The following is a 111,145-nucleotide window of genomic DNA, read 5'->3' on the forward strand; positions in this document are numbered from 1 at the left end:
CCAGCCAGTTGGTGAGGCATCATCTCCTGCAAGTCGGGGCACATGCCTGGTTTGTGGGTTGGGGTGTGTGCAGAAGGCAGCCCATCGATGTTTCTCCCAAACACCATTTACCAGTATTTGGTACAGAGCCTGGCACAGGTAGGCACCCAGTAAATATTTGTTAATGAATGAGTAAATGCAGACAAGTGCATGTAGTTAGTCTTTGCATTAGTCTTTGTCATGCATGATTCATTATGGAGGAAGAGTGTGAAATACTCGTGAAATACCTAGGGACTATTCCAAAGTCAAAATCAAAATGAAAATATTCTCCTCAACCTTTTGGAGATGCCAGCAAGAATGGGTTGTAAGGGATGTGGAGATTCTTGTGGCTGAGAGTCGACTCAGCAGCCTCCACCCAGAGGTTGAGTCCAAGATCACACAGGTGCAGGGCATTGAAGAAGGGAGGGAGACAAGGAATGTCGTTCAAGTCACAAGACCCATGTGTCCTTTCCCTCTGTAGTGTACCAAGACCTGCAGGTTTTATCCTGAGCTGGGCCCCTGAAAACCTATACAGATAGGAGCTAGTATGTTGTTCTGGCATTTTTAGAGTTAAAGTACTATCTAGGGACAAATTGTGTAAAGGAAAAAAGAAATCTGAGTCAGTTTCCAGGTCTGTGAGTGTCTTAAAGATTACATCAGTAGATTTCCATAGAATGAAACCACAAGCTTCCTGCCAATGGATTCACAAAGATCTGTGTCACTTTCAGCTAATGAGGAAGTGTTCCTTTATCTACAGGTGTGCATGGACTTTTAAGGAGCATTTAAAAGCCAGATATCCAGTCTGTTTTTCTTATATTTATATAAACATATATGAATATGTTGGCTGGTCTATAGAAAAGGAAGCTGAATTGCTGTTTATTATGGTGTTCCCAAAATTGATGTGGCAATTTTGAGAGTACTAATACACACTGCATTACTTCTCCCAGACCTAGGCAAACTGAATATGAAACAAGCTTTTGCATTTGCAAGTATAATAGCTTATACTTGCAAATAATAGCTAATCATTTATTAGCTGCTCTGTGCCAAGCAGTATCAAGTGCATTACATACAATTCCTTTGATTCTGGTAACAACTGTCTACATTTTCAGTTCCATTTTAACAGATGAGGCAGAGAATTAAGAAACTTATTCAGGGTCTTAAAACTAGAATCAAGCAGATCTTCCTGAATACAAAGGTCATGTACTTAGCCATTAAATTGCATCCCGAACTCTGTAGTTAAGAGTAATGAAAAAATACAGTAATTGCTTGTGCTAAAATGTGGTGGAGGCTGTATATAAAGCAACTAACTACCTTGCCAACAGCTGAGAATTTGAGTGTACAACTTGGTGCTGCAGAAAATCCTGCTGTCCTGCAATGAAAAAGCTAATGCACCAGAAACTGGGCCAGGAAACCTTGTGTCTGGGAGCTATCCGCTGCTCACACTTTGTAAATTGTTGCTTTTGTCCCAAAACGACACTATAGTTTTCAGCGGGGCAACGACCTTGAACATTGATTGCTGCGATTGGGAGAGCGAGTTTAGGTGCAGTCAGCGATCATCACATCTACCCCGGACCCTTCCAGGGGAGGGCAATCTCTATAAGGTTGCCTGCTTTAATTTATGAAGAGTGTGGGTGGCAATCTGACCTGGGAGGAAACCAGGCGATTCCTGCTAAAAATAATAATAATAATAATAATAGTAGTAGTAGTAGTAATTTCCAAGATGTTTAAAATACGCCACAGCCCAGTTTTGTTTTGTCTCGTTTTTTTATGTCTAGGCACAGATTTCGGACAATTTTTCTTAAGTATCTTGAGTCTAGCATCACTTCCCTTAACAATGGCACACACGTCAATCCCTAAAACAAGGAAGCCTCCGCTAAGGTTACCCAATGCGGGAGCGGTGACGTCGCGGGGCACACGCAAGTCACTGAATCAGCCGAGCGCCGCGCTGAAGCAAGGGGCCGGGGCCCGCGGCGAAGAGCCCGAGCGCTCCCTTCCTGGGCATGAGGCAATCCTCCTCCCACGGTCTCGGGAAGCCCCGACGCCGCACGCTCCCTCGCCGTGGAGGAGCCGCCCGGGCGTAGTTACTCCACCGCTTCCTCCACCAGCGGCAACCGCCCGAACCGTCCTGCTGAACTAGGACTCCACCTCCCTAGGTTTGAAGCGCGCGCCTCCGCGGAGGAGTTGATAGGAAGCGCCGGGTGGCCCGCGGCGGCGCGCACGCGCGCGCAGTGGGCGGCCCCGCCCCTGCCCAAGCACCGCCCCCTCGTCACCGCTGGCGCGGCCAGTCCACCCAGCTCCCGGCAGCAAAGCCGTGTCGCCCGGGCCGGGAGTGGAGCTTCCTCCTCCCTGTGCGGTGCTGCGCCGCCGGTTTGTCCTTCCGCCCCTGCCTCCGCTGCGCCGGAGCAAGCGAGGGGACGAGCGGAAGGTGCGCTGGAGCCCACGCCCGGGATGCGGCCGGCGGGAGCCGCGGCAGTCGCGGGGTCGCCTGCACGGGACATGCCGCAGTGCGGGGAGCCGCAACAGGCCCTGTCGCCCCCGGCCTCCCAGCTGCCTCTGGTCGCACCTTCGGGGACGCTGCTCCCCGCTCCGGGCAGCGCGACGATCAGCCGTCTTCCCGAGCCGCTGCTGCGGAGGCTCAGTGGGAGCTTGGACCGAGCGCCCGAGGGTCGGGGCTGGAGGAGGCTGGCGGAGGTTGCGGGGAGTCGGGGGCGCCTCCGGCTAAGGTGAGGTGCCTGGGGTTCGGGGCGGGGGGCGCGCGAGCACCGTGCGGTGGGCACTGGGGTGGGAGGCCCGAGGCTGGTTCTGCAGCGCGCCGTGGCCTCACTGGACGTACAGGGGCCGCAGCGGTGTAGAAGGAACGCCAAGGAAAGGACTCGGGGAGCACTTCGGTAACCTTGCAGAGAGAGCTTTAACCAGGAAAGTGCTGGGCGTGCGAGAGGTTTGAGATTGGGCCCCGGTGTTGACACCCTTTCCCTCCGCTTCTCCCCTGGGGCTGAGAAAGAGAAGTGGAGGTTGACCGAGAAGGCTATTGAGAACAGGAAGGCTTTCTGGGGACCAAAGGGATACGGACACAGGCATGGGAAACCTTAGGAAGGTTAGGAAGACGTGCTCGTAAAGAGACAATGAGAGGGAAGGGTTTGGGGTGCAGGAGTTCATGATGAAGCTTCTTATGTGAGGAGAGAAGGATTTGGGGAAAGACTAAAGCTACACTCCCCATCTTCCTCCATCACACCAGCTCACCAGGTTGGCTTCTTGGCCACACTCTGAACATTAAACTATAAGTGAAACTATTTTCCTCTCACCAGGCTTGGAACCGCTGTACTGGTGGTTCTTGAACTTTTGGTCTCAGGATTCCCTCCAGGGGTGTCCAACCGTGTGGCTTCCCTGGGCCACACTGGAAGAAGAAGAGTTATCTTGGGCCACACATCAAATATATTACCATGCATAATCACACACCAAAAAATCTCATAATGTTTTAAGTAAATTTACGATTCTGTGTGTTGGGCCGCATTCACAGCCATCCTGGGCTGCAGGTTGGACGCCCCTGAGAAACTCCTTAAGAATTTTTGAGGACCCAGAGAGTTTTTTGCATGGGTTCTATATATTACATACATACAACACATATTGATTTTTGCCATGTTAGAAATTAAAACTAAGAAAACCTTTAAGTATTAACTTACTTTTAAAAAATAACCCATTGCACAAAAATAACCCCAAAAGAAATAACATGTTTTTGTGGCAAAACAAACTTTTCCAGAGCAAAGACGAGTAAAAAAGTGGCATTGTTTGCCATTTTGCAGACCTCCCTGTCTTGGCTCCATTGCAGAGAGCTGGCTCCGTTTATGCGCTTCTGCATTTGGTCTGTTTCGCCTTCACAGCCCGTGTAACGCCAGATACTCCAATGAATGCTCCTGGGGAGAGTGAATGAAAAATATAAATAACATAGTGTTATTTGGAAAAATCGGGGTGACCCTGTGGATCCTGTGAAAGGACCTCCACACCTGCACAGGGGGTTCCCAGAACACACAGAGAAGATCTCCTGCTCTTCACCGTTGTTAAGATTTGGGTCTCTCTTTGCAGTGCTTTTTAACTTCTCATACCACTGAACTTTGTGTTATACTATATATTGTTTACATATTTCTTTATAAACTCCTCGAGAACAGGAATTATTGCTTAAGATTCTATGTATCATGCATAGAACCTATCTCAGACTCTCTGAATACTTTTGAACTAAGAGGAGAGAGATTCATTCAAAATTACATTTACTGAGTGCCTGTTATTTGCTAGAAGTTCCAGAAGATAAAAGGATGATGAGTATTTAGTTCCTATTCATAAGGGCTTAGTAATGGACTCATTCTGCAGCATTCACAAGTAACATGTAGAATGCTATGTTGGTTATCAAAAATACTGACAAATTTTTATGATTTTATTAACCACTTAGTAGATACCAATGTACTAAGCGTTTACATGCATTATCTTCTTTACCCCTCACAATAATGTTGAGTTTCAGAGACATTGGGTTAAACCAGAATCATGGTGATTGGGGATGATTTGGCCATACGGAGGAGTCACAGTACAAGGGTGGAACCAAGACGTGAGTGGTAAGCTCACGAAGTTGAGCAGACAGCTTTTTTTTTTTTTTGCCTCTGCTATGCAAAGAAAATCCAAAATACTATTATTTTAGGTCCATAGATTTCTGAACTTCTAGACTTACAATGATGTAAACAGTTGTCTTCCTTGGGGGTCGAATCACCAGGTCTGGGATTAATTTGTAATATTGTCTAGTCCTCTCGTTAGGCCTCAGGCTTTCCTGAAGAGGGTTCCTATTTGGTGATGAAGCAGAGAGAAGACATTAAGGCTCTGCCACTGCAGAAGCATGGCTGCTGGGCTTTAAAACAGTGGATACCTGACATCACGTGTTCAGTTTTCCTTCCTAAACCTTTGGTCAAATTTTGTTAAAGGCTACAGAATGATGTTAGCTTTCTCTCCTGTCTAGTGAAGACACTGTAGAGAAAAGGGCAGTTGCCAAGAAGAGGTGACAGGCAAAAAAAGGGCATGCCTAAGTGAAATCTGGGGACCTCAGGGTGGGAGTCTGACAAGAGATAAAGTTTCACTAGTCTTCCAAGATGCTGAAGGTTAGTGCATAGCAGGCTAGTTGCAGTGAGGGGTGTCAGGGCATCCTGAAGGCTGGGAAACTGAAGAACATTAAGCTCATCTACCTATTGAAATCAGACTTAAACTGATGGATTAAGAGATTAGTGCTGGGAACTTGAGGGCTAGAGAATGACAACTGAGGTAAGGTCATTCAACCAGCAAGTTAAGCTAGTGATGCTTATTCTATTTAACACACACAAAAAAAGAGTTCTTTTAGAGTCATTTCATACTAATAGCAGGAGAGCACCTATAACAGTGCAGGGCTCTAGAGGTATCTTTCTCCAGAGTCAAACCTGGGAATTGCATGAGAGTCCCAGTAGGTAGCAGTTCCCAGAAAAACGGAAGTGCTTTCTTCCGAGTCTCTGGATTCACAGCCCCAAAACCTCAAAAGGTTGCCTATTCTGGTTCTTTCCACTTGTTTCCGACTCTCTCTCCTTCCTCAAACTAGATGAGAATAAAGAAACCACAAGCCTCTGTTCTGAACTGCCCATCAGGAATTAGAAATAATAATTGTAAATGTTTCCAGGTGGTTCCTCATGACTCAGAATAAATCCTTGCCTATATAGTTTAGTTGCCCACAACCATGTCCACACAGAGATGCCCTAAATACAAACTCGGACCTAACTGCAGGCCAGGCTGAGCTGATACGGACACTCTGCTGTCGGTGTACATGGGCCTGCGTTCTGAGGGTCGTGCCCAAGCCACCTAAACTCTGTGGTGGCCTACACCACAGGAGCCACGGAGGCCACAGAGCTTCCGGAGGCACCAGTTTGCCGCCTGAAATCCTTGAAGGAGGAAGCTTAGAACCTGGACGGAGGAAAGCAGTTGGTCGTGCACACCTGCTGTGTGTCAGGTGCTCCTGTAGCTGCAGAAACCTGCCCTCAGGGAGTTCGTGATAGGAAGGAGAACGGGTGTGAATGGCTGGAAGGGGAGCGCTCCCCCATCGCCATCCCTTCTGTCTCTGGGGGCCCTGAACTCAAGTGCCTTAGGGCTCAGGCTTTGCCTCTCTTCATCCACACTTCACCTAGTCCCCTTCTCAGTGTTTCCTTTCGTCTCCTGGCCACATCTGTCTAGGCCAGCTGCTCTCAATTCATGTCTTAAATGCACATCTTTGTTGTGAAGTCCCCGTTCATGTGTGTAGAAGACTATTTGCCATTCCTTCTGTATTGATTAATAGACATGTTAAACACAGCACATCCAAAATTTAACAGAAGACTCTTTCTTTTGTAGTTTTCTGCATCTCAGTCAGTGGCAACTGCATCCCTCCAGTTGCTGGGGCCCAAAACCTTGGAGTCTTTCCTGGCTTCGCTTTTATACACCACTTCCATTTTCTCAAATACCTTGTCTGCTGTCTCTTCTGTGAATCCAACCTTGGTGGCTACAGCACCAGGGCGAGCCACCGTTCTTGCTCACCTGGATTATGCCAGCAGCTGCCTAGCTTCACCTCCCGCTTTGTCCCAGTCTGTTCTCAGTACGTCAGTAAGAATGATTGTTTTAAGACAGCACATCAGTCTTAGCCTTCCTCTGCTCACAACGCAGGGTAGACACACCATTTAGCTAACATTGACTCTTGGGCCTGGTATCCCATATTGCCTCCCTCCCCTTCCCCGCTCTTGTTCCAGCCTGCTCTCTGGCTTCTCCGTGAAGACTGTATATCTTTGTGCTGCTGTTTCCTCAGCCTGAGTTGGTCTATAGAGATGGACCTTGTGACTTGCTCATTCACCCCTTCAAATGTTTGCTTAAAAGTCACCCTCTCAGCCCTGGCCAGGTAGCTTATTTGGTTAGAGTACTGTCCCCATCCACCAGGGTTGCAAGTTCAATCCCCAGTCAGGGCACATACAAGAAACAACCAGTGGATGCATAAATAAGTAGAACAACAAATTGATATTTCTCTTTCTCCCTCCTTCTCTATTTTCTAATGTCAGTTAAAAAGTCACGCCTCTCAATAAATTCTCGTCTGATTGCATTATTTAAAATTGCCCCCTACGTCCACGCTCTGCTCCAACTTTGCCTATCTCTCTGCTTTGCTTGCTTTTCTCCACAGCATCAGTGACGATCAGGCGGATGGATATACAGAGAGATCTGTGTGTGTGTGTCCTCCTCCTACAAGTAAATTCAGCGGGAGAGGGAATTTTGTTTTTTGCTGGTATTCTACATATCCTCAAAACCTAGGGAAAAAGACTGGCCTATTTTACATGATTAGTAAATAGTTGTTGACTTAAGGAATAAATATTCCAAAGAGTAAGTATATCAAAAAGAGAAGCAAAAGAGCCTACAAACAGTGCCATAGTTTGTACCCTAAAGGGTGAATAATATGTTTTCTTTGATTATATACCTTTAAACATAAAGATAAGTATAGGCACATTTTTTTTAATGTATCAGTAAGAGTCTTTTTGTTCAGTAAGAGTCTTTTAATTCATATCAGAAATTCCAAATTAGGACTTGGTAAAACCACTTCAAAGCACAGTCTTACAGGAATGTAACTAAAAAAGAAATAAAAGTTGGGTACACATAAGCATTATCTCAGCTGAAAGCCTGTGCTCGTGTGGAAAATTCGTAAAAGGAAAGCAAACAGAGAAATTTGTTTTTCTCCTGGGCCTCTTGTTTTGGAAGCAACATCATTGTCTACTTCAGTTTGATACTTATTTATTTTAGGGAGAAAAAAAGAGACTTTCATTTTCTCTGTGTCAGTATAAACGTTAATTAGAACATGACTTGGCAGCATTTGAGAAGATGGCTTCTCAATTTCATGGATCAGGCCCAGGTAACCTTTCTGAATCATAAAGACTACCTTCAGCACATAGCATCTTTGTTTTATCAATCTCACACTCCCATTACTTGAAAAGTTGGTAACCCTTACATTGTCTCTAATCCTGGTTCCTTGACGTGGCCATTACGAGGACTAGTAATACAAATTTTTACAAAATAAAGGACCACCAGGCCTCTTCGGCTTTTGATTTTGCTACTGTTGGATTCACCATTATTTCATAAAAGAAAAGGCAGCCTACAGGAAAGACGGTCTTTGAGTAAAAGGCGATCGTGTCCTTAGTTTCGTCATATCCCACCACGGACGTCGGATTGTGCTGCCGCCGGTCTGCACGGGGGAGTGTGGGGACAGGTCATGCGCACGTCACGCGGATCCACGTTTCACGAGAGTTTGAGTATGTAAATGTAACAAGGACACTGAGGAAGGAAGACCTGTTCACAGTGATAGGAGACATGGAGGGCAATGCCAGGCTACCAGAATAGTAGCGACTCAGAACATTGTTAAGGTAAAACTAAAACAGTTTCAGAAATAAACATGATTAAAAAATTAACCTTCATATTCTTTTGATATTCCCATGCTTTTATTGCATAATAAGAGCTTTTGTTAAGTGCTTGTTATTTACTAAGCACTGGGCTAAATTCTTTTTACGTGGATTATCTAATTTAATTTGAACAGTCCTGTGAGAGATATGATACTACCATTGAAATTTTGGGGGTTGGGAATGTTTTTTACGAGATAGAGCTAAGTTTATCACAGAATTACAAGTCTGGCGTGACTTCTATATAAATGCTCTGGCAGCCTTTCAATTAAACTGGTCAAAGCAAATGTGGATTGAGAATATTTCAAATCACGTGAAAGCTGGCAGACCTTAACTCTGCCGTGGCAGCGGCACAATGATGTTTGGTCCTTCCCCTTCTCAGGCTTCCAGGCTTTTCAGCTATGGTTCAGATTCATTCAGTAGCCATTCAATTTTGAATAATTAATATGGGCAAGACAGATTTTTATATTGAGGGATTAAATATATATATATTTTAAACATCTCATTTATATATTATTTATATTTTGTATGTTATTTATTTATTTTTAAATATATTTTATTAATTATGCCATTACAGTTCTATTTCCCCCTTCATTCCCCTCCACCCTGCACACCCTCTCCCCCACCATTCCCCCCTTTAGTTTATGACCATGTGTCCCAAGTTCTTTAGATTCTATATTTCCCCTACTATACTTGCCTTCCCCCTATCTGTTTTCTACCTACCATCTATGTTACTTATTTTCTATACCTTCTCCCCCTTTCCTTCTCCCACTCCCCTGTTGCTAACCCTCCATGTGATCTTCATTTCTATGGTTCTGCTCCTGATTTAGCTGTCCTCTTAGTTTGCTTTTGTTTTAGGTGTGGTTCTTAGTAACTGTGAGTTTGCTGTCCTTTCACTGTTCATCTTTTTTATCTTCTTTTTCTTAGATAAGTCCCTTTAACATTTCATATAATAAGGGCTTGGTGGTGATGAACTTCTTGAATTTGATCTTATCTGAGAAGCACTTTATCTGTCCTTCCATTCTAAATGAAAGCTTTGCTGGATAGATCAATCTTGGATGTAGGTCTTCGGATTTCATGACTTGGAATACTTCTTTCTAGCCCCTTCTTGCCTGTAAGGTCTCTTTTGAGAAATCTGCTGACAGTCTGATGGGAACTCCTTTGTAGGTGACTGTCCCCTTATCTCTTGCTGCTTCTAGGATTCTCTCCTTCATTTTAATCTTGGCTAATGTAATGATGATGTGCCTTGGTGTGTTTCTTCTTGGGTCCAACTTCTTTGAGACTCTCTGAGCTTCCTGGATTTCCTGGAAGTCTATTTCCTTTACCAGAATGGGGAAGTTCTCCTTTATTATTTGTTCAAATAAGTTTTCCACTGGTGGCCGTTCCTTTTCCCCTTCTGGTACCCCTATAATTCGGATGTTGGAACGTTTAAAAATGTCTTGAAGGTTCCTAAGCCTCTCCTCGTTTTTTTGAATTCTTGTTTCTTCATCCTTTTCTGTTTGGTCATTTTTTTCTTCCTTCTGGTCCACTCCTTTGATTTGGTCCCAGTTTCCTTTCCATTACTATTGGTTTCCTGTGTATTTCCATTCATTTCAATTAATTTAGCCTTCATATGTTCCTCTAATTTGTGACTAAAATCAACCAGTTCTGTGAGCATCCTGATCACCAGTGTTTTGAGCTGTGCATCTGAAAGTTTGGCTATTTCTTCATGGCTTAGATTTATCGGCTCTGGGGCTCTGAGTTGTTCTTGAGCCATGTTTTGTTCTGTTCGTGCCTGTTAGGTATTAGGAGCGGAGTCTTAGGTGTTCACCAGGGCAGGGCCACCCAGGTCGCAGGTTTGTGATGCTGTATGTGGGGGTGGGGTCAGAGAGGGACAATGGCGGTTCCCTCTGCTGCTTCCTGCTGCTGGGGCCTGCTTAGTCTGTCTCACTGCTAGCTCCTTCACCAGTTTATCTGCACATGAATGTGTGACCGTGATCAGCCCTCAGTGGGTCTGCCCACTTCTCCACACCTGGGATCCGCCCACGGCTGCTGGCGCACCTGGGTCTCGTGCCCGGGTCGGTCAGATGGATCTTTCCTGCCCGACCCCGCTCTGCTGCTGGCTCTGCCTCTTACCGGTTTGGCTGAAGGATTCGTTGTTGTCAGACTTCCGTGTAGTTCAATTTTCTGTGGTTTGACTGCGTTTTTGTTGCTAAAACTTTGTTGTTTTTAAACTTGGTTGTGCAAGAAGGCACAGTGCTTCCACCTATGCCTCCATCTTGGTGGAAGTCCTCTAAAGATTTCATTTATATATTTTTTAGAGAGCGGGGAAGGGAGGGAGAAAGAGAGGGAGAGAAACATAAGTGTGTGGTTGGTTGTCTCTTGAGCACCCCCTACTGGGGACCTGGCCTGAAACCTAGGCATGTGCCTTGACTGGGAATCAAACTGGCAACCCTTTGGTTCACAGGCCGGTGCTCAATCCACTGAGCCACAGCAGCCAGGGCTAAATATATATATATATATATATATATATATATATATATATATATATATATATATATGATGGGGTTTCTGTCAAAGAGTACTTTAATCTAGTTAAGATATGCTTATGAAAGAAAAGCTCGTGGTTTTAAGGCAAAATAATATCAAATTAAACATACAGATCAGGGATCTGCAAACAGTGGCTGGCCCATGGGACAAGTTCAGGCCACTGCCTGGCTTTGTACAGCTAATGAGCTAACAATGGTTTTTATATTTTAAAAAAACTGTTAAAACGAACAAGAAAGAAGATTGTGTGATAGAGACTCTATGGCCCATAAACCTAAAATATTTACCCTCTGGCACTTTAAGGAAACGTTTGCCAACCTGTGGTGTGTAAGATAAGCACCATTAGGAAACTGTGTCTAGAGTGGGACTGATGGATTGGTGTGGTCTGGGAGGAGCGAGAGTTTGTATTGGTCTGTGGTTCAAATCGGCAGAAAGGAGGGGGTGCCTGCAAAGGTCTGTGAGGTGCTCGTTCGGCCATACAGCATGGGGATTACCTAAAGGTTTTGTCACCTTTATTCTTGGTTATGTCTCCTTGAAAAGGTTTGTTTTTTTGTTTTTGTTTTGATTGTTTGATTTTTTTCTTCTCTTGACTGTTTGATACTTGTATTTGCCCTTCCTGTGAAATGACTGATATCTATAGTCCTTGTCACATAATTCATGGCCCCCTGCAGGCTGACCTTAACCTGCCCTTCTGACTTTGTATACCACCTCTGAACACAGTGACATTGAAAAGGACATTGTATGTGTATGTTAAATACCGATATGGAAAAAGGGTAGTTTTAATGAAAGGACAATGAGAAAGAACATAAAGATTCCATAGAGCATAGAGCAGGGGATAGCAGACTTTTCTGTAAAGAACCACGTAGTAGGTATTTTCAGCTTTGCAGACCAACTACTCACATCTCTTGTTGCCATAGGAAAGCATCTGTAAACATGGAGGTTAGTGAGTGTAGCTGTGTTCCGGTCAATCTATCTACACAATAGGGCGACCGGGCAGGTTGAGCCCACAGACCACAGTGCACCTGCCCCTCTGTTAGGGTTCTTCTGAGCACTTATGAGTCCTTTGAATGTCAATAGCATTGTCTTTTTTTTTAATTGTTGAGAAAACGAGTGCACATAGTAAAAACTCAAGAGTGCAAAAAGCTTCGTAGTGAAGAGTGACCCATCCGGCCATGAGCTGCCCACGTCCCCTCTCCAGGGCAGCTGCCGCTACTGGTTTCAGAGTTACCGATACAGACTGCAGCCTGCGGGGTCTGTGTGTTGTGGCTGCGACGAACACATTCACGGGGACTGCAGAAGTCCTGTGGAGAAACATGGACGGCACGGCCACTCTCTGAGGGCACCGCAACCCCTGCCTGGACAGGCTTTTGTTGGTTTCTTGTAGCATTACATCAAAGAAAGTTCTCATTCATCATACTTAGGTTAATTTTAAGTGATTACTTCTTACAGATAACAAAGAAAAAAATGTTGCAAATGCACAGGAACAATAAAAGTGATTGATCTGGTTACATTCTGTCCTTGGGATGGCTTAGCACAGACTTTAGGGAGTTGCCTCAGAGATATACATTAAACATCTGCAGTCTTAACTCAGGGTGAGGGAGTTTTAGCAAAAGCAAGCCCTAAAGCAGCGTAGGTACAACGCCAGCCTGGTTCCTCATGGAAAAGCCGATCTGCAGGCCTGGGTCCTATGTGCCGCCTCGCACCTGCTGCTTTTCCGATTCAGTGCTGGGCTGTATTTGCCACTGCCATGCCGACTGGATCCCCTGCGGTGGCAGGAGGAGGAAGGAAGAGCAGTGGCGTTCATAATGTAAATAGTTTTTCAGTACTCAACACCTGGCCATTTACTTCCTACAATACCTCTGGTGCCAGGCATAGAGTGGGCATGTTACAGTGAAGACAATGGTTGACTTGAATTAAATCTGTTGCTTTCAGCGGCCTGGACTTGGAGCAGTGTTCCCTTAAGGTCTTGGAGCCCGAGGGAAGCCCCAGCCTGTGTCTCCTGAAGCTCCTGGGGGAGAAGGGCTGCACCGTCGCGGAGCTGAGTGACTTCCTGCAGGCCCTGGAGCACACCGACGTCCTCCAGCTCCTCAGCCCCCCAGGTAGGCGGCTCCCGGGTGTGTTCTGCGTGGGTCGTGGAGGCAGACTGGACGAAACTAGACCAGGTGAACTTCGTTAAATGTTTTTGGAAAAGGTAAATGTACAGAGCCTCAATTTTCCCCAAGGTTGATGCATATAAAGAACATATAAAAACCAAATACAATGCATAAACATCGATTGGCTTGCTGTTTAAGAAGCCAGCTATTCAAGACATTTTGGGTCAAGTAGAACAATTTAAATATAACCTGCTTATTAAATATTAGGGAATTGTGTGATAATGGTATTGTACTTCTATAGAAAACTGTCCTTACTCCAAGAAGATACATGCTAAAGTATTTAGGGGTAAGATTTCTGTTGAAATATTATAGCCAAAAAATAAATACACACATATTTCTTTATACGTATGTACATGAATGAGGCGAAGCGGGTATGACAAATATCTATGGTTTAAAGTTTTTGGCCAACACGATGCTTTGAGATGTGGCTTGTCTCGATCGTATGATTTTTCATTTCTTGAATCTCTCAGTGTTGAGCGAGGTCTCTCGCTTCCAAAGTGCGATGAGAGGGACAGGAAACAGAGCTGGTCAATGGCCACAGGGTCGGGCAGGAGGGGCCCGGTCATCTCAGTCACTGGCGGCAGCCGCACCGCAGACCGTGTCCCCAGACGTCCAGTTCGCTGTTACAGTTCCACTGGGAGCCGGGGGGCCGAGGACCGGGCGTGCGGTGCTGTCTGCTTCACATGCCTTTGATACAGGCAGTTTTTACTACACAGCAAGCTTGTTTGTGCTGCTGTTTTCAAGTTCACACGAGAAGCCTGACATTATCATTCAGATCTTACTTTGACTTTGTCAGCCCTGGGGTTGGGGGTGCGGGGCCCGTGGTGGTGGTGTGCCGTCCGTTACAGGGACCAGAAAGCCCTGCTCCGACTGGCGTGACAGGGGTGCGTTGGTTCTTCTGACTGAAAAGCCTCGAAGCAGGTCGGGCCTCAAGAAAGGAGGCAGGGAACAGCTGTGTTTCCAAGGCGTTGGTTTATTTTCATCTTTGCTCTACCTTCTTGCCACTGGCTTCCCCCTAAGACTGACGTTATACATAGGCACAAAGTATCTGTGCTTGTTCTTGCATTCATCCTTGTCCCAGCAAAAATAAGATTCACTGTAATTAACTAATTTTGTCCCTTCATGCCTGTTCTTACACCCGTCACTGTGGCCAGGGGACGGGATGTGCTGACTTGCCTGGCCTAGAGCCAGGAGTAGAGTCGGTTTCAGTCACCTTTCCAGAAACCACACCGAACAGAATCTGCATGTGGACCACCAAGCTCAAGTGGGCCTGTTGGGAGGAGAAGGGGTCACAGATCCTGGGGCGGTGACTGAAGTGTCTACTCCAAATGGAAAGGATCCTGGATTATGAGTCAGGAACATTGGACTTTCAGATTATCTTCTACTTTACAAGGCCTAATGTAGATGATAAAATAGGCCTCCTATAAATGCTTCCTTTGCGTTACGCACTTTAATAGGTGCTTGACGTATATGTTTTCTCATTCCTTCTTCCAGACGTAGGAGGCAGGAACCACTAGCTGCTCATGCAGAGTCCCGTCTATATAAAACCAGTAAACTTTTCTTTAAGGTGGTCTTTATTCATGTTTATATTCCCCAGTGCCTGGACTAGTACCCAGCAGTTGTGATGATTAAAACCTTCCAGTCTGGGGTACTCTGCTAGCCACTAAGTTCTCATACACTATGGAATACCAGGGTCTCTGACAATTTAGGAACCTCTCTGGGAAGTAAATACAATTTTATGCTTTGCCTCGCAGGATCGAAGGACTTAAGTGACACAGTGCCTTGCTAGGCCGCGTCCAGACCACACAGGAGGCCTCACGTCTCAGGGCCGGTAGTGTGAGCGCTGGCCTGAGTTTCCAGTTTTCCAAAGTCCCCCTTGTACAAAACTGGGCCTGATTGAAATTGGGTCACTTGTTTATTTATGTGTAGCCTGAAATTTTTAACAGTGTATTTTGATTTTTGACAAGCCAGCCATGAATACAGACAGTACCATACTACATAGTACAATACAGTACCATACTATAATAAACATCAGTAATCTTTTTTTAATTTTATTTTTGATTTTTGTGTTTTTCTCCAAATGGTGGGACTAGCACTTGACTGGCACTGTTCTCCTGTGCGGATCGTTCTGGTATTTGGAAGGGGCCTGCTCCCCAGGGCTCTGGCCAGTTCAAGGCGAGAACAGGACCAGGAGCACGGTCCCTGCATCACCACGTGCAGCCGTCCCTCTGCGGCTGGGGGTTGTGTCAGCCGTAGGCCATTCGGGGTCGCTGTTCCTTGTATGTTAGTGATTTAAGAGGAAATATTTGGGACCTGGCAAAACTCCATAATTGATGGGAGAAATAATCTCTGCTTAGGTTTCCATCTGCATCTTATGTGGATCGTCCAACGCACTGGATTTACAGATATTAAACCAAAGAAATGTAAGAATTGTAGAGAGCTTTAATACTTTAATAAGGATATTGGTAAGAAAAACCTATTATCATTCTACTAAAAACGGAAGCCCTGAACCTTGGCTGGTGTAGCTCAGCGGCTTGAGCACTGGCCTGAAAACCAAAAGGGCTCAGTTTGATTCGCAGTCAGGGCACGTGCCTGGGTTGTGGGCCAGGTCCCAGTGCAGGCCATGTGAGAGGCAACCACACGCTGAGGTTTCTCTCCCTCTCGTTCTCTCTCCCTTCCCCTCTGTCTAAAAACAAATAAATAAATAATGTTGGGGGGGGTGGTTAAAGGCCTTGGCTGGTGTGGCTCAATTATTGAGTTCAGCCTGTGAATCAAAGTGTCACCAGTTCAATTCCCAGTCAAGGCACGCGCCTGGTTGGTGGAGCAGCCCCCAGTAGTGGGAGTGCGAGAGGCAACCACACATTGATGTTTCTCTCCCTCTCTCCTTCCCTTCCCCTCTAAAGATAAATAAATAAATAAAAAGTGTTTTAAAAAGTTCCTTTAAAACACTGGAAGCTCTGATAGAATCAACTGAATCTGGGATTTTGCTCATTCATTTGATAAACACTTACTGTGTCCCCGCAGCTGAGCTGTGCCAGGCACCGGGCACTTTGAATGCAGAGATAACAAAGAATAGTCCCTTCCTGCTGCAAGTTCAGTCCAGTAAGGCAGACAAGCCTGTATGATCACATCCAGTACAGTCATAAAAAAAAGTGTAGAGAAACTTTTATCTGACCTCCAGTTTTTCCTTTTCAGTGTATTCCTGAATCTAGATGAAAATACAAACTAGAAATACTGTTTTCTCTCTCTTTTGAAGTAATGCAGTTTCATAGGAGAACATTAGTTCTTATTTCGCAGAAAGGCCAATGGTCTCTCTCTGGTTGTCTTCAGAGAGGTCTGTTTTGGGTAGATTGACAGTCGCAGATGCTGTGAACCTGTGAACAGGCCTTTCAGACCTCAGTGCGGGGAGAAGAGGAAGCGTTCGATTTCTTTCCGCCCTGTTCTGCCATGCTCCATCCATTCCAGCGGTTTGTGGGATGAAGCCAGAGGTCTCTGGGGCAATGGCTGCAGTGTGGAGTTTCTCTGTGTTTGAGAAACTAACCGAGTTTCTTTTATGTTTTTGTCTGGGGAGTCCAGGAGTAGCTGGGACTGCGTTCCCCCGTCTCTGACTGGAGCACTTGCCTGGACTTGGAGCTGGCCTCAGTGGTCCCTCACTCAGCGTGAGCTCTGAGCCGAGGTGACTCGCCCCCTGGTCTTGCTTTCTGTGGGCTCTGACACCCACTGTATTTTCTGAAGGCGCACCCACCACAGGACTGAGGTTTTACCCTCTTCTGCTTTCTCTCGAATTGGGCTTTTCCACAGCACGAAGGTAGGCCAGCTTGCCCCTCAGTCTGGTCTTGCCTGTACTTGGTCAGAGAAAGGGCTCGTAGTTTTCATTCTTGGAAGGTAGCCGTCCCCATTTTCCAGCGCTAATTGTTTCTCACTTGCTTCTTTGGTCCACTCAGTGACTGGGTCCTCTTGGTGGGACTTGGAAGGGGGTGGGAGCCTTGGGTGAGTGTGCTGAAATTGTTTGAACCAGGAGTTGATAGTGGTTTCTTAGCCCTTTTTTTTGTTGTTTTTTTTTGTTTTTTTGTTTTTTGTTTTTTTTTCATTAAAGGCTCAAAAACCCTGTTCCCCAATATTGGCATCTGTGTCCTTGGTAAATACAGATAAACTTAGATGTGCAGTTCAAAATGTTTTTATTTGTTTCTTTTGTTTTAAGTGAAAACCTTTTGAGTACGTATTTGTAGACTCTATCAATTAGAGTTGCCAAGGAAGCAATGCGAGGCCTGGAGCTGGCTCCGCAGAGGCCGGACGTGGGATGTTTAGAGAGAATTAACATCTGCGTGTGGGTTTCATTAGGTGCATCCGCAGGTTCTCTCCTCCTCCATCGTTGTGACGCTGCCCTTGTCTCACACCCCGCGGTGTCAGGGAGGAGCTGCGAGGCCGCTTCCGGGGCATCTTTTCCATCCACCCTGCCCCTCATTTATTTCATAGCATTTCGCTTTTTTTTAATCTGTTTTAGCACATTCATGATATGTCTTTGCTATTAATTTCACTTTTTACTACTTTTTTCGGTCCCTAAAACAAGAGCAGAGGTGGTAGAATATTATGCTTTAGTAGCCAAAATACGTTTATTTCTCATCGTATCTTCAAAAGAGTACTGTTGTGAACATTTAAGTTTTAAATGTGAGCAAACATTTATGTGGAACATGAAATTTCCAGAGGTTGTCATTTGGCTAGAGTCACAGTTACTGACAAAAGGAGGTGAGAACCCAGGCCTCTTGGCCATGACCTGAACTTGACATCATTTCCATAATGCTGAGAAACTTCTGAGTTGTTTGGGAAATTTAGATATGGGTTATGACCTCAGTTACCTATTTTTACCCATGGATTTCAATTTTTGTTTTCTTCTTGCCAAATTAAAAAGTACTCAAATACTAGATCTTACTTAGAAGAGACTTTTCTTGTTTCATAAGCAATAGAGATTTTCAAGGGGGAAAATTTCAAGATACGAAGACAGGCAAAGGTGGAGTGGGCGGGAACAGGGACAAAGAAGAGGTAGAGATGGGGAGGGAGCAGTAAGTGACGTCTGAGGGACGTGTCTCTGCACCGGGTGTTTGGGGTCACGGGGCCACATGGGAGAATCGGTGTGAGAGGCGCCCAGGTTTAGCCGCAGTAGGTGCCGATGTGAACTGACTTGTGAGGGGGCAGGCGTGGACATAGTTCGGTTGTGTGACGGGGAGACTGTTGGAGGAAGAGGAATGGTGTTTATTCTGGGGCGCTGCAGGGCACTCTGCAATGACGGCTTAGAATAACTTGGAATGTTCAGAATAACTTGGAGGAAGAGTTTTAGATGGAAACCGGTGGAAAATTTGTTTTGGTTCATGGCCTCCGAGAATAGATTCATTGTAGTGGATACAACGGCTCTGTTCCTGGAAAAGCTGTTTCTAAGTCAGGTCAACATTTAAGTGCACTGAGAGGGAGCATGACTTAAAGGCAGCCCATGTGTGAGGGGTCCTTCTGTCGCCTCGGGAACCACCCCAGGCTGCGGCGCCGTGTGTGGGGAGCACAGTCCCCCTGCACCACCCTAGGGCACCAGGCTCTGCCCGGCTCACAGGAAACCGAGTGACCTCTCTGACTGCTTCGCAGATGTTATCTGGAAACAGGCCTGTTTGTCAGGAAGCTCTGCGTCCCCCTCCGCAGCAGAACTTTCATTTGCGTGCTCCCTCCGTGGCGCTGCGAGGCTTCTTTCCTTGCCTTTGTTCAGCACCTCCGACTGGTGGGTGCCCAAGCGCGGTCGAAGGTTGGCCGTGGCTCCCTGTCGCACGGTGCTGTGTGGGAGGAAGGAAGCGTGTGCGGTTACAACACGGGAGGCGTTGTGACTTCTCTGCTCTGCTGCTCTCCAGGGGCGGTTTCCAAATCACATTTTTCCTTTCGGTTCTCAGTTGTTGGAGCAGTAAGTAACCTGTGCACATGCTTGCTTGCTTCTTGAAGACTAAACTATCAAGATTGTTGGTATAGAACGGATGTATACACTTTGAGTTTGCATGTACATTAAGAATCATCTAACCCTGGCTTATGGGGCTCATGTGGGTTGAGTGCCAGCCCGTGAACCAAAGGGTTCAGTTCCCAGTCAGGGCACGTGCCTGGGTTGCAGGCCAGGTCCCTGGTTGGGGCCGTGCGAGCGGCAACCGATAGGTGTTTCTTTCACACATCAGTGTTTCTCTCCCTCCCTTTCTCTCTCTCCCTTCCCCTCTCTCTGAAAATGACTCAATGAAATCTTTAGAAGAAGTCATTTAGTCTTGTCTCCCACACGAGGGAAGGATACCTTTTAGAACATTCTGGCCATATGTATGGGCCCTTGCCACTAAAGTCACGCATTCCTTTGGAAGACACTCAAGGGAGAAAGCCTTTGAACTTCTCCCTGTGTCTTTTCTCGGAATACTAGCAGAGAGTATTTGCCATGGTGAATTTATCAGCACCTTCAGGAGGCCAGAGACTGCGCACTGGACGACACGCTTCTGTCAGTGAGATCGGCTGGCGGCTGAAGACAGGACGGGCTCGGGAGGCGGGACAGTCACTGGGAAGTGGCGGGTGTGTCCGTTACCTCGATCGTGGTCATCATTTCATTTGCGGGCCTATTGTAAATCCTGTGCTGCACCCTGAATATATGCAGTGTGCATTTGTCCATTGTGCCTCAATAAAGTTGGAGGAAAGAAGACATCACTGGAACAACAAAAGTATGAGGGTTTCTTTATTTAATTTTTTAAATCCTCACCCAAGGACATGTTCATTGATTTGGGTGGGGAGAGGTTGGCTGAGAAAGAAACGTCAGTTGGTTGTCTCCTGTGCGCACCCTGACCAGGAATCAAACCCCCAACCCTTCGGTGTTTAGGACGATGCCCCACCAACTGCGCCACCCAGCCAGGGCAAAAGTTTGAGGATTTTAAAGTCCAAGAAAACCTATATTTGTATCCTGGTTCTGCCATTTTCACACTGACAAGAAATTAGTCTCAGAGAGGTTAAATAATTTACCCAAGTTAATTTGGATGACCTACAAATTACTTTGTTTTCTTGTCTTTTTTATTAAGATTTTATTTATTTATTTTAAAGGGAGGGAAAGGTAGGAGAAAAGAGAGGGAGAGAAACATTGGTGTGTCAGAAAAACATCCATCAGTTGCCTCTCACACAAGCCCCAGACAGGGACCAGGCCCACAGCCCAGGAATGTGCCCTGAGCAGGAATCAAACTGGCAGCCTTTGGCTTTGTGGGACAATGTCTTCACCCAACTGAGCCACGCAGTCAGAGCTTAACTTCATTTTCTTCATCGTAATGTAGGTCTAATTAATGTTCAAGTCATACAGTTATGTTGAAGGTGAGAGATCGGAGTGCCTGGCACATATCGAGCAGTCGGGAAACTGCTGCTACAGTAATTATCATCATTATTACTGCACATTCATTGAGCAGATATGTGTCGAACACCCAGCTGCATCTCCATATGCCAGGCACTGTCCCGATAAACCGGTGACTAAGAGAAACAAGTTCATTGCTCTCATGAAGCTTCTGCTTTGGCAGATGAGACAGGCAGTGAGGAACAGGGCTTTCAGTGCGTAGTGCAGCAGCGGGCACGAAGCAGGGTGGAGGCGACAGAGCGGGGCGGGGGGAGGGGGGCAGGTAGCTCATTTAGACACGGTTCCGGAGAAGCTGGAGGATCTGCCATCCGGCGGTGGGGGGCTGGAAGGAAAATCCAGCCGAGGACTGGTACGTGGACGGGCAGAGGACGTCTCATCTCCTGAAGGAAAGAGGACCCAAGTGCCTGGAGCGTGGTGAGCAAGGAGGAGAGGGGCAGGGGACGAGGTCCACGCAGGCCCCGGTAAGGAGCTCGGATGTTCCTGTGTGTGTACACCGGAGGTCCGTAGAGCGTTTTATCAGAGCAGCAAGATGGATGGATTGATGTTTTAAAAAGACACCGGGCTGCTGGCGGGAGGTGAGGAGACAAGTGGGCAGGCTGTGCGGATCGTTGAGTCAGGAGCCGATGGAGGCTTGCAGGTCACATGGCCTTGAAGGTGGCAAGACTTGAAGACAGATTCCGTGTGGAGAGAGGGAGTGAGGAGGAGGGCCCTGGGGACGACTGCTAAGCCTCCGTCCTGAGTAACTGGACAGGTTGGGGGGGGGGCAGAAACCCGTTTCTGTTCTCGGAGACGGGCGAGACTGCAGGGTTGAGGGGGTGCTGCTTGGGCGTCGGGGTATCGTTAGGTCTGAGATAGCAGTAAGACACGCACATTTTAAAGCCATTTTAGCCGCCATTCCTGTATTTCCCATATTCATACTTGTTCCCTTCTGTTGTTGCAAACTTTATTTCCTCTCATCGCACCTAAACTTTGAAAATCAGAATCTTTGCATCTAAAGTTGTGCTGTGAGTCTTCCCGGCATTAAAATGCGCTGTTGTGAGTTTGCTTGTGTGAGCACGAACACTCATCCCGTGTTCTGACCTCACCAGGGACTTGTTTCACAGAATCCAGAGAAACTGTTACTTCATCCGTCCTGTGCTAATTTGGCATCAACGTAAAGAATTAACGAACACAAAAGCTCTCCCTTTGCAAGGGTTTTAAATTCCTTTTTTGAGAGGTTCTGCTCTATTTACTAAAGATTTTTAGGGTTTCCCTGGACCCTTCAGTATTTACTCATCTTGGGTTTTTGTTGTTGTTTTTAGAAAGGGGTGGGGAAGGAGAAAAAGAGGGAACGAAACATAGATGAGAGAGAGAGACATCAATCGGTCTGGTCTGTGCCCCAGCTGGGGGATCAAACCTGCAACCTAGGCAGGTGCCCTGACTGGGACTCAGACCCACGACCTTTGGCTTTGCAGGCGGCGCCCAAGCAACTGATCCACACTGGTCAGGGCTTGTATTTGGGGCCTATTTGGTGTCTTTCTGGCATGGACGTCGCATACCTGTTTCACCCCGTCTGCTGTTTTCCCCCTGGAAGTCGGGCACCTTTGGTGTGTTAAGATCGCCCTCATGCAGACCCGCCTCTCAGCTGCAGTCTGTTTTCTTCCTTTGGGTTGGTGGTTGACAGGAAAAAGACACTCTTAAGAGATCGCATTCAGAACAGAGAAGGAAAGAAAATAAAAGCAGGTACAGGAAATGAGGTTTTAGTGATCTTTGCTCCTTCTGTCCTGAAAGCCCACAGACCCAGTGCCACGTGCTCCAGCCTGGGCACGTGCGGAATTCCCTGGCGTGGGTTTCTTTCATGTCAGTCATCTGTTGTTGCGTAATCATCACCCCAAAACCAGCAGCTTAAAACGCCAGCTGTTCATTACCTCATACGGTTTCCGAGGATAGGAATCCAGCAGTGGCTTCCTGGGGTGATGTGGGCTCACGCTTTGGCCTTGAACGTAAGGGCCATCGAGCTGTCAGCCAGGGCTGCAGCCGCCTGAAGATCCAACAGGGTTTGGAACTCCTGTGTCGGATGGTTGGTTCACATGCTGGTGGCAGGAGGCCCGTGTTTCTTTCCTCACCACAGAGGCCTCCCTCCGGGGCTGCCCGAGGGTCCCGTGCCTTCTCCAGAGGCAGCGGTTGGGGGAGGGGCAGGGGCGTCTGTTTCACTACTGACTCCAGGGTTTCGTTCGCTGTTTCTGTCAGAGGTTCCCAAGATGCCTTGCTGATAGTCATTTCTCAGATGAGAAATGTGCCGCGTGTATCAAAGTTACATCCTGCTGTTCTGGTTCTGTGCCTTTCTGCTTACAGAATAATTTCCATTTTAATACCGAACCACAGCATTGAGATTCAGGTGTCTTTTGTACACATTTTTACTGGCATTTCAACTCAACACTCGCGTGACTGGCAGTGCAGTAACTCAGTGGAGTGCCGGCCGTGTGAGCACCTACGGAGCCCGAGAAAGCTGGCCCTACACAGGGCCGCAGCTGCTGCCGGGCGGGCGTCTGCCATCGGGGCCTCCTGACTCAGGCCGGTTAGAACATGGAAAAAATATTTCTAGGAACTGGAGAAGTGTGACGGTTTTCTCCCCCAGTCGTGGGAAGTACAATAGATCGAAGTCTGCTGGCGAGTTTCTTTCCTCCTGGTTTTAAAAGCCTGGAACTTGACAAAGTCATAATCTGCTGGGGAAGGAGATCCGAGTGGGTGACTTATAACGAGGATGAATATGCAGGTTATTTCCAAAAGATGACTTTTCTGTTTCAGAAATATAAACAAGGAAAACTCTTCTGTGACTTTATTTACTCAACTTTTTCTTCTTTCTTTTTTGTTTAAGGAATAAAGATCACTGTAAACCCAGAATCAAAGGCAGTCTTGGCTGGACAGTTTGTGAAACTCTGTTGCCGGGCAACCGGACATCCTTTTGTACAATATCAGTGGTTCAAAATGAATAAGGAGGTAATTTTTTAAATGCCTTTCAGTTCCCCTGTCATAAGAAGCTAGAATGATGAAAGAAGTATACTTGGTTGAGGAGTCCATCCTCTTACAGAATTTCGCACGTGAGAAAATCGGACTTGAGGGGAAATGGCTTGTTCATGCACTAACAACTGATCAGGTCAGAACAGAAATTAGTAGCTACACCTGCTTCCTGGGCACTGTCCACTCCACCGTGGTGCTTGTCACATCACATGGCCGCTCAGCTCAGAAATGCTGGCATTGTGGATTCTTCAGATACCAGCGACTGAACAGTTTTAGAGACAGGACAGATGCTTTTGTTGTTTGTGAGCTTTGGTAAGGTACACAGGAGAGAATTTATTAACTCTCTGGTTAATGGATTTGTAGAAGACTGCAAGACTTCAGCCCTACATTACTCAAAATGTTATTTGTGTTTTAAGTAACAAATATTTTAGACTTGGAAACAAGATGCCCTTTTCACAACTCCAAGCAATCATGCATTTTGCATGGCACATTTCGTGTAAGGCATGCTTTGATGAGTTATTTACTGATACTCTCTTACTATTTCCCAGATTCCAAATGGAAATGCATCCGAACTTATTTTTAACACAGTGCATGTGAAGGATGCAGGCTTTTATGTCTGTCGAGTCAATAATAACTGCACCTTTGAATTCAGCCAGTGGTCGCAGCTGGATGTTTGCGATATCACAGAATTAAGAGAAAGCTTCCAGGGTAAGTAAGTTGAATATTAGGAAGGGAATTACCTTATTTCAGTTGTTTACTTTTAAATAAATTCAAGTATCAAAATATTACCGAAAGCTCATGTCTACTAGACCCAGTATAAGGTCACCAGTTGTTAAGATTTTATCCTGTGTGCTTTGAATCCCTGCTGTATGGAGAAATGTGTGTGTGTGTGTGTGTGTGTGTGTGTGTGTACACACACACACACACACACACGCCTTTGTATGACACAGCACCCATCTCAGTCTGGCCCTGCTGCTGACTTTTTCCACCCTTCCTGCTTTCATGGAGTTGAATGATGTCTGTGGTTTTGGAGGAGGAAAAAAAAAATCTAATACAGTCCTGCTCACTTTTTAGTTTCCTTCCACACTGTACATTTTCCTCTGAAACTACTATATTACTCCTAAAAAATTGCGTTGTGGAGTAAAATTTTAGAAGAGATACTGACCTGAAAGGGTATAAAGTGTATCATTTGCTACAAAAAAGCATTTCATCAAACTGTTCTTTCGCTCTTTGTCATTCACCTTTTTTAGTCCAATAACTAGTACTGATCAAGAAAAAACCAGTCTCCTCTAAAGGTGGACAGCAGACCCCCTCTTTTATTCACACACACCGTGAAGACCGAATCCTTTGTCGTTTCTGCCAGACAAAAAGAACAGGAGAGAAATGGGCTTTGTGTTTCTAGTCTGTCTTATATTCTTCCCTCCACACCTTAATAAACAAACCATCTATAAAAATAGTAATGGTTAGTTGAGTTATTTATATATTTGTTGGATATTTCTGTGCATGTAATGAAATTTGGTATGTTTATACCTGGAACTTTACTCATTCAACAAATATTATTAAGATTTTATTTATTTATTTATTTATTTATTTATTTATTTATTTTCAGAGACGGGAAGGGAGGGAGAAAGAGAAGGAGAGAAGCATCAGTGTGTGGTTGCCTCTCATGTGCCCCCTATTGGGGACCTGGCCTGCAACGCAGGCATGTGCCGTGACTGGGAATCGAACTGGTGACCCTTTGGTTCTCAAGCTCATGCTCAATCCACTGAGCTACCCCAGCCGGGATTCAACAAATACTATTGATCACCTGCAATTTGTGAGACAGAGTCTCCTGTGGGAGACCTGGTAATGCATAACATTCCTTTGTTCTCCAGGAACTTGAGTAACAGTGAGTATTCAGTAAGGAATGCTGTACGATACCTGCCTTGGAAAGAAGTGCTAGTGACAATCTGTGCAGATTTATTCAGTGCTGATAACAAAACTCCTTATTTTAATAAATCAAGTTAAAGCAGAACGTAGAGCTTTCTGTGTTGAACAGGAGTTTCAAGATATTCGCCCTCAACAGAAAGACTCTGCAGCCAGGCACGTGTGGAAACCACTTGAACTGTGTTCCCCTCTTGCATGTTCCGTGCGTACTCCCACCTTGAAAGCACTAAGTCCTGCGGTGACGGATCTGCTTAACTTTGGTTCACCCAGACTTGTCTAAACTTCCTGGTCCACAGCATTCTTTTATCCACAGACCATTTCTTAGTATTTCTAGAAATGCCATTGTTTTATGAAACAGTTTGAGAGATGCTATTAAAGATTGTAGAAAACGGCCCTGGTTGGTATGGCTCAATGGATTGAGTGCTGGCCTGTGAACCAAAGAGTCACCAGTTCCATTCCCAGTTGGGGCACGTGCCTGGGTTGCAGGGCCAGGTTCCCAGTAGGGAGTGTAAAAGAGGCAACCACACATTGGTGTTTCTCTCCTTCTCTTTCTCCCTCCCTTCCCCTCTCTAAAAAATAAATAAAGTCTTTTTTAAAAAAAGATTATAAAAAATGAAGGATGAACATGAAAACACTTTTTTTTTAATTACAAAAAAGCTGGCTGGTGTAGTTCAGTGGATTGAGTGCGGGCCTGCAAACCAAACAACCGAGGTTCGATTCCCAGTCAGGGCACATGCCTGGGTTGCAGGCCAGTTCCCAGCAGGGGGCGCATGAGAGGCAACCACACGCTGATGTTTCTCTCCCTCTCTCCTTTCCTTCCCCTCTAAAAATAAATAAATATTTAAATAAATTTAAAAATAAAAGGAAATCTTTTAAAAAATTACAGGGGGAAATTTTATTTTTTTTAACTTAGAGATTTTATTTATGTTTAATAATATTTTTCTTTTAATTTAAGGAAGTTTGGATGCCATCTCTGAATCTAGGTTGCAAATATGCGTTGAACCGAGGTCCCAAAAGCTGCTGCCGGGCAGCACACTGGTCCTACAGTGCGTTGCTGTCGGAAGCCCTATCCCTCAGTACCAGTGGTTCCGAAACGAGTCCCTTTTAGCACACGAGACAAAGAAGATGTACATGGTAGGAAGCTTGTTTCCAGGTGGTTTTTTTGTGCTAATGTGTGAGATAGTGTCATTGAAAATTAAGGTTAACATTAATAAACCCATTTGTCGGTGGTGTTCTCATGTTTTCAGTATTTTTGTTTCGGGTGCCTGTGTTTTAACATTAATTGATTTATTTGCAGAAGTGCTAGGAAACAACCCCAGCCTACACCTAAGGGTTTATACTGAAATGTCAAATTGTAGTATTGCACCAAACTCACCATTATTGGGTTCTTTGTGTCATTTGCTTAAACTAGTACTTAACCCAGGGAATGGAAATAATAAGACTGTCTGTAAAGCCTTCTGCAATTTTGTTTTGTAGGGTTTTTTTTAAATACAAAATAAGTTTTTATCCAAGCCAATTTAAACTGAAATTGAAGAGGAAATATGTGTATATTTTAATATTGATACAGGTACCTTATGTGGATTTGGAACATCAAGGAACCTACTGGTGTCGTGTATATAATGACCGAGACAGTCAAGATAGCAAGAAGGCAGAAATCATCGTAGGTAAGCAGTGTTACTCAGTGTTCTGACAAATGGAGTGTAACAGAAGCTATAAAAAGTTACACATTTAAGCAACAGAAATGCTTCTCCTTGTTACCCCATTCTATTTAATAGTGCGTTAAGTGTCAGGAGTTACATTGTCTATATAGAAATCAGAGAGAATACGTACTAAAATTCATAATCTAGGTTTATATACCATAACAAAAAAGTTTATTTACATCTTTTTATTATGTTTGAATTTTATAGTTTATTTATTTCAGATTTTATTTATTTTTAAGAGAAGGGAACAGGAAGAAGAGGAGAGAAATATCAATGTGTGAGAGAAACATTGATCTCAGCTCTTGCACATGCCCCCAACCAGGGACCTGCCCGCAGCCTAGTCGAACCAGCAACCTTTCACAGGTCAGGAATCAAACCTGCGACCTTTCACTTGGCAGGATATCACTCAGCCAGCAGAGTCATGCCGGTCAGGGCTTAGAGTTTATTTTAAACACTTTTGGCAAAAATTTATTAAAACTTTAATTATAAAGAACTTGAGCCCTGGCTGGTGTAGCTCAGTGGACTGAGCATGGGCCTGTGAAGCAACGGGTCGCTGGTTCGATTCCCAGTCAGGGCACATGCCTGGGTTGTGGGCCAGGCCCCCAGTAGGGGACACATGAGAGGCAACCACACATTGATGTTTCTCTCCCAGAGAAGGGAGAGATGTTTCACTCTTTCTCCTTCTCTTCCCCTCTCTCTAAAAATAAATAAATAAAATGTTTAAAGAAAAACAAAACTTGATTTTGTGGAGAAGATTTTTAATAAAACATTTTTTAAAAAACACATATGATGGAAAGAATAATGACTAATCAACCGTCCCCCTTATGAAGTACATAACTTGGGAATATATTCTATTTAAGATGAATGCATTTATAGTTAGATTTTTAATAGCAGGAGATGTTGATGCCTGTGTTGGTTTGCCACCATATTTCTGTGATGTTTATCTCTGTTTGCTTGACGGCTGCCCTTCCTAAGATCGTGAATTACAGTGTGTTCACATTTGTTTTCTCTGGAACAAGGAAGAGCGGATGAGGCAGTGGAGTGCACTGAAGGTAGTGTGGTCCTTCGGTCTGAATCCACGAACCCTGCATGCTGGCTCTCTCGGGACTGCCGCGGCACTCCGGCCCGCCGAGTGCAGGGATGGGGAAAATACTAGCTACCAGAAATCGTTTCAACCGAGGACGTTGTGTCTGAGTCCTGGACGGTTTATGAATCACCACAGACATTTTTAAACTGACCTACTGTTCAAATAACTGATTTTCAATTGATTTTTCTACTGTATATAAGAATAAAATTCCAGGATAACAGATTATGAAGAGTGAACATTTATAATCACTTCTTCATGCTAACTTTTATCATTACAAAATTTGTGGAAAAAAAGGTGGCTAAACTCTCATAGAAACTTTTTCAGATTATTTTGTTCTTCGGCCCTGACAATATGCCCCTCAATGCAAACATAGTTTCTGTGAAAGTATTGGGACAGATTTTTGTTTAACAGATGTTTTATCCAATGTTAAGTATTATACTTTAATATAAAACCGATAAGATCCATTTTTAAAGCTCGAAGTCTATAGATTAATCTACCCTGTCACCTTTACCGTAACATACAAAGAGAATTGAAAATCTATTTCAACATAAGTTTCTAATTTGTTTTAACTAACCAAAGCATTGTACATAAGTTGCAATGAGTAAATTTTAAAACTTAAATTTCCTTAGTATAATATCACATTGTTTTACAAAATTAGGTCTGTGGGTAGCAAAGTATTTTTTCAATTTCTGCCTCTTTTAACTATAATATAACCTTAAGTTCTACTTGGGTAGAGAAAGAAAATAATGTTAAATCTTGCATCTCCTGGTTTTCTTGTCCTGTGGTCAGTCCTGGTCTCAGTCCTGTGGTCTTGGGCCCTGCATGGGGGAATGCTATGTGAAGCAGTCCTAACCAACTCCTCTTTCTTTTCTTACTCCCTTTTTGCCTAATTGCATGACTTTTAAAACTTCCTAAGATTGGAGACCTCCGAGAATGCATGAGGAAAACGAGGAGTAAAGCGAGCACTGCTCTTTGGTCTGGCTTCAGAGCGATGCCTGTGAATTACCACCTCGCTGTGATGCTTCCCTGTCTGCAAGGGTCTGCCTGTCGTTTTTGCAATAATAAACACACAATCAAATCATGATTTTCAAAGAAATCTGTTCAGAACACTTAGAGATGAAAGTCCAACAATGAAACAACTCCAGAAATTCCAGATGAAAAAATTAGGTCCAGCTTTTCTTTCTAAAAATTCTGCGAAGTTGAGACTCTCATCTTCGGCGGGCTGGTATCATGAGCAGTGTCCTAATGTCATGTCTTTCTTATCCACGGGGCGTAATGGCACCTGTTTAGTTTTCAGTATTTTGCTGGAGGTGTTTGATCAGGACGGGTGGGGAGGCACAGGTGCAGTTCAGGGGATTTGTTAGGGTAGTAACACTATTCTGTGCGACCACTGTAATGGTGCGTACAGGTACACAAGATTTTTAAAAATCGTTCAGTAGCAGGTCAGAGGAGGGTAGCTCCCAGGTTGGAATGCAAAACAGGACAGGAGAATCCCAACTGACTGCAAGTGTGTAAAGCAGCCCCACCAAAGAGAGGAAGGAAGAACTAGGCACTGGCCTGAGTAATGGGAAATGAGAGGGGTCTGCACGATAAAAGGCAAAAGAAAACTGTACATAGCCCTGCGCTCCAGCCAGTGCTACTCCTGAGTTGATTTTACAGCACATGTAAGAATAAGTTCTACCTAAGATCTGATGACTAGAACAGCATTTATAACTTACTAACATTTATCTCCATACAATTTGTGCAGAAGAAAGGCGGCTGCCATGTCAGACGTGCTTAGATGATGCCCTTTAGCCAGGAGGTTCAGCTTAACAACTCTGAGTCCACCGTGCCTCCAGAAACACGCCGCACAAGTCCAGCCCTGAGCAGGACATCACAGGCTCCACCTGAGAGACGGCCCACACAGTCCCTCATCAGTAATTCCCAAAGCTGTCAAGGTCACCCAGAGCAAGGGACATGTGAAGAACTGTCATGACAAAGAGGCGTCTGAGGTGCCATAAGCAAATGTAGTGTGTCCTGAAAGGGACCTTGAAACAACAAGAGCATTAATGGTGTGACAGACAAACCTTCCTAACATACGATGGTAAACATAACAGGGAAACTGGCTGAGGGTGTTTCCATGGACTCTGCACCGTCTTCACAGCGGTTCTGTACATCTCAGCCTGTTCTAAAATTTAAAAGATGATAAAGAAGGGAAAGATCACTTGTTAAAAGATCAGATTGTTAATTAGTTTCAAAAAGTTTTTGATTGAGGACACAGACAGACCTATATCTTCACTGTTTATGTTCCATAATCGTCCAGAATCTCCCTAAAACTTTGAACAAGTTATGAACGAGTCTGTTTAGCTTTTTGCCACTCAATGAAAGTAATAATAGCTTAGGTTAGAAGTCCTACCTACCCGATATCCACAACAGTACTCTTTCCTCTTCTGTTTTGCATGGCTTCTCATGTCATATATTTGAAAATTTTAAACTGATTAAACATTCTAACGTGGTGTAATAGCTCAAAACCTTCTCTGATTAGTCTTACTATTTGTGCTAAATAGGCAGTTAAATTATTCAAAGCTAATGTGTTTTATTTCATTTCAGATGAATTACATCATCTTGGGCATCCTGGTGAGTAATATAGCAAAACATTAGATTTTTAAGTTATCGACTATAATAATTTAAAGATACTGTACATATCTTTTGTTATAGCAGTACTGGTTACAGTAGTGGTAACTTTTTCTTTATTTAAACAATATTGTAATTTAGGGTTGAAATAAGCACTTACATGAAGTGCAAAATACTCAAAATATTCTAGATCATAAGACTGTATGAGGATAGAAAAGTATACGGAGGCTACACAAAACATGAATGTAGTTTTTATCTTTGTGAGTGACTCTGGACCATAAAAAGGCAGTTAATGGGGGAAGTGCATGATTTTTTTTATTTGAAAGACAAGAAGCAGTCTTCAAAAGAGTGACAGGGTAACAATTGGAGACTTGCCAGACCCTGGGGACCTTGCTCAGAGTTGTTCATTCATAGAATATACCTGAAGTGGTTGGACAGGGTGTCTTCATCTGAAGTAAAAGGTGTGTTAATGCAAATACCTTGCATTATATATATAAGTAGCTGGTCAGTAACCATTAAGAAACTTTCTGTTGGCGAGAGTATTCATCATTCTGTAGCCACTTTTAATCAGAACACATTTCTGAACAAGTTCAGCTTATGAGAAAGCCTTAGCTGGGGTGGAAGGCCGAGTGACAGCGAGGACCCTGTAAGGACAGAGGACATCCCCGGGTTGTGGGCGTTCCGAGAGACGGTGATGGAGCAGGACTGGGCTAAGAAGGCAGTCCTGTCACTTCATGTTTTAGAGATTTCATTCATTCCCTGGTATGTTACAGTTCAGCATTTTAGCACCATAACTAGTTTTCTTAGTTTCATGCCCATCTTTTTCTTTATTTTTTAAATCACTTATTATTTTTCAATCACAGTTGACATCCAATGTTATGTTAGTTTCTGGTGTACAGCCCAGTGGCTAGACACTATATAACTTACAGTCATCCCAATAAATTTCATACACACCTGACACGATACGTAGTTATTTGAATATCACTGACTTTATTCTCAATGTCGTACTTTATACCCCGTGATTATTCTGTAACAACAAATTTGTTCCTTCACCGTGTTCACCCAACCCACCAAACCCCCCCGCCAGTCTACCACTGCCAACACGTTTCCTCTGTCTCTGGGTCTGCTTCTGTTCTGTGTATTTATTAATTTTGTTTTTTAGATTTAGTTGTTGATAGGTACGTATTTATTACCATTTTATTATTCATATTTTTTATCTTTTCTTTCTTCTTCTTAAAGGCCCTTTAACATTTCATGTAGTACTACTTTGATGGTGATGAACTCCCTTAGCTTTGTCTTGTCTGGGGAGCTCTTTATCTGTCCTTTGACTCTAAATGATAGCCCTGCTGGATAGAGTAACCTTGGATGTAGGTCCTTGCTTTTTATCAACAGTTCTTGGCAGTCGCTTCTGGCCTGCAAAGTTTCTGTTGAGAAATCAGCTGACAGTCTCATGGGGGCTCCCATATAGGTAACTAATTGCTATTCTTGTGCTGCTTTTAAGATTCTCTCTTTGTCTTTAACCTTTGGCATTTTAATTATGATGTTTCTCAGTATGGGCCTCTTTGGCTTCGTCTCTTTTGGGGACTCTCTGTGCTTCTGGACTTGCATGTCTATTTCCTTCACCAGGTTAGGGATGTTGTCGGTCATCAGTTTTTCAAATAGGTTTCAATTTCTTGCTCACTCTCTTCTCTCTGGCACCCCCGTGATGCAGGTGTTGGTGTGCTAGAAGTTGTCTCAGAGGCTCCTTACACTGTCTTCATGGTTTTAGATTCTTTTTTTCTTTTTCCTTTTCTCTTTGGATGTTTTTTGCTTCCTAGTATTCCAAATCACCAATTTGATTCTCGGCTTCATCTGCTGTACTGTTGATTCCCTGTAAGTTATTCTTCATTTCTGTTAGTGTATCCTTCATTTCTTACTGGTCTTTTTTATGGTTTCTTTGTACTTTTTCATGCTGTTGAAGTTCTCACGAAGTTCCTTGAGCATCCTTATAACCATTATTTTGAACTCTGTATCTAGTAGTTTGATTGCCTCTGTTTTATTTAGTTCTTTTTCTGGAGATTTTTCCTGCTCTTTTACTTAGGATCTGTTTCTTTATTTCATGCTCAGATTTTTTAAATAAACACCTATTGTGAGTGATGATCGGGCTGTGCTATTTACATATAAGCAAATTCTACAAACCAGAAGGCCACTGGTTTGGGGTAAACTGAATTCATGGTCTTTATAAGCCCCCTTTCTATAATTTGGTTTATAGATATCCAGAATAAACCCTTTGTTCTCCCTATTACTCACGTATTTATAAAAGCTGTGTGTCATTTTAGCCCCACCATCCCAGAGCTCAGGGGACACCACAGGGAGACATTCAAACATCTAAACCCACCGGGTATCAGAGAACCACCCCCTCTTGGTCTGGTTTGAATCCTTTCCCCTTAAATCAGCCTGTTATTTCTTGCTCTTCAGTGAACACTGTAAAAAGTTATTTCAGGAAAACTTTTGCAAACAACCACCACTGAATTTCTGAAATTTTCTTGGCCTCCTCTTTCATTATATCCTTACTCTTCAGTATTTGGTGACACCAAAAAATTTGAGTTTAAAAAAAAGGACATTTAAAAAACTTTTCATAGACTACAGTAGCATATGAATGGTTACAAATGCCAAAGAAAAGTTACCCTGTCTATAGTAGTAGACAGATGACTGACTGAACTCCATCTTCCCCTGTATCTCTTTCCATGTGGTCCTCAGCGTGAGAGATACTTCATTTTATGGAGAGTCGATGGCAGAGAGCGTGGGCCATGGAATGAGGTTTCCTGGCTCGATAACTCTGAACAAGTGACTTAATCTCTCTCCACCTTAGATCCCTTATCTGTATAATGGAGGTAGTAATTGTGTATGCCTGGTAAAGTTATGTTTATTTTAGTCGGTTATACTGAAAGCATCCATAACTGCACCAGGCAAGCATTCAGTGAATGTTAAGCCCTCTGCTGCTGATTCCCAGCACCCACTGTTTTCAGACTGTATTCCTGCCCAGCCCATTGAAGATTACGACCCCCACTATGGCCGTCCATTACCAAAGGCATACCCCGGCTCCACTGCCAAGGCCGTCCACCCCGGTGTGTGTTGTTGTCAAGGGTCTGGAAATCTTTCCCTGGCCGGGTGGCTCAGTTAGTTGGATCACTGTCCCATACACCAAAAGGTTGCGGGTTCAATGCCTGGTCAGGGCACATGTGGAAAGCAACCAGTTAGTGTTTTACATCAGTGTTTCTCTCTCTCTCTTTCTCCTCCCTTTTTCTCTAAAATCAATAACCATGTCTTCAAGTGAGAACTAAAGAAAAAAGAATCCGTAAATCTTAAAATTGTAAGTTAGCTATTAGAAATCGTATTCTGTCTTTGAGTGTCACCGATGGTATTTATTGTAACCCTGAAGATACTCATGTCATGGATAATAACACCTTATATCTTTGCATTTTTATTTTCTTATAGATAATAAAGAGCAAACAGCTGAACAACCTTTGGGTAAGTAGAGCTTTAAAATGCCTGATCAAAATATAAATACTATATATATATATGTTTTATGGTGAGCATAAAGGGATAGCAGGCATTTTAACTTGACCACATTTATAAGTACCTGAATGACTTTGAGACCACATGGTTAATTTGGATATTTGTAAAGGAAATGATAGAACAGGATGGAATCAGTGTGTGGGGCCAAGTCAGCTTCTGGGGAGTGATTGGTTTGCTTTGATGGCCTGCGAACCGAGGGACGTGTGCGTCCCGGGCAGGTGAGTAACACCGTCTCGCCGTGGGGTTAAACTGGAAGAGCTCAGAGGGGCAGCAATGGCAACTCCACGTCTGGCAGTGAGCATAGGAGAGAGGGGCCTTCCAGGCAGAGGCAGCCCGCACCCCCGCTGCACTGTGACCGGGCTTGAGTCTGGGGCACTGTAAGCAGCGCGCTGTGCTCTGGAGCATAGAGAGAAGGAGGCCAGAGAAAGAGGGTGAGGCCAGAGCTTCAGAGCCCTGTTTCTCCCTGAGCCCCTGGAGGAAACGTCTCTGTGAAAGGCCCGTTTTGTGCCAGTGTGCACCCAGATGGGGTGCATGGTTGGAAGAATTGACAGACTGTTGCAGTGGTCTAGAGAAGAAACGAGAATCTAAACCAGGGTTACTCCTGAGAAGACAGTGGAGAAGAACAAATTCAGAAGACCTCTAGACTCTCGCCTGGACCACTGCGGGGGGTGGTAGCGCCCACTAAGCCAGAGAACACAGAATAAGCAGCAGGCTTCAGAGGACAGAGGACTGTCGGTTTGGGACCCAACCAGTTCGCAGTGTTCGTGTCACATCTGTGTGAAGATGTACAGCAGGCGGCTGTGTCCATGGAGCCAGAACTTTCTGGAGAGGCCTGGATTAGAGATACACGATGAGTGCCATTAGTGTAGGTACAGAAGTTACAGCCAGAGGGCAGCAAACACGAGATCGCTATAGGCCGTAGAGAAGAGGACACGAAACTGGCCCACCTTTTTGGGGGGTGGGGGACCATACAGTGTTTTTAACTACTATCATCAGCTGTCACTGATCAGATACCATATAAAAATTTAGATTTCTGGGTGCCTATGAAAAGAGTAGCTGTCCATTGTGGCTAAATAGTGGCTGCCTCTCTAAATTGGTGCATGTGCCCTGTTTTCCTGTTGTGAGCCTTTTGTCTGCTTCAGTCTGTCCCCTCTTCCTCCTCCCCTTCTTCTCCTCCCCTCCTTCCCCACGTGGTCTCACCACGTAGCTAAATATTCCAAACTGGAAGCTGTGGGGCTTGTTCAGGTTCAGACTCAGAACTGGCGGGGTGTCACGCTACATTATGGTGTTCCCAGACAGCCACAGGGCAGCCCGGATTCAGGGCCGGGGGTGGGGGGCACGCGGCCACTCTGCGTGAGAGAGGGGGACCCTGGCTCACTGGGGGCCGCCTTTTACTGCAGCTGGAGAGCAGGCAAGGACAGAGCGTGAATGGCTGTTTGCCAGACTGAGGATTTTGGACTTGATTTTGTAGGACACGGAGATGAAAAGATTTTATGCTGTGGCCAGTGTGGCTCAGCTGATTGGAGTGTCATTCTGTGAACCGAAAAGTCGCAGGTTACATTTCTGGTCGGGCACATACAGAAAGCAGCCAGTCCATGTTTCTCGCATGAAAATTTTTCTCCGTCTCCCCCTGCCCTCTCCTCTCTCTCAAATCAATTACCACGCCCGTGGGTGAGGATTTAAAAAAAGGCCTTATGTGTGAGACCAGCAAGCACCACATATTCAGCCAGTTAGAGCTGATGCTAATACTCGGTTTTTGATAGTCAAAGAATTTACTTACCAAATGCTTACATAGCACTGAATTTGTTCCAGACCCTAGTCCAAGTGCTCGTGAGGATTAGTTCACTTTAGATGAGATGAGTAACACACCGTTAGATGACTAGACATGGAATGAATGATGTAACATGTACCAAGTGTTAAAGAATACATTCCATCGAGCTTTGGAAAATGTCTGGGATCATGTAGTTAAATATCTTTCTGAAGTGGTTTTATTCCGTTGCTTAGTCAACTTGCCTCGTGCTTCCTTTTTCCGGTAGAGGGCTGTGTGCACGGAGCCGTGGGTGGCTCTGACAGTAAGTCTCTTTCTACAGAAGCTTTCTTCCCTTTGCATTATCACCTGAAAAGTGTCACAGGTGTTTACAGAGTTGCTATTTTAAAGTTTTCTTTCGTTCCTAACTCTTCTGAACTTCAGATTTTACTGTTTCGCCCTCTGCCACATCTCTAAAGTCTGGCCTTGCCTCTCCCTGTCTACCACTAATCTCCTGGGACGAGTCTTTGTCCTCTGCTACGCGCCCCTGCAGCCTGCGTCTCCGTGCTCAGTCTCCCCGCTCACCTGTCACTCAGCAACAGTTTTACAAGTAGATTGGACCAGGTAAGATTTATTTACTCACCATGTTTATTACCACTTATTTTAAGGAAATGCTCTACCCCCTTTTAAAAACTAGCTATTAAAATTATCATTAGGGAAAATATTGTGAGGTTATGGTCACTATAAATGCATACATGTAAATGCACACAGTTCTCCGATTATCGAACTCGTGCATTCTGTAAGCTGTTCTAAGTGTTCTTTCCAATCAGGAAACAAAACCAATGAATAAAGAATTGGCATTAGCAGGAACAGCCTAGCATGCATAGTTTGACAACTGATTTTTTCCCCAAAGACGCCAGTATTGTTTTTCCTATTACATACCTTTTCACTGTTTTCTGCCAATAAAACTTAAGTTTAGTATATGTTTTGGAGTTAAATTATCGTAATCCTCCACTAAAACACCCCAGTGATTTACGAACCCTTTATTACCTGAGTAACTTCAGGGCCCCCATGATTTGGGCCACGCTGACGTCAGCCAGAGACAACGCATTCCCCATCCCCACCCCGGGAAGCAGGGTGAGCTGAGTGCCTCACTGTGTTGAGGTCAGGTCTGAGTTCTCACAGGATCTGCGTGGTCTGCATTCTCGCGGGGTCGGCGGGGTCACAGAGGAAGGCACCGAAAGTTTCCTTTCTGGGGACTAGCCAGCTGGCAGTCTTACTGTGCAGTGAGTACTTTGGTCTAGGTTATTTAAGAAGAAACTTTTTTTAAAAAAGGAAATACAATGATGTTAAGTTTTATACTGCTTCCTGTTGAAATCCATCCTGAGTAGTTTCACCTTTTCAGTTGAACTAAAGGTAGTTTAGTAGAAAGAAGCTTTATGTCTGAATCCTTATGTGTCACATAAGTAGTCTCGATGATTGGCCCTTTCTTTTGGATAAAAGAAGAGATTGTCATGTGTATAGGACTTGAAGTGACTTAGGAGAAATGTGGCTTAAGTGTCACTTTATTGTTTTCTAAAATGTGCATACTCGTAAGAGTGGGTAGTTTGCAAGAAATCTCTGAAAGCTGTAAATGTAGAATAAAGACACCACAACATGACAGTAATAAAGCTTTTCACGAAGTGGGGTTTTTTGCCACATGAGAGTCACGTTCTTTGGTACCAGCTTTTCTCCAGACCTTGTTTAACACTGGACCCAGGTGTTCTGTGGAAAGAGAAGAAATTTCACCCGATTTTTTTATGACGTTTAATCAGCTTAATGATTTGAAGCCTCCAGAATTCTATGAAATATTGCAGACATCAAGTCAGCAATGTGAGTGTCTGTGCCTATTACGGTTTAAGAGTGGTGTTCATACCAATTTCTAAACACACCACTCAGCGCTGAGTGGCCGAGGTTGATGGCCTAGTCCAGGCCCGTGTTCAAAGAGGGTGGCATACAGGCCTGCACAGTGCCCCACGCTCTCATCACGCCATCTCCTCTGCTCCCTGGTGCCGTGCCATCCTCAGGAAACACATCTTAACAGGTTCCTGTATTCACGGCGTGGTCTCAGGTCTTGAACTTTTAACCACACCCAGACCAGGGAAGGTACGATTTTGAAGACCTCTTAAGCACTAAGCTATGTCCGGCCTTCCCCAGCTGTTCTCGGGCAAGCCATGTGCCCGATTAAGCTAGCTGGTACTTTTGAAGGCATGGGTGGGGATGTTTTTGTCTATTAAAAACAAAAAGTCTTTGTAGGAGAATACAACTTTGAACAAAGTCTCAGGGCACTAAGGTCAGAAAATAAGCCATTAAGGTGTTCATACAGAAGTCTTCAAACATCCCTAAAGTAGCTGCATCTCACCCGAATGGGAAATTTTTCTTTAAGCCGAGAACAGACAGTACATCCACTGAAAAAGCACAGACACAGTACTTGGTAAGCGGCCGCCTTGCTGTCCTTTTTGGTATTTCCCCTTCCTTGCTCGGATGTGAGCTCTTCCTGTTCCTCTTTTGGGCATTTCTTTGTAGCCTCTTCCTTTATCAGCAAAACAGAACCTAATTCATGGGAACCCAACTTCAAACATTTCTTATTTAAATTTGCTCTAAAAGTCTAGTTGAACATAATAATCTTTCCTTTTGTAATTCAGTACAAGTAGACTTCCGTATCAATGAACATTGTGCCTCATGTACAGACAGCTAATAGGGCCCTTTGCCTGGTTCTCGGAAGTGTCCATAAGTTCAGTTCCAGTTGTTGCTTTTGTCAACCTCTGTGGTCCTCAGATACTGGTTGACTATGTAAAGCAGGGGTGTCAGACTCATCCATGTTCACCGGGGCCACATCAGCCCCACGGTTGCCTTCAAAGGGCCAGTGTAGTTTTCAGACTGTGTACATGTAGCTGCTCCTTAACAGTGAAGTGAGAACTCAGGGCTGCGGCCGGGTAGAAACAAGGGGCCGGGCCGGGTAAAACAAGGTGGAGGGCTGGGTTCAGCCTGTGGGCCTGTGTTTGCTGCCTGTGCCATAAAGTGATCGTTCTAAGATGAAATTAAATAATAATGAAGTCGTATTTGTAGAGTGTACTTTCTATTTTAATGATTCCATTTCTGTAGGTCTTATTTTAATCTTTGTATCCTTCTTTAAACCCCTCCCTCCCCTTTTTCCACAGCAAAGGACAAGGTCGCTCTCTTGATAGGAAATATGAATTACTGGGAGCACCCCAAGCTTAAAGCTCCTTTGGTGGATGTGTACGAACTGACCAACCTGTTGAGACAGCTAGACTTCAAAGTCGTTTCCCTGCTGGACCTGACTGAATACGAAATGCGCAATGCCGTGGATGAATTTCTGCTCCTTTTAGACAAAGGAGTATATGGTGAGATATTTATAATTTTCATTTTAATAATTATCCACAATTTTTCATTGAACAAGTTCGGGTTAAGAGTTGAAAATCAGAGAAAGGTGCAGTAAACATATTGTTGAATTGGGGGAGGGCCAGGGAAAGCAGTAGATTTGGCCTTCATACTGTAGTTCCATATGAGTAACTAAGTAGCTTAATATATTTATATCCATGTTTCTTGTTTTGAAAACAACATCGTTCTTACTAGAATTCTGCCCAGTCTTAGGTGATTTTGCTTTTTATTGACAATGGGCACCACAGCACACAATGGCAACGTGGAAGATTGTGCCTGTGTCCATGTAAAATGCCACCGTCTTGCTGTGTGTGTGTGTGTGTGTGTGTGTGTGGAGTGTAAAAGGTTGTAACCCATGTGCATGCTGTGCTTCTTTCTCCTGACTATTGCATGGTGTTTACTGGTCTGTTAGTGGAAACTAGAATTTTGGTGAACAAGGCAGATGAAACTTTGTAAACCACACTTTTATGTATCTGCGGTTAATGGTGCACCTCTGCAGAAATTGTAACCGTGCATTTTTAATGGCTTCTCTCGGTCTGTCATTTAAATATGTTAGTTCTCCATATACAGTGATGATTTTCTAAAGAGACAGACGAGGCCATCAGTAGTAATTTTTTTGTAATTTATTTCTTTTCATGGAAGTCACCGTGGGTGTGGGAAGGCCGCTGGCGTGTCCCGGTGGCCGTGCCTGTCACGGTGGCACAGCAGCGTTTGATGGCCGAAAGGGGGCGTTTTCGGGATATTAGGGTGCCCATGACCAACAAAAAGCATCAGTTTGGCTTCTCGGTCTTTCAATTTTTTTTTTTTTTTGCATCAGTAACCCCTAAACTTAGCCTCGTTTGTAATCAGGCTGATGTGCTGCAGTGAGTGAGCTTGGCGGGATCGGTAACGGATCGTGAGGGAGAATTTTTACTAGAAGAAAAAGGTTTTTTCTATATTTAACACATTACTCTGAGATCGGGGAGAGTGTTAAACTCTAAATGAATTTTTCTTAAATAATAAGGATTACAATTACAACAAGAGTGAGTCAACAATATAAATACCTCAGCCTTTGGATTCACCCATTATGCTGACATAATGACATAATCTTGTTTATGGGCGTGAGGAGTGGTCAGTGTGAGTGAATTTGTTCCTTTTTCTTATGAAAACATGATAGAGTATACTATATAAATTTGCCTCCTTGGTAATTGGCTTATATTTCTAGCATAGAATAGGTGGTTGTTTGATTATTGTTATATATTATGTATCTCCTTTTTTAAAGTGTCCAGACAGCTTAAACAGGAAAAGGTTTCTAAAACTTCATTGAAAGCAGCAAAGTGCAGGAAAAAATGTAAACTAATTTAGGTTTGGGGCGGGTGGGGTGTTTCAGGAGTGAGGAGTGACCCCCGACCCACATCTCAGCGGGCGCTGCGTCACATCCCGGAGAGCCGTGCCCACCCAGACGGCCCCGGTGCGAGTGCCGTAGAGGCCCGAGGGCGCAGGCCTTTCTCCCGGACTGCGCCTTTCCCTCCAGCGCTGCCCCCAGCTGACGGGCAGTACCCGTCACGTGGGGGAGGCAGAGGCCTCCGCACAGGAGTCTCAGCATGAACAGCCTTAAATGTTCCCCTTTCATGTTCTGTTGCCCGTGGGTTCATAAAAGAAGCAAAAATAGCAACGTTAACAGAAAATACGTAACCCACTTTTAAGTGTACAAACATAAAACACACGATGGAAGAACAGAAACAGTGATTTACAGGACATGTCCTTGGAGACAGTGAGGGTGAAGGGTCCCAGTTATCACGTGTAGACGGCTGTGACGGGGCCGACTGCCGGGCCCACGGGCTGCTCACCCGGTGCCCTTCTGCGCTGGCCACTCGCTGCCACCCCGCTGTGTGACTTGGCGCAGACCCCGACAGGGCCGGTTGGACCACGCCTGTTCGCCCCAGAGGAACCGTGTGGGTCAGCGCAGCTGCCACCCGGTTACTCCACTTTTCTAAGCCAAAGAGGGTTTATAACATGGACAGGCTGATGGAACAAGGTTGTTTCAGAACAAAGCAGGTAAGATAATGATCTCTGCCTGACACACTTAGAAGTGCACAAGGTAGTGTAGCTATTAGTACTGTAATTCCTGAATTCAGGTTCCCCTTCAGACGGGGGGTTTGAACTAGGTAGCACTCTACTTGAGGCTTCGGTTAGAGACACCAGCTTTCATGTCTTGTATATATTACACTTGGGGAAAAAAGAAGGTTTTTTTTTTTAGTGGTAGTGTAGTGAAGCCAGGAAAAGCCAGCACACTGATGGGTTCTGTTTCCTGAGAGCCACGGTACCTGGAAAGCCAGCAGCAGCGTACGCAGAGCTGCTTGTCCATTGGTTAACCCGGTGCGCACACACATTCCGGTTCTCCAACTACTGGTTGTGTGAGTTGGATGAGCCCCTAAACTTCTCAGCGTCTCTGGTCTTGCATCTGTAAGGGGGGGGGGGGGGGTGGCAGTGTCACCAACCTTGCTGTGAGATGCGGCTTAGGAGGGTCCCAGGAGGCAAAATGTAAGTGCAGGGCTGTCCTCAGACAGTGCGGGGCGCGCAGTAAGCGCTGGGTGGGCGCACAGTGATGGGGGCAGGGCCCTCTCATCGGAGCGCTGTGCTGGACACACTGAGGTGTGACTCGAGTGAGGCCGTCTAAAGCGGAGACGGTTACTTTCTCCGCAGACAGAAATGTGTCTCTCTGACAAACCATGTTCTTGGAAATCATATTCCCAAGAAATAAAATTCTCTAACGTTCTAACTTACAGGATTACATTCCTGCCCATGTTAAATTCTTTGTCATTTATAAAGGTGTTGTCTTTCTGTCCTTGAGTGACAGGATAGTTAATTAAAAGAATAAGCAGGACTAGAGATGGAAGTGTTCAATACAATGATTTGGTCTAGTTTATTTTACACGAAAATGTCTAATCTCCTGCAGTATAATTGGTGTAGATTTTGATAGAAAATGCTTACACTTTCCGTAAATCATTCTGGAGCAGAGGAAGGGTATTCTGTTGTCATTGCCTTTTTTCAGCAGTTGCACAGCTGGGCCCGGGGCATTGCACGCTTAGCTCTCCCTGGATGACAGAGGCTGGGCTCCCGCCCGATGCCGCTGCTTTTCCCAAGTCGGGCCTTCCACAGCCAGGCTCCCTCCCCAGGCTCCCTCCCCGGGCTTCCCATGTGGCTGCCTCCGAGTCCGACTGGTTGTAGACACGTGGTGCCATTTCCGTATCTAAGTCAGATCTGTGTCCCGAAGGGTCTGCGTTGTTAATTTAATCCACTCATCAGGCTCTTACTGAGTCGCTGTTATACCCATAGCCCAGACATAAAAAGCATGCTGGGTATTGAGGGACATCCTGAAAGTGAGGAACGTGATCTATGCTGTCAAATTGTAAGTCCCTAATGTAACGAGAGGGGGGAAATGCTGTATATGGAGCCCAGACACCTATCAGATATGTCATTTTAAGCAAATCCTCTAATCTTTTTTAATTTAATTTTCTCATCTGTAAAATAGGGATAGAAATCATTGAAAGATTGTTACATGGATTAAAATCAGATCTTATATGTGAAGGTGCTTTGAAAACCCTGAAAATGCTGTAAGATTAATGTCTTTATCGTGGTCATTTTTTATCAGAAACTGCGTATACATAGAACTATAAATGCCTGTAAAAGCCGGTACCCGGTCGGGTGTCAGAGTGCGCCCTGCTGGACGGCGTTAAGTAGGGAGAGGTGGACATGTGTGAGAAAACTGGAAACCAGCCAATGATGTGCTGAGATTCTGAACTTGAGATGAGATTCTGAGCTTGAGATGAGATGACTTGGAGGACTAGTTAAGATTCGGGTAAACAGGAGATAGACTAACTTGAGCAGGAGACTAACTTGAACAGTATGGTGGAGGTTAAAAACAAACCTATCTTTCCCTAGAAAAGGTAAAGAGACTGATGGGAAATACACTCATAGTTTGAGTACTCCAGTATAAATGTTACTTTTAAAATGTACATTTTAAAAGTCTTTCACAAAGTTTTTAGTATATTCACGAAGTTGTGCCTGATTTCGGAACATTTTCATCACCCACAAAGAAACCCGTATCCGTCAGCAGTGGCTCCCCAGTCCCTCTTCCCCCAGTGCTTCACTCCTGTCCTTCCGATTGCCTTCACCACAGCATGTACAGTGTTAATTATACGCTAATTTTCTTTGTGGCAAGAACTTGAGTTGCAAGAACCTCGAGGACAAGAAGTTTGTCTTCTTTTTTCCTTTTAATTTCGTGCAGTGCCTACATGATTATACTCAGGGCACATGAGTTATAAATTAAACCCACACTGAATAAATGTGTAGGTTCGTTTCGTCATGTTCCATATGAAAGAACCACTTTCGTCGTTCTAATACAAGTTTAATAAAAGTAGAAGACCTGGATCCTGCACTCAGACCAAATAAAGCTTTTCTTTTTTGGTTTCATTTTTAAGTGTTCAGAGCCACATTTTCTGCCAGGAGTTGAGCCTATAACTTTAAAAACCACAAAAGATTGGTGTTTTTGTTGTTGTCGCCGTTGTTGTTCCTTATCTGAAAGCCTTTTTAGTATTTACCTTAACATACCATATAAAGAAGTTCCATTCCAGAATTCTAAGATAACAGAGTTAGTGGTTTCTAGAGATTGAAGCTTAGGCAATAAATACGTCCTCACAAGTGTTTCTCTCAAGTATTTTTATCACAAAGCTCAATCTGATGTTTTTGTTGTTGTTCTTATTGTTGCTGTTTTTACAGCTAAAGCAAAACTTCAAGAAAATCTTTAAAGTTGTTTGGTACAGATTTTATAGCATCATTTCTCAGTAAAGAAATAACGGCTCATCTATTGACCACTGAAACTGACTCAAATTTTAGATTACTGATTCAAAAGATTCTAAATGAAGAATCAATGGTATTTACATCCTATAACAACAACAAAAAAGAAATAATCCATTAAATCAGATTTCCCTTCTCTGCTTCGAAAAAGCTACATTTACGTTGTAACCCTTGCCAAGTATATTGAAGTGCCTATGGAATTTTTTTCTTTTCTTTTTTTTTTAGGATTTTACTCATTTACTTTTAGAGAGAGGGAAAGGGGGAAAGAAAAAAAGGGAGAGAAACATCGATGTGTTGTTGCCCCTAGCACCCCCCCTACTGGGGCTCTGGTCCACAACCCAGGTATGCGTCCTGACTGGGAGTCGAACCAGCGACCACTTGGTTCGCAGGCCAGCACTCAATCCACTGAGCCACACCAGCCAGGGCCAAATGCCTGTGGAATTTCTTATGCTTGATATTGCAGTTGCTTTTCATCTAAGTTGTGCCTATTTGTTCGTCTGTTAAATGCTTCCTGAGCACCTGCTGTGTGCCAGCAACGCACAGGTAAGTGCAGGCTGCCCCGCCCAGAAGGTGCTCCCGGTCTCACGGAGGAGAAGAACGAGTCGGCCTTTCTCTTTTTAAATACGTTGTGAGGTAAAGTGCGTTCCGCACTACACCATTGGTTATAAATGCATTATGTTATGAATTAAAATACTCTTCAGGACGACATCTTGATGTTGGTTTAAAATACAGTACTAGAATGAGCACTGTTGCCAAAACAACTTTCAACGCACATTTTAGTTAACATTGACTGTATTTATACCTGGGAGTCGCTTAAATAAGTTTGCATGAACTTGAAGAAAATAAAAGTAATTTTTTTAAAGAGTGCTACATACATGTTCAGAACATAATTTAGAATTAACTTTTGCCCTGGTGGCTCAGTTGGTTTAGAGCATGACCCAGATGCACCAAGGTTGTGGGTTTGATCCCCAGTCAGGGCATATCCAGGAATCAACCAATGAATGCATAAATAAGTGGAACAACAAGGTGATGTTTCTCTCTCTCTCTAAAAAAAAAAATCAATGTAAAAATATTAACATTTTGCCCCTTTTTGTCCTCTTCAGGATTATTATATTATGCGGGACATGGTTATGAAAACTTTGGAAACAGCTTTATGGTCCCTGTTGATGCTCCAAATCCATATAGGTCTGAAAATTGTCTGTGTGTGCAAAATATACTGAAATTGATGCAAGAAAAAGAAACCGGACTCAACGTGTTCCTGTTGGATATGTGTAGGAAAAGGTAAACCGCTTCATCTTCAGTCGGTGACGCTGGTCAGAGTTAAATGTCAGCCTTGGCAAATTACGTGTAGGGCAAACCTGCAAATGCCAAGATTAAGTCTGTGAATTGTGTGGATTAAACCTGATTAAGAAGAAAAGCAGAGGAAAATAGATTTTTCTGTATGTGTGATGAATTTGTTTTAGCTATTTCCCGTTTGCTATGGAACAAAAGTAAGGAACCGAACTCACACTACGAGACATGCCGCTCCCCAGACGCCTCCATCCACCGCTTTACTGGTCTCTCCACAAGGGCACAGCAACAGCCCCTGAGCGGTGGGGCCTCTGGTCCCTCCGGCCAGTCCTGCTCGTGCGGATACGGAAAGCGAACCTGACCCGGTCCCCACTTGTTCACGCCCCTGTGTTAGTTACAAGGGAATGGAACCAACGATTATTCCTCTCAGATTGACAGTTTTTGCTTGTTCAGCACTTACTAACCAAAATTCGATGCCAGGGTTCACACGTAACTCCAGGGTTAATGCCGATGAGGAAAAAGCGGTGTCTGTCCACACTCTCAGCACTGGGGATGCCCGGGATTCCTTCCGGAAAATATGCGGGTCAGGGGCGTCAAGCTCACGTTCACCGGGGGCCACATCAGCCTCACGCTTGCCTTCAAAGGGCCAAATGTAATTTCAACTCCTTAACAGTTAAAGAGTAGTTACATTTATATAGTCCTAAAATTATTTTGGCCCTTCGAAGGCAACCGGGATACTGATGTGGCCCCCGGTGAAAATGAGTTTGACATCCCTGAAGTAGGTGATTTGATAAAGGAATTTTGAATCCACAATTTTAAATTACATATGAGAGAACAGTGTTATATCATATTTTATTACATTATTACTTGTGCTCTTTTTTAGAAATGTTTTCTAACTCTCTCTGTTTATATCCGGCTTTCGCCCCTCCTACCTTTGAAATAACTAGAAATGACTACGATGATACCATCCCGATCTTGGATGCACTGAAGGTCACTGCCAACATCGTGTTTGGATATGCCACGTGAGAAGCTTTCTTTTAACGCTCGCCTGAGGATAAGTTTCTGTTGGTTTTAGAAATAGAGGAAGCTGGGGAGAGGGGAGGTGGAGGGAGAGAAACATTGATATGAGAGAGAAACAGTGATCGGTTGCCTCCTGTAAGTGCCCCAACTGGGGATCGAACCCACAGCCCAGGTGTGTATGTGCCCTGCCCAGGGTTGAACCCGCGACCTTTTTTGGTGCACGGGGTGACACTTCAGTCCACTGAGACACCTGGCCAGGGCAGAAACTTCTGTGTATATGTTCACAACCTTTTAATCTTCATTAATTTTTCATTGTAGTTGAAAAGTCTAGAAATATCCATGGACATGTAGGTATTCATTTGCCTCCTTTATAATCTTGATAGCACATTTTAAATAATTGACACATATCATGGCATCTTTTAAAAAAAATTTTTTTTAAAGATTGTATTTATTTACTTTTAGAAAGAGGGGAAGAGAGGGAGAGAAACATCAGTGTGTGGTTGCCGCTCATGCGCCCCCACTGGAGGGGCCCGGCCCACAACCCAGGCATGGGCCCTGACTGGGAATCAAACCAGTGACCCTTTGGTTCACAGCCCACATTCAATCCACTGAGCTATACCAGCCAAAGGCTGCACCTTGTTTTTACTAAGCACCAAAGCACATCATTCCTGTGTGAAGATGAACTCTTTAATTAAGATATCCCACAGAGGCGGGCAAGCAGAGGAATCTCGTCAGTACTTACAGAAGCCCCATGTGGCAAATATTAGCTTTTAGAATTATTTTTCTTTTTGCTGTTTTTAAGGTGTCAAGGAGCAGAAGCTTTTGAAATCCAGCATTCTGGGTTGGCAAATGGAATCTTCATGAAATTTCTAAAAGATAGATTATTAGAAGACAAGAAAATTACCGTGTTACTGGATGAAGTTGCAGAAGGTAAAGAGAAAGCTATTCAGGGTTCTCTGTGTGGTAATTATTTTATTCCTACCATTGTGCAGGTTTGGAATTGATACTGTATAAAACAGTTTTTAACAGTGTTCAGCAACACTGCTCTTTAGTTCCTTCCCTCCTGATTCAGCGGCAAGAACCTGTGCAGCGTTACTTGAACTGCAGGGCCGACCCAGACACAATGTGACCGGCGGAGCCCTGCCCCGTGTGTCTGGGCCTGCTCCCTGCTGCGGCCCCGTCTGCTTGTCTGCAAAAAGTTACTTAACCAGCCTTCACTCTCAGGGCCAGGCAGACGAAACCTGACAGAAATTTGGAGGCCCTGGTGGAAAAAAACTGGGTTCGCTTTTTTCTCAATGAGCTTAGTGGTTTTAAATTTTTGCTCTAAGGATGTGACCCTAGAGGTCTGATACCACATCTTCCATTTCCTGCCGGCCCCGCAGGCTGCTCTGCTGGGTCAGGGACTGAATGGGCAGCAGCACAGACGTGTGTGGTTTGAAATACCATTGTAGAAGCCATCTCAAAAAGAAGGCAGTTCTTTTGCCAGCGAGTTCCTGGTGTTCCACCCACAGGTGTTCCAAAAACGGCAGTTTGAGAATCAGGTGTCTGAGGGTTTCACTAGCAGCTGTTGCCCACGCTGTTCGTCGTCATGCTGTTGCCAAAGCAGGTCTCCCAGCTGGGTCACAAGCCGCCTTCCCCTGGCGCAGAGACAGCTGGGCTGTCCTGGCCTCCTGCAGCCAGAGTGGTTCTGCTTTTACCTGCCGTACAGATTGGGCTTCTAGTTTAGCTCTTGTTTGAAGAAAAGTTTCTGCTGCTTTAAGAAAGCAGTTGGAGCCTTTGGACTGTGTTGGTTCTTTTCAAACCGAGGTCTGCAGAGGCGCCTCAGAGACCCAAGAGGTGGTGTCCTAGTGCTGCAGTGTGAATGTGATTGAACTGTTTCTAAAACTCAGTGGAAAGCTCCAGTTCACCCACAGGCGACAGACACTGAGCATGCGCACAGCGTACCTAACGCTCGGGCGCACGCCGCTCACCAGTCCTGCACGGCGGCATGCGTGGGAGTGCACACAGCACGTCGGGTGGTGGTCTGGACAGGCGGCGGCGGGGCCGTAACCCTGCCAGTGGTTTTAACACTTGATTTCCCTTTTAGAAAATAAAGAAATCTGTGGTAAAGACAGGATACTTGAACTTTCTCAGAGAGGTAGAGTGCTGTCTGCTCACTGAATCAGTTTCTCAGCTGAGCGTGGACATAGTGTCGCCGTGCCTGCCGTCGGTGGAGAAATGCACTTTCCAGCTCTTTGTGAATCCAGGCTGAGGGTCTCGAGGATTCGTTGTGAGAATTGGAGAAGATAAAAGCTAGAGAGGGGCCCTTAGAAGTGAGCTGGTTCAGCACTTTTCTATCTGTTTGCCCCCTGCCGTATTCCTAGCACAGGAAACCATGCCTGACACGTTTAGGTGCTTAGTAACTGTTTGTTGAGTGAATAAGTGATACTGGGACTGTAACCTGATTCATAGGAGAGTTCTTGGCCTGAGCATTTTAAGTGGGAAAGGATTATGGTCAAAAATAATGTTGACTTCTTGTCTTGTAGATATGGGTAAATGTCATCTCACCAAAGGCAAGCAGGCTCTGGAGATCCGAAGTAGCTTATCGGAGAAGAGAGCGCTGACCGACCCCATTCAAGGAACAGCGCATTCCGCCGAGTCCCTGGTGCGGAACCTGCAGTGGGCCAAGGCGCACGGTACACTCAGCCTGCTTTTCGTGAGCGCTCAGTGCTGTGCTTGTATTAGATGTCGGAGTGTCTTCCTCCTGAGGACGCAGCTCTCCTCCCAGTTTTGCAGTGAAAATATTTTAGCCTAGTGGGCAAACACAAGTCTACACAAATGTTTCAGTTAGAGGTATTACACTGATTCAGTAGATGTTGGAAGTGGTAAATTATTAAACTCCTTTTTACCACTAGTGAAATTAAAATGTGATCATTTAAAAATGATTTTCAGTTTATCTAATGTACAGTCCTTTAGATTGTCCTGTATGTGGGCTGTTAAATGTTCTGTTTTAAAGATCAGACAGGCTGGGTTCGGCAGGGTGAGCATGCCACCTGCAAAGCGGGAGGAGAGGCAGCGGGACAGGCCTGTGGGCTCGGCTGAGTCGCACCTGCACAGCGGCAGCGCGGCGGCACGAACCGCTCTGCCCAGAAGTAAACTATTCACTGAAATAAAGATTTTGGATTTTCTGTGAGTCCCAAATATCTGTGCTGTGAATTCCTCATTATGGATAATTGAAATTAATTGTTTTTGTTGAACTCTTATATATTTTCGATAATACATGAAAAGCTATCTTTTGAAACATTAATATGTTAAAGCGCATTAAAATATAAAATGCCATAAATATATTATCTTGGCATTCTAGATCATTGGACAAATAATTAAAATTGATTATTTTTCCTTTAAAAAAATCTCTAATCAGCAGTAACAAAATCGCAGCAGTAAAGATCAACAGCAAACAAAACCCTTCTGTAAAATGAAAGTGAACAGTCACATAGAAAGTATTCGTAACAAATTTTATAAGTAGATAATTTTTTATAATAAAGAACTCATGCTAAATAGTAAACAAAACATTAACCCCTTAATAATCAAAGGATGTAAATTCAATAATTCACACAGTTGAGAATTTATTAATAATTAAGAAACAAATATTAGAAAATGGCAAAGTAAAATAGTAATCAAGGAAAAGAAAATGAAATCTGTGAAGGCATAGGTTTTTTTAACCCCATCAAACAGGTAAACTTTTTGAAAGTTAATATCACCTTGTGGAACTGTTGCAGAAAAACTGGGGGAGTTAGTCTGTGTAAGTGGAGAGCTGTTGTAATTGTGAGAAACCATCGGGCGGCCATGTCCAACAGTCCCGAAGCCCTAAGTGTATATAAGAAATACTGCCTATGATAGGAAACCAGTGAAACCCAGAAAGGTCAGATTCAGCAGCAGCGTAACTGTGAAAGGTGTGACAAACCGTGAGTGGTGTTACACTTTATCAAAAACCATTTTCATGAAAATTGTGGCAACAGGAAAAATGCGTTTGCAATTATATGTATACTTTCGATTGCCACTATGAAAATTATATACATGGAGGGGTAAGAATGTCAAGGAAACAGTAAATGAAAGGTTTTTATTCGCTTGAACAACAAATTTTGGGCTTTTATTTTCTCTTTTTTTAGATGGGTTCCTAGAACACCCACCCAGTGGGGGAAGCCTGTACTACATACAATAATTCCGCATTTTATTGGGTCCCCCTTTATATGTTACTTATATAACATTTTTAAGCAAAAGTAACTGTATTTTGCCCTATAAAAAATGCTTGTTCGCTATTTGCCATCAGCAAAGTTCACTCTTTAAATTACTTATAACTTATTTTTATTGTTCTGTCTCAGAACTTCCGGAAAGTATGTGTCTGAAGTTTCAGTGCGGCGTTCAGATTCAGTTAGGGTTTGCAGCGGAGTTTTCCAACGTCATGATAATCTACACCAGCATCGTCCACAAGCCACCCGACATAATAATGTGCGACGCCTATGTCACTGACTTTCCGCTCGTAAGTCTCGCCCTGTTTTAATGTAAAGTCTAATGACGCATCCCCACTTACTGAAAACTAAATTTTGGAAGACCCGAAGTTGTTGGTAAATATAAAAGAAATATGTGTATATATATATAACATATATAAATAGTTATGTGTGTTTTAGTAACAGTGGTCATGTTATTTGAAAGCTAATTGCCACCATACTTTAAATTTGTTAAATTTAGAAATGTCTAGAGTTCACTCAGGAATTTCCCATACCCTCAACAGGGTATCAAATGTGAAGGAATAAAATGTTATGCTAATCGTATGTGAAGAATAATTAACATTTAAAAACTGTTAATTCCAATATGAGTTATTACAGTAGTCTTTTTTGTCAAGTTATGATAGAACAGAAATCTAGTTCTGTTCTTTCCAAACACCTAGACATGATTTTTTGTGTGTTGGCCAAAAGGAGCCCGTGGACATTGCTGCTCTTTCCTGCATGGGTGTGGGGCGTTGAGAAGGAAGCAAGGAGCAAGACAAATCTGAAAGATCATCTATGCTACTGATAAAGCCTGTGGGGAGGACGTTACTTAGTGTGAGAACAAGTGGCGCAGCACTGAACACCAGAGTCAGGTCTCCCCGGCCTCCCTGGGCGCTGGGCAGTGCGGAGCCGGGCTTCTCTCTGGGGGTGGGCAGAGCGGGTCTGCTCTTGGCCAGGTTGGCTCCACAAGAAGGAAGAAAGAAGGGCTGCCTTTGGCGTGTCCACTTACTCTTCCTAAATAGAGAAGTCACATAGATCCTTCTGCACCTTCCCAAAAGTGGTAAATGAGGAAGGAGAGAATCCAGGAGTCACTGCACGGAGCTCGCAATTGAACAGAATCTTGAGTAGGTTAAGAAGTGTTTCTAGGGGTAGTTCGAAAGTAACTGTCCTTTCAGAGCTAACTTTGTAAATATTCCATCACAGAATTTAAAATTCCTATTATTACTAGAATGTAGTTTTCATGGTTACTTTAGTCCTGGATAAATGATTATTTAGGCCAATATTCATGAGAGAACAAGACCTGTTAAAATGTCTTAGTGTCATGGATGATGCTGTGACTTCCACTGATTTCATTAACAATGTCGATTGATTTTCACAGGATCTAGATATTGATCCGAAAGATGCAAATAAAGGGACACCTGAAGAGACTGGCAGCTACTTAGTATCGAAGGAGCTTCCCAAGCATTGCCTGTACACTAGACTCAGCTCGCTGCAGAAGCTAAAGGTCACTCCTTTTCCCATTCATAACCAATGGGCGACTTGGTGAAAGTGAAAATTTACTTTGGCATGTGAACCTTGTACTGGGATGTGCTGCTTCACTGAGTGTGCAATCGAAGTAGAGATGAGTGACCTCCAGCGAATCTTAGCAGTGACCCTTTTCCTGTTAGATTCTGTTTCTGACACCGTCCGGAGGGTTTGAGCATGAAAGTTTATGTGATTACCCTTCATTTTGTTGAAAAGTTAGAGACAGGGTGTGGTCCGCTTTTAATTATCTCGGCATCTTCACATAATCGTTTCCTAGTTCTATGACTTTCTACAAAACAAATAGCAAATTAGAATTGGTAATTATTTGATCTTTTTTTTTAAAATTTCCTGCTAACGTACAAAGCAGAAACGACCTCTACACGATTGAGCTTTCTCATGAAAGCGTATCCTTGCCAGCCTGCGTTTTTAGTTGAGGTACAGCTGCATGAGCACAGAATGCGTCAGCTGAAACCTGGGGAGTGGAGTGGGCACTGTGGGCAGCTGCGGGGGGACGGCAGGCATAGACCTTGGTCGCCCTGGTCATAGCTGGTCTGCAGTCTCCTCTTACCTTTGGACATCAGCCCATTTTCTGATTCAGTTATACCACCTGTGATTGCGGATTTTTACCACACAGTATTTTAAAAACTGCTAATGTTTTGACTTGGGCATAAGCCGGATTTCTGTTTCGTTAAAGGGTCATTCCCAGTCTCTAGTAGTGAGGAAGGGAGAGTTTCTGAAGCCCCGCCACTTGGAAAACACCTTCCACCCTTCGTCAAGAGTGTAATGCCAGACCTCTGTGATCTTGACCACTTCCGATAATAAGAACTAGAATTATATTAATGCAAAGTATTGATTGAGGGAGGAGGAAGACGATGACAGCCGGCCTTTCTCAGGACAGGGAAGGTGGCGGGGGTGTTCAGCTTTTTGGCGTCTCTGGGCCACACTGGAAGAATTGTCGTCTCAGGGCACACAATACAGACTCCTAATGTTTTAGGTAAATTTACGACATTGTGTTGGGCCACCTCCGTAGCCATCCTGGGCTGCATGGGGCCCACAGGCCAGGGGCTGGACATCCCCAGTGCTGCGAAGGCGGCCTTGAGCTTTGCACCTGGAAAAGGAGAATGCTGGCGGACGTTTGTGCGGTTTGTTTCTTTCTGTGCTTGTCGGTGGTACTTTAGGACCGATGAACTTCCACGGTTGGTAAAAGTAACAAGCCGTTTTCCTTTTCAGGAACAGCTCATCTTCACGGTGTGTTTGTCGTACCAGTACTCGGGGCTGGAAGACACCGTGGAGGAGAAGCAGGAGGTGAACGTGGGGAAGCCTCTCATCGCCAAGCTAGACATGCACCGGGGCTCGGGGAGGAACACCCGCTTCCAGACCTGCGTCATGTGCAGCGGCCCCCACCAGGGCCCCGCGTCCCCCCCGGCCGGACTGCTGCACCCCGCCCAGGACTCCTTCCTGGGCATCTACCGTTCGCATCTCGGGAATGCCAGCAGTGTCACGCCGTCAGACAGTTGTCACTGCAGCCGGACTGCGGGTGCTTTTATGTCCGGTCACCACACACACCGCTACTCGTCTCAGTTTGGGGGAAGTAACGTGCCGGTCGAGACGACCGATGAAATACCGTTCAGCTTCTCCGACGGGCTCAGGATTTCTGAAAAGTGATCTCCTTGCTTTCGAGAGTTATAACTGCTAGATGCCTCTGATGCAACAGCACCTGTAGAAGGTGAGGTCTTGTGACAAACCACGTGTGTGTATGTAGAGAAAGGAAATAACAGCCATTCCGTGGCGGGCGAGGTCAGGACTCTGAGACTGTGGAATTACATTATTTAATCACAGACTTCCTTGTCGTCCTTTCTCAAGATTTTTTGGGGACTGGCTGATTGGTTCTATGAGAGAGAGGTGTAGATGTGGGTATGTTCATCTGTGTATAAAAAAGTATTTTCATTTTGACCACTCTGCAGTGAGAACACTGGGAATGGCATTACTGCAGAATAAATCCTTGTATCTTTAGAACCAGAAAAAGGATCTGTGTGATTGGGCTTAACCAGAGTTTATCAGGAGAGCAACACACCGAGGCGTCGTGTTTAAGTGGGACCCAGCACCTCGGCCCCCAGGTTTCCAGCCCCAGGTTCTTCCACGGCACCGCCTTCCTGACGGGATCTCAGGTGTGTGAGGCATCGCGTGTGCAGATGGGGTTAAAGACAGCGTGGAAACATACACATTGTACGTAAACCGGACATGCACAGGCTTTAGTTTGTGATTATAGGGCTTGGCTACAAATGTCAGTTAAGAGGTTCGGATGTAAACTTCATGTAGAACACGTTGGAGTCTTTCAGTCTAAGGTCAAGAAAGCACATGAGTGGTGAGAGTGTGTGTCTCTGTGAAAGGGGGACAGCGGGATGAGGGGATGACGGTGCCACTGGGAAAGCCCTGGCATCTGCCTGGCAGATCTCACGGACACTGGACGTGTCTTCCTTGGTGACATGTGCCTTCTCATTGCATTTGACTCGCCTTGGGAGATAATCTCATCACCTTTCTTTTTAAACTTGTTCTACCGAAAAGCAGGTTTAAAGGGCAGCTGTCAATAACAAAGAAGAAATTGCATTTGTAGTGGTAAAACATTCCACGAGGGAATTCTCAGGCGCAGATGGCTTCCCTGCTGTGTTCCACCAAACGTTTGAAGATTAACACCAGTCCTTTGCCCACGCTCACCCGCAGCAGAAGACGGGAGAACACTTCCAGCTCCTCTGCCAAGGCCCGTGTTGCACTGACGTGGAACCAGAGACTTCACAAACTACAGACCAGCGTGTATGAGTACAGATTTAAAAATCATCAGCAAAGTACTAGCAAACTGCATCTAGCAACGTGTAAAAAGGATTATACACAGAGACCAAGTGAGATTCATCCCAGGGTTGCAAGGTCAGTTCCAAGAATCAGTTCAAATGATTCTCGTTCACAACAGGCATATGCTATAAAGTCACTGATAATACTGAATTAGAGAGTATGCGGCCATACCCCCCGGGGAAGTGTGCCAGAGTTGGAATCGAACCTGTCCAGCGGCCCCAGAGCCTCTCCCACAGCACTGCCCTGTCCCTGCCCACTCCGTCCTCTGGTCGTCTCCGAGGGAGAGTGGGAATGAGAAGGAATCGGCTCGTTTGACTTCAGCTGAGAGCGCGTGAATCGGGGAACTCCGCATCCTCACTGGTCTGCGCACATCTGCGAATGATCATGAAAGTGCCCCAAGTACTGACTTTGGGATCACAAGTTGGCAGATTCACAAAGTCAGAATCATGAATGATGACTGACTGTACCATGTTCATAAAGGACAGGATGATCATATGATTGTCTTAATAGATGCAGGAAAAGCATCGGATAAAATTCAGCACCATTCATAATAACAGTGCTCAACAGCTGGGAATGAAAAGGAATGTCGAAATAACGAGGGCATCTGTGAAAAACCTGCAGAAACCTCACACTTCATGGCAATGGACTGACTGCTGAGCGCTTTCCTCCGAAGGTCTGGAAGGACAAACCGTGTTCTCTCATACCACCTCCTCTCAGCATCGCACCGGAGGTCCCAGCCGCAGTAGTTAGGCAAGAGAAGAATAAAAGGCAACCATGGCGGAAAAGAAAACCATACGTATTTCAAATGACGTGTCTCAGTATCTCACTGTGTAGAAAGTCCTAAGGAATTCATTTAAAAACTAATGATTTCAACAGGATATAGAATAGGTACAAGATCAATATAGAAAAATCAGTTGGGTTTTTTTTTTTATGAATGACAACTTTATTGTTTACGCTTAAAAGCTGATGAAAAACCCTGATGAATTCTATTAAAGAAAATACAACATCTCAAGGAGAAACTACAGGTAACTACTACTCAAATACTAACGAGGTTTTCTAAAACACAACTGGAAAACATCCAGCACGCATGTTGAACTTCAGTACAGTGGACTCGACCAACCATACATGTTACATCAGAGCTAGTTTACAAGTCGTCATAGTCATCGACCTCGTCATGTTTTCAACGCATTTGGTGGTTCACTGGCAGTATTTTTGTGATGACACCACATTAGTGGTAGTAAGAATGTTTTTGGACCCAGTTAATGATGGATTAATCAATACATTCTGACTGCTGATGTTGCAAGAACAGCACTTGCACAGCTGGGGACTGCAGAGTGGGCATTTGCTCTGTAAACCTTTGCCCTGTGAGGGGCGTTGGAGCCCTTGCTGGAGGGGCCAGTGGGCCAAGTCCAGGGGTACTTGGTCTGCTAGTGACTGAACTAACAACCACAAAACTGTCACTCTTCCCACAGAAGTAGATGCCTTTGTATGTAAAGAATCAAGTCGATAATTTGGAGCAGTCAAGCTGTATGTATCAGGTGGCAATCTAGGGCCTGAATGTTGCTTGATCAGTTGCAAAAGGATTTGATTTCTTTGCCTTGCAATATCTAATTAAAAACCTCCAAGCCCTGGCTGGTGTAGCTCAGTGGATTGAGCACAGGCCTGCGAACCAGAGGATTGTGCTTCGATTCCCAGTCAGGGCACATGTCCGGGTTGCAGGCAGGTTCCCTGCAGGCCTGTTCCCAGCAGGGGATGCATGAAAGGCAACCATACGTGGTCGTTTCTCTCCCTCTCTCCTTCCACTCTAAAGATAAATAAATAAAATCTAAAAAAAACCCTCTTGGGGGGAGAGAGGTAAGGGACTGGTCAGCACGACATTGGGTTGCTATTCGTACATCCACAGTAGCTGTCTTAGCGTGGCTTGAACAAACTTCTGCATCATCTAGAGTTGTGGTCACGTACTGGAAGGGAAGCTCCAACGTCTGGCTTATCATTCTTCGCTCGTATTCTGTCATGCCCTTGGCCTTCAGGATTTCTGCCATCTCCCACGCATCTGTTGGCTTTCTCTTGGGCGAAGCCATCCTGCCAGACTCCGTGATGTCCAGGGACCAGGCTTCTCGAGCTAAATCACCCACATTAATGTGTCTCAGTCCTGATCTTGGGGCATCTTCGTCTCGCGCGGTCTTTCCGGCCCCTGGGGTGCTGGGGAGCAGGAGGTTGGGAAACACCGTGGTCCCCAATGCAATGACCCTCCAGTGTGATTTCTGTACTAGCGATGAGCATTCTGAAATGGAGATTTTCAATAAATTCTATTTACAGTAGCATCACGATGAAGGAAACAACAAAATACATTTGAAAGAAATGAAGACCTAAATAAATGAGAGGACAGCTTTGTTCATGGGTTGGAAGCCAACATTGTTAAGGTGGCAGCATTGCCCAGATCACTGCAGAGTCGGTGCACTTCCTGTCCAAATCCCAGCTGGGTTTTTTTGTTTTGTTTTGTTTTGTTTTGTTTTAGGAATTAACTAGATGATGATAAATTTCATATAGAAATGCAAGGGACCCATAGCCAAAACAATTTTGAAAAAGTACAAAGTTGAAAGACACTAACCAATTTCAAAACTTACTACAAAGCTACAGTAATCACAACAGCATGGTACTGCCATAAGGATAGACGTGTACATCAAGGGAATGTAAAATACAGCTCAGAGTTTAGAAATAAACCTGTACGTTTATGAACTGACTTTTTGATAAGGGTACCAATACCGTTCAGTGGAGAGAGAGTTGCCTTTTCCACAGATAGTCCTAGGAAAACTGCATAACCATGTGCTGAAGCACCTGACCTTCCACCACATACAAATGTTCACTCAAATGCATCACACACCTAATTAGAGGAGCTGAGACTATAAAACTGTTACAAGAAAACAGAGAAGTGCATCTCTGTGACCTTGGGCTAAGCAGTGGTTTCTTGGACACGACACCAAAAACACAAGCAACAAAGGAAAAAATTGGACTCCTTCAAAATCAACTTCAGTGCTTTCAAGAATGCTGTCAGGAAAGTGAAAAGAGCCCTGGCTGGTGTGGCTCAGTGGATTGAGCCTGCCAACCAAAGGACCATGGGTTCAATTCCCAGTTAAGGCATGTGCCTGCCTTGTCCCTGGTTTGGGGTATGTGAGAAGCAACCAGTCGATGTATCTCTCACACATGGATGCTTCTCTCTCTCCTCCTCCCTTCCCATCTCTCTAAAAATAAATAAAAATCTTTTTTTAAAAGTGAAAGTGAGAAGACAAGCCACAGAATGGGAACAATTTTTTGAAAATCATACCTGATAAGGGACTTGTATCCATAGTATATGAAGAATTTTTATGATAAGACATAACACACACACATACATATATGTCGTGCTTAATTACAGCTGTTGCAGAGCAGTAGCCTGTGACTTGTCCCTGGCTGTGGTGACAGCAATGTCCTGTGTCTGCACTCGGATGGGTGGCCTCCAACACCATGTGGTAATTGAGCAACTGAAATGTAGCAAAGTGAGGAACTCAATTTTTATTCTTCTAGTTTTAGTTTAGCCACATCCAGCCAGTGGCTTCTGTGCTTTGCTGCCATGGAAAGTGGGGCTAGAAGGTAGGATAAAGGGACTTTTACTCCTCACTTTAGACTTCTCTGTATATTTGAATTTTTAAACTAAGCCTGTATCTGCCCTGGCTGGTGTGGCTCAGTGGGTTGAGTGCTGGCCACTGAACCAAAGGGTCACCAGTTCAGTTCCCAGTCAGGGCACATGCCTGGGTTGTGGGTTAGATCCCTAGTTGGGGGTGCATGAGAGGCAACCACACATTGATGCTTCTCTCTTTTCCCTCCCTTCTCTCTAAAACTAAACAAAATATTTTAAAAAGTAAACAAGCATGCATCTATCATTTTTAAACATTTTTAGATAACTAAACGGATGGTGCAGTTTTTGTCTTTTCAACCGGCCATTGCTTTTCTTTTACTTGAATCTCTTCCGCCAGTTGCTTTGTAATATTAGCCTAGGACTTGTACTTTGGTGGAATTTAGTAAAGGTGACCTTTCAATACTAATTATAATATGAGAAATTGATTATAGGAAAGGCTCACTTAAAACCCAAGCTAGTATTTTATTCTCTAGACAATAAGAGTTACAAAGCAGCATTATAAGTCATGTGTTTTTCAATAAAAGAAAACTATCAATACATGCGATCATAGAAATACTATCTATCTGGAGGTGAGCAGGTAAAAGCATGCCCCTAAGAGAGAGTGTGTAGAGAATGTCAACACAGACTAACGCAGGAAGGTGCGTTTGCACGGCTGCTTGTTCTGCCGTCTCCAACGTTCATTCCTTCCCAGGTCACTGGCTTGCACATGAATCAACAGCGAGGTGGTGGTCTCTTCACTAACCCAAGTGTCCTGACTTGTCAGACTCAAGAAAATCCAATCACGTAGCCACCGCTCTGATAACTGATACTGATACCCAGGCGGACGCAAGTTTCGGATCCCGGGGAGAGCTGACTTTTTAAGTACTTTTTTAAAAGATTTTATTTACTTAGTTTTAGAGAGGGAGGAAGGAAGGGAGAGAAACAGAAACACTGATGTGCAAGAGAGAAACATTTATTGGTTGCCTCTCCTGTGCCCCCTACTGGGGACCTGGCCTGCAACCCAGGCATGTGCCCCGACTGGGAATCGAACCAGCAGCCTTTCACTGCAGGTCAGCACTCAGTCCACTGAGCCACACCTGCCAGACCAGGTTTTTAAAATACTTTCATAAGGGTTTTTTTTTTAAACAAAAGGACTAATAAATTTTGTTGTTTTTTTTTTATGGTATTTGAATAGTCCCCCAGTGTTTATATACTACCATTGCTTTAACTGTCACTTGACGCTAGACTCTCGGAAATTACACATCACCTTTTTGCATTTTACCCTGTATACCTAGTACCTAGTTGGACATTGTGGATCTTACTCAGACCTGACTGAAATACATTTTTAATACCTTCCCTTGAATTATATGATGAAGTTCTCATAATGATATAATATTAGTAAAGAAAAATACACCCAGAACGTGAGGATATTTCTATAAACATATGTGATTTTTTTTTTTCCCAACCTGACAGCGTTAACTGTATTTCGGCCTCAGGCACAAAGTTTGGCTCCTAAGGAAGCGGTGGGGTTGTGTTCACTCCTGCACCCATGCTCCCTTGGGGGAGCGTTCCCTCCTGCCTCTGCTGTGTCAGTAGAAGGGGTGGTCCATCCGCGTTATCCAGGCTCAGGGTGTAAATGTTTGTGCAAAAGAAGGAAAGCAAGCTTTTGGGGTGGGTGCGCCGCTTTCTATAAACTCGGTACAAGGCTTTCACACTCAGGGTCTCGTTCACACTCCGCCTTGCATGTAGAGATGAAGAAACCAAGTGCAAGGCCACCCCCAGATGTGAATCCGCCCTGGAGGGCCCAGCTGGCGAGTGGCAGAGACGGGAAGACTGCAGCCAGGACGGAGCCCGTCACTCCCACGGCGCTGCTGCTGCTGCTGCGTGTTAGCCGATCCAACACGGAAGACACACAGTGGCGGCGGCTGAGTAACAAATGCTGCACCAACTCACCAGTGGGGTGGCACTGAAGGCTTGTCCCACGTGGACTTGTAAATATTGGGTCTAAGAGAGAAATCTTTGAATGATATTTGCAGGAAACCATCCTGCTGTGGAAACAGGAGTGATGGCATCTTGAATTTAATAGCACGGTCTTGGTGTTCCTCCAACAGCAGAACAAGAGCCAACAGTGGTTTTCAGCGGCGTTAGTGTGCGAGCAGCATGGCTTAATATTTCATCCTAAGTACACGAAAAACGTTCTTAAATATTGAAACATGAGTCTTAAAGGAGAAAGTAATTTAGCACCTCTAAGTGTGGAGGTCACAGACCGTGCCCCAAAACTTTCCAAAGGCCTGCGTTCCCCTGAAATCAGCAACATGGTCTGTAGCCGTGTTGTAGAACACCCAGCAGAGCTCTGACAGGGAAAGCTCTTAAAACTATTTTTAAGTATTTTCGTAAGCTTTAGTTTCACCACTTTCGTCTTTGTATAGAGTGGTCATCACTGTATTGCAAAGACTTATGTCTTCCCTAGAGACTGATCATTTATAACAATAAATGCCTCTGTGTGCATCTGTCCCCCTGACTGGCAGACTCGGTGTGGATGTTATCATCCGACCTCACTGGCCTGTACTCTGTGCCCAGGTTGGACAAGTGGCTTGGTCTCCCTTCCCAACTTCCTGTTGTAACAATGGACCCCACAGCAGAGTCCGGTGGTTTTCAAACTGTACAGGGTAACTTCTCTCTGGAAGGGGCATGGGGCCCCTTGCCTCCGTTTCATCCTGCGCAGCTCTGCTTCTCGCTGTTTACAGACCGCCCGTGCCAGTCCACTCTGGTTTGCGTAGAAAGTGTCTCAGCCAGGAACCAGGGTCTTTCCTCTCACCAGACACCACCAGTGCTCAGAGTCCTCCCTCACACCCACTGCCGTCCCCACACCAGCTGGGGACTCCGGGCAGACTGCAACTAAGAAGGAAGGGGAGGAAAAATGCCCACTGAGCTGGGAGGGCTTCCAGTCTCCCTGTTGAAAGGAAGGGTCCCACAAGCCAGTCCATCTGGGCCGCTGATTACCAGTCAAGGCCAAATGAGCAGGTACTGACCAGCAGTGCTGGCCAAAGCCTCAAACTTTCCCCTCAAATCCTCTTTGTCATTCAAGATGGTGCTGCCTGACACCCTGCCCTATGAATCAGTTATTGCTAACTAGGTGTTAACGTTCTTAATCCCCAGTTTTACACTTCAGCGCCACCTGACCTATGGTGGCCATGGGAGGTGTTTGGTTTCTAGGCGTGGGGTGGCCTGGACACCAGCCGCCAAGGCAAAGGGTGCTTGTTGGGGAAGGCTAGGTGGGCAGCACTCTGGGTCAGCTGGCCCATCCACACACTCCCTGGACGCCCAGCTGTGCAGGCAGCCAGCTCCCAGTCAAAGGTGGTTTTGTGAGCAGGGTAGGGACGAGGGGAGGCACCCGGATCAGCGCAGTGGGCATGAGCCGGGCCGTGCGGGGCTCTGTATTTCATGCTGGCTTTCGTGATCACCCTCTTGGCAATTGGTGGACTCTGAAAGAGGTCAGACAGGGGCATGGCCGCATCGCGTTAATGCCTGGAAATTGTCTAGATCAGGTGGGCATGGCCCGGAGGCAGGAGAGCTCCAGAGACCCTCTCGTTGATGGGGACTGACCAGGGGCAGAACTCTGTTATAAAGGAGTCAGGGGCATGTGGCCATGGAGCAAAGACAAGCCCAGGACAGACAACCCCAGGGAGGCGAGGGGCCAGACCCCTACCCTGGGGACAGCTGAAGCTTACCTTGCCCCTGGGGGAGAGAGCACAGTCCTGGCTATCGGGAATGGCTCAGTATTAATGGTGCCAGCCTGCACTCACACAGAGGAGGGCTCAGACCAGTGAGAGGGCCTAAGGCCCCGAGCAGGCGTGTCCTGTGGGGATTCGAGGCCCCCCGTTCAGGGCTTGCTCTCTCAGGCCCTGGGCCTGCTCTTGCTCTGGCGCCAGGCCTCCCTGGGGCTTTCCCTCTGGCCGAGTTCTGGGGACGCTATGAACCGGCATCCCCAGCAGAGGGCAGCACAGGCTTGAGTTGGTCCTCAGCTCTCAAGCAGATTTGCAGGTTCTGAAGTTTCTGTGGGAAAATGTACGGAGGAGGCAATTTTGTGTCTTTACAACCTGGGGCTTCCACTCACACTGAAGGCCTGCCCATCCAGCCTGCGACTGAATGCAAAGACAGGGAGAGGGTGGGGGCCCCAGGAGGGCCGGGAGCTGAGGACCACCTACGGAAAGGCTGCCGGTGCAGCAGTGGGCGGGAGGCAGCCAGGCTCAGCCAAGCCGCGAGCCAGCCCTGCGAGTGGTCGTCCCTGTCCCCTGTCCTCTCACCGCAGCGAACCTGGCACCAAACAGCATAGAGGAACAGGGATGAGCGCCCCAACTGCTGGCCGTGGGCGTGGCCAGGACCCTCTTGGAGGTTCTGGATGCCACCTCCCGTCTCAACTCCCCGGAAGGAGGCGAGACTCCCCTCCCTTTGAACGGAGCTGACTTGGGGATTTCACAAGCCTGAAGGCATTCGGAACCAGTCTTCTCTGCTGAGAACGCTTCCCTCAAGCCCGGTTCTCTAAGAAGCAGAAGGAAATGCTGACGTTGTGGTATGTGGCTCCCTTTCTGGGCTCCACGTTCGAACTCAAAGTCAGAAACGCTCTTATTGGAGACAATCACAGAGAACCGCCTACGCTCTGGTTGCCAGAAATTCATTTTCCTTTGTCCACCACGCTGCGGCCCAGGCTCTCTCCCCAAGGGCATCTCCTGCCTGTTGACCGTGCAGCTGGACTTCGAAGGGCTTTCCTAGCTCTGGAGGAAAGAATGCGTGCTGCTCCAAGGCCTCAACCCGCGCCTAGCCCAGGAGAGTCCCAGGACTGCTGCCCCCAGTGCGGGGACACAGGCGTGCCGCTGCCGTCCACACACTTCAGACCCGCAATGGGCCGCGGAGTCAGAGAGACTGACCTCACGGGAAGATGTCCGTCAGGCAGAAGTTCCTCCCCGAGGCGTCCCAGGGTGGGGGGCGGGATGATGGCCCCCAAAGCACCCACATCCTAATCCCCGGAACCTGGGAAGGTTACCTTCCCTGGCGAAGGGGTTCTGGCAGGTGTGGTGAACAGTCTCAGGTGGGGGGTTATCTCGGATTGTCTGTGTGGTGGATCAATGCCATCGCAAGGGTCCTTATGGCTGGAATATCAGGGGAGCTAGAGAGAAAAGCGGGGGGACAAGACGCGGTGGCAGAATCAGGGGTTGCAGGGACACTGTGCAGCCACACACCCAGGAACAGAGGCGGCCCGTGGAAGCTGGAGAGGCGAGGAAATGGGCGGCCCCCCGGCACCCCCACAGCCCACTGGGGTTCCTCCCAGCACCCGCTCCACGTCCTCCCCTTCAGAGTCTCCTGACCTGAACCTGATTTCAGCCATAGTCACATGTTGGGGAGACAGGGGAGAAGGGGTGATGTGAGCCCTCCAACTCTCCCCCGTGTCGTTCTGCTCACTGACCAGCCCAGAACCGTTCTTCAGAACTCTGTTCCTTCCCCGCCTTGGGGCAGATAAGGAGCCTCCCTTACCTAGAACGTAGGGAGCAAAACCGGCTTGTTTACGAGGGAGACGCCCTGCTCCAGACGTAGGGGGTGGGGGCGCTTTAAGGAACTGCCTGCTCCTGGTCCTGATTCCAACACCGCACTGCTCAGATTAATGGCCACCACTGGAGTCCTTTCCAGCCAGTCACCTCCAGGGGATTTTGTGAGGATCTGTGAGTTAGCGTTTGGAAAGAACTCTTTGAACTCAGACATAAATAAAAAAATCTCATGGCTGGAAAATCTGATGTCTTGTAATGAATCCTTTTAAAATCATGCCCTGGCCTGGCTGGTGTGGCTCAGTGGATTGAGTGCCGGCCTGCAGATCAAAGGGTCGCTGGTTCGATTCCCAGTCAGGGCACATGCCTGAGTTGTAGGCCAGCTCCCCTGTAGGGGACACTCCAGAGGCAACCATGCATTGATGTTTCTCTCCTCTTTCTCCCTCCCTTCCTCTCTCTAAAAAGAATACATTTAAAAATGTTCTTAAAAAGAAGACAAAAAACTTTTATAAATAAATAAAATCCCAAAAGTACTTAAAAATATATGCTGCTCCCCGGTCATAGCTATTAGGTACTCACATGCGTGTAATTCCATACATATTATGTACATAGCTGCTGCCACAGAACACAAATGAAGTACCAGGCAGAGAGTTAAGTTCATTACAGACAGGATCTTGTTGATTTAGGGAGACAGAGGTCGCTGTGACCCAGGCTTCCTGGGGTCCCCGGAGGCATGCAAAGCCCTGTGCCTGTGTTTGCGTGGACCCTGGCACCACCAACAGTGGGAGGAGCTCCTCGCACAGGGCCAGGCGCAGGGTGGGGACTCGGTGATCAAACGGCTGGCTTTTGTCTTCATTGAGACGAACCCTGACTGGAGACGCCGAGCTTGCTGATGGCACGAGTTCTCTGCTCTTCAGGTAATTCACAGTCACAGTGCTCAGCGGCTGGAACCGGTTCCTCAGACCCAGACTTTTCTTCCTCATTCTCTGCTCCTCGCTGGCTCTCGCTCAAATAAGTACCATCCAGGGTGGTAGGGCAGTGAGGACCGGTTTGGAAGCTGCTTTCTGAGTATTGTTTCTCACCCGAGTACGACCGGGAATGGCGTCAAGCCCTTCTCAGAAGTACATTTATGGTTTGTCTCCATTTCTGGGAAAAGGACAAAAGGGAGAAGAGGGACTTTCAACTGTGGAAAAGCAGAGCAAATAAGTACAGAATAACACAACTGTGTTCACTAGGTTAAAATGGGGGTGGGGGTTCTTTGCACACACATAGCCACCAGGTGGCACTGTTACTCTCCAAAAGTGCTTTGGGGGTGTGAAAGGGTGGGTGTGTGCGCTGCAGTGTGGTGTGTGTGCTAGTGCATGAGTGTGGTGGGTGGTGTGTGTGTGCACTCATGTTGGGGGTCAAAGACAACTTCCCCATCATCGCCCCACCGCAGCTCTGTTCTCTCCCCTCCTCCCCCGTTCATGCACACACCCCCCCTTCTTCTCCATCAACTTTTCTATTCTTCAGCACGAATTAGGAGAGAGGAGCAAGCGCGCCCAGAGGACATCATGAAACAAACACCGCACCAAAGGCATTTCCCAAGACGCCCCCGGGAAGACGTGTGGTCCTCTCTCCTCTGCCACCCCATTCACTCCCTGACTGGCATTTTCTGGCCCCCGCTCCCCCATTTCTCTCCATCCCTAAACAGGTGATGCTTTAGTGCTTCCCAGGAAGGTGGCCCCATCATTCCGGCGATTTCCTTTGAAAGGTGTGTTTATTTGAAAAGAGAGCTCCAGCCCTGGCTGGTGTAGCTCAGTGGATTGAGTGCAGGCCTGAGAACCAAAAGGTTGCTGGTTTGATTCCCAGTCAGGGCACATACCTGGGTTGCAGGCCAGGTCTCCAGTAGGGGACACATGAGAGGCAACCATACACTGAGGTTTCTCTCCCTCTCTTTGTCCCTTCCCCTGTGTCTAAAAATAAATAAGTTTTTTAAAAAGATTATATGAAAAAGACAGGAGCACTCTAGATGAGTCAAGACCTCAGAGAATGATGCTTTCATGTTGGCTCTCCAACATTAACCGTTTCGTATCAGGCCTGGATCCAGAGGTGCAGGAGCTCCTGTGCTGCAGGAGCACAGCACTGCCCAGCCCCTAAAACCCCGCCAGTATCTCCTCTGTCTTTGTGTGAAGTTCTCCTCCAAGGCCTTTGAACTGCAGCCTTGCCCCAGAACCTGGGCAGGACGGGCAGGACGGCAAGGCTCACGTGAGAGCAAAGACATCACTATTCATTGATCTTCTTCTTTCTCCACCTGCTTAATAGGCATTAAAAGCCATCCACTGAAGGACGGCCTGCAGCAGTTTCCAAATGCACTGACATAATGGACTCGGCTTCACCGCTCAGACCTCCAGGGACTTGGGGCAGGTGAGCTGTTTGGAACACTGTCCTGACGCAGGCCAGGCAGGCCGAGCTCTGGCGAGAGCTTGTGCTGCTGAGGGCTTGGAGTTCAAATCCAGACGGCAGCGTCTGACCGGCTGGGTGACCCTGGGTGAGCTGTGGAAGCCACCTGAGCTTCCTGGTCTGTATCTGTAAATCAAGGTTGAGAATCCTGGCGCACTGACTCACGGGGAGCCTGGAGATTACATGGGCACACTCCCAAGGCAAAACGGTCAAAGGCGGTATTACTGAGCACCTGGAGATCGTTCCCCTGCACCTGGCTTGGGCTAAATGTCAAACGCACACGGATCACCTTAATCCTCACAAGGACGTGATTTTGCAGAGGTTGAAAGTGAAGTCTAAGGAAGTTAGTGTTTCGTGGGCACCTGAACGGTCTGGGGAAGGCTTTGCTGGCTATTGTAAGCAAGGCACTGGTCTGAGGTCCCCTTCCTCTCTGTGCGGAATGAACCGGAGACTTCTTACCCATGTGGGGTGAGGGGTAGGTCTGAGGAGGGGTGAGATATGGGTTTCCATGCCTTGCTGTACTGGCCCCTGAGTATGTTCCTCTGGGTTTGGTGATGCAGCAACAAGAAGGCCCCTTAGGCCCTGGCCAGGTAGCTCGGTTGGAGTGTCGTCCCCATATGCCAAGGTTGTGGGTTCAAACCCTGGGGAGTCAGGGCGCATACAAGAATCAGCCAATGCATGCATGAATAAGTGGAACAGCAAATCGATATTTCTCTCTCCCATCCTCCCTCTGTCTAAAAAATCAATCAATAAATTTTGTGAAAAAGAAAAAGTCACCTGCTAACGTGGGTGACTGAGTCCCCTCCCTGTGACACTTAGTCCCGTGATTTTTACCAGGTTGAAACAATGACCTCTAAGGAAATGGCTTTATAGGAATTACCAAAAGCAGCACATCATCCCTCTGGAAGACTTTTATTTTAAAGGGACTTAAGTAAATGACGTGTGTGAAATACACTAACATCTCACTCCTCGGGGAGGGTCAGGAAAAGCGGCCACTATAAAGTTTAGATCTGGAAGCTCACATCCTTAAGTGCCAAGAGATCTAAAGGTGACTGAGGACAGGGACTTTCTAACAGGCACCAACGGTTCACTTCCCCAATTTTGCTGATGTCTTTAGGACCCTTTCAAGGCCATCTGAACTTATATTTTTTAAAGATTTATTTATGTGTTTTTAGAGAAAGGGAGGAAGAAAGCAAAAGAAACATTGATCAGTTGCCTCTCATACACGCCAGACTGGGGACCGAACCTGCAACCCAGAGGGCCATCGGAATTTTTTAGGACTCCAAAGAGGATCAGACATTTTCCTTTGTATTTGCAGAGGGGGGAGGGGAGGATAACAGATAAACGTGGGAAGAAGGAAAGACCAAGGGGAGAGGTGGGCATGAACCAGAAGGCGTGAATGAAGCAGAGGGGGAGAGGGGACCACAGCCAAACAGGGACGTAAGACAGAGCAGCCGAGGGTGACGACCTGGCCGAAGAAAGGACTTCGGAGGAAGAAGACTTGCAGAATCTCCTCGAATAGAAATGCTAACAAGAACATCTCGTGGTTTTGACAGGGCTGGTCAGAAAATGCCAAGCGTGGGGACTCGGGGCTCGGGGCCAGGATCGCAGCCAAGCAGGCTGTCAGGGCCTGGCCTCCTCCTCTCCATCAAAGGGGACGTCTGCAGCCCCTTTCTAACACCTCCTCCCCTGTAGGCCAGTGAACAATGAGCTCCCTTATGCCCGCAGCCCCCTTTTTGGCCTCCTTCCTCGCTGGGAGGGCCTGGGGACTTTAAAGACTCCCATCCCTTCTGGACCAAGGGTTCTTGGGTGCCCCCAGCTCCCACCACCTCTGAGAAGGGAAGGTTCTGGAGAGGCGGCTCCTCCCTTCCTTCCCCCACTGCTTTTCCCAGCGGGGCCTCTTCCCTGTGGAGCCCGGCCAGGCCTGTTGCTGAGGGAACCAGCAGCCGGCCCAACCCCCTTCCCCACAGAAATAGCCAGAGGAGAGGAGCAAAGGATTAAATTGCCCTCGTCTCTAGGCCTCCAAGGAGGCTGGGGGGGCCCGGCCCCGGGGAGGCGGCAGCTCCCCATTGGCCCAGAGGAAGGCCTGGGCCTCCCTCCCTCTTCTGCCCCACCTCGACCCCCTCTCCTCAACCACAACCCCCCAAAGAGGGAGACCACTGGTTTTGCTTCCCTAACGCGGGAAGGGAGGGAAGGGAAGGCGAAAGGCAGTGCCCTGCTGCCCGGTTCCCCGTTCCGCCCTGCTCTCTCCAGCTTGGAATCAAGGAGGAGCCAGCTGCCCTAGAGAGAGAGAGAGACGCGATTTTGTTTGGTTCTGACTCGTTGTCAGTGTCGGTGGAGATGCGCCAGATCACCTTCTACCTGCCGCCGCCAACATACACATGCAGGTGTGCCTCATCACGGAGCCCCAGGGTCAGGGTCTCTCCCCAGCGGACTTCGGTGTGGAGTTCAGGCCTGTCTTACAGCCTTTGGTTCAGGGGGGCTCGTCCCCAAATCACACATTAGGGCACAAAGTTTTTATTTATTTACTTTTAGAGAGAGGAGAAGTGAGGGAGGAAGAGGGGGAGAGAAACATCAATGTGCAAGAGAAACATCGATTAGTTGCCTCTCCCGTTCCCCCATCTGGGGACCTGGCCCACAACCCAGACACATGCCCCAACTGGACATCGAACAGGTGATGTTTTGGTTCACAGGCCATCGCTCAATCCACTGAGCCACACCAGCCAGGACTATGGGTCACTTGTAAAATGCTCGTTCCCAGGCCCCATCCATGCCTACAAATGCAGATTCAATCAGTGTAGACTGGGACTCAGGGAGAGGTATGTTTTAAAGTCCCTGGTGATTGTGCCCTGGCCGGAGTGGCTCAGTTGGTTGGAGCATCACCTTGCGGACCAAAAGCTTCAGTTCCATCAGGGCACATCAGGTCGTGGGTTCAATCCCTGGTTGGGGCACATATGTGAAGGCAACCTATGGTTGTCTCCCTGTCTCTGTCTCTCTCTTTCCTCACTTCCCATCTCTCTAAAAGCAATGAGGATAAAAAATGACTCCGGGTGAAGATAAGCCGGTCCAAAAATGCGGGAGCAGAGGCCCAGTGGGGCCAGGGGCCAGTCCCCGCTGTCACGGTCCCCAGCAGACCTGGGGCAGCGGCACAGCTTCCTAGACTCGAGGAAGGTGTTCTTCCAGCCACGCTACTGCTTAAACATTTTTCAATGTAACACAGGCGATTTAGGAAATTTATAAAAGTCTATACTTTACAAAAGTATAAAGAAAAAGATCGCCCATAAACCTCAACACCCAGCTAGGCACTGTGAACATTTTGGATTATGTTTTCATCTATTTTCACATAATTTACAAAAAGCTCTATGGAGAATTCAGCTTTTTGTCCACTGTTTACCCCATTATAACAAGTGGGATGGGCCCCTTAGGCTGCTGAACAAAGTGTCAACTGGCCATTTCTTAGTAGGCTCTTTGGCGATGAGTGTGGAGAATATTTTTAAATGATCACCCTTCGGCCCACTAATTCCATTTCTAGAAATCCATCTTCAGAGAATGATCTCAGGCGTGCGCGCCAAGAAAAATTATTCTCAGAGGCTTTCCCTTGAGTGTTGTTTGGAATAGCTAAAATGATCAACCTCGTAAATGTACAAATCTTACAGGGGCTGCTTAATAAATTGTGGTTATTCACCAGATGGAATACTAGGTAGTCACTGAAAACCACGTTTTCAAAGAACGTGTACTGACTATGATAATCTCCCCCCCGCCCCCGCCCACCACGGACCCCTACAGACCCTCCGAGACAGGGTAGAGAGCCAGGACATGCAGAATAGGGAAATTGAGACAGATACTGAAAGGGCCAAGGGGTTTACAGCCTCCTAGTAAATCCCAACAGCCTGTCCTCTGTAGCCAAGGACACTTAAGAGTGAATGGTTTGCATGTCTCCTCCCCAGCCAGAGGGTGCAGAGCTCAATGTCCCCCACAGGAGGCAGACAGCAGAGACGTAATCAGTGCCGTTTGCCAACCACGCCCAAGGAAAGCAGAAGTTAAGGGGTCCGTCTCATTTGGGCTCATCAACATAAAGCTGGTGAATATTCTATTAAGATCCTCCCCAAGAAATCCCCTAACCCCCCCAGCCTTTTTCTTTTTTTAAGGATTTTATTTATTTATTTATTTATTTATTTATTTATTTATTTATGTTTAGAGAAAGCGGAAGGGAAGGAGAAAGATAGGAAGAGAAACATCCATGTGTGGTTGCCTCTTGGAAATGCCTAACTGGGAACCTGGCCCGCAACCCAGGCATGTGTACTGACTGGGAATTGAACCAGCGACACTTTGGTTTGCAGGCCGACACTCAATCCACTGAGCTACACCAGCCAGGCCCCCCCTCTACACCAGCCTTTAAAAACCCTCCAAACAAAGGGCCCAGCCCGTGTTCCCCCAGCCCAGGAACACACCAACGCCCTTCCCTTCTTCCTCTCTTTTTCCCTCACAGGCACATGTCCCCTAAACCCCACAGGTCCCCACCAGACCTGCAACCAGGGGGTAGCGGGCAGCAGCAGCTCATCCTGGACTAACCCCCTCACCTGCCCCAAGCCCCCCTTTCAAGCAGCCCAGCCCAGCCCCTCGCCTGTTGCTTCTCTCCTGGGCTCTTCCTTGTCTCACTGTTCTTGTCTTTAGTAGAGAAAGTCCCTGGACTTGTGTTGTGAAACCTTTCATGCACGAGGTCAATCAAGAAACTGCACACTCCCACCCGGCCCTAAGTGGACCCACTCTGGGCTGCCCCCTTCCGGTAACACCTCCACGCCCTGGGACATTGGTCCTCAAGTGTGTCTTACAGGCGGATCCCTCCTCTAATTCTGCCATCACCCCTTTGGGTGCTCCTGAGCCATCTCTCTCTCTCCTTCCCAGGTGGCTCATTGCATTCATTCTCAGACCCAGATATTCGGGCAGTTCATTCTCCTCATTATTTATCACGAACTACTTTTACTTGCTCTCTGATGTGTGTACCTGTGTGATCGTGTCTGTGGGCACACGTGTGTATGCACGTGTGGTTGTGTGTGTACAGGTGAGAGAGAGAGAGAGCAGTCGGGATGATCACGGGCCTCAGGGCAGGGCTGTGACTTCCACATCCCCATTCTTTGTCAGCCCCTCGGTTTCAGCCGACTGAAAGCAGAATTCACCTTCCTCCATTCTGGTCCATTCCACAGATGACTCTGAGTGCACAGAATGCAGGCCCCTCCCCCCGGGCACGCTCCCTCCCATCCCCCATCTCCTCAGTGGTGCTGCATAAACCTGCCTTCTTTGGGACACCAGATTCAACGTTTGGGAACCACTGGCTACAGAACCCTAACACTGGGGGGAGTTTTAAGGTCTTGGCATGTGTCTCTTTCCGGTCCCATTGCTGGCTCCCCACGCAGGGATCCCCTATCACTTCCCCCCGGAACAACTCTGTCTCTGGGTTGGACCGTCTGCTTATCATTTCTGGTCCCTTCAAACTACCCTATACCCAACTACTTAAGTTATTTTTGTCCTGTCACTTCTATGCACAAGTCTCCCATTGCCGGTATCAAATGAAATGCTAAGTTCTTATCCTGGAACGGGGCTCCCTCCTTAATTCCATCCCCACCCATCCGTCTTCCTGTTTTACATAATACAACTTCCTACTTAACATCCCTTACTCCTGCCTAATGGGTGTAGACATCAACCCCACGACACATCCTGTGTTCTCACGCCGTCTCCACTTCCTGGCTGTGTGATTTTGTGTGATTTGCTTACCCTCTTCAGTTCCACCCCTCGTCTACAAAATGGGGAAGTACTAATTGCATCTTCTTTATGGGATTGTGTGAGAATAAAGAAGACGCACGAACGCCCCAGCTGTCGTTGACTTGCTCAGTTTTGCCACTGAGGCAGAGCTTGGCAGGGCAGCTGCTCTCCGCGCCAAGCAGCACCAGCTGAGGTGGATCAATGGGTCATGAGGGTCTATTGCCAAGATGACTCTCGGACATAGCTGGCCAGCTGGCACCATTGGCAGGTGCTCGGCTGTGGCTGTGGTCCTCGAGCCCCACTTGTCCTCCACTTGGACTTGCCATGTGGCTTCTTGGACTCACTCACAGCCAGTCAGCTGGGATGGAAGAGAGAGGCGGTAGAAGTTGCCAGTCTTCTTACAGGCCAGGTCCAGGACTAAGTGACACAGATAACTTGCACCGTATTTATTGGCTGGAGCAGTCGTAAGCCAGCCCAGGCTCAAGGAAGGAAAAAACTCACTTCACCTCTGCCAGAGGGACTTGAGTGAGCATATGAGGAAGGAAAGAATTGGCAGCAGCCATCTTTTCTGTTTTTTCTTAATTTTTAATTTATTGATTGATTTGAGAGAGACATCAATTTGTTGTTCCACTTATTGATGCAGTCATTGGTTGATTCTTGTATGTGCCCTGACCAGGGATCAAACCCTCAACCTTGGCATATCAGGATGACACTCTAACTAACTGAGCTACCCGGCCAGGGCTTTTTTGCTTTTTTTAATCTTCACTGAATATGTTCATTGATTTTTTTTTTTTGAAGAGAAAGAAAATCGCTGATGTAAGAGAATCCCTGATGTAAGAGACACACATCAGTCGGTTGCCTCCCTGACCTGCACCAACCAGGGCTGGAACCTGCCACGTAGGTAGGTGCCCTGACTGGGAATCGAACTGGCCATCTTTTTGGTGTATGGGACGACAGGCAACCAACTGAACCCCCTGCAGGGCGGTGGCGGCCATCTTTGGAAGCAAGTTACCACCGTGGAATGTTTGCCATCCCCTATCTGGTCAGGTAGAGAAGATGCTCAGCAAACATTTCCCATGCACTGAACTCCGAAGGCCTGTAACCCTCATTTGCAAAGTGATTCAGTTGCCATCCGGAGTCAGGACTTGACTTGCCTCCCCAACTCCGGGATTCATTGTGACATTGCTGATGAGCAGGAGACTCTTCCGGGGCAAGGCCCCCAGCTGCAATCTCCACCTTTCTTTCCCCCCCACAGACATCTGCACATAGTCAAGGCCATAAATATGCAGCCCTTGAATTATTTTCTCTGACAGCCCTCGCATGGGGCAGGGAACAGAAGAGTGGCTTTTATTGAATTTTTGTACCAGGGCGCCTTGCTGGGCTCCCGGGAGAGCTCAGAGAAATGGCTTCTTTGTTCCCCAGCTCTGCCCGGAGCTGGGCCCAGGGCCTTCGGCAAGGAGGGGCAGAGAGTGGGGGTGGCTCAGTGAGGAGGTTGCAGACTGGGGCGTGTTGAGGAAATTCCACCCCAGACCCGAGTTTCCGAAACTGCTCTGTGATTAGCGCTGCTTCGTGCCGCCCCAGTCCAGAGGCAGAGGACCAGCCCCCGGGTCATAAAAAGCACCAGGAGAATACAAATGCCACCGCTTTACAACCTGAGCAGGCGGTTAAAGGGTTTGCTTCGGTGTTTGTTTATCTCTCAGACTGAAACTAATTGTCCCAATGGCTTTTTTTGAAAGTTTACTTGAGATTGTATTTTAAGTTTATTTCCTCTCAAAAACAGGCCTTATGACACTTTTTTTTTTTTTTCCTCTTTGGCTCCAAACTCAAGCCCAGTCTCTGGGGCAGAGAGGATGGCCTTGGGGTCACAGGTCAGAGGTCAGGGGCCCACTGATTGTTCCCAAATGCACTTCCAAGCAGCCATAGATTTGAACTTTGCGTTGTTGCAGGGGCCTGAGGCCAGCACGGGAAGGGAGAGCCTGAGAGAGGCCACTTCCCTTGCTCTGGCTTCTCTGAGCTGTGGTTTCAATCCCTGAGACAGCCCTGAACCCAGGCCCCCAGGGGCTCCCATGGGTGGAAGTGGGGGTGGGACTCCGGACCGGCCCTCAGTGTAACCCAGCACTGCAGCTTCACAGTGGCTTTGGAGTGGGAAACGGCCAGTTCAGCGACCGTGGCCGAACAGGCCCCTGGCTGCTGCCTTCAGAAGCTCGGGAGCATTTGCCCAGAATGGCAGCGAAGGATGTGCCCTGCTCAGAACCTGCCAACAGCAGCTGACTTCCCAGTGAGGATTCTGTCAAGGGAAGCAGAGTGCTGGGCTCTGGGGTTCAGAGATGAACCCCTAGTTCTGGTCTTTACCCAAGAGGAGAGTAGGTGTTTGCAAGACAGTACAGGTCAGAGAAGAGGTCAAAGTTCGCAGACCATCCCCCAAAACAAGTGTCTTCACGGATACCTCATAGCCACCATAGATACGACGTGAATTTATATTTATTGACGTGGAAGGGTGTGTTAAGATGTATTATTTTGAAAACTGTACTTGAACAATAATTAAAAATGCTTAAAAAGATGTATTGTTAAATGCAAAAAGCAAGCTGCAGGGCAATATACGGTGTATGTCCCCCTCCACATGTGGGGTGCACACACGCACGGGGAAAATGTGGAAGAGTATTAATCAACATGTTGATGATAGTGTCCCTGACTGGTAGGATTTCAAGTGAATCTTTTTCCTTTTACTGTTCTCCATTTTAGAATTTACTTACACTAATAAATAAAATCTTTTAAAAAGAATTTATTTAAGCTACATATATGCCTCGTGTGATTTTTTTTTTTCAAAGAGAAAACCTTGTGTCTGTGAATCAGTTCTTCAGTTCAGTCTTTTCCAAAACTTGATTAAAAAACACCAACACCAGACTGGAAAGTGTGCTGAGAGGGAAGACCCCTGAGCATGATTTAGACTGACTGAGTGCAATCCTGGCCAGTGGGGGACAGCTGGGGGGGGGGGGGCAAAACCCCAGCTATTTAAACACCGTCTCCGGGCAATGCAAAGAGTGTTGGATGTTTGCTTTCTTCACAGGTTCTTTGAGCCAAAGGCAACTTCAGTTGAAGGCTTAGGAGAAACTTTTGCCCCTCGCTTAACTAAAGAACTTGCAGGGGCCTTGCCCTAATAAGAGATTATCAGAGATAACCTCTTTTGACCTATTCTAGGGCAGGATAAACTTTTATTTACTAAGCGTCTTCTCTTCTTATCCTCCTGCTGTGACCCTTTGGAGCCCCCACTTGGCATGCAAGTTGTCCCCAGCTCAGGATGTCTTCTGTCCCCAGGTTCCCTTTCAGCCCCTGAACCTCTCTTGCATGGGGCTAGTGGGGACGGGGAGGCAGGGGGGTCTCTGACTCTCTCATGTATGTGGGGTTCCCCGATACACATACATATTAAATTTGGTTGTTTTCTCTTGCTAACCTGTCTTGTGCTCATGTGATTATTAGAACAGCTAGAACCTTGAAGGTAGGAAAAAGTTTATTCCTCCCCCACACCTCCAAGGCAGGCCCCGGGCAACTGCTATTTACAAGTAACCCAGGTGATACTGATCTCACTTTGCCGGTGGCCCCTGATCACACTTTAGGGAACACCTGAAAGTAAGACTTTCCCCAGCAAAACAGAAGTAACTGCAACTAGTGAATTCCCCTATCTAGGAAGTTCCTGCTTAGCAACCAATCATGTACTTGGCAACACATCCCAGGTTGGCTGAGGCTTGGCTGATCCAACCTGGGCCCAGCTTACCCAGGTTTCCAAGAGGGCGTCTGGGTCCAGGTTTTTGTCCTTCATCGTTGTTGGACCAGCAGGTACCCAAGATATATTCTTCTCCTGCCACATTTGCTAATACACCATCAGCCAAGCAATCACACGGCCACACCCAACGTCAGGGAGGGGGGAGGGGTGGGTATTACATTCCGCCTCAGAGACAGGAGTGAAAAAACAAATGCTTTTTTCTCTACACCAAGCCTACAGCCTCTTTTTATACTGTCCACATGCTAAGAAATGCTTTTGTATTTCTTAGGAATCGTAGAGACGAAGTGAAGAGAAACAGAAACCATGGCCCTTTAAAGAGAAAGTTTGCCGACTTCTGCGGAAGCCCATCGAAATGTCAAGGTTTTGATGTTACTCAGCATTACTGCACAAATAGAGGTGAGCCATTTCATATGCTTGTTTGCTTGTTTGTTTATAGTTTTAAGTTAAGAGGGATTTGAAGCTCTTTCCCTAAGCCATGCAGCCATGGAGGAGAAGGGGAACCACTGGAAAAAAAAAATAAGAGAGGGAAGTTCATTAAAGGAGAATGGTCTGGAAGAGAAGGACCTTGAAGAAGAGGGGACAGTTTTTTCGATAAAGCCAGTGGGAAAGAGTTGGGATCTGGTCCTGTGGGGAAGAGGGTGGGTTGAGACTGAGGTGTGATGCAGTTGTCAGGACAATGAGAGAAGACAGGAGTGCTCGCGGGCAGGAGTACCCAGCTGTCAGGTGTCGGCAAAAATTGTCCGGCTCGCAAATGGGCACGAGGGAATCCTCGTGTCCTCGCGTGGAGCGCCAGGGGCTTGCTAGTGGACCTTCTGGAGTTTGAGCCTGAGAAGGTGTGTCTCTTGCTTGTTTTTGATTGGCTAAGCTGCTGGACAAGTCGGTGAGGATAGAAATTAAGTAGCAAACTGAACACACAAATTTCCCGTCCGGAGAAAGGTACAGGTTCTGGTTTCTGACAATGCAGAGGAATGGTGTCCTGCGGAGAATAAAAACCTAAGTTAATCCTCATTTAAACCATTGTGATATCTTACTGATTTGCACCTAACCGAGGAGCTAAATACAATCTTTGATGCTCGTTCATTTTATATTCTCACGAGCGTTATGATGTTATTTACTCTTTTGAAAAATCAGAATTTAATGCAGGTTAATTAAAAAAAAAAGCAGCCCTGGCTGGTGTAGCTCAGTGGATTGAGCTCAGGTCTGAGGACCAGGGGATCGAGGTTCAATTCCCAGTCAGGGCACATGCCTGGGTTGCAGGCCAGTTCCCAGCAGGGGACTCATGGGAGGCAACCATACATTGGTATTTCTCTCCTTCTCTCCTTCCCTTCCTCTCTATAAATAAATAAATAAATAAATAAATAAATAAATAAAATCTTAAGGGGAAAAAAAAAACAATGAAGAGCCCCGGAGATGAAGAAGGAAACCAAACATTAAAGGGATGTTTAAGGTGGGAAGCCTGCACCCTCCCACAAGCATTTACTGAGCACATCACTTAGGTGGGACAGGGCACCGGGGGCTCGGAAAAGAGGGCCACCCCCTGCACCTCGTGTCCCCAGCTCTAAGAGCTCTAGGAGCACTCTGACAATCGCATAAGTGTTGGAAACTGATAGCAATGCGGTGGTTCTCGTCCAGAGAGGGATGCAAGTGAATTTAGTCCCTCCGAGGGGCAATCGACGCCCCCACTTCCACTTCCCGCACAGAAGCCAGTGTTGCCTGGATCAGTAAATCCATTCGGCACTGCTGACAGTGTGCGTCCACTCTCAGGATTCTCCTCTGCACCCATTTTGACCATTTGACCGGTCCCCTCATTAATTAATGAGTTGTATAAAGCTCATTTATAGTGTGTCTGATTCCTAGTTGTATAAAAGTGCTAATTTTACCACTTTTTAAATACTGCCTTTCAACAACATCTAAGGCATCTCCTTTGGTCGTCACCATGGCCCTGTGGGGCCGTGACTGCTGGCTTCGTCATGTCCTCATCAGCAGGATGACATCACTGAGAAGTGCTCAGCATGAGGTCACACTAGCGTAGTGTGGGTGAGTTGAGGCTGGGCCTTTGGGAGACTTCTGTCACCAAATCTCCTGCTCTTTCCACTGTTGAGTTAAAAAGAAAAGGAAAATGACACCTCGTCACATTATTTGCTCGTCATTAGTGAGCATGAGTGCTGGGACTTCGTGTGCAAACAGGCCTCCCCTTCTCAGTCCACGTGCAGGCGCTGGGACAGGAGCTGCCAGGACCTAAGTGCTTGTCTTGCCCAAATCGGACAGCATTTGAAATCAATAAGATTGAACAGGAGCACCAGGGCGAGCAGGAAATGGGCACCCACTTACTGTTTCCTTCCCTAGTAGACCGTCCAACCACAGTTCTTAACAGCCGAATATCTCAGACGGACAGTCACACCAGGCCTTAACGCTGTCGGTAGGTTCCGCCACCTTAAGTGACATATAACAGAGGCAGTTTACCCCAGACTAACTGATGCAGACAGCAGCTAATGTCCTGCTGCATCTCATCAGCATTCCGAAGGAATGACTTTGAACAAAGCAGGTTAGTGATTTTGAGGACCTGATGTGCTTTTTAGTCTTATTGTTCTGCTTCTACCAGGAATAAACCCTCCCCAACCCAGGTATGGTAGCATTTCAGGCAGTTCCACTCTAAGGACTTCTGTGTTTTTCTCAGGATCTCTCCTCTTGCACTGAAAAAGCCCAGGACGGAATGAACACCCGTGAGGGATGAGTTAGATATTGTTCAGAGTACTTTTCAATGCCACCTGCATGACAGTCCATAATCTATTGTCACTCAGTCAACAAATATATTTTATGGACGTGTCATAATGTTAGTGGCACAAGTAAGAAAAGAAACTGAACAGAACACAATAGATCTCTCTCTCTCAGGTGGCCACCTCTAACAGAGAGCCTTACGGGCAGGTGGGCAATTGCAACACAACAGGCCCATCAGTGAAGGGCTGTTGGGAGTGTGGAGGAACCAGTCCCTGTGTGTTTGAGAGAGTCATGGGAAGCTTCCTCAAGCTACAGTTTGCAGGGAGCCTGGAAGAATAAGTAGGAGTTTGTGCAGAAGAGAGAGGAGGGGGTGCCCAGGAGATTCCAGACAGAAGTGCTGTAACAAAGGGGAAGAGAGAGAGAGCACAGGGCATCCAGGAGGCAGACAGGAGCCCAGACTGGTGGCAGCGACCGGTGTGTAGGGAAGAATTCCCACTAGGATACAAGGTGGGTGGTCAGGAACATTGGGGGCAGGCCATCGTGCGGGCACTTCCCGGCAGGCAGCAACAGAGAGTCACCGCAGCAAGGGTGAAGGCCACGTCCTGCCCAGAAGGACCCACAGGAGACCTTGAAGGGAAGGCATGGCCCCTTCAAGGAGATGGATAGCCACACCCCAATGACTGAATCAACACCAGGTCCCCCTCAGGGGCCCACCTATGTCCAAACCCCAAGCTTCTGTGGTCCTTGCATTAGTCTGTTCCAGCTGCTACAGCACAATACCATGCACTGGGTAGTTTATAAACAATAGAAACTGGTTTCTCACAGTTCTGGAGGCCAGGGAGTCCAAGAACAAGCCACCCGCAGGTCCAGTGTCTGGTGCGGGCCTGCCCCCTCAGCAAACCCGTCTGTTCTGTGTGTCCTCACCTGGCAGAAGGCACAAGGGAACTCCTTGGGGCCTCCTTTAGAAGGGCACTAATCCCGTTCACAAGGGCTCCACCCTCAACCTACTCACCTGCCAACGCTGCACCTCCTAGTGCCATCACCGCGGGGATTAGGGTTTCAACATATGTATTTGGGGGAGGCACGAACACGCAGACCATAGCAATATTTAAGGTAAAGAGGCTAAGAAAAGCAGTTTGTGCAGTTGCAAATGTTTCACACTGGATTATTCCTCATGGTCTGAGTGGGAAGGAAATTTCTGGTCAAAGCAGAGTCAACTGTCACTGAAACAATATTACTTGGCAAAAGCCGAGGGGTATTTCTGTCATCTGTTTATCAAGGTCTTTGGAGATGCTCATTGGCAGGATACACTTGACCCTTTTGGGGAGGGGTGTTTCCAGGGACCTCTCAGGCCATTCTTCAATAAGCACCGGTTCTCAGTTCCCACCCCTTTCTCCATCTGCCACGCCCAGCCTCCTCCGCCCATCCCCGCCCTCCCCACCTCTCACCCTCCAGAAAAGGGAGAAGCCTGCAGTGGGTGTATTTTCTTCACTGACAGGCTCAGCCACAGGGTCCTGGGGAAGAGTCAGCAGAGATAAAAAGAAAGGAATTAATCTGTTCCCAAGAGAGTGCCTGCCTCAGCTGGCTGACAGATTAATCTCCCCTGGGTTCCTAAACATTCCTTTTATTATAATGTGCTGTCTTTTTATTAAGTACACTTGAAAAGAAACAGAATTTTGGATAATTAGGCAGTAGCAGCATCTTTTACAGCCAAACAGATACAGTTAGTGAACATATCTGCGATAAACACCATGGGGACAGCACATTAATTTTGAGCGACAAGGGGCATTTTAGCCCAGTAGCCTCTCCTGAACTCAACTCTAACTTCTAGATTCTTTGTCCATTGACTCTAATGTCAAAAGAAGGGAGGATCGCTCTCACAGGCACACTCACCCCTCCTGTTGTGCGTCTTTGCGGCCCCAGGACCACCTACCTTTGGGGTTTGTGTAGCAGTTGGGGGCCCTGCCTCCTTCTCGACATCATGTCTTATCATTACTGCCTGTACCCCCTCCCTTCTCAGAACATTCCAGGAGTGACTTCAGAGATTTTCCATGCCTCACTCATTCAGCCTTTAATCCTACATTTCTCTTCACCAGTCTGACTAATCTGCATTTGCTGTCCCTACAAAATGAAAAATTTTGAAGGCAGCAACTATATTTCCATGGGTCCATCCCAATGTCTGATCCTCAAAAAGTTGTATTAGCTTCTATGGCTGCATAACAAATACCACAGACTTAGCCACTCAAAGTAGCACCCAGTTATGAACTTCAGGTCTATATGTCGGGTTCAACTGGGTTCTCTGCAGTGGGATCCCAGGGTTGGAAAGATGTGGACTGGGCTGGGCTCTGCTCTGGGAAGAAGCCCTTTCGCTCAGGTTGCTGTCAAAACTCTGCTCTATGCAGCTGCATGACTTAGTGCCCATGACCTTGCTGGCTGTCAGCTGGTGATCACTCTTTGTTCCTAGAGGCTACTCTTTGGTCCTTGGACATGACCCTCTCCATCATCAAGCTAGCAAGGTATGTCAGATCTTCTGCTTCCAGTCTCTCCAACTTCCCTTTTTGCTATCAGCTGGATAAAACTCTCTTGTTTCTATGGGCTATGTGATTCGATTAGGCCCACCCAGGTCACATCCCTTTTGATGAACTCTAAATCAACTGATTAGCAACCTTAATGACAATTGCAAACTCCCTTTTTGGCTTGTGATATAACACAACCAGGACATGGTAGCACATCATCTTCCCAGACCCTGGGATTCGAACAGGAAATCGGTGGGAGAGAGAATCTGTTGTATGGTTCTTCCTAAGACAAGGGCCTCAGATCATATGCAAAAGCTAGAACTGCTGGGGTCTAAGGACCTCCACCCACACAGTTTCTGTCCACCCTCCCAGGAGCAACAAATGCTGATCTGGCTGCTTGACTGGCTGACAATGATGAAAGCTGAGTGGGCACCATGATGATCTCAATTTGAGCACCTCACGTACATGGTAGACAGAGCCGAATGTCTCCAACACCCACAGCTGGTCACTTCTACCAAGTACAGGACTTATCTAACAAGCCGTCAGCCACATTCAGCGGCCTCGCTCTCCTAAATTGGGACAGAGATGGTTGCTGGTCTTTCAGCTCTGGAAGATGTCTGCTTCTCCCTCAACCTCCTTCCCTAAAGCCCAGACCTGCACTGGACTGGGGTCCTTGCTTAACAGTAAACGTTATTCCATCGTTTCTTAATCCTTAGTTTCTTAGTCTTTTTTTTTTAACCAGAGGTTTAAAAAACCTCTGGTGTCAAAAAAAAGGGTGTCAAATCAGGGAGCAGGTTTTTTTAAACCAGAGGTTTAAACCAGAGGTTTAAAAAAAACCTGCTCCCTGATTTGACACCCTTTTACCCAGGTCGCGACTTCTCTCCTCTGCTAGGGCCCCACCCCTTTTCCTTTCTTCTGCAGCTCCTGGGAGCCTCTCACTCCCCACGCCAGATGCCACGATTTCTATTTCTGCCCACGGGTCTCTCTAACTCTACAGCTCGGGTGCCTGGCACCTGGTGGCAATCGGTATGTATCCGTGAGTTGAATGAATACGTGAATGAATGAATTGGTGAGTGAGTCCTCTGTGCTTTTCTAAAACCTATTATTCTTTAGTATCACTCTCATTGGGCTGCCTTTCTGATTACAGGATCATGCATTCATTCATTCATTCACTTACCCCCGGGAATACAAAGATAAGTATAAATAAAATAGACATTTTCTGCTGTGCTGTTCAGAAACGTGTACTCGGCTGAGGATTTGGGGCACCACCCTCTTTGGGATAAGCTCTGCCAGCCCAGGGGGACCTGTAAAATTTGACACCTAGGAGTACAAGCTGCTGTCAAATTTAGTCATTAAGACCCCGGATCTGCCGACCCAAGAGTGCTAGGATTCCTTTCTTCGGTGAAATATAGCATTCTCATTGTTTTTCCCTAAAAGAGACACTTACATTTGCATCCCACCAGGTTTGAAGCTGGTGCCTAATGTGGCTGAAAATGTCATTGAGCCCAGGGAGGAAATGCAATGCCCTGGGCTGCGGGCTGAATGGCGGCCTTGTTTCCATGGCTGTTCCCTTTGTCTGCTGGGCTCTCAGATGACATGTTTGGACACAGAGCCCTAAGGTAGAAATGACTACATTTGCAGGCCTTCCTAATTTGGAGCGAGGTTTGTTATTTCAGAGTCTTTTTTCAAGACTGGACTTCAGTGAAGTTTTACAGCTGAGTCTCAACCCTCATTTGAACATACGTTTTATGATGATGTTTATGAGTATTCCTGTTTTTTTTCTTAAGTTTGCTCTTTGAAAGGGAGCCATCCTGTGCTGAAATTTTCCAGTGGGGATTTTGCTTTCTTCCCACTGAGGTCATTTCCTTAACCTCTTGGAGATGTTTATCTTTCAGAGTTTAAAACCTTTCTGTGTAGACAGCACAGAGAAGACAGCTGATAGGGCCGAGGACAGTCAGGGTCCTTGGAGAATTGGGGGAAAGAGAGACTGTCTTCCTAATGACTATTATTCTTAGGTGGTAGATTATGTGGTTTCTTAGCCCGAGGGGCAGGGTCTGTGCCAGGGGGCCCAGGAGCTTAGGGAGCACAACCTTTCCCCCCCCTCATCAGGGGCATTACGCTACACCATTGTCTCTCAGTGTCCACAGCAGGCTGGTTCCGCAACCCCCACTGGTACCCAAATTGGCCGATGTTCAAGTCCCTTAAACAAAGTGACACAGTATTGGCATGAGACCTATATTTGCATTTAGGCTATGGCAGGGTCTCCTGTTTATTGCCATTGGTATGGGTTCACTTAGTGCTCAGTGTGTGGCAAATTCAAGTTTTGTGTTTTGGAAATTTCTCAGATTTTTTTAAAAACATATTTTCAGTTCATGGATGTGACACCCGTGGAGGTGGAGAAGCACAGTAAAGGCCATCATCCGGGCTCTCCCCTCGCCCCTTCCGCCTCCTGACCCGCCCCCTCCCCCCGCCCCGGCGTTTCCCGGGGGGGCGGGGCATGGCGGGCCTCCGGTCTCCACAGAGCTTTGCGTGACAAACTAGCTCTCTGGTGGTGGTCATCCCCTCATCCTTTGGCCTCACCATTCTAAATAATAACAAAATCTATGTTTTAAATCATCACATTGCTCTCACACACACTCCCAGGAAGGAAGGAAGAAAGAGAAGGACTAAAACTTGTGTCTGTTCCTTCCGTGCGGGAGACGGAGAGAGAGGGGGAGAGAGAAAGGAGAAAGAAAGAAGGGGAAGGGTCGGCGACCAATGATTCCTGACATTCCCACGCTCGGCTTCGTCCGCAGCTTGGAAAGTGATTGCACTTTGACTTCATTTTTCTGATGGGCAGCTCAGGCTTCGAGAAGTTAACTAATTTGTCCACGGCCACAAAGACACACTAGGAGGCAATAAGGCCAAAATTTAAACCAGTTTTGTTTCCATGCGAATGCCAACCTAACCCCAGTCTTCTTTTGATTATACTTTTTCCATTAGCATTTAGTCCCCTTATGAGGAAGGCCTCCTCACAATCCCCACACTGTCCTCCTTCCCCGTGAGTTCTTTTTCCTTTTTGCTCAGTCCCTCTCCACCCCCACCACTCACCCCCAAGCCCCCAACCCCTCAACCCCCACCCACCACTGACTCCAATCTTTTTGTCTCAACCTCTGTCATGCACATCTCCTGCCTCGTGGGGAGGGAAGCTTCTCCTGGCTTTTACCGCAGGTCAGCGATGCTGCCGCCAAATCCCCTGAAATGTCCATATAAAGGTTTAAGGTGTTGGGCTTCCTTCTAAAGGAACTTCAAAGAGCCGGTCAGTGGTTGTTCCTGAGCACCTGCCATAATCTCTTCTCCAGGCCTCGTGCAATGGAGAGGAAGGGCAGTCCTGAGCATGACTCGGCCTGCAGGTGGGGAGCTGACCGTCTCATCCGAGATAGACGATGCACACGGAGGGGCAAGTCCAGATGACACAGGGCAGTGAGGCGTCAGCTGCCAAGCTTGTGCAAATGCACAAGCAGGAAGAGTGGAGGAGGCCACTGAAGACTTCTTGGAATAGATTGAACTTGATTAGGACCTTGAAGGATCAGGAGCAGTTGACTAAAGAACAGGATGAAACGATTTATTTTAAATAGTGTGGCAAGTCCTCAGAAAGTTAAAGAGAGAATTATCACATGTCCAGCAATCGCTCTTCTGGGTTTATGCTCCCCAGATGAAAGCAGAGACTTGGAGATACTTTTACACCCATGTTCATTACAACATTATTCACAGCAGCCGAACGGTCAGAGTGACCCCAAGGGCCACTGGCACAGGAATGTGTTTCATGTGCACATGCTTAGGGAACACATCGTTCCCTTAGGGTTTCCCATCGTTCAGGGAAAATTCTGATGCATTCCACACATCCCGCAACATGGGTGACTCTGCAGGACATTGTGCAAAGGGAAATAGCCAGTCACAAAAAGACAAATATTGTACGCTTCCATGTATATGTGCTACCTAGAGTAGTGTGATTCATGAAGACGGAGAGTGGAGTGGCGGCCAGGGGCCAGGGAAGAGGGAAAATGGAAAATTGTTGTTTAATAGGTAAGATATTTTTTGTTCGGGATGATGAAAAAGTTCTGGAAATAGCGGTGATGATTATAGAACACCATGAATGTCTTAACTTCAGTGAACTGTACCTGTAAAATAGGGAAATATATTTTATGCTATGTCTATTTTACCACAATAAATTAATGAATTTTAAACATTTATTTGCTCTATTCCTTTAAGTGCCAAAACTTTTGAAGCATTTATTTTTAATGGAAATTTTCTCAAACTTATTAGGTATGCCCTGACTTTCTTTCTTTCTTTCTTTAATTATTCTTTCTTTTATTGATTCTAGAGAAAGGGGAAGGGAGGGAGAGAGAGAAGAAAAGAAACATTGATGCGCCCCCATGGGGGATTGAACCCTCAATCCAGGCACGTTTCCTGACTGGGAATCGAACCAGTGACCTTTTGGGTTGCAGGACAACACCAAGCCAACTAGCCCACACCAACCAGGGCTGCCCTTGCTTTCTTATAGAACAAAGCACTCATGACCTGAACATCTCCTGAGGGTCAGCATCATCAGCTAATCAGCAACCAGCCAGACCTCTGAAGGTCACCAGCGGAAGTCCGTTCAATAAGTTACCGTACTGATTCAGTACTGATTCCGTACTGGTTCAATACTCAGGCCATTTGGCCGTCTACTGCTTTAGTCTGTTTTCCAGTTTTCCTCTGTCCCCTCCCCACCTGCCTGCCTCCAACAGGTCAGCACGTCCTTCCAAACGGCTGTTTTATTTTTTTAAATCTACAGTGAGCTGAGAAAGCAGAGAAGCAAGTGTATTCAAATTAGGCGTAATGTAAGAATCACAGAGGCTCCCCAGAGAGGTGGGGGTCTTCCAGGCAGGCGTGGTACCGACGTCTGTAACTTCTTATTGCCCTCTCTTCTCGGGTGTTTCATGAACCTTTGAGACTCAACACAAAATACTTCCTCCCCCCTCAGACTTGCTTCTCTGGTGCTCCCTAGCTCCGTTGTTGCTGTGGCCTCCGCAGCCCCACATTCGGAAGGGACCCCTCCCTGTCACCGTTCCGCCGCGTCCAGGCATTCTCTGACCTCTTTCCCATGCGAGACCCTCATCGCTGCTCTTCAGCGCTGTTCCAATAGCTCAGTTGTTTGTCCAGACTTGAATCTTGCCTCCCCGCACCTCTTGGCTACAAACTACAATCCTCCCTTGTTGCCACACCAGGCTTGACTTTCAAAAACATTCCTGTCATGTCGGTCCCAGGCCTGCAAGGAACTGGCGACTCCTTAGGGCCATGGAATAAGTCCAGACTTACTTCATAATCTGACCCCATATTTTTCCAGCTTACCTCATCTCCAGCCTCCTACTCCCAAACCCTTACATGACAGTCATAGGCATGTGCACGACCAGCCTACCTCCAGGTCCTCACAAGGGTTTCTTTCTTTGTACCTTGTATTTATGATCGCACCCTGCTCAAGCCCAAATTCCAATTTCATCTTGGTTGATCCTGCACTAACCTTCTACCCCAAACTCTCTCCCTACCCTAAATCCATCACACCCTCCTCAGGACACACAGCATGGCTTCTTGTACCTCGGACAGCCTTTGCATTGAGAACTGGCTGCTGGCTCAGAAGTTAGTTCTGGGCAGAACAGGTGCTTGGAGCGTCGTACTCAGCACACTGAATTCTAGTTAAGTGCCTGACTCTCTTTCTTGCTACAAAACAATGCCTTATTTAGTTGTTTTTTTTTTAAAAAAAGATTTGATTTATTTATTTTTAGAGAGGAGGAAGGGAGGGAATGGAGAGAAACATAAATGTGTAGGTTGCCTTCCATGTGCCCCCTACTGGGGACCTGGCCTGCAACCCAGGCATGTGCCTTGACTGGGAATCGAACCAGCAACCCTTCGTTTTGCAGGCCTGTACTCAATCCACTGAGCCACACCAGCCAGGGCTCTTTAGTTCTTTATCCTGGTGCCTAGCACAGCACCTTGAACAGGGAGACAGTAACTATTTGCAAAATGGAAGTGAATTGTTGAGACTGCATTATAAATTAGGTACCTGAACTTAAGGGGGGATAAAAGAGACAAGAAAAATTATATAGGAACCAGTAATAAACTTAATCTAATTCATATTTATGAATATAGAGATCCTGTCAGTGTGTAAAAGTAATTGATGAATTGGGGAAATATTTTCAGGGACAAGTAACACCCATTTCCCTTGTCTATTTTTGGCGTGTCCCTTCCCACAGATGCCAATCCCCCTTGAATACCTGTCCCAGGTAGGAAAACACAGTGGCAGTGAGCTTGAAATTCTCTGCTCAGGAGTTTTTCCACTATTATGTCTCCGTAAGGTTCAGGGAATCTGAAGGACAGGCAGACCTCAGAGAGGCCGTGGATTCAGTGTCAGACCATCACAGTGAAGTGAATGTCATCGCTGTGCTGGGGGAGGGGCTTGCCTTCCCTTTCTTTCAGTACAATAAAGCAAAGAGCAATAACATGAGGAAAGCTTGTATTTAAGAAAGCAAAAGACAAAGCAGGGGAGGGTTGCATGTGGAAGGCGGGTTATGGGAAGGGCAGGGGAGAGTAATGGGGGCAATGGGGACAACTGTAACTGAACAACAACAAAAAAAATTTTTTAAGCAAAGTATTCTGTGCCCATCTGTATGGTAGCCCTCATCACTGTATTGTTACTGGTTAAAATATTTTTCTCCCCAGCTTGACTGAGCTCCTTAAGAGCAGGAGCACTGTGCCTGCCACGTATTAAGTGCTCAGCATACGTTTTACTGTAGTGTCGCATCCATGCATGGATGCGTGGATGAGTGCATGGATGCATGGGTGCGTGGGTGCATGGATACATGCATGGGTGCAGGCATAAATATTTTACTGTCAACAGTCGACTTGAACTGTTGCCTTTCTTACCACCCCCCACGGTCGGAATGCATAGCTCCATTTCTATTCTAAACAGAAAGAATGGCCCTGCCTGAAAACTGGCAGCTCCCTTCTCTCTCATGGACTCTTTCCTTTTGCATCCTTCTCTTACACTGCTTTAGCCTTCGTGTGTGGAAGGTACAGGGGAGAACATTTTGCTCACTATGTTTCACCTGTTCTCTCCAAATTAAGACTTTATGAAGAGTATTTCTGAACTGTCATGTCATTTATACGTTTTTAAAGAGGTTAATACACTCCTAAAATCCAAATGGTTGAAAGGGACACCAGTACAGCTTATACCCTGTTCCCATTGTCAGGGTACCAGCTGACACTGTGTTCTTGGGGAACCTTCTAGAGACAGCCTTACGTATAAAGAAGGCAAGTCCATATTCTTTTTTCTTTATTTAAATATTTTATTTATTTATTTTTAGAGAGAGGGAAAGGGAAGAAGAAAGAGTGGGAAAGAAACATCAATGTGTGGTTGCCTCTCATGTGTCCCCAACTGGGGACTTGGCCTGCAACCCAGTCATGTGCCCTGACTGGGAATCAAACTGGTGACCCTTTGCTTCACAGGCCTGTGCTCAATCCACTGAGCTACACCAGCCAGGGCTTTCTTTCTTCCTTAATCATGTGGAAGCGTGCCCTTTACCAGCTTTCCTCAACCTTGGCTGAGCATTAGAATCACCTGGGGGAGCTTTCCAGCGAACTTAAATCAGAATCTTTGGGGGAGGAAGGCAGCCATCAGTATTTTTAATCCCCCAGGTGATTCTGATGTATGCCCACAGTCCAGAGCCGGTGCACCCGTTGTGTTCTGCAGCGGCTTTTTTTCCTGACGTGTCTTCAAGATCCTTCCACACCCTTCTGTGAGAAGGAAAACAGCAGCAGGCTAGTCCACCGGCTAAATGGCATTGGAAAGGCATTTGTGAGCACCAGGTCAGTTCTAATATTTTGCTCTTACAAAATGTGCCGCACCAAATAACCCTTTAACACCTGTCATTTTGCATATTGGCATATATATATATAAATACAGATTATATCTGTGTGCCTATGTAGGATAAAGTGCTACAAGTGACATTGCTGAATCAAAGAATGAGAACATTTGCAATGTGCCAAACAGTTGTGATTTTGCTAAAAATCGTGCTAAGTGTTGGGTAGGTACGAAGAAACTGCCCTGTGAGGGTTAATTATGCATCTGGGTTCACAAGGCGTTTTTTAAGTAGGAAAGTGGGACTGCATGTTGAAGACATTTATGCTAGGACCTAATTACTTGTACTCGGGCTTGAATTTCAAAAAGAGATCGCAGGAGCAGATGCCGCGTCCTCGTCAGGGTTACCGGTGTCTTGCGTGATAGGGCGGGCTGGCTGCTCAGCCTCCTTCTTTCTTGTCATTAAAGAGTTTTGTTCTCAGAGAGGAAACAATATGTGCTCTTTGATGTGGCTCAGGAAAAAAGAGACCAACACCACATTTTCAAGTGCTCTGTGGCAGAGCTTCCAGCAGCCGCTCGTTAGAAGAAAGCACTCACAGGGGAAGGCGCAGCCCCGGCACGAGGAGTCCGCGGTGCATTTGGAGAATTTCGGAGTCTGGAGCAGCTCTCTCGATTAACAAAGCACAAAGGGAATGTGGAAAACACAGACACGGTTATTCTTCCTCTGATGGGAATAACTTTCCAACTGAAGTAAATCTTCACTATGAGGCTATTCCAGAAGCCGTGAGCAGTAACTTCAGCACTGAATTAAATTGGAAACACACTCTTGCACCAAGACGTGCATTCCTGGGAGCAGAGAGCAGATTCCCTTCTAGGAGTTTCCGCACTTTTAAAGCTTCAAAGATTCTGCTCCGTAACATTTATCTTGTCTGCTTTCTTCTTTAATCCTCCTTTTTCTCTGTTGAGTCCAGACAGACAGAGAGAATCAGAGACAGAAAGACAGGGACAAGGAGACAAAAAGGAACAGATATTTCATCAGTTATGACGTTTTTAAAGTAGCTGTCAGGCCTGACTGGTGTGGCTCAGTGGATTGAGTGCGGGCTGCGAACCGAGGGATCGCTGGTTCAATTCCCAGTCAGGGCACATGCCTGGGTTGCGGGCCAGGGATGGGTGAGAGGCAACCACACACTGATGTTTCTCTCCCTCTCTTTTTCCTTCCCTTCTCCTGTCTCTAAAATAAATAAAATCTTAAAATAAAATACGATAAAATAACTATCAGGATGTGCTAAGAAAAATGGACCATAATAAAATATATCATTTTCATGTCGAATGAGTTTTATGGTATTCTTATATTTCTTGAAGAAATTCCAGCATCAGTCTTTGAATAGTTTGTCAGTCAAGGTTCTTTGATTAAAAAGCAACAGAAGAGCCCTGGCTGGTGTAGCTCAGTGGACTGAGCGTGGGCCTGCGAACCAGACAATCGCAGTTCGATTCCCAGTCAGGGCACATGCCTGGGTGGCAGGCCAGTTCCGAGCAGGGGACACACGAGAGGCAACCACACATTGATGTTTCTCCTCCTCTCTCCTTCCCTTCCCCTCTAAAGATAAATAAATAAATAATTAAAATAAAATAGTATAAAGTGTTCTTTAAAAAAAAAGCAACAGAAATTAACTCATGAACTTAAGGCAAAAAAAAAAAAAGAGGATGTTATTTGGATGAAACCAGGCAACTCACAGAATTGAAAGCAGGAAGCAGCACAGATCTGGGGACCACAGGGTACAGGCTCATCATGAGCTTCTGTCGGAGAACTCGCCGGCTGCTGATTTTTTCAAACTCCCAGGAAAAGTAACCCGAACGGTTTGGCTTCCTCACCTGCCCACCTGCTGTGCCCAGCGACAGCCGGGTCTGCCACCACAAGGGGGTGTGGGAAGCGGAGAAACATGCCGGGAGGACTGCAAAGGCTACTCCCAAGCACCCAGGGATCGATAACCACGGATATTCGATCTGGGGAAACAGCAGTACCGTGTTGAGATGCTACCACAGTTTACGACCTCCCTCTCCATGAGCATGGGATTAGGACAGGACGACGAGTTTGCAGAAGTCCCTTGTGAGACAGAGGGTATCGAACACATTTCAGCTTCTTGGACAATGCCTATCATTTTTTTTAAGTGGGCATTTAAAAAGCAGGGTGCCAGGATGAGCACACCATGTCCATAGAGACATGTTTTTACAAGAGACTAAAGATAGAAGCAACTCAAGTGTCTGTCATCGGATGGATGGCTAACAAAATGTGGCGTATACACACAACGGGATATTACTCAGCCTTAAACTAAGAGGAAATTCTGACACAGGCTACAGTGTGGATGAAACTTGAGGATATCACAGTAGGTGAAATAAGCCAGACAGAAAGGGACCCATATTGTATACTTTCCCTGACATATAGTGCCTAGAGCAGTCAAATTCACAGAGACAGAGAGCAGATGGGTGGTTGCCAAGGGCCGGGAGGAGGGGCACATGGTGGATGGTTGTTTCCCCGGTGCATAGTTTCAGTTTTGCAAGATGGGAGGAGGTGATGGTTGTACCACAATGGGAGTGTACTTACGTCACACCATTGAGCTGCACACTTAACCGTGGGTCAAATAGCCAATTTAATGTTACGTGGCGTTGACCACAACTTAAAGAAAGAGAAAAGGCACTGGCCAACGGGAGAGATGCCAGAGCAGAGGAGTAGAGAGTAAAAGGAGAGATGAGATTGAAGACTTTGTTTCCACACAGGGCTCCCGTTTCCACAACTCTCTGCATCCGGCTTGGCTTGGCTGGTTTCGAGTGTTGCCATGGATCACTCTTTAATCCACTGAGTAAAAAAATGCTTGAGCTCTAGAGAAAGATTTCAAAGGCAGAAAATGACTTCTTTTTATGTATGTTCTAAATCTAGCTGGTAATCCGAACCCTCTGCACCGACCCAGGCGCTCCTTCCAGGCTTATGCTCCAGGCCGGGGGGGGGGGGGGGCGGGTGGGGATGCAAAAATGAGAAGGTTGAGACCAAGAACAATGTTTCATTTCCCTTCTGAACTCTCCCTCGGAGAAGCCGCCAGTGCAGGCTGGGACACGAAGTAACCAGACTTCTACTTCCTCTATGTGGCGAAAGCAAGGGAACAAAAGCAGGTACAACTTCAATACATAGTAACTCCTGGTCTTCATCTGAGTAACTCACAAGTGGCCACGTAGTCTTTCATGGGGTTAGCTCCGAAATGTTATGTACCACCCTCCCCAGACCGTGGTTTTCTGGTTTGTTCAGTTGACTTCCCCACTTGTTTGGCCCCTATTCTGCACGGGGCACCCTCCACCTCCCAATCCCTTCTCAGTTCTGTAACTCTCCACATCTCTCAAGATCTCAAACATCTTTCTGTAGTCTTTTCTGTCCAGTCTTCCCCGACCTGTTCAGCTCCCTTCCTCCAGGGAATTGTGAGCACACTACTTAACGTATTTGTTTCATGGTGCCTAGGGCTTGGGGCTGTTGAAGTTTAAAGTTCAAGGAGTGAACGACCGGACTCTGTCAGACACACGTAGAGTGGACAGGTGTCAGTGACGGGTGTTACTCATTCACAAGGGGCCGGGGGACAGTGAAGCCGGCTCAGAGGAGGATTCTCTGGACAGTCAGGAAAGGCATCCTGAGTCTGTTTTCTGAGTTACAGATGAAACTTGTTCATGTCCCGTGGAGCGGGACAGCCAGAGCCTTTAAAAAGTGATCTTCGCTAGTGTTGGAAATCTACAAGTTAAGCTGTAACCTCAGGGAATCTGGACCTTCGTCCTCAGTGACCAGAAAGAAAAACAAAAGTGTATCTTATAGAGCGCTGAATAACTTTTGGGGAGGCGAGGGCTCCCACATGATGTTGGGAGGACATGCAGTCACCCTTTAGCTTTAACCGAAGCTTTTGGGTCATTTTCAGTCACCCCATTCTAAGAGGACACACACATTTGGAGAGACCGGCTAACTTGTGTGTTAAGTCAAGGTCACACAACCGGTGAGCAGCTGAGCAGGGGATTGAAACTAAACCTGTGTGGCCCCAGCCCAGCCCCCAGTGCACACTGGGGGCCCAGAAATGGGGGTCCACAGCAGGGGGAGTCAGCACAGGACGCATCTTACCCCTGAGTGCAGGTGGGAGATGCAAACGTGTATTCACTATCAGGTCAGCTCTGTGACCTGTCCCGGCTGCCTCTGGGCACCACTGGGGACGTACGAACAGCAGTTAAGAAACACAGAACTAAGTGGAGGCCATTAAGCCACAGTCCTGTGATTCCACGCTGTTTGTCAGCAGTTGGACGGTCCCTGTTTTGAGACCAGGAGTTCAGTCCTCATAGAGGTACCCGATAGGTGTCTGTGGGGTTCCATCTGTGGCAGCTTATGTCTTCCAAAGATAGCCATGCCTACATATTTCTGCCATGCCACTGCTCTCCTTGCCACGGGATTGGTGCCCCTTCCCTGAGATGGCACGAAGGGCCCCCCCCCACCTGGTTTGGCCCCTGGAGCACAGCAGGTGTGCCAACATGTGACGTCTGAGGCTAGGTGGTAAAAAGCCACAGCATTCACCTGGCTCTCTCTCTCTTTAAAACATTTTTTTTAATTTATTGATTTTAGAGAGGGGGAGAGAGAGAAACACTGGTTTTGTTGTTCCACTTGTTTGTGGATTCATTGGTTGCTTCTTGTCTGTGCCGGGACCAGGGACTGAATGTGCAACCTCAGTGATGATGCTTCAACCACCTGAGCCACCCGGCTTGGTGTCCATCTCTGTATGTCCATCTCTCTCTCGATCTCTGTCTCCACCTATTTCCCTCTGTCTCCTTGCCCTTGTAACCCAACCACCACCGTTTTTGTGAAAAAGCCCAGGCTCCGTGGAGAGACCGTGGGTGGATATTCTGACCAGTACCCGTTGGCCCCCAGCCCACGGCCAGCACCATGGGAGTGAATGCGCAGACACGGAGTGGACTGGCCAGCAGATGGTTTCGGCCCACAGCTTTTCACGTCCTCCAGCCGAGGCCTGGGCACAGTGCACCAGAGAGAGCCCCGCTGTGCCCTGTCTGGTCTCCTGCCCCACAGAAACCCACCAATCCCACACCTAGAGCCCCGCTGACGTCCTCATCCAACTCCCCCACACAGGGTCAACACGTGCCCTGTCCTGGATCATCCCGGGGCCGGTTCCGGGCAGCCCGACAGCCCAGAGCCGGCTGAAACTGCTCAGTCTAGCCCGTCCTAAGAAGCTAGCTCCGCCCGGTCTTGCCTTTTCTGCAGAAACACAGTGATGGCCTGACCTCAGCGTTGCCCATCTTCCATCTGACCAAAACTTGCCACTGCTTCTCTCATGGCCCTGAGAGGGCCATGCCCTCTTGCCTGCCCTCTTCCCTTGGGAAATGTGAGTAATAAAAACCTTCTTTCAGTGGCTTTGCCTCTGTGGTGACTCGGTCCCCTCCCTACATTAAAATTCAGCAGGTACAAACTTTGAAACACTGGTACCCTGACGTGAGTGAGGCAGGGAGGAATTTCTCTAGGAGGCTTCCTGCAGGATGAAATTGGTGCCGTCCAAAACTCCCTCTTATGGGGTCATCGTACTGTTTTTGCACTTACATGCACAAGTTCTTCTGTCTCAGCTACCTCGAAGCCCTGGGCTGTGAAGCAAGGTATTAAAATCATTTTTCTTAATATAAAACTGCACCCATCAAAGTATTTCCTACTATATTCTTGGATCATTCAAGAGTGTCTTATTTTATTTTGATTTTTGTTTATTCACCTTTAGAGAGAGAGAGAGAGAGAAAGGAGAGAGGGGGAGAGGGAAACATCAACTTGTTCACTTATTGATGCATTCATTGGTTGATTCTTTTATGTACGCTAAATGGGGATCGAACCCACAACCTTGGCATGCTGAGATGATGCTCTAATGGAGTGAGCTCCCCAGCCAGGACCCAAGAGTATCTTATTGATTTGTGTAACTGCTGAAGTCCAGAGAATTGGAGGAGCACATCGTAAGATGGAGACTCCTAGTTTTCCTGCAATATCTGTTTTTGTCATCATTCAGAACCATCAGTGTGTGGTTGTTTCTCATGCGCCCCCTACTGGGCACCTGGCCCACAACCCAGGCATGTGCTCCAACTGGGAATCGAACTGCTGACCCTTTGGTTCTCAGGCTGGGGCTCAATCCACTGAGCCGCGCCAGCCAGGGCCCCTGAAGACGTCTTGAAGCAGATTGCTTACATCTTCAATTTGTCTGTCTTGTTAAACAACTAGCATTGCGGGTTTTCTGTCCCTCACAGCCAAGCTGAATCATTACTAATTCAGTGGCCAATGGTGTAAGTGAAGCACGTGAGGAGGTGGCAGCTGGTGATAAAATTGGTAACTGCGTAGCTTAGCTGAGATTGCTTCCTACGGACAAGAAAGGCAGGCGTGATAACGGCTCGCTTTTCATAGTGCTTTGTAATTGCAGAGCATTTTCAACTGTACTTTCTGGTTTTGTTTTTATTGTAGTTGATATTGGTAATGGTATTTTAAATATACCCTCCACCCACTTCCACCTCCCCCTGCAACTATTTTAAAGCAAAGCTGAGATACCATATCATCTGCAAATATTTGACCGTGTGTCTCTTAAAGATAAGGATAGCTTTTATAACTATCTGCTTACATTTCTCTGATCCCCACCGTCGATGAGTTCTGTGAGAACAAGACTTCATCCTCCTTCTTGGTGTCTTCCCGGAGCCAGGGCCAGGGCTGGCTTCCCCGTGTGGCACCTGCGTGGTTTCCCGGGGCCCTGGACCTCAGGAAGGAGCCGGGCTTGGTTTAAGGCTCTGCAGTCGTCATCTGGAAATTCTTAACCATTTTTGAGCAGGGGTCCTGCATTTGCATTTAGCCCCGGGCCCCAGAGATTATGTAACCAGTCCTGGCTGTGGCTTCCCCGAGCAATAAACATTGGATGATGAAAGAGAGGCCCGGTGCTGGGCTGTGCGTGGAATGCAGCGCCCTCGCGAGCGCCTCCCTAACCGGGCCTCTTTCCGCATTCCCTAGCTCGGTGCGTGGCAACGCCCGCCTGCTGGCTTGCAGGTCTAAAACCTAGGTGTCATCTTGCCTGCTCTCTCTCCCCCTACCTCCAACCCCCTACTCAGCGAGCTATCACCGTACCCTAACACTGGCAACTCCAGAAATTCAGTATAGGACAGGAAAGAAAGGGAAAGCTAGTTTGGAGCTCTAACTTTGCAGGTTGAGGAATTTTATCAAGTTATCTGAAGGCAACCAGATTTACTCCCCAACAAATCTCGTCAGATCAGTTCATAAACCAGAATGCCAAAGGGCTCATGCCCAGTAATAGCTTAAGTGGACAGCCATAAAGGGTCTGCGAGCCAAGTCATTAGTCCGTGACAACGGTGGACACACATGGACATGTTCTTATCCTTTGTCATTCCTTTCAGAGAGTCCACGGGGACCCCCCCCTTTCTACAAACCACTCTTTTTTGAGACAGATCCCAGCACAGGTATTTACGTTGCTTGCTGTCCCTTGAGGGCACTGGGGCCCTGAGGACAGTCTCCTGGGCCTCCACAGGCAAAACTTCTCCAAAACTCTGCAAGGGCAAGAGACCTGTGCGGGGGCTCAGCACCCCCAGGACTTTCCTTCCACCGGGTGACTTCGAATCCATGTTCCGGAGGGAAGGGCATCAGACTCAGACCCTTACAGGAGCCACGCATGTAAAGGAGTAAAGCAGGTCGAGGCAGCAGGGAATGGTGGGGACTGCAGCACCTTAGAGCCCTCTGGTCCCCACTTAGGAGACAGCAGCTCGGCTGCCACCTGCTGTGGCCACGCCCTGGTGCAGGCTTCGCTTTACAAGTTCTTTCACCTTCACACCGGGAAGCTGGAAATCCAAATTATTTTATGTGAAGTATCTTAATTTCTAAACACGGGTGTGCTGATGATGTCTCTTACTTTCTGTATTTCTGAGGCTTGGACATCTAGGGCCTTGCTGAGTGTGGAGGGACTGTCCTTCTGGACTTAGCCAGTTTCCAAGAGAGGGTGAGCACACCCTCAAATCCAAACGGCCAGTCCAGGGCCCACCCCCCAGCCACCCGCTTTATGGAGGCTCACACTCTGTAACCATTTACCTGCCCTAATCACCCCAGGCAGGGACCAACCAGACAACCAAGGACACCCCCCCACGCCCCTGAACATGCTGCCATTAATCAAAGTCGCCAATCCTAAACCTGCTGACCCTGCCTGGCCGGCTCCTTCCTGCAGAAATCACCATCGAGGCTGCTGCCCAAAGTCACGCCCCACCCCCACCTGCTGACTGACCCCCACCCCCACCTGCCGACTGACCCAGGGCTTCCTCATGTCCCTCCCTGCACCAAGGTGCAGGGTCCCCCCTCCTCTTGGGAACTGTCGTAAGATATCTTTTTTGTGGCCGTTGTTTCCTGATCTGTTGGTTTCACTACACTGCACATTTTCTACTGTACTAATGCACTACCTCTAAAAACAATGGGCAACGCTGCTTTCTTCTTTTTTAAAGAGCAAGGACAGTGATGTCTACTGTAACAGAGGAAAGAGACAAACATCTACGAAGCGGGCCTAGTACCACCGGCTCTCGGGCCAGGCTGCTCTCCAAGACTTCCTTTCATTGACTCTCACACCAACCTTGGATTGTATTGTAGGGTAAACTAGTGGACCACTAGTTTCTTAGAGATAAGGGAGCCGAGGCCCAGAGAAGCTAAGTACTTGCCCAAGGTTACCGAGTAAGTGGCGTAGATGGAAACTGAGTTTGAGCTTTGAAGTTGGAGATGGAAGGAGTAGGGGAGAAGGAGAAAGAGAAACTCCCAAAAGAGAGAAGATCAGGGCTCAGTTATACAGTATATAGAGGCCAAGAAGTGAGGTTGTCCAAAGGAGGTGGCCAAACAGTCACTTCCATTTCTTAGGACGTTAAGAAAAATTTTTATTGATGCCCATTGGCGATGGTTAAAAGTTGAAAAAGATGTGTCTTGTGATAAGGTATGTGTCTTACTTTGAACTTTAAAATATAAGGACTCTGTGGAATCACAGATTAGTTGTGGTGGAGGAGGAGGAGTGTGAAGCCTCAGGGGAGGTACTGCTCCGAGTTTGTAAAACACCTGCCAGCCCTGACCGGCCTGGCCCAGTGGGATTCCCACTCAGGGCCCAGGCCCGGGTTGCTGGCCAGGTCTCCCCAGTTGGGGGCGCAAGAGACAACCGTTCAATGTTTCGCTCCCTCTCTTTCTCCCTCCCTTTCCCTCTCTCTAAAAATAAATAAAAATAACATTTAAAGAAACTTACCTGCGAATACTAGCCTAACAGACCTGTAAGGAGCTGCTGTAGGCCCAAAGTTGTTGCTGTCACTTTGTACCAGGTGACACAGATGTGCTGAGGGTGCTGGATGGTACCATTTTCAGATTGATTATTTGCACACACAAAGGATGCATGTTTAGATCGGATTGTTATTTAATGTGCCGCACAGACGCCCTCTCCAAATGGAAGAAATCCAAGGCGTCTCATTTCAGGGCTATCACTGAATTTCCTGCCAGGTTAAATTCTAGTTTCACCTCTCGGACATGACATCTCTAGGGTCAATGACTGGAAAGAAGGGCACCGGTGGGGTGGATCCTGAGAAGACGGGAACCCAAGGGCGTGCTGAGCTGACCCTGGGTGTCCAAACACAGCTGCCACATGCAGAGGGCGTCTGGGCCCCAGCCTTTTGGGGGCGGGGGAGGCGCCCTGGGCTGCACATTCATAGTGTCGGCTGTAAAGCAAAAGTCAGTTAGGTATTCTGTCCCCGATAAGGACTTTCTGGGGACAAAGAAAGGATTGCAATCCTGTCCAGGCAGCCTGGGTCAGCCACTCGGAGGGCCTACCCAGACAAAGATGGAGGAAGTACAGTACCGAGGAGAAGAGGAAGTTAAGGGAGGCTCTGTGACAGCCACAACACCCAGTTGTAATAAACAGTTCTTTCTGCAGGGCTCGGGGTCAACAGAGGGTGTGAGAGAGCAGCTCCTCATCCTCGGCTGCATTAAGGTCTCTGTCGTAAGGTTTGACAGTGATGTTAACTAAACTGTGCTGTGTGCGAGAATGAGTTCCACTGCTGTCTTCAGGTCGGAGGTGAGAAATTAAACTAGGGAAATGCAGATGGGCTGACATTACCTCATACTATTTTTTTTAAAGAATCCCGGCTTCCGTGGTGTTAAATCAGGAGGCCGAGTCTAAGGCTTTAACGTCAGTTTCCAAGCCCCTCAGGGCCCCCGCCTGCCAGGGACCCCACAGATCCAGGTGGAGCCCCCCAGAACCTGTCATGCAGAGGCATTTTGAACCCTCTGAGCTGTCCTTGGCTGAACCTCCCTCCACTCCCCCGGGCCTGCTAAACTCTATTTTAAGAGCTTGCCGTTTAAAGAAGTGAAGAACCAGCAAATACGTAGGGTTGAAAATGAAAACCATTTTCTCCGGGGCTAAGCCAAGTCCTGGGGTTAAGACTTGTTAGTGGAGGCCACCTGCTATCTTTTTAAAGAGATAAAAGAGTCTGCAGTCTCTCACCATGAAAAACTACATCCCCGCCTGCCACCCCTTCCGCTCTTTTACACCCTGCACCCCCGGCCCCCAAACCCTATAATTAAAAAGGCTCTTTTCACACTGCCATACAATTCAAGCACAATCATTATGAAAACCCTGCCCTGTTACTGTGGTTACTGACAACTCCCTTTGTGTAAATCTCATTAAATCCAACGAGGGACTCCGGGTTTTGCCACAATTCCTAGGAAGAGAAAGCTATGTTGATTTTAGAAGTAATGTTGCAAATCTCAGGTATGAGACCTCTTTGGGTTAGAAAATAATATTATTTATCTCCCCGAGATTGCCGACAAATCAACCGTGGAAAATTGGTAATGGTTTTGTCAGTAGCTCCCATTTCCTCCTGAGGTAACATTCTCTGTGTGTTCCCTTCCAAAGGGAACCCGGGGGCTTTCTGCGACCGGCTGTCTTACTTTCGTGCCTTTAAGAAGACAAATGAAATGACTCTGCGTCTCCCTTTAGAAAGTATTTTCAATTCACTTTCATTCTATACATTTTTGCTACTGGGGAGCAATTTGCTTCTCATTTGAAGAGAAAAAGGATTCTTATTTAAACCTTAAGCAATAGTGGGTTTCCCTTATTTCCTAAAAAGCTTGAAAAGTAAAACAGTTCTCATATAAAACGAAAGGCAACAGTGAGATTTCCCTGCGTCGCATGGCAGCACACAGTATACGGAACTTACACTTTTTATCTGGGTCTAGAGGTTGTATGAGCTTCTGTTATCTTATTTTCCCCCTCTTATTTTATTATTTCTATTTCCATTCTAGAATTCCCAAAGTCCTTCGCTGTAAAAATGTTCCTATTCCCTGTGTCTTTTTCCCCCGAATGAGTTAAGTGACCGAGATGCATCCTTTCCATCGGATGAACAAGTCGACCAGACTGGGCGCGACCGGGAGAGGAGGCTGGTGTGGCTGGCCCTGCGTTCTGCTCTCTGGGGGCTTGGGTACGCTTACGCCTTTCTTCTCGAGAGCTAGGGCTCTTCTTCGCCACTGTGCCAAGTCCTAGAGACTGAAAACACGCTCCTTGGGAGCTTCATTTAGGGATTAACGTCCACTGAGTCATCCGTCTTAAAAGGCTGTTCCTCATGTTTGGCCTTGCTGGAATTCATGCCTATTTCCTAACTTTGCCCACGGTTGCTGCAATCGCCACAGATGGTCGAGTTAGGAAGGCGGCAGACAACCAACAGGAGGGTACGAGACCTTGAGGGTGACTGTCCAGGTACGCAGCTGGAATAGAGGCTGTGAATGCCACTCAGCCCTGAGCCGCCCCTCTCTCCAGGCTCCCCCCACCCCACCTTCCCCTTCCCCTCCCCCACAAAGGTGCTCCTGAGAGCTAGGTTTTGCCGTGTACTCCTTGGTGCCTGTTACTACGGAGCGTTGTTTCCTTTGTCGTTATCCTGCCCCCCCACCCCCACTGCAAGGTGTTACTGTTCTGGGGGATCAGCCAGTGCCGGCACGCTGCTCCCCCAAAGAGGCCCGTCTGTAAATGTGAAGAGAGTTCCCATCCGCTCCAGGGTGAGGGGAAGTATGGGAAGCACTGATGCTGCGTCAGAACCAGCGCTGTCTTTAGCTGGATTGAGATTGTGAAGATGTAGGAAGACCTTGGAAGACCTCGGAGGCCTAGGAGAAGGGGGAAGAGTATCAGACAAAGGGAGGAAAGAGGGGAGGGCAAAAGGGAAGAGGATTACAGAGGCACCCCCTCTTGTGAGATTACACAGTGATTAGCACAGTGAAAATGAATATTTATGAAGGCGACACTGATTATATTATGGGGGATCATTTGAATAATCATGAATATGTTTCCCTGCATTCGGACCTAATGGGATGGTTTTCCATCTTTAATGAGGCGTCAGCACATGTGTGAAGAGCCAGGGAGAGCCGAGCAGGAACAGAGAAGGGAATGAACAGCACAGGTCACAAGGTCTCGGCAGGCATTTTTCTTGACGACCGCCCTCTCCTCCCCGCAGGTCTGGTACAGATCTGGGGGGCGATGCCTCGTCATGCGCTGGGTGCCTGCCTGTGCATGAGCTACAGTGGTTTGCCACTTCTTCTAAACCTACTCTGCACTTCACGAAGGGGGAAACTTGACACATTGTTCTTAGCAGATTATGAAACTGCCTTTTAGGAAGTTTTCCAAGGCCACACCAGCTATAAGCCAAGGCCTCAGATCCATTGCCAGGGTCATTCCCAAGTGCATAGGTGAATATATGTCTCTTTGCCCAGTCAGTTCTGGGTTATGCCCTCTCTCCTGGCATAATTACTGATGGATTGTTTCTTTCATGCGAAAACTGTAATAGTTGGGACATTAAATGGTTTGAGGAAAGCACCCCTTCTTTCATCCCTGGCAGGATGCCAGGTGCCCCTAAATGGTGTGGTGGTTTTATTTATTTATTTATTTATTTATTTATTTTTTAAGATTTTATTTATTTATCTTCAGAGGGGAAGGGAAGGAGAGAGGGAGAGAAACATCAATGTATGATTGCCTTTTGTGCATCTCCTGCTGGGAATTGGCCTGCAGGGAACAGGTCTGCAACCCAGGCATGTGCCCTGACTGGGAATCGAACCTCGATTGTCTGGTTCGAAGGCCCGCGCTCAATCCACTGAGCTACATGGTGTGGTGGTTTTGAAGGGAGAGAGCCCAGGAGGGCAGGTGGCAGGAAGCAGGGGAGTCACACAGGGGCAGTGGCATTTATGGGTCCTTGTGCATTGTTTAATGGGCGAAGGAGGAGGGCTGTGGAAGTGTAGAAGTTTCAGTCTCAAGAAACCGAGATGAACTCGCTTCTCAGGGAAGATGTACGTGAAATCAGCACTGCTTAAGGTGGGGGCATACACCAGAACACCAGCTTGGTTATTGTCTGCAAAGTGGGACTGAGCCTTCCTCGGGCCAGACGTGCTCCTGCAGGCAGTACAAGCAAGGGAGGGGAGCAGTAATCTTGTGCCCAGGAGCTGGACAAGCCTGGGCTCAAACCAGCTCCTTCTCCCCCAACCCCGAATCTGCTGTTTGACCTTTGGCAAGCCCTCTCGCTCTCCCAGACCTGGGATGCTCAGCTGGAAGCTGGGCTGTGAGGCTGAAATGCAACAGGGAGTGTACCCAACGTGCCTGGCGCAGGATGCCTGGCAATCCTGGGAGCTATTATTAGGTTCTTCCTGTAGGCTGCAGCCCAATCCGTTCTGGTTGCTGGCTGGGCGGGAACTGCAGCAGGTGGGGGCGGGGGGAATGATTCAGCTAGACACCCTGGCTGGGCTGCACCTTCCACACTAACGTTAGCCAGCACCTCCTGCCAGGAAAGTTCTCTGGGTCAGGCGCTAGCAAGGCAGCATTCCCACTGGAGTTTATTTTCCCAAGGTTCTAAACTAATACATCCCCCTTCTGACTGACATATCCTTTCTTTATATATGCTAATACCTTAATTAGATTACAATCCAGTCTTGTCTTGGCAGGTTTTGTCTCTTAAGGGGACTTAGCCTATTTCAGGTCTTTTATATTAGACTTTAAATCTTGAATTACTAGGGTGACACTGGTTAATAAAATTATATAGGTCTCAGGTGTACAGTTCTACAACACATCATCTGTATATTGTATCGTGTGCTCACCACCCCAAGTCAAGTCACCTCCAAGGAACCTAACTCTTACCCTCATTTTCAAGTTCCTGAATTAAGGGGATTCCCAGTCTGGAGACCTCCAATTGGACCAGGGTCCATTCATTTATCCATTCAACAAAGATGCATTTAAGTGCGGTTGGAGAAATTTTCTTTTTTTTTTTTTTTTTTTTTGAAAAAAAAAAAAAAGCAACTATTTACTACAGTTGCTTCTGTAGTAAATAGAAGCAACTACATTTTACTTTCCTGATCTACAGACTGGCTCATTCAGCGAGTTGTGAAGGTTCAATGAAGTCATCCTCAGGTACCATAGTGTGTGGTGTGTGGTAGGCACTCAAAGTCCGAGTGAATGAGTAAACTTGACCTATGATTATCGTTACTCTTGCCGTGTGCCAGGCACTCTGCTCCTCTGTGGGGAAATAATTGCGAAGACCACACATGGGGTCCTGCCCTTGTCCTACAGTCCACGGGGCACAGGGACCAACAAGCAACCCCCTGCTGTTTTGGAATAACGCAACTATTGGGGAAATACAGAGCATTATTGGAGATGCTGGTGGCGGAGACCTGAGTGCCCTGGTACCCTCAAGGCAAGAAAGACTTCCTTCCACCATGAGACCCTGAAGAACAGTGGGATTGTACCTTGCCAGGGGATTTGGGTCTGAAAAGAGGCTGGGAGGTAAGCCATGGTTGGATTTGGTGGGCTAAATTAAACCACATGAAAGAGCCTGATTTTATCCCAAGGGCCTTGGGATGTTTAGGAGACGGAGGTCCACAGATTCGATAAAAATTAGAGCGTGGAGGAAAAGCTACAGGGGGGCTGCAGCACCCCGGGGCTTTCAAATCTGGGCTCCACGTGAGTGGTGGTCAACAGCTATGGCGTCAGACCGCCTGGAACTGAGTGCTGACTCCGTCCCAAAGGTTACGTGCCTGAGAAAGTTACCTAATCTCACAGGTCAGCTGAGGCCATCACAGGACTCAGCTCTTGGGATTGTAGGAAAAAGTGGGTCAAATGAGAGAATAGGTACAGAGCAAAACACACAGAACGTTACCTGGCACAGAGTAAGTGCTTTTTAAGGGTTGGGCACTGTCCTTGTCCCTACAACTCACACACCAAGAGCCTCAGATCCTGTGGCCAGCTATTTCAAGATGCATCTGAAGAACGCAGGGGGAGGGGAAGGCTTACCAACTGTGGGAGGATGGACAGGCACTCGGGAAAACCGGAGCTCTACCTCTTAGTTGAGCCACGGTCCTCACAATTTCAGTTACTTGGTTGCAGTGGCTGATTGGAAACGTAGGAGCTGCCCACAGCAGGTCCCCTTGGAGGGGAAGATTTAACTCCCAGCTCAGGGAAAATCAACGTACCAGGAGAAGCAGATGTGAGAACCATAGGAGCATAGCAAACTGTGCTGAGTTAGTTTGTTTTAAATATTTTATTTATTTATTTTTAGAGAGATGGGGCAGAAAGGAGAAAGAGTGGGAGAGAAACATGAATGTGCGGTTGCCTCTCATGTGTCCCCTATTGGGGACCTGGCCTGCAACCCAGGCATGTGCCCTGACTGGGACTCGAACTGGTGACCCTTTGCTTCACAGGCCCGTGCTCAATCCACTGAGCTACACCAGCCAGGGCTGCAACCTGCTTTGATTTTTCCCTTCTAGTGGTTGTTTTTTGGATCTTTACAATTTTCTTTGCAGATTTTCAGTTGCAATCTGTCCTCATGAACCTCACTGTCTCCTTGTCTCCCACCCCATATTGTTGGTATTTGGTCATTTACTTCAAGGTATAGTGAGATATAGATGGCTTATAATTATGAGATAGGGTTAAGGCAGGGCCAGGCTTAAGGGATTAGCAAGATGGTGATGGAAGGAGACTCGACTTGGGGTGTGAACATACAGTACAATATACAGATGGTATGTTGTAGAACTGTACACCGGAAACCTATGTGATTTTATTAACCAATGTCACCCCCGTAAATTCCATTTAAAAAGGAATTAGCAAGAGAAAAAGCATATATGGCAATTTATTTGTATAAAGGTAGATGTTTCCTAGGATTTGTGTTTGTTTATTTCCTGCAATGAGGTGGGAAGTGGAACAGGCTGAATAAAACAAAACTTTGGTTTCCTTCTGGGTGAAAACCAAGTTCAAACCTTGCAAGAGCCCTGGCTAGTGTGGCTCAGTTGCTTGGAGCTTCATCCCATAAGCCTGGGCACATACCTGTCCGGGCACATACCTAGGTTGCGGGCTCAGTCCCTGGTCGGGGTTCGTATAGAGCCAACCAATCGATGTCTCTCTCTCCCCCTTCCTCCTTCTCAGAAATCAATAAACATATATTTTTTAATTTAAAAAAGCCGTGACAGAAGGCACTTATTTTCTGCTGCTGGGTAGGAAAGTGCTTTTTGGGTTTCCAAGCAACTTTCTAACTTCCTGCCTCTGGGAAAGACCCGTGGGAGGAGGACCACAGGCCGCAAGAGTCACGTAAACAGACGTGAGAGATTGGAGGAGAATTACAAAGTCTGCCCTAAGTAACCGACTCAAGACTAACCGTGCTCGGTTGTCAGAACAGCAACTGAAGCTGCCCAAACTACCATCCTGGGCACGCCATCCAAGTATTTTAAAGACTAGCCATTGAGGACAGTATTTGATGGATGTAGTTTTGTTTTCTAACTTGTGGGAATGACAGCTAGGTGGAGGAATAACAGAGTGAACGCAGTGGGGAAAGAAATCTGGTGGCTATAGATGCAGGATACTAGGGAAGACAAGGAATGGACAGGGAGATGTTTAAAAAAAATAAAAGATTCTGCCCTGGCTGGTGTGGCACAGTGGATTGAACACAGGCCTGTGAAGCAAGGGGTGGCTAGTTCAATTCCCAGTCAGGACACATACCTGGGTTGTGGGCCAGGTCCCTGGTTGGGGGCGGGCAAGAGGCAACCACACACTGATATTTCTCTCCCACACTTTCTCCCTCCTTTCCTCTCAGTCTAAAAATAAATAAAAAATTTTGTTAAAAAAAAAAAGATTGTAGAGCCCTGGCTGGTGTAGCTCAGTGGATTGAGCACGGGCCTGCGAACCAGAGGATCGCGGTTCGATTCCCAGTCAGGGCACATGCCTGGGTTGCAGGCTGGTTTCCTGCAGGCCAGTTCCCAGCAGGGGACGCATGAAAGGCAACCATACACTGATGTTTCTCTCCCTCTCTCCTTCCCCTCTAAAGATAAGTAAATAAATAAATATTTAAAAAAAAAAAGATTGTAGTTACTGCCAAATAAATGTATGGCTCAATTCTGATTTGTATCAGTAGGATTTATAAGCTGTCCTTTGCCTGGGGTTTGCCAATTTGGTACGTACTGGTGGTCTTAATCCAGTATCTGGACCAGAAAGCAAACGTTTTCATCCTTGGAATCACCGTTACAATTGAGAATTTTCCGAGGAGAGAGCAGAGCCAGATGGAAACGTGGCATGCGTTGCCCTGTTAGCACTAGGCCCTCAGGTGGCGCCGCACTGCTTTGTTCTTCCTTACTTCACTCCTGAACACTTAGACGTGCCTACTGTGTGCTGTGCCTACTGTGTGCCATGCCTGACAAGGCTGCAGAACAGCAGAGGTCGGGAATTCAGGGCAGTGAATGCAAGCAGGCCACGCCTTTGCCTCGTGGAGTTTGTGTTCCAGTGGGAGGGGGAGGAATTACAGATGCAATGTAATCACAGTTCCTAGATTTAGCAAATAAAAAAAAAATAAAGACACCCAATTAAATTTGAATTGCAGATGAACAACGAGTCATTTTTTTAGTATAAGTTGGTTCCGAAGATGGCATGCGTTTATTTGGCAATCTTAAATATCATGCTGGGTAGTGGGGAAGTGCTCTGGGCCAAATCAAGCGAAGTAAAGCTAGGCGTGGATGGGTGCAGTTTTAGTTAAGGTGGTCAGGGACGCTCCATCTGATGGTGACAACTGAGCAGAGACCTGACTGAAGTGAGGGAGGGAACCGGGCGGGTAGATAAGGAGGCAAAGACCAGCCCTGCAGAGACCCCGGGGTCAAATTCCAGGATTAAGAATCTGGGCTCTGCACCAGCAAGCTTTTCATAACTGATGTTAGGAAACAAATTTCAACTGAGTAAATGTAAAGATCAAATGGGCTTTGTTCGACAACTCATGAATTAGGCAGCAGCCCATCCAGCAACCAGGAAGAAGCTCCAAGGACTTGTATAGAATGGAAAGTCCTCATAGGAGAGGGGAGGGAGGGGCGGGAAAAGGAAGTTTCCGTCAAAGAATGGCTTGTTTCTGGGAAGGTCACTTTTCTTTGGGGGAGGGGCGGGAGTCTATCATGCAGATGACTTCACTGGTGCCAATCAGGTAATTCCAGATTCACCAGTTAAAGGTCACATTCCTGGGAGAAGCTGAAAACTACAGTTAGGTTAGATTTCAAGTCTTGGTTTGTTGAAGTGTGGCTTGGCACAAGTGACTCCATATTTGCCCTCCTGTTTCTCTTTAATTCTTTAACACTGAAATGGGCTGGTGTAACTGTGGGTCAGTCTACATTTCTCATAGCCACTCATATTGGATGCTCCTTCTACAATATGCTTATCAAAGTTTTAAGTGGTCAAGGGTGGAAAAGGACAGAGAAGGGGAAGGCAGCAGAGAATTATGGGGAATTGTTGTGTGCTACATGAAAATGGACCTTGGCCTCAAAGGTTTCTACCAGGGTCACAAGGCTCTTCGGGCCCTTAGGCTAGCACATTGCTCCGTGCTGGAGAGCGTTGTTGGAGTCTGCCACGGCAGGTGAGACTGTCAGATGGAGGGTCTGCTGTAACCTCCAACCTGCAGGCATAATAGTGGTGTGAGTGGCAGTGCCCCTGTTACTTGTACATGTGCACGTACACCTCACGGCCATAGCATCCATTGACCTGGATGCCAAGAAAGGATGGTTTTCCACCCCTGGCTGCTGTGGCTCAGTGGGTTGGGCATTGACCTGGGAACCGAAAGATTGAAAGGTCACTGGTTCGACTCCCAGTCAGGGCACATGCTTGGGTTGCAGGTCAGGTCCTAGGTTGGGGGCGTGCGAGAGGCCAACTGATCTTGTTTCTCTCCCTCTCTTTCTCCCTCCCTTCCCCTCTCTCTAAAAAAGTAAATAAAAATCTTGAAAAAACCCCCCACGAAACAGTGGTTTTCCAAACACAGCCTAGAGATCCACAGCTCTAAGACAAAAGGGAGGCCTCCCGGCTTTCTGTTTGTTCAAGGGCGTTTGCTTTCTAGTTCTTAGTGCTTACATATTCTCATCTTAGCTAAGGTTTTTTGTTTTTTTTCTTCTGTGACAGTTCCCTAGAGAAATGATAGAACTATTTTAACAGAAAATAGCCAGAGCGAGAGGATAAAAACCCAAGCAGGTGTTTTCCCTGGTCCACCTGTGAGTCCCTCAGCCCCTGCCCATGGGATCACGCCAGAGTCCTGCAGCGGTCTTGGGCTTACTGGTGGAAAAAATTCCCTCCCTTTTCACGGCAAGAAGGGATTCGCTCAGGATCAAGGGATCAGACATTTTCAGCCGTAGTTTTCTTATTCATCCCAATGTTTTATTATTTACTAGGTTCCAGAGAGGCAGTCTTTGGGATACTTCTGTGTACGTTCTCTCTATCCTCTCCAGACACCTGGCTCTGTGACCTCGGGCAGGGTGGGTGACATGGAAGATGAGGCTGGAGTCAAATTAGCAAAGACTTAGAAGGGGCAAAATCAGTCAGAACCAAAACTGGCTACCCCACCCCCAACCCCCTCCAGCCTGGACGCGGAAAACCTAAAACTACACTTTACGATCCACGTTAACATGACTTACTCTTCTCTTATCTCAATTAGCACTTTTAAAAAAGATTTTATTTATTTTTAAAGAGAGGGTAAGAGAAGGAGAGAAACATCAGGGTGTGGTTGCCTTTCACATGCCCCCTACTGGGGACCTGGCCAGCAACCCAGGCATGTGCCCTGACTGGGAATCGAACTGGAGACACTTTGGTTTGCAGGCCCATGCTCAGTCCACTGAGCTAAACCAGCCAGGGTTTAATTAGAATTTTAAAATTCTTCCAGAACTCACCTGCCCAAGAAAACGGTTGGTTGTTCTAGAAAGTTCTCCAAAGACCCATCAACTCTTCAATGAAAAAACAATAGTGCTATGGGGTGCTTTTTAAAAAAAATCTTTTTTTGGTTATGCTAATACAGTTGTAGAGCTATAGGGTTCTTGAAATCCTTCACCTAGAAGTCCTCCCCCCACTGTTTTGACCAATCCCTTGGCTCTTACACCTCCTAGCCAGTTTCACCTGAAACCCAGTTTTAATTCTTAATAAATTCTGACCTCACCAGCCTCCCTCTGAGACGCTGCCTAAAATTTTTGACCTTACCGACCACTGTTTGCCTTGAACACAGCTTTGCTACATCAACAGGTGTGAAGATCACACCTGGGGAGCCAGATTTCCTTCAATGGAAAGAAACAGCATGGTTCATATGTATTTAATGTGATCGACTGTTGCTCAGGGGCTGTTTGGTGGGAGAAGTTGGTGGAAAAGTGGTTAGTGAACAGTTAAGGAGTGTCTGTGAGGGATCAGGTGGGAGATCATGCTTCAGGTCAGACGTCAATGTGGGCAGGCACAGAGGGCACGTGTTCTGAGAAGGCTGTAGGAAGAGCTGGCAGCCGTGTCCTCTCGGGTGTGGAAGGCGGTGTGTGACCTGGCAGGGCTGGAGGAGGGAGCCCGCCGTGGAGGATGGAACAGGAGGAGGTATGTCTGGGGACCTCCTGAATTGGACGTAGTTGTCAGTCATTTGGCAGTTCACTGGGATCTGCAGTTAGGGGGAGATACCAGGGCCATATTTGGAAATTCAGAATAAAGAGATACCTGAGCTGTGGCTGGTGTGGCTCAGTGGACTGAGCGCTGGCCTGTGAACCAAAGGGTCACTGGTTGGATTCCCAGTCAGGGCACACACCTGGGTTGTGGGCCAGGTCCCAGACAGGGGGCGCTCATGAGGCAACCCCCACATTGATGTTTCTCCCTTTCTCCCTCCCTTCTCCTCTCTCTAAAAATAAATAAAATCTTTAAAAAAGAGAGAGAGAGAGAAATACTTGAAGCACTGAGAGTTGAATGTGTTTCCCAAAAAGTAGAGATTAGAAAAGGTCAAAGATAGAACCTTGAAAAAGTCCCTTTGTAACAGAGGCATGCAGAAAAGTCAGCAATGCAGAAAGACTGAGAGCGAATGGTCTCTAGGGAAAGGGGGAAGCTGTGGAAGGTAAGGGAAGAGAAAACTTCAA

At 46.7% G+C, this 111,145-nt stretch overlaps 1 protein-coding gene across 2 annotated transcripts; it reads left to right on the forward strand.

The window, feature by feature from the left end:
• The first annotated feature begins 2,200 nt into the window (after positions 1-2,200).
• Positions 2,201-59,436, forward strand: MALT1 (MALT1 paracaspase). Of its 2 annotated transcripts, XM_037151954.2 has the most exons (17): positions 2,201-2,741; positions 12,936-13,102; positions 23,407-23,528; positions 24,098-24,257; positions 26,431-26,609; positions 27,043-27,139; positions 28,195-28,227; positions 30,852-30,878; positions 34,353-34,385; positions 39,381-39,584; positions 45,564-45,741; positions 46,698-46,772; positions 47,573-47,700; positions 49,296-49,445; positions 51,132-51,289; positions 52,396-52,521; positions 53,772-59,436. In XM_037151954.2, the coding sequence occupies exons 1-17, from the start codon at positions 2,467-2,469 to the stop codon at positions 54,204-54,206; spliced, it is 2,547 nt and encodes an 848-aa protein (XP_037007849.2). In that variant the 5' UTR covers positions 2,201-2,466; the 3' UTR covers positions 54,207-59,436. The 2 variants fall into 2 exon arrangements, with proteins under 2 accessions (XP_037007849.2, XP_037007850.2); XM_037151955.2 differs by lacking the exon at positions 28,195-28,227 and having other exon boundaries at positions 2,204-2,741.
• Positions 59,437-111,145: the final 51,709 nt, after the last annotated feature.

This window comes from Artibeus jamaicensis, unplaced genomic scaffold, assembly GCF_021234435.1.
Source record: "Artibeus jamaicensis isolate MK-2021 breed Jamaican fruit bat unplaced genomic scaffold, CSHL_Jam_final contig_354, whole genome shotgun sequence".
In the NCBI taxonomy this organism is placed as follows: Eukaryota; Metazoa; Chordata; class Mammalia; order Chiroptera; family Phyllostomidae; genus Artibeus; species Artibeus jamaicensis.

Excerpts from the sequence above, each read along its gene's own strand:
- MALT1 (XM_037151954.2), top strand. The coding sequence starts at position 2,467 with ATGCGGCCGGCGGGAGCCGCGGCAGTCGCGGGGTCGCCTGCACGGGAC. Across the intron at positions 27,140-28,194 it reads GAAGGCAGAAATCATCGTAG|GAAGAGCGGATGAGGCAGTG; the intron begins GTAAGCAGTGTT and ends CTCTGGAACAAG. Across the intron at positions 28,228-30,851 it reads GGCAGTGGAGTGCACTGAAG|ATGAATTACATCATCTTGGG; the intron begins GTAGTGTGGTCC and ends ATTTCATTTCAG.